The sequence below is a fragment of the Malania oleifera genome, chromosome 2 (genome assembly GCF_029873635.1).
Source record: "Malania oleifera isolate guangnan ecotype guangnan chromosome 2, ASM2987363v1, whole genome shotgun sequence".
NCBI lineage: Eukaryota > Viridiplantae > Streptophyta > Magnoliopsida > Santalales > Ximeniaceae > Malania > Malania oleifera.
Genome location: NC_080418.1, coordinates 65,435,420 through 65,567,269, shown reverse-complemented (window position 1 = coordinate 65,567,269; position 131,850 = coordinate 65,435,420). Strand labels below are relative to the sequence as shown.

Genomic DNA, 131,850 nt, shown 5'->3' with positions numbered 1-131,850 from the left:
AACACATTTTAAATGTATATCAATGCAGATGTAGAAAAATTGACATAATTTGAAAAATCCTCTTTTCGGTACTTTTCATTCCAAAAATGATTCTAACCTTTTCAAAATAATTTTTGACCTTAGAAAAATATTTTCCAAGTATTTTAAAAGGTATCTAGGTCCAATAAATTAACCTAAGAGCTTCATGCATCCATATTGAACTTATTTGAAGTACTTACAAAGAATGTCCTAAAGTCTCATTTGACTCTTCCTTTCTTTGAGTTTTCTTTATTACGGAGCTCCAATGATCCTGAATTTGATGTGAGCTTTCAAGATCTATCTCTCTTGATCTTTCAATATTACTTTAGATTTTGAGCTTCATTGATCTTTGAGCTTTCCAATCTTTAAGCTTTCCATGTTGATCACTTGAGCTTTCATTCTTGAAGATTTTTCTTTTATTTCAATGCTCTCATGATCTTCAAGTTTTAATTCATGCCTCAAGCTTGATATAATCATCCTTCTTTGAAGTATAGGCTTTCATGAATTCTTTAACCTTGCATTCATAATTGAGTCCTAAAAATACATCACTTAAACAAATATGTTAAGTTCTACTTGTTCGTTAGCATCTAAATAAGATGTTAAGCCTTGTAAGGCCAACAATATCCCCCTTTTTTATGATGATAAACAAGAAGCAAAAATTGGAATGAGCCTTACAAGGACTCAACCTTTCAATAAGCATCATCTTAACAATATTTGCAAGATCAATATCAATTTCAAAAACTCTTTTACAGTCATGCTCATCACTTCATTTAAGTTCAAATTTATCAAACAATATCAAATACTTCTCCTCCTTTTGATATATATTATGTTCATGATCAATTTTTGCAATACCATGCTCAATTTTTGCTTAAAACTTTTCCCCCTTTTGGAATCAATCAAAAAGAGAAAAAAAATGATTAAGTTTAAATAAAATCACATTTTGAGTATATCACTAAACATGCATATCAAACATATGTACACACTCAATTTATTTTTCAATATAGCATGTGTAGTGTGTTTTAATAGTCATATCTTTACTAATAGCTTTTTCTTCCTTTGACATTATTCAAGATACCAATTGTTGATTTTATTATACCAATTTAAGAAAATATGTGATACCAACTGAAAAATATGTGATACCAATTTAAAATTTAATTCATGATATCAATTGATTAATAGGTAAACGATCATAATATAATCAATAAATCATAACACTTCCCCTGAATTGAATACATTCAGTTTTGTTACCAATTATGCTTTTATCATCCCATGTTTCAAAACATTGATTCACATCATGTATCAATTATCAATATCATGCTAATATCATCAATGTTATACTATGCTTAAAGATATAATCACACTTGTCATGCTTAAAAGACAAATTGAACTTCTAGATTTTGATACCAAGTGAGCTTTTAAATTTTGATACCAAATTTTTTTTTTTTTAAATGTGATACCAAAAATACTTTATAGATACCAAAGCTACTATCACATCATGCATAGTTTATGGATATCAAGGTCATTATCACATTATGCATAGCTCATGGATGCAAATATAACTTATTATATCTTTCATAGCTCATAGATATAAAGAACAGTACAAGACAAATTTATCCACTTGATTCATTATTAGCATGCACGGTCAAGAATTAATCTCAAGTCAAAATTCATGCTTTGCTCAATAATCTTATGCTCAAATAGTGAGCCATAAATTATCAATATAAGTCAAGTAAAGTCAAGTCATACACATGTAGCATATAACATATCATTCTCAAATATCTTTTAAAAAAAATTTATGTATTCGCCTATCAACAGGGGGCAATCGTCTGTCACTAAACAACCAGGTTTTTAAAAATGAACAAAAGGGTGACAGATATCTGGCAAAACCTACACAGTCATCTCAATTGTCACTGACAGTCGTCTATCAACAACTTGACAGTCGTGTTTCATGCTTCTGTCTACTTAATTTAGGTCCTTTAATTTGTCAGTTGACTGTCCAAGATAGGCAGTCATCTGTCAACCAGTTGTTCCTCACTTCAAGACATTTTTGATTTCTCTCTTCTTTGTTTATTTAGACTTAAAATCTCAATTTGTTCTTCTTTGATAAATAAGTTCCAAGACTTAAAACTAAGGTCTCTAAGTCTCTTTTCCTAGTGAGCTAAAAAATCATACTTGAATCAACTTGAAGCTCAATTTGATATTTTCTTAATATTTTTTTAAGTTAAGCTTTGTAAAAAATCATCCTGTGAATTTGCCAACAGTGCCATTTTTGAATTTGTTATAATAAGCTCTTAAACTCATTTGTTGATCACGAATTAAGTTACTTTCCCAATTTTTAAGAGGGAATGACTCAATCCATGGAGTTTTTCATTTATGAACTAGTCTTTCATCTTGGTACCCAAACTTTCTTGGGTCTGGTTGGTTAGATAAAGGATGTTTCTTTTACTTTCCATACTTATTTAGTTTTTACATCCTTTCTCTTGAATGGACATTCAAACTTGATATGCCCCTTTTTCTTACATTGATAGCATATTGTATTAGTATAGGCGTTACTAGATGTGGTAGCATAGTCTTTGGATGCTTTTGAAAAACATCTCATGTAAAGATTCTTTTTCTTTTTATTTTCAACCCTGTTAAATCCAATGCCTTCTTTATTTAAAGTCATCCTTTGTGAACCTATCATTTTTTCAAAATTAGTTTTCCTTTTGTAAAGTTATAAATGATCTTTTGTTTATCTTTAATCTAATTTTTGAGATTATTTAACTCTATCTCTTTCTTGTTATCAACCTTCTTTTGAGATTTCTCTAACTCAAGAGATAATTTTCTTATTTTATCCTCTAATTTAGAAATATACATATCTTTCTCACATACCATAGAGGATAGGGATCGAAGGTCTTCTATCATCTTTTCATTCTTGCTTTCTAATTCTTTAAATTTCAAGTCTTTTTTCTTTTTCAGCAAGATTTTTGGATTTTAATTCCTTTGTTATAGCTTCATTCTTATTTTCTATTTTCTTGATTCTTGAATCCTTTTCTCTTTCAGCAGTTATAAGAGAATCTAATTCTTTTATGATACCTTCATTCTTATTTTTCAATGAAGTATTTTGTTTAGTTACTTTAATTAACATCTTATGCACTTTGAATAAGTAATTATGAAGTTCTTCATAAGATGACATGCTTTCATCATTGGATTCATCACTACAAGAATTACTTGAAGATTTAGATGAGAAGCATTCCTCATCATCCCAAGCCATAAAGCACGTTTAAGCAACTTCTTGGTCACTTGATTCAATTTCAGAACTACTTGTACTCATCATGTCCCAAGTAGTGGCTTTCATGGCCTTTTTCTTTTTTTTTCTTAAACTCTTTCTTAAGTAGAGGACATTCCGGTTTTAAATGTCCAGATTTGTTGCAATTATAGCATGTAGGAGTTTTACTTTTAGATTTCTTTTTGCTGATTTCTTCTCCTTCTTCATCTGATTCAGAGTCTTGGTTTCTTCTTTTAAATTTGTTTCTCCTTTTTAGTATCCTTGCTAGCTTTTTAGATATGAAGGATTCTTCATCTTCATCCATTTCACTACTTGAGTTTTCTTTTAAGGCTTTAAAGGCTATTGATTCTTGAGCTTTTGTTTTTCCACTCTTTTCATTTATTGCCATTTCATATGTAGGGAGAAAACCTATAAGTTCATCTAAGGAAGTGTTTTTCAAATTTCTTCCTTTAGTTATGGCAGTGACTTTTGTTTCCCATGCGGTTGGTAGCCCTTTAAGAATTTTCCTTATCATTTCATAAGTAGTGTAGTTTTTTCCTAGTGCATTTAGGGAATTTATTATGTGAGTGAACCTAGTGAACATATTAGTCATGGATTCATCCGGATTCACCTTAAAAGCTTCATATTCACTTATGAGCATATCGATCCTATTATCCCTAACATATATAGTGCCTTCATATGTTACTTCTAGCTTGTCCCATATCTCTAAAGCTGATTTACAAGTCATTACTTTATTAAATTCATTGGCATCTAAAATACAATATAGAGCGTTCATAGCACTAGAGTTTATTGGAATATTTTATAATCTCTTTCAGTCATGTCTTTCTTTTCCTTAGGTATTTATTTTCCATCTACTAATGTGGTATGAATTAGATCACCATCCGTGACAACCACCCAAGCTTTCCAATTCATTGAAGGTATATTTGCATTCTCTATGTCCAAAATGTATAGTTGTGTCTACAAAAGATTGGAGGCCTAGTTGAAGATTGTCCCTCTCCAGAGGGAGCTGCACCTAATTGAGCCATTTAGATATTTTTATAGCTACTAATTAAGATTTGCTATAACCCTGCTCTGATATTAATTGAAAAGTAAGGTGTAGTCCCAAGAGGGGGGTGAATTGGATTTTAAAACTTTATTTTAATTCCTATGAGAACTTATTCTTGGTTAATTAATTTTAGACTTGTTCGTTTAATTTACCAATCACACAAGAACTTAGTTTCTTTTGTACAATCAACAACACAATTAAACAACCAATCAATTAAGCACAATATTCAAACCAAACAACCAATTAATTTCCCAAGTATATTAGAATAATGGAAGTACGTAAGATTCAACACTCTTTGGAATATAAACACATTCAAACTTTAAACCATTCAGCCACAATATATCAATATATTAAATTCATTTTTCGGCTTTTTTTGTCAACCCTGGTTATAAATTTGAATTAAGCCCTGTAGTGAATGATAATTTGTGTTTGCTGATATGAAGCCTTGTATTAATTGATTTACTTAATACGATATGTAATATAAAATCCAACACTCTTCCTAGTATTCAAAATCCAAATAAACTCTTAATTAATCTATCTTTGGGATGTTTAACCAAGTAACGTACTCCCACATGGTTTCCGCAAGATATGGTTTAACCAATGTACTCCCCTTCGGTTTCCGCAACCCAAATCAAAATTAAACTTGATGTTTACTTGATTCCCAAATATACGTAGTATATATGATTTTCAATTTAAACCATCCACACAATTTAAATATGTACTAAAAATAAAAAGTAAGGAAAGAGAGAGTGAGACGGAGATTTTTACCAGGTTCGGCTTATACCTAGCCTACGTCTTCACCTTTGGCAAACCACCAAAGGATTCACTAAACCTGTTCCCTTGATGAGCAGAACAAACCTTTACAACACTCCTTGGTTAAGGCTAGAGCCCGCCTTCTCCAAACAATATCCCTTCGTTCGGTCACTCCTTAACTAGGCTAGAGCCTGCCTCTCTAAGCAATGTCCCCTTACTTAACCAACGATCCAAACAATCCTTGGAATCATCAATCTACAAGAAATAAATCAAATAGATGCGTACAAATAATTTGCTCCTCAAAAAGTTGATTAGTACGACAATTCAGAACTATATACTTCAAAGTAAATAACAATATGGAATTTTAACTTGAAGCTCAATGAAGTATATCACAGATTAATTCTTTCAATGATTGAAGGATTTTGAATTTGTAGCACAATTCCATTGGAAGAAGATCAGCAAAAGCTCAGTTGAATTCGTGCAAGCTGAGAGCAAGAGAGAGCCTTGAGAATTTGAGAGCAATTGAGAGAGATTTTGAATTTTTGCTGAATTGAATTCTTGGTGCATAGTTTCAATGCTTTTTGAGGCTTATTTATAAACTTTAAAAAGCATGTAACTCGATCCCCAAGTGACTTGGAGTATTCCCCAAGTTTTTACAAAGTTTGAGCCCCAAGGAACCTTATTTTAAAATTTTGATTGTTATGAAAAAATTCAAAACAGCCGCGTGAAAGTTGACTGTCCATTTTTGGCAATCGTTTGTCTAGTTAAACCAAATGGACAGTAAGGTGGCAGTCGACTATCCAAACACGAACAAACGTCTCAAAGTACACTAGCAGTTGGCTATCCAGTTCTTGACAGTCGTCTGTTAGGCTTTCAACTTCAAGCACTCTTCCGTCGTTTGATAGTAACTTTTTCTATGTAACTCCAAATTTAATATTCTTGGTGTCAAATGAAAGCTAAGATAAAATTATAAAACTTTCATGTTGAACACATTTTAAAATAAATATTTTTTAATGGAGAAAAATGTACATCAATGCAGATGTAGAAAAATTGACAGCATTTGAGAAATCCTCTTTTTGGTGCTTTTCATTCTGAAAATGATTCTAACCTTTTTGAAACAATTTTTGACCTTATAAAAAATTTTTCTAAGTATTTTGAAAAGTATCTAGGTTCAATAAATTAACTTAAGAGTTTCATGCATCCATATTGAAATTATTTGGAGTACTTACAAAGATTGTCCTAAATACTCATTTGACTCTTCCTTTCTTTGAGTTCTCTTTATTGCTAAGCTCCAATGATCCTGAATTTGATGTGAGATTTCAAGATGTATCTCTCTTGATCTTTCAATATTACTTTATATTTTGAGCTTCATTGATCTTCGAGCTTTCCAATCTTTGAGCTTTCCATGTTGATCACTTAGGCTTTCATTCTTGAAGCTTTTTCTTTTATTTCAATGCTCTCATGATCTCCAAGTTTTAATCCATGCCTCAAGCTTGATATAATCATCCTTATTTTAAGTACGAGCTTTCATGAATTCTTTAACCTTGCATTCATCATTGAGTCCTGAAAATACATCACTAATATGTTAAGTTCTACTTGTTTGTTAGCATCAAAATAAGATGTTAAGCCCTGTAAGGCCAACAAGAATCAGCCTACCATACGTGGTATCTTAAATAGGATCTTTGTCAGAGAGAGAGAGAGTCACCAGAACCCTTTATGCTGTGCTTAAAAAGATGAAGGGCTCAGATGTTTTCTCCTCTATGACCTTGAAGTTTATGGGATATGAATTGACAGACAACATATGGTTGCCAACCATTCCAAAGAGATTAGGAGATCCACGAGAAGCTCCTCAGGATCAGCCTTACATGCTCTCAAATGCAGAAATCATGGCTGCCATTACCAGTCTCACTGCTTCCTTTAATTAAGTTAAGGCGTCGATGTAGAGCGAGATAAAGGAGCTTGCTACCACATCTCATGCGAGGTACACTGAGCTTCACACTCAGTTTATGGTGTTTGAATTGGTCGTAAAGGCAAATTTTCACATTCTCGATGAACACCTAAGGGATCTGAATAAGAATGATGAAGGCGAGGAGCATATGGATGTGAGTGATGATGAGGAAGGACCTGCTGATGGTGAGATCTATAAGAGACACATAACATCAGCTGCCTCTTTTATTTTCCTTTTTGCTTATATACTTGTTGGGTCTATAATAATGATACTGCTTTTGGTTTTGCTTCTGCACTACACTTTCACCCACCACACTTACATACAGATGATGGTAACTTTCTTTTCATGGTTATTATTTTGATCTATCTCATTATGACATGCATTTTTAAATTTTTTGAATATTCTATCTGATTGTTGATGCCTCTGGCATGGCGGATGCAGTTGATGTGTATTGCTTGTTGGTAGCAAATTATAGGTTCTTGCATGCTCAAATTGAATATTATACTGCTTACTTGAATCTACTTTATACAAGTTTTGTGGGAAATGTCCTGTTTATAGACGGGATGCTACCGGAATTTCGTCAGATATTTCCCAAAATAATCTATCCATGTATTAAAAGTTTATGCATACACATATTGAACTTGACTTGAATTTAATTGTTTGCATGCTTTTACACATTGCTCCAATTAACCAGTTATATCTGAAGCTTGTGTATGCTTTTGAATTCATTACTGGTTATGCAATTTAAAGCATTAGACTTAAATGGCATCAAGATGATGCAAAATCTTTGAGAATTGTTTGATATAACCAGATTTTGAAAGCAAGTTTCTATGGGAAAAGACTATATTATTAGATGAAATGCTGCTCAAATTTTTCTAAAATGCATCTCAAATTGCAAACATCTTCGTTTTTATAAAAATTAAACTCTATGGACGTACTTGCTTCATTGTGTTACTTTTGAGTCCAAAGATGTGTTTACATTCCTAGAACATCACATTATGTGCTTATTGACTACATTCATTGTGGATTGTTCTGGTATATTGTAAACACCTTGCAGGAATTGATTCCAAAATTCTGTGGCTTGTATGTTTGAAATGCTCCTATTTGAAACCAAGCCTGGTTCTCAAATTGAAAGGGGGAGCTTCAGTTTTTTAAAATTTTATCTCCTCAGGCTCACCCAAATTTTTTTTTTTTGGAAAACATGATCCCCAATGCTTGTTGATTATTTCCAAATGGAGATTCCTCTTAAATTCTATTTTCCAAGACATGATCTTAAATGAAAATTTTTATCTCTTGTTGCTGCTTTATAAGCTTCAAAATATTCGTGACTTGTTTTCAAATTTTAATCCTATTAGTCATGAAGCTCAAAATTTCAAGATTAGATAGAATGCATAAACTAAGGGGGAGTCACTTAACTTAGAAAAATATGGCTCTGAAAACTTAAACATTCTCTCACATCAATCATTGCTATACTTCATACTTTGTGAGATTATCTTCATTATGTGCTGCATGATTATATTATCCTTTTGGATTTTGAAAGTAATGCATATTGATCCATACTAGATTTTTTGTGATGAGTGATGTAAATTATGGTATATTATATGTTGAACTCGGTCAGGTCATTGAAATACAGATATTCTTTTTGGGAAATGCTTCATTTTCAAACTGCATGCTGCCGGATTTTTTTTAAGTCTTCCCAAAACTATATTTTGTATATGAATGGTCTTTATCCATCGTTTGCCTATCTGCTCCAATTTTTTATATCTTGGCCCTATTTGCTGTTGCCAAAAGGGGGAGAAGTAGGCAAATATGGGTAATTGGGCAAATGCTTGTGCTTTAAATTTTCTTTATGCACATTCTCAAGGGGAGCCTTTCTTGGCTATACCCACTTTTTCATAAAGTATTTGTCATCATCAAAAATGGGGAGATTGTTGACCTTATAGGTCATATCCCATTTTGATTATGAAAAATACCTTGGTATTTAATGTTTGCCCTGAGTCTGTGTGCATGATTAATTTAGATATCATATGGAGACTCAAAGAAAATGAAGCCCTAGAATGTTTTCATTTGTATTTGTATTTTACATTATTCATTCGGGTATGTAATATATGGTATGTAATAACTGCATCACTTGCATGATAGGACTAATTGCTCAAGTGACGTTAGAAAGACCCTAGGTCCCTACATATAACTTTAAACTCATAAAGGATTTAAAATGTTAAGTTTGAAAGTGTAGAGACCCGTAGAATTATCGTAATTAAATAATAAAGGAAAGGAGAAAGTAAGGAGAATTCTAAGAGGATCAGCAGGGTCTCGTCGACAAACAACCTTCTTAGGATCGTCAACGTGGGCACATGTCTCGTCGATGAGAAGATACTGAGAGGACGGTTTTTAGAACCTGAATTTTGTCGACAAGGAGTACGGTTTCGTCGACGAAACTCCTTCTCGGACTCATCGACGAGGTGACATTGCTCGTCGACGAGGCCACGTGTCAAGACACATATAAATATGCACGAAGCAGATTTCAGCGAAGGAAAATTTTCTCTCTTTCACTTTCTCTCTCTAAAAACGGGGTTCTCTCACTTCTCTCTAAGTTTTCGACCCCGTCTCTCCCCGGTTCGACGATCAGAAGCTACCACAGTGATCTTGGGGAGATTCTTTACAACATAGCTAGAGTGAAATGTCGATTTGAGAAGTTTGGGAACCATCCCAAAACCAGGGTGAGTAGATTATTTGAGTATTTTCAGTATTACCCAGTTCATTTGAAGTTAGATTTAGTACTATATGTGAATATACTAGAGTTTTGTGAAGTAAAATTTGGGGTATTATATTTTCAGGAATAGGGTGTTTTGGGACCCTACAGATACGGGTTGGAGACCCCAGTGAACATTTCTAGGAGCTCAGGTAAATTATAATCTAGAAAATTTATGAGTATGTAGGTTCAAGGCAATATAGTTGATTTACTAGAAATATGTATGTGGGTGTAATTCCAGGATTTTAGGGAGTAGTATGCCGTGAGCGTGAGGTTTAAGTTAGAGGTGAGCCTCTTAGTTAGTTAAGTAAGGGAAATATGCTATGATAGGAATTTTAGCAAGGTTACCTGAAAATTATGTCTATATATGTATATGTATATATATATATATATATATATATATATATATATATCAGTTTATCATCTAGTTTTCCAAAATATGAGTTTTTATTATTTGTGTGGCCTCAGTGGATATTTTCCTGATATAGAATTTATGTGGTTTTCTAGAATATCATGATTTATAGTATACACTTATATAAATAGATATTTACTAGACAAATATTTATTAGAAAAGTATTATAGATATTTATCAGACCATTATTTTACAATAATTATAAAATGCCATGTTTTCCAAAACCATAATACTCAGACTTTATAGATTATTCAGTTAGATATTACAGTCAGACATACAATTATTTTTTTCAAATATTACAGCATTTATAGATCAGATATATAGTGTTATGGTTATTTTGGAAACATGATGAAAACAGTAGGGTAATTATAGTAATAGTATTTACAGTATCAGATCCCTGATGAATTATTTTAGATAGATTCAGTCAGTAGAGCACGGTACCATTTCTATTTTCATATCAGAGTACAACCACATATCTCAGATAGTATGTGTATTCCGTCAACCGTGCCTGGAGAGTTTGTAGTCTCACTAGTACTCTAGCTTGAGGGGGCCCGATTTGACGAGGTAGTTTCCCAATTTCGTGCTTAGGAGAGGACGCAGTTTGGCCAGGCTGAGGATTGGTAGAGTATAGTTGACTTACCTGGTAGGGCCAACCAGAGTTAAGTCCAGCCTATGGGCCGCACAACCCTGTCATGAGGGGTTAAATCATGACATATAGTTTTCCAAGGAAAAATATTAGTTATGTATATGTATACGGATTTACATAATTTTAGCAAATATAGTATGATATTAGAAGTATGTTAAGTAGAAAACCCAGATGATACAGTTATGTTTTAAACTACGATAAATGTAAGTTATACTTTATACTGATTGGCTAGCTTATACAGTACCAAATATTGTTATTATAGTATTTATGCAACTTGGTCGCCACACACTAGTAATAGCATATTTCCCCTTACTAAGCATCGTCTCATCCCAACAATTTAATATTTTGTAGGTAAACCCACTAGGTGAGCAAATCAGGCTCGCAGATAGAGAGATCCTTTGTTTTTCCTTACTTATAGGGTAAGTGTATTCAAGGGATTATGTTTTTGAGCAAATGGTACTGAGGTGATGTGTAAATATGTATCTATGGTTTGGAAACACAAAATTCAAGTACTGTATATTTATATATATATATATATATATATATATATGTTGGGTGTATGACTTTATGTTTTCCACTGCATAGGTGTGTCAATTTGTATACAGGGTTACCTCGGTGCCCATCTGAGGCCTAAGATGCTATAGCAGGTATAACAGGGGTATCAAAGTATTATATATATATAAATGGTGTAATTTTTGGGTCGTTACAGTTTGGTATAAGAGCCTAGGTTGTTAGGTTCTGTAGACTCTAGAGTACAGCGGAGAACAATACCAAAATTTAGAAATGGGATCTTAAGAAGAGTGGAATAGAATATTAGTGAATTAATGTTGGGAAGTTATAATGAGAATTTAGGGTTCTGTTCTGCAGTTTGGAGATAGAGTTTTGGGGTGGTTTCTGTGATTTTCCTGGGGTGACGATTCTAGGAAAACCATAGTAAACTATTGATGATTTCTATTTCCATACGGTAGGGCTCGACTTTAAATTAGTGATAAGGGGTTAGGGGTATTTTAGTTAGTATAGGATTGTATAGTCCATATACTCAAAATAATTTGGTAATATTGCAGGATGGACCCAAGAGGTAGTAGCGCTCACGCTAGTGGTGACGACGAAGTAGGGCCTTCTGGTGCAAAAGGCGGGGATTCATATGCTGTTACATAGTGTGGCTCAGCAGGTCATGGTTGAGATTGCCCAGAGCTCCAAGGAGCAGGGAGGTCCATCTCTAGGTCAGGGGTGCATGATAGAAAATTTTACAAAAATGAACCCACTAGCATTTTCAGGAGCGACTGATCCTATAGTTGCGAAGAATTGGGTGCAGGAGATTGAGAACATTTTGATGATGCTTCACTGCACCAATAAGCAGAGGGTCCTTTATACTACGTATAAGCTGACAGAGGAGACCGAGAGATGGTGGACGACCACTAGACTACTAGATGAGTAGAGATCAATTCCAGTGCCGATGACCTGGGCTCGATTCAAGGACATATTCTTTGATAGATACTATCCTACCTTAGTCAGAGAGGCTAGAGTATAGGAATTTCAAAGCTTGTCATAGGGATCGATGACAGTCCTACAGTACGTGGCAAAATTTATCGAATTATCGCGTTTGTGCCCTTATATTGTTCCATATGAAGCTAAGAAGGCCAGGATGTTCGAAAGGAATTTGAATCGAGATATTTATAGACAGGTGGTAGTACTGAGGATACAGGACTTCTCAGAGCTGGTTGACAGGGTCATATTAGTATAGGAGAGTTTGCCGAGAAAGACTGAGATACAAAGCAAGAAGAAGAGGACTGCACCCTCGCATTTTTAGGCGGGGTCCATCTAAGGCCTTTGGAGAGGAGGTAGATCGGGTAGGGGTCAGAGGTAGACGGTAGAGCACAATGGATTCCAGGGTGGACAATCTTATCCCACTTGCCCATATGTGGACAGAGACATCCAGGTGAGTGCCGACTAGGGGAGAATGTCTGCTACCAATGTGGGAGACGCGGCCATATGGCTCAATCATGTTAGATGCCATCGATTTATGCACCAGCTCCCAGACCGAACTAAGGTGGTCATCAGCACCTCGTGGAGGCCAGCAGAGGAACATGGCACCAACGAGGGTATATGCGTTGACGCCGGGAGATGCCGAGACTATTGGGATGTTGTCACAGGTACACTTACTAAATTATCATATAAAGTTATTATTTTGTTTGACACAGGTGCCACCCATTCCTTTATATCAGTGAGGTATGTTAGAGTAACTAGGGTAGAGGCACAGTTATTAGATGTAGAGCTGTCTGTGGTCAAACCGGTGTGATCAATGGTAAGATATAGGAAGGTGCTTCGGAACTTTCTAGTAAGCATTTAGAAGAAAGTACTACCAGCTGATCTCGTGGTACTAGATATGCAAGATTTTCATATAATACTGGGTATGGACTGGCTAGAAGCTAATCACGCCAACATAGATTGTCATAAAAAAGAAGTGATTTTTAGACCCTCGGGTGAGCAAGAATACATATTTGTGGGTTCACGTATACATGCCTCGCCACAGCTTATGTCAGTCATTTAGGTGAGGAGACTATTACAGGGTGGTTGCTAGGGATATGTTGCCTACATAAAAGAATTTCCAAAAGAAGAACTAAAACAAGCTGATATATCAGTAATTAGAGAATTTCTAGAAGTTTTTTCGGAGGAATTGTCTGGCTTACCACCAGACCAAGAAATTGAATTTACGGTGGATCTATTGCCGGGGTCAGCACTGGTATCTAAAGCACCATGTCGTATGGCTCCAGTCAAATTGAAAAAATTGAAAGATCAATTACAGGAGTTACTGGATAAAGGATTTATCAAACCTAGTGTGTCGCCTTGGGGAGCACCAGTCCTATTTGTGAAGAAGAAAGATGGGACCATGATATTATGTATAGATTATAAAGAGATAAACAAACTAATAGTCAAGAATAAATATCTTCTTCCGAGGATCGATGATTTATTCGATCAGCTCCAGGAGACCAGGTCTACTCCAAAATTGACCTGCAGTTTGGTTATCATTAGGTAAAAGTTTGAGCATAGGATATTTCGAAAGCAACATTTCGAACCAGATATGGGCATTATGAATTTTTGGTGATGCCATTTGGGTTGACTAATGCACCAGTAGTATTTATGAATTTAATGAATCAGGTGTTCCATCAGTACTTGGACGGGTTTGTTGTGGTTTTCATCGATGATATATTGGTCTACTCGAGAAGTTCTGAGGAGCACGAGCATCATCTGAGGCTGGTGTTGCAAACATTGAGAGAAAGAAAGTTGTACGCAAAATTCAAGAAATATGAATTCTGGTTAAGGCAGGTTTCCTCAGGCATGTGATCTCCAAGGGCGGTATATCGGTTGACTCGAGTAAGATAGAGGCAATGGTGAGTTGGGAAAGGCCAGGAAATGTCTAGGAGGTCATGAGTTGTGTGGGTTTGGCAAGCTACTACCAAGGTTTCATAGATGGTTTCCCCAGATTATCGAGTCCATTAACACGACTTACAAGGAAAAATGTGAAGTTTGATTAGACCGGTGATTGTGAGCAGAGTTTCCAGGAGTTAAAGCAGCAGTTGGTTTCAACACCGGTAATGGCTATTCCATCAGGGGAGGATGGATTTATGATATATAGTGATGCATCTTTGGAGGGTTTTGGATGTGTGTTGATGTAGCATGGAAGAGTCATAGCCTACGCTTCTAGAGAGCTTAAAGAATATGATAAGAACTATCTTGTGCATGATTTAGAATTAGCTGCAATGGTTTATAGTTTAAAAATCTGGAGGCATTATCTATATAGAGGGAAATGTGAAATCTTCATAGACCAAAAAAGCTTAAAATATTTCTTTGCCCAAAATAAGCTGAATATGAGGCAAAGAAGGCAGCTATAACTCATTAAAGATTATGACTACATTACTAGTTACCACCTAGGGAAAGCGAATGTGGTAGCAGATGCTCTGAGCAGGAAATCTGTGGGACCAGCACTGGAAGTTATGGAGGTTCAGCATCCAATCCTGATAGATTTGGAGAGACTTGGTGTAGAGTTAGTAGAGGATGATCTTAAGGCATTTATTGCCAGCTTAATTGTGCAGCCTTCATTATATGAAAAGATTAAGGCTGCTTAGGGTGATGACGCAGAATTAGCAGAGGTAATAGCCAGAGTACAGAATGGCAGGGAGAGGAGTTCAGTATTTCTTATGATGGAGCTCTAAGGTTTCGCACCAGATTATGTGTGCTTGCAAATGATGATATTAGGAGAATGATTTTCGAAGAGGCTTACAAATATCTATACATAGTTCATCTTGAGAGTACTAAAATGTATATGGATCTACGAGAGTATTTCTGGTAGAGTGACATGAAAAGGGAGATTGTCGAATTTGTGCAGCTGTGTTTAATGTTCCAGCAGGTTAAGGCTAAACATTAGAGACCGGTAGGGTAGTTACAACCATTATTTATTCCTGAGTAGAAATGAGACCATATATCTATGGACTTCGTCACTGGACTACCACCAGCACCGCATGGTCAGAATGTCATCTGGGTAATTGTTGATCGGTTAACGAAGACAACTCATTCTCTACCTGTTAAAGTTAGCTACCCTATGAACAAATTGGCAAATATTTACATTCAAGAGATTTTTAGACCCCACGGAGTGCCAGTGTCTATAGTCTTAGACCATGATCAACGCTTTACATCAAGGTTTTGGAAGAGCTTGCAGGAGGCTTTAGGGTCTCAGTTAGCATTCAGCACCGCTTTTCATCCTCATAAAAATGGTCAGACAGAGAGAACCATTCATGCACTTGAGGATATGCTGCGAGCGTGTGTATTGAACTTTGGGGGAAGCTGGACCCAGTATTTGTCGCTAGTTGAGTTTGCCTACAATAATAGCTATCAGGCCAGCATAGGCATGGTACCATATAAGGCACTTTATGGTAGGAGGTGTCGTTCTCCTCATACTAGGATGAGCTAGATGAGAGGTGAGTTTTGGGACCAGAAATAGTGTAGCGGACATACGATAAAGTCTAACTTATTAAAGATAGAATTAGTGCAACACAGAGTCGACAGAAAAGCTATATGGATACTCATCGTTGGGAACTGGAATTTAAAGTGGGTGACCATGTGTTTTTGAAAATAGCACCACTAAAGGGAGTCATGAGGTTGGGGAAGAAGGGTAAATTGAGCCCAAGGTTTATTGGCTCAGTTGCCTATTGGCTAGCTTTATCACCAGCTTTGTACCGAATACATGATGTATTTCATGTTTCTATATTAAGGAAATACGTCACAGATCCTTCCCATATCATCAGTTATGCAGAATTGGAATTCAATGATGCTCTGGCTTATGAGGAAGCTCCAGTAGAAATTTTAGACAGAAAAGAACAGAAGTTGCGCTGTAAGAAAATACCAATAGTAAAAGTCATGTGAAGGAATCACGTGGTGGAGGAAGCTTCTTGGGAGCTTGAAGAGGAAATCACACAGAAATACCCACATTTGTTTAGTGGGGTATAGTAGTGATTTGTAAAGGAAAGGAAAAAGTTAGGAGAATTCTAAGAAGATCAGCATGTTCGTCGACGAACAGCCTTCTTGGGATCATCGATGTGGACATGTGTCTCGTCGACGAGAAGATACCGAGAGGATGGTTTTTAGAACCTGAATTCGTCGACGAGGAGGAAGGGTTCATCAACGAAACTTCTTCTTGGACTCGTCGAAGAGGTGACGTGGCTCGTCGACAAGGCCATGTGTCAAGACACCTATAAATACGCAAGAAACAGGTTTCAGTGAAGGAAAATTTTCTCTCCCTCACTTTCTCTCTCTAAAAACGGGGTTCTCTCATTTCTCGCTAAGTTTTTGGCCTATCTCTCCCCGGTTCGACAATCAAAAGCTACCACGATGATCCTAGGGAGATTCTTTACAACATAGCCAGAGTGAAATGTTGATTTGAGAAGTTTGGGAACCATCGCAAAACTAGGATAAGTGGATTGTTTGAGTATTTTCAGTATTACCCAATTCATTTGAGGTCAGATTTAGTATTATATACGAATATATTAGAGTTTTGTGAAGTAAAATTTGGGGTATTATAATTTCAGGAATAGGCATTTTGGGACCCTACATATATGGGTTGGAGACCACAGTGAACATTTCCAGGAGCTCAGGTAAATTATAATCCAGAAAATTTACGAATATGTAGGTTCAGGGTAATATTGTTAATTTACTGGAAAATGTATATGGGTGTTCTTTCAGGATTTTGAGGAGTAGTATGCAGTGAGCGTGAGGTTTAAGTTGGAGGTGAGCCTCCCAGTTAGTTAGGTAAGGGAAATATGCTATTTTATGAATTTTAGTAAGGTTACGAGAAAATTATGTCTATATATGTTTATTATCCAGTTTTCCAGAATATGAGTTTTTAATATTTGTGTGGCTTGAGTGGATATTTTCCTGATATAGAATTTATGTGGTTTTCCAGAATATCATGATTTACAGTATACGCATATATAAATAGATATTTACCAGACAGATATTTATCAGACTAGTATTACATATATTTATCAAACCAGTATTTTACAATAATTATAGAATGTCATGTTTTCCAAAACCATAACACTCAGACTTTATAGATTATTCAGTTAGATATTACAGTCAGACATACATTTATTTTATTCAGATATTACAGCATTTACAGATCAGATATATAGTGTTATGGTAATTTTGGAAACATGATGAAAACAATAGGGTAATTATAGTAATAGTATATACAGTATCAAATCGCTAATGAATTATTTTAGACAGATTCAGTCAGCAGAGCATGGTACCATTGCTATTTTCATATCAAAGTGCAACCGCATATCTCATATAGTATGTGGATTTCGTCAACTGTGCCCGGAGAGTTTGTAGTCTCCCCAGTACTTTGGGTTGAGGGTGCCTAATTTGACGACGTAGTTTTCCAGTTCCGTGCTTAGGAGAGGACGTAGTTTGGCCTATATGAGGATTGGTAGAGTACAGTTGATTTACCTGGTACGCCAACCAAAGTTAAGCCCAACCTACAGGCCGCACAACCCTATCATGAGGAGTTAAATCATGACATATAGTTTTTCATGAAAAAAATCACAGTTATGTATATGTATACAGATTTACAGAATTTTAGCAAATATGGTATGATACTAGAAGTATGTTAAGTAGAAAACTCAGATGATACAATTATGTTTTAAACTACGATAAATGTAAGTTATACATTATACTGATTGGCTAGCTTATACAATATCAGATATTGTTATTATAGTATTTATGCAACTTGGTCACCACACACTAGTAATAGCATATTTCCACTTACTGAGCGTCGTCTCATCCCAACAATTTAATATTTTTCAGGTGAACCCGCTAGGTGGGCAGATCAGGCCCGCAGATAGAGAGATCTTTTGTTTTGCCTGGCTTATAGGGTAAGTGTATTCAGGGGATTATGTTTTTGAGCAAATGGTACTGAGGTGATGTGTAAATATGTATCTATGGTATGGAAACACAAAATTATGGTATTGTATATATATTGGGTGTATCTCGGTGCTTATCTGAGGCCTAAGATGCTATAGTAGGTATAACAGGGGTATTAGAGTATTATATATATATATATATATATATATATATATATATATATATATATATATATATATAAATGGTGTAATTCTTGGGTCATTACAAAAAAGGCTTTGGGTGACCGTACCGGGCATGTTAAAAATGCCTTGGTTGCCCGAATAGTTGACTAGTTAAAAGTTTGACTCTAGTCGGGCGACCGAACCAAAATGAGCTGAACGTTCACGGTCAACCGAATCCTGAACGAAGACTTTTTTACCTTCCTCGGGCGCCCAAACTTCGCTTTCATATACACTCCGGGCGACCGAAATGGCATCTTTGGCAGATCGAACTTAGTGTCAAGTGATTAAACCTTGAGCATTTTGGAAAATCGCCTTAACCTTAGCCACCTGAACTTTACCCTAAGCACTTGAAACCTCAAAATGAGCTTTTCTATATATGAGTGTTCGGGTGACTGACCCTATGGATTGGGCGATCGAAACTCTCAGGTTGCCTTAATCTTAAATGCAGTAATTCGTGGTAAATTTGAGTTAAAGGTCATTGAACATTTTCTAAAATTCCAGATAGGTCCCCAATGGTCAAAAATCAAAGGTAACCTATATATATAATTTCATCTGACAAAATTAGATGTGATTAGCAAAAAGTGATTAAGAAATTCTCTCCCAAAATTTTCATACCCCTTTTGCTATATTTATTACATTCCAAGCATATATTTGAAAATCTCTCAGATACTTTATAGCAAACATCTTTTTGAAATAGAGAGTATATTTGATTTATTCCCATCTCTTGCAAATCAATTGTAAGATTGAAGGGAGTTGATTGTGGTCATTGTTTACATCCTTACAAATCATTCCCTTGGCAAATACTCTCACATTCTCATACGTATTTGAAAAAAATACTTTTTGAGAGTTCTTGCTTATTTGATCTTTCCCGTAGTATTTTCATTTATAAATATTTGATTGGGAAGATCTTGATTTTTTCTTGCTACTCTTGGCACTCATATTGCAAGACATGAAAGCTTCCATACAAAATTTGATATTGGTTTTGCAAGACTCAATTCAAATATCTAGTGTGTTTTACATTTATAAAATCTTTAAGATATTTGATTTGGATTGTGATTAATTTCCTTTGATTATTTGTTTATTGAAAATCATATCTTGAATCAAAGGTTGAACTCTCACATATACATACACTCACACATCTTAGAGAGTTTACATATTCGATCTCACTTGAGAATTAAATCCATATCATCTATGAGTGCACATATTTGGATCACACTGTTGTATGAATCTGCTTGTGTTAGAAGTATTGTTACTTGTACAAAAAGTTTATTTGATTGTAATCCAGGCGTGGCTTGAAGTGGGAATTCTCTGTCCCATAAGGAGAGTGTGTAAAGGTTGAGGTTAGCCTTAGTAAATTTGACTTGGTTGTAACCGGTACTGCTCCACCCGTTAAGTGAGTCGTAGTGTAATCCTTGGGCTTACAAGCTGAGGCGGGGACGTAGGCACGTTTACCGAACCCCAATAACATATTCGGAGTTACCTTTACTTTACTTGCTTTATATTATGCTTTTTGAATGATCCAATTTATTTGCTGAATATATTGCATATCTAGTTGACACATAATTGTGTTTGATTGAGAAATACTAGAATTGTGTTGCATGTGCTGAAAATAGATTGATTTATCATCTTTGCAACTTGGTATATATTTAGACTGACCCTAGGTTGTGAATTAATGTTTCTAGCTTAGATAAACATAGGAATAATTTTTTAAATCTCCAATTCACCCCCCTCTTAGGATTGCACCAAAGTCAACACAAGTCGACACATTTGAACTCTAACCGATTGACTTCTTACTGGGTCTCAACCCCTGGGCTCGTGTGGACTCGGATGTGGTCTAAGTGGGCCTGGTAGGCTCTAACACGTGTCAGTTTCGGTCTTAAAACGACGGGTTCAGGGTTTTTTATAAGCTCTGGCTTTAAAAACATTTGGGCTTTGGTTTTAAAAAATGTTATTGGGCTCAGGTTTTAAAAAAGTTATTAGGCTTTGTGGTTTTAAAAATTCTGTGGGCTTGGGGTTTTAAAAAAGGTTGGCTTTGGGTTAAATATGAATTGGCCTTGGATTTTTTTTAAAGTGGGCCTCGGGTCTTTTTAAAACAATTGGGCTTGGGTTTGCTTTTTAAAAAAAATGGGCTTTTGGTTTCTTTTTAAGTGAGTTGGGCTTCTGGGGTTTAAAATAGGTGGGCTATGGGGGTTTAAAACAAAGGGGCCTTGAGTTCTTTTAAAAATAGTTGGGCTTCGAGTTTCTTTTAAAATTGGTTGGGGTGTTCGGTTCAATGCTGGGTTCAGTGGGGCTACTGGGGCTCAGTTCAAGTTCATGTTCAGGGTTTGAACCCAAAATTTGGGTTTGAACTCCTGCATTCATAGTCTTATACATAGTTCAACATTCTAAATTATAAGCTAGGAAGGAGAAGCCTTTGGATACCTTATGTCTTCCTCTCCTTAAGTCTTCTTGTCCAGCTGGTAAGTTTATAGGTATCAGTCTAGGGTGTCCTTCTGGGGGGGTCGCTCTCGAGTTCTGAATGGAGGCAATGCGGAGTGCTTTCTTCAGATGGGGTAGTTTGGCACCAATGGGTGTACCCTTTGAGGGGATGGCTCCAACTTTCGAGTGCCTTGCAGGATTGTTGCTACTTTGAGATTTCTTTAGGGACTTTTTTCTCTCAACCTTCGTCTGTTCTCCTTGCTTTCAGTGTGCACTCCTAATCTCCTTTATTCGATTATCTGTGTCTTGCTCTGTGCAAGAATCCCCTAATTATGGGATTGGTCTTATGTCAGCTTAGGCAAGGATAAGTCAATCCTTTTATTCCTTCTTTCCTTCCTAGCAGCAATCGATTGTTGGCTTTTCTTCCAAATAGCGATCTGTTCCCCTATTCTTGCTATATGTTGATTCTCCAATCAATGGAGATTCTAGCCATGAGTTTGAGGAAGGAACATTTCAAATTTTGATTGATACTTTACAATATCTCTTAGGAATTTGTTTCCAAATTAACCCTTAACCGAGGTATCTTCTGCACACATGTTTAATTTCTCTTGATTTTTCATTTAACAATTCTGTCTTTCTCACTTTTCTTTCCAATTTGGTGAATAGGACCCCGAAGATGCTTCAGCATATTCCAATGCATGCCAATTAAATATTTTTATTTTCTATATTTCCCCTATATTTCCTTTTTATTTACTGTATACCTCTGTACTTCCCTATAATGTACATTATTTCCCTGTATTTCCTTGTATTGTATTTCTCTATATCTCAGCATTTCTTTGTATTTCAGAACTCTCTGTATTCCTTGTACCTCATGACTTGGGCATGTGCCCACTTAATAAAATGTTTACTTGGACCCGCATGCCTGGGACTTATTCACTCATGCAAACAAATAGGCGATAAAACTGAAAGACCACAATAGAAGTTTTCAATGAATCCAAAAATAGACAGGAATAATTTTTAACTAATGTATTAACAAGGGCTGGCTAAACACTTATGAACATGGCTGTATGATTTCATCAATTACACCCCTCACTCACTTGGGAATGGTCAACAAAGACATAAATGAGGAACAACCCCAACCTTCAAATTATGAATTGAATTGATTTAGAATTAGGACCAATAAGGAATTTGCTTCATAGTTAAGAAGACCTAGTAAAAATTAGGGTGTCTACACCACAATGCTACCTTGGCAGCCTCATCCACTGGCAAGAACTCCATTCCAGTTGTAACCAGCGCACCCTGAGACTATACCCCGGACTTCCAATAATTAGGCCTTCCCACAACATACCCTATTGCATGCCTCCTATCTTCCAAGCCTCCTGTGCAGTCTCCATCTGCAAACCTCACAGCTGACAGAACCCTCTGTAGCTCACCAAAGTACCCAACTACATTGGCATAGGAAACCTTTAACACGACCCAGACATCACTGTTAGCTTTGGTGTATTCCCAAAAAGGGGGGTGAATTGGGTATTTAAAATTTCCTAGGTTGATTTCAATTTCACAAGTAATAATACACAACCTAGGGTCTGTCTATGGAATCCCAAATACACAGATAAATAAAATGTGCAGAAATTAAATCATGCACAATATTCATAATATAACATACATGTGCAGGAATGTAAATTGCGAAAATGTAAAGTGCACACACGATATGTTATCAAGGTTTGGTCAACTGTGTCTACGTCCCCGCCTCTAGTTCACAAGTAAGAGGATTCCACTAATGCTCACTTAACGGGTGGAGCGGCACCGATTACAACCTAGTCAATTAACGGGGCTGACCTCAACCTACAACCACACCTTACTAGGATGGTGCACCTAGATTTCCTAATCGACTCTAAGCAAATCCAGGACTATTCAACAGGGTTAGTCTCTCTTTTGAGGCCCACGCCTGTAATACAACGAAAATAAAACTTTACTTTCAAACAAATGCTTCTTACACAAGCAGATATGTACACCAATATAATCAACACACTAGCAAATGATAGAATATGATAAGCTTAGTGTAGTCCTAATGTCTTCTCTCAATTATTAATGCAAATATGACAATCAGTTCGTGAGAGTGTATGTGAAAATATCTTTGTGTCAAAATAACAGTATCAATCACAATGCAGCAACAAAGATCTCAAGCACACTTCAAATATCCTTAACAAATATTTTTCTCAAAATAAATCACAAGAGATATTTGAAATCGGTTTGTAAAATAGTATTTCAAAAAAAAAACGCAATATGAACTCTTGAGTATTGCAATGAATATGCAAAACTCATAAGCTCTAAGAAGTTTTCCTATGGAAGGCTTATTTACGAAGCCCTATAAAAAAATAGAAGCTTACTCTCAAAAAAAAATTAATCTCAATCAAAACGAGCAAGTGAGAGTTTAAGATTAGTAAGATGAACACAATAGCACTCTTACTAAGTGGTATTTGCAAGATGGATGAGTAAGAATATGAGTATGAAGCTTAAATATGAGAAATAGGATTCTTGAAATTTAGAGGATATTTTCTAATTATGTTTGCTAATCTCCCACTAATCTTTGCAAATGAGGGGGTATATATAGACACCCCTGAAATTATAGTCGTTCAGGACCTATATGTTATTTTTGCAAAAGTTTAAGTAAGGTTAATAATATTTAACAGCGTTTTAACCTCAGTAAATTCTGACTAACCCGAGAGGGTTGGTTGACCATCTTGACGGTACGGTTGATTGAGAAGCTTCGTTCGGTCGACCAAGGAGAATTTGAACTACGTGTTCGGTCGACCATTTATAAGGCGATTCTGAACCTCCACGGTTCGATTGCCGTATTAGGTTCGATTTAGTGAACTTTACGAACTTCGGTCAACCAGCATGAGAATGAAATTATTTTTTCAGTCAACCAAAGCATTGAGGTTTCCCACGTGGGGATTCGATCGACTAAAGAATTGCTTTATATTTCTAATCAGTCGACCAAAGGGTCAAAATGTTGAAGCGGTGGAGGTTCGGTCAACCGAAGGTCCCTATGCTTTACAATTTGGTCGATCGAACATGCCCTTTTAAAGCATTTTGGTCCTATTCTCTTTATAATGTTGTCCTTATACATATAATGACTAATTTTAAAATAATAGGGCACATTTTTATGCAAACATGAGAGTCCTAAGGTCAGTCTAAGTGTTTTGAGCTTATCTACCCTATCATGCATGTAATGCATTAATTATTACAGACCATTGAGCTTTAATTATTATAGACCGTAATAACAACTTAATTAAATTACAATGAATAAAAATTATGGGTCTTTGTCTTCTTTACGCCCATGTGCACCAAAATGAAACCTCTGATTGATCATGCATAAAAACTCATCAAACATTAAATAACACAGTATTTGTCATTATCAAAACAGGGTATGACCTATAAGGTCAACATTCTCTCTCTTTTTTATGATGACAAATACATCATGCAAAAGTGGGTACAGCCTAGAAAGGCTCCCCCTGACATTGTGCACAATTAGAGTTCAAATATTTTTCAAAAGCGCCCAGTACCCAATTTTGCGCTTTTCTCCCCCTTTTGTCAACAGCAAAAAAAGGCTATAAATATAAAGAATGTAAGCAAGAAAATTGAGTATGAATCACTTAAATACACAATAAGATTGGGAAAATTTTTAGAAATTTCGGCGGCATGCCGTTTGAGAATAGAGCATTTTCTCAAAAATACTTGTATAAAAATGACCTGATTGAGTTTTAGATTAACAGTTTATCCACAACTACCAACTCAAACAGCCCAGTATGATCAAGACATAAAATAGAAGTATAACCTTCAATCATTCAAGAGATAGAATAGCCATACAATGTACAATGTATAGTAAAGATAATCTCAACAATTAAGCACACAAACAAGAAAAGTGATCATTTAAATGATTTAAATGGCATAAAAACAAGGCTAGACCATAAATATACACAAACCATTGCAATTGAAACATATCATAAGATGCATGGAAAATTTGAGTTTAAAGCACACGACATATGATAACAAATAGTTGGTTTGAGCACAAAAATAGTCTAATAAGTTTGTATGCATTTTCATGTGAAGTTATTGAACTAGTTATGCTATTTAAAATTATATGTATATAATAAATATATATCCCACTTAGGATGTTTTCAAGAAATACTGGGGCATGCTTGCTAAAAAATAAACTTTAATTTAATGCAAGCAAGCACAAATTTTCTGGTTTATCATTTAAGCACACAAAATATAACCAGAAAAATATAACCATGTAAATCCTAAGAATATAGTAGATTCAAAACCAGGATCATATGGAAAAACAGATGATTGTGGCAAAAATAAACATCATGTTTCAAATTAAAATTTTCAATAATATCATTTCATTTAAGCGCATACTGCATTGAGTTCAAGATAGATATCTAAGCAAAAAAAATTTTGAGCATAGCAAGATGGAAAGTTCATTTTAGAAGCTCCCCCTATCGTTTGGAATCCTAGTTTAGATGTAATAAACTGCTTATACTAGATAGAGAATTATTTGATTATGCCTTGTAGTATAAGCCATCAAACCAAATCTTTTAAACCAACCATACTAGAGATTTATCAATAATATTCTGATTAGTATGGTCATCCCTATAGGCAACAAGTGCATCAGAAATGGGCATTAAGGCACGCAATATAGTTCATGACCCAAGAACATTCCATATCAAACCATAAAGCTTTAAGCGCAAGATATAATGTTCAGGGATTTAAGAAAAGCCTCAATATTTCAGTGGACGAAAGTGATGCATATGGGTCATTTATGCGTTTCCTATAGGGATGGAGCTAAGATCCTCTAAATGTCCGATGATTATTCCAGGATTAAGTTTAATTATTCAATTAAGTTTCACTCATTCTTTCAAAAACATTTTAACATTAATTTTATCATAATCATCTTTAGCACAAGGTTTTATTTTGGAAAAATTCTTGTCAAAATTTTGGCAGCATGCCATCTGCATATCGGACATTTTCTCATAAAACCTATACCTAATAGGTTCAATCAAACAATTTATAATTTTTTTGAAGGCACACAGGAACCTAAAACCACGACCAACATGCAATACACATAAACTACATTCGCCATATAGAAGGCTTTCAACACAAACATGCAATCCAGAAGTATAATCAATTCAAGATATTCTGTAACGACCCAAAGAATAATGGTATTTAAATAATAAAGAAGGAGAAAAATGGAAACATAAACAGAAGGAGGCAGTAGGCTTGAATATAATAACTTGGAAGATTTTTGTAACGACATTGCACTTTGAATATAATAACTCAGAAGAATTTTACACAGGGCCTCGTCAATGAACATAGGGAGTTCATCGACAAGCACATAAGTAGGCCTCGTCGACAAAGCCATGCCTCATCGATGAGAAAATACCGAGAGGGGGTTTTTAGGCAGTCTGAATTTCGTCGACAAGGAGGTAGGGTTCATCGACGAAATTACCTAAAGACTCATCGACGAGATGATGTGTCTCGTTGACGAATTCGGCTCTATAAATAGTGAAAACCCAGATTTTTGATGAAAATTCAGCACAAGAAACCTCCTTTCTCTCTCTAAACGCCTCTCCCTCCTTCTCTCTTTGATCTCAGCCCTATTTCAAGCCAGATCGATGATCTAAAGTCGCCACGACGCTCCTAACAAAGTTCTCTGCGAGTCTGCCAGAGCGGATCGTCAATGGAAGAGGTTTGAAATTCATCCCAAATTCAAGGTAAGGTGTTTTGTTTAGAATATGCTTTCCCTACAATTACAAGAAATGTTGGATGCAGGAAAATACTGATGTTTTGTTCTGGGGAATGTCGTTTTCAAGATGTTGAGTGGAGAACCCTGCAGGTATAGGGCTAGAGTATAGTAGGGACTTTTCAGAAATAAGGTAAGGGAAATATGCTATGGTAGGAGATTCATTTTTGTTATCAGAAATTTTATACATTTATATATATATATATATATATATATATGCATGTATACCAGTTATATTACAGAATATGAATTTTTAAATTATGTGTGGCTGGAGTAGATATTACCTGATATGAAGTTTTGTACAGTTTTCAATATAGCAAGCTATACAGATATAGTTAGATATTTTACAAATTTTTATATAGATAGAATATGTATACATATACAGTTTTACTCAAATGATTACACAGACAGATATTTAACAGTATACAGATAGAACAGTATATATTGTGTATATAGAAAGCTATGTTTTCCTAAATGTCATAACACTCAGAGAGTACAGACAGATTATACAGATAGAGAGTATAGACAGATTATATAGATAGAAAGTACAGACAAAGTATACAGTTATAGCATCAAGATGCTACAGATATTACAGAATTTACAGTACAGAGTTATGGTATTATGGTTATTTTGGAAACATAATGAAAACAGTATAAAGAGTATAGTATATATATATGATATCAGATCCCTGTGAAAAGATTACAGACAGATACAGTACAAATACATAATACAGAGCACGATACTGTTGCTAATATAGATAGAGTGCAACCACATATCTCAAATAGTGTGTGGATATCGTCAACCGTGCTCGAAGAGTATGCAGCTCCCCAGTTCGCTGGGTTAAGGCGGCTGATTTAACGAGGTAGCAGCCAGTCCCGCACCTAAAAGAGTATGCAGTTTGGCCGGGTTGAGGTAGTCTAGAGTATAGTGACTTACCTGGACGGCCGACCAGGTTAAGTCCCGCCTATAAGCCGCACAACCCTATCATGAGGGGTCAAATCATGGCATACAAAGTTCTAGGGATAAAGCACAGTTATGTATATGTATATAGTTTTACAGCTTTTGTTGTATATAGTATGATATTAGCAGTATGAATGATAGAAAGTTCAGATGATACATATATTTTAAGCTACTATACATATGATATGTGTGTTTTACAGATTTACCAGATCATGCAGTTTTACATACTATTATTATAGTTTTACAACTCAGTTGCCACACACTAGTAATAGCATATTTTCACTTACAGAGCGTTGTCTCACCCTATTATTGTACCATTTTTCAGCTGAGCCAACTAGGCTCACAGATCAGGCTCGCAGATAGAGTGATTTCTTGATAGCCCTAGTTTTAGGGTGAGTTTGTGACTGAGTTTTATATTTTTGGGATAGGTGATACTGGAGGGAGTTGTTTTATATGACTATGGTCTGAATGTATTGAACTTTGGTATTGTATAGTATATATGGATGTATGGTTTATGTTTCCGCCACGTAGGTATGAATATTGTATACAGGATTACCCTAGTGCCTGCGAAGGCCCAAGTTTCATAGTAGAGGGTATCAGAACAGTTAATATATATATAATATGAAGAAAGGAAAAAAATAATATAAATTTTGAGGTCGTTACATATTCAATATAGCTCAATAGTAGTTCGAGCTAAGAAAATACATAAACTATCCATCAAAGAAATTTTAACCATTTATTAAATCATGGATAGTAAACTACAATGCTTATTTCATAAAGGCATATGAGCATAAAAAGGTATGATATCAAAAGAACATTTCAATTTACAACCATGAAAGATAAATGCTCCGCCTGAGTTATGCACACGACTCATTTTATGCCTTTCTTCCATCTTCAAGTTCAATAACCAACAGTTATAATATTTTCAATGATTTTAACTTGCCTTTGAGTTCTTAGGCTTATTAGACCAAAAAGTCACAATGAATATTTCATTGAGAGTTCTAAGCTTATATTTGCCTCTTTTCATATGATTTACAATACGTGAGAGGCCTAAGTTCAAATGTCTTGTCTTTCTTATCGTTCATGCATAGGTTTCTCAGTTAGTTGAAACCTATAGCAATCATATTAGCCATTTGACTTGATTTTCGAAGATGAAGCTCTAAATTATTTGATTTAAAGTTTGAGAGCTGGTGAAGATCATTTAAATACTCTTAACAATAAAATTATTATTGAGTTCAAAAGAGTATTTATTATGAGTGAACATGATTCAAAATATTTTCATGGAAGTGGATATGTCCAAACAGAATAGTCAAAGAGTACTCAATATATATTAGTCATTTATGATCAATAGTGCTATGAGCCTAGAGTGATGACTAAACTTTGATCCAGGCTTTGACTGATGAGATTAGGGTTAAAAATATAGAATAGGATGGATCCCTACGGCTCATTTTCGTGCAATGGAAAACAGTTTCTTAACTTAAGATGTTTTATCTTTAAGCATGAGTTAAGCAATTTGACTTATTTACCAAGCAAATAACGCTTTGTCCATTTGGTAGTGGATTTCATTCAATTATGTTATAGCCAATGTTTTCATATTTTATCTAATCATTATGATATTTCTTCATTAAGTGATTAGATTGGATATTTTACTTGACTTTTCATATTGGCTTAATTATCTAGGATTCGTAGTATTAAATATAGTGTATAGTGATTACATCTACTAAGAATTTTCATTTTAAGCACCAACCACTTCTCAAGCCTGCAGTCAACACTATCAACCCATAAATCTAATCCTAGTCTAAAGAGAAAATTAACTAATTTGATAATTTTAATTTAAATCCATTTTTCCTTAGGTCTTATGGGGTTTGCTTTGCTGACTATCCATTTCACTTCTTTTCCTAAACCTCTGGCACTTCTAGATGGACAAGTGGATAGAGTGTGCCATTTAATTTTATGAAGAAAGCAAGTTTTAAATGTTTGTGAAGAGCCATGCTTAATAATCTTTTGTTTGCGAGATGAGGCATGAAAATTTGTATGGGATTTATTAAATGATTTTGAACCCTTTTTGAAAATTTTTTCTTTTTAAGTCCTGAGGGTTTATCGTCTCCCATTTCTTCCTCGTGCCAAATTATTCTCAATATTTTCTTCATCTTTTTCTCCTCTAACGTGACATGATAATCTTTTAATTTCTCTAATTGTTTAGCCAACCTTCTATTTTCATTTTTCAAAAATATTTTCTTTTTATGCATCCTAACAAGGAACTTATAAGCACTAATGGATTCCTTATGTGATTTCTCATAAGATGTCATGCTTTCAATATCATATGCACATGATTCACTACTGGATATGTCACAATATATGTTGTTAGAATCATTGCATGCAACATCAGTAGTATTATCACAAAGTTTGACCGATGACTCGACACATGGTACTTTGCAACAATCAACACAAGAATCATCAACTGCATCACAAACTATAAAATAGGAGGTGAATCATATAACTCTTCATTGATTGGCGTTATTAATGGATAATTTACCTCCTCTAGACCATTTGAGCTTAAATCCTTCAGAATGATGGTCTCCTTTTCTTTTGCCTTTCCATATTTCCCATCGAGCTCCTCCCAAATGTCCTTTGCGCTAGAACATGCCATAAACTCATGTAGAATATTAGAATCTAAAGCACAGTATAATAAGTCCATGGCATATGAATTCACATGCATTAACCTAATATTACTTTCATCCAAGGGCATACGAATTCCATTAACAATCACCCGCCAGACCATTCAATCCATTGATTTTATAAAAACGCTCATTCTAATTTTCTAGGCAGTATAATCAACACCACAAAATAATAAAGGACTGGAAGGTGATCATCCCTCTCCGAATGGAGATACACTAATGAGAGTCATCTCGATATTTTAGCAAAAAAATTTAAGTCAATGCTACGAGGCTCTAATATCAATTGTTAGCTTTGGTGTATTCCCAAAAAGGGGGGTGAATTGGGTATTTAAAATTTCCTAGGTTGATTTCAATTTCACAAGTAATAATACACAACCTAGGGTCTGTCTATGGAATCCCAAATACACAGATAAATAAAATGTGCAGAAATTAAATCATGCACAATATTCATAATATAACATACATGTGCAGGAATGTAAATTGCGAAAATGTAAAGTGCACACACGATATGTTATCAAGGTTTGGTCAACTGTGTCTACGTCCCCGCCTCTAGTTCACAAGTAAGAGGATTCCACTAATGCTCACTTAACGGGTGGAGCGGCACCGATTACAACCTAGTCAATTGACGGGGCTGACCTCAACCTACAACCACACCTTACTAGGATGGTGCACCTAGCTTTCCTAACCTAGTTTAACCTAATCTGGGACTATTCAGTCTCCCTCTTCAGGCCCACGCCTGGAATATAACAAATATAAAACTTTATGTACAAACAAATGCTTCTTACACAAGTAGGTATGTACCAATGTAATCAAGACACTATCGAATTATAGGATATGATAAGCTCAGTGTAGTCTTAATGTCTACTCTCAAAGATTAATGCAAATATGGCAATTAGTTTGTGAGAGTGTATGTGAAAAGATCATTGTGTCAAAATAACAGTTTCAATCACAATGCAGTAACAAAAATTTCAAGCACACTTCAAATATCCTTAACAAATATTTTTCTCAAAATAAATCATAAGAGATATTTGAAATCGGTTTGTAAAATAGTATTTCACAAAAAAAATGCAATATGAACTCTTGAGTATTGCAATGAATATGCAAGACTCGGAAGCCCTAAGAAGTTTTCCTACGAAAGATTTTTTTACGAAGCCCCCTAGAAAAACTAGAAGCTTGCTCTCAAAGAAAAAAATTAATCTCGATCAAAACGAGCAAGTGAAAGTTTAAGTATGGTGAGCTAAACACAAGAGCACTCTTACTAAGTGGTATTTGGAATATGGATGAGTGAGAATTGGAGTATGAAGTTTGAATATGAGAAATAGGCTTTTTGAAATTCAGAGGGTACTTGCTAATTATATTTGCTAATCTCCCACTAATCTTTGCAAATGAGGGGGTATATATAGAAACCCCTTAAATTATAACCGCTCAAGACCTATTTGTCATTTTTGCAAAAGTTTAAGTGAGGTTAATAATATTTAATAGCGTTTTAACCTTAGTAAATTTTAAGCAACTCGAGAGGGTCGGTCGACCATCTTGATTGTTTGGTAGACCCTAGAGCTCAGTTTGGTTGACCAAGGAGAATCTGAACTATGTATTTAGTCGACCATTTATAAAGCGATTCTGAACCTCCACGGTTTGGTCTACAGTATTAGGTTTGGTTGACCGAACTTTATGAACTTCGGTTGACTAGCATGAGAATGTACTGGTTTGGTCAGTTGACCAAAGCATTGAGGTTTCCCATGTGGGGATTCGGTTGACTAGAGCGTTGCTTTATATTTCTAATTGGTCGACCAAAGGATCAAAATGTTGACCCGATGGAGTTTCGATTGACCAAAGGTCCCTATGCTTTACAGTTTAGTCGACCGAACGTGCCTTTTTAGAGCATTTTAGTCCTATTTTCTTTATAATGTCGTCCCTATACATATAATGATTAATTTTAAAATAATAGGGCACATTAATGCAAACATGAGGGTCATAAGGTCAGTCTAAGTCCTTTGAGCTTATTTACACTATTATGCATGTAATGCATTAGTTATTACAAACCATTGAGCTTTAACTATTACAGACCCGAATAACAACTTAATTAAATTATAGTGAATAAACATTCTAGATCTTTGTCTTCTTTACGTCCATGTGCACCAAAATGAAACTTCTAATTGATCCTGCACACAAACTCATCAAACATTAAATAACATAGTATTTGTCATTATCAAAATAGGGTATGACCTATAAAGTCAACAATCACCGTCTGTACTTGATTACTGAGCAGTATACTATTTACTTAGATTCACCAATGGTATACCGGTGACCGGTTTAACATTAACCATGCTAAACCTCTCCAACACCTAATCCCCAAAACCACCCCTAGATAACAACAATCTCCATGTAGTTTTGTCCCACAACTGCGCTGAGATAACACCAATCTCCCTATAACTTTACTTTTGCGAATCTCCAACCCAAGAGTACTCTTGGGAGGACCCAGCACCTTCATGTCAACTTCCTTTCTCAATAAAGTCTCTGACTAATTTATGTCAATCAGAACCTTCCCAACAATTGGCATGTCTCTCACACAAAATAACAGAATACTTGCCCATTTGCAGCCTATCTACCTCTCCCCCTGTGGGAGCATCACCAACCCCTATGTTTGATTCTTATACAGTACCTTCATCTCCTTCACCATGCGACTTGTCCACCTACCCTTCTCCTGGCCACGCACTACCTCTTGAAGGGTAGTAGGATCCTTCCTGGTAGTAATGGTTGCATAAGACATCAAATCACTCATAGGCGGTGGCCTAATATTGCCTAAAAGCCCATTATGATCATGTTGGTCTCCTGAGCTTGAACTCCTTGCATTATGACCAATGTCATCTCTGCCTTGAATATAAAACTTCATCTGCATCACAACCTCCTTTCTACTCTAGTTTATCTTGTGATACTGCAAGTCTCCTGAGTTAGAATGCCCTGAATTTCTGCTCTGTGTCTCCAACTCCACCTGCACAACATGCTTATTGCTGCTAGTGTAGCTTTCTGGCACTCATTTCTCTTCATCTACCTGAGTACGCTGTCTCATGGTTAACACCTAAAACCTTTCTCCACCAATCACCACCCTATTTTCCATTAGATCACCCAACTTGAACCCATCTTTATGATATACTAGAAAGATGCATTGTGTCATGACATTCCCGGCCACGAACTTGACAAGGTGTGATTTTAAAATTATTTTTCTGGAAAACAATGTGTAATGGAGTTGCCACTAACCTTTTCGAGTGTGGTTAGAACACTTGATTACGACCCAATTAAGGGTAGAATCGGTCTTCGTTACCAGAGTCAGGTTCAGGAGTTCAGTTACGCGAGGGGAAGGTATTAGCACCCCCTACGCGCCTGTTCTTACAAACGGTACCTAATTAATTGAAAATTATCCCACAAATCAAAGTTAATAAGTCTTTGAAATTACTCCCTTTCAAAAATTTGTAAAGAAATGTACAAAATAAATACTATATAAGTATGCCCGCAGAACTTGGGCATACCATACTCTGAAGAGCTCATGCCTCCCTTTAAATCATAGGGATCGAAAAATCAAGAAAATAGTTAGAAAGATACGCTTTTGGGATTTTGAATTTTTTATAGAATTCTCTAAGTATGAAAAATAATATTTCGGGAGGTTTGGGAATTTATTTGAGAGAGAAAAGAGTGCCAAAAATGTTTATCAAGTTTTAAAATATTTTTCCTGATTTTTTTTACTTTTATGATTTTTTTTATATATTTTTCATTTTTTTTATTTTGAAATAACAAAAATACAATTAAGCAAAAATAACGAAAATCGAGTCAAAATATTTATAGAATTTTCTCTTGAAATTTCTAATTTTTTTGCGATTTTTTTTTTATTTTTATTTTTTTATGATCTTCTAAGTATGAAAATATTTTCCTAACTTTAAAATGTATTTTTGTGAATTTATGCAATTTTTTATTTTTCTTGGGACTTTCAACATAAGAATTAATCTAAGGGGGAAAAACCAAGAAAACAATTTTTAAATTTTTTTTTCCTATTTTTTTTTTTTTTTTTTTTTGTGATTTTTTAGAATTTTTATGAATTTTTTTATAAATTTAGTTGAACTTATTTGAATTATTAAAAAAATAAAATAAATAGAATAAGAAGAACCGATGGAAGCTGGTTTAGGGGAGAAAACCGATCAAGCTTTGACCAGTCTCGGGGAAACCAATTTAAGGTCTGGGTCAAGACCACGTGTCAACTGCAAGAGGAGCTTGGGGAGATGCTCGGATTGACCATGTGGCCTTATCGTGGCTGCTGATACAAAAGGGAATTAGATGGCTGAGAGGGAGCGATTTCATGCATTAACTATTGGGGGATAGGGCACCACGTGTTGGCTACCGGGTGGAGATGCGTGCGGGTGGAGGCAGTGGTCGTCATCATTGTTGCTGACATTGGTGATCTTGGCCGTTGATGAATATCGGAGATTTAACGACTAAGGCGAAGTGCATTAGGACCACTGATGTGTGCGGATCTTGATCGTGCAAAGTTATCTTGATCGAACGGTGAATAGCAGTGTGCACGTGGATTGGTGACCTAGTGAAATCATGGTCATGCTTAGGCAACACATGATGGACAGCGAAGGAGAAGCAACGTATGCCTTCTGATCGCATGACCATAAAGGTGACATGTGCTGCAATCCTATGGACTTGAGGCAACAGATACTTAAACTCATTTTTTTGTTTCTTTTATTTTCTTTTTCATTCTTTGAAAACTCTCCCCCCCCCCCCCCCCGGTCTCTCCCTCTTCTCTCTTCTCTACAAAGAAAATTCAAAAACCCTAGGGTTTCAGTCCTCTCCCTTCTCTGCATCCTCTTCGAGCACTCATCCTCTACAACTCACCTCTCCCATTATCCCCATCCTCTCTCAGTGTCTCTCAATCTCTCTCTTCTCTCCTCTTCTTTCTTTTCTCTATAAGTTCCCTTCGAAAATCCTTCAAGCAAACTGAAGCCAAGTTCAGATCCTAACTTCTTGAAGCTCACAGTGAATGTCACTCCTCCTCTCTTCCTATTCCTCACATGGTCTGAAGCCCCCAAGGTTTCAAATCCTCATCTGGCCTCTCCAGATACTTCTCAGTTCATCCTCTATGAGTTTCTATGAATGAAACCATAATCAAAACTCTCGGTCTTTTACAAAGCTCTCTTTTATTTGCTCTGCGTTCCCTCTCAGTGATTCTCACAGCTCAAACCTTGCCTAAATGATCTAATGACCTTAGTTCCAATTTTCATCCCCTTAAAAACCATAACCTTACTTCCCTTCAGTTATTACCAGGCCACTTGAACATAGTAGTGTGTTCTGATCTTCAACAAGACTTGGCTTGGAAACAATGAGCCATGGGATACCCGAAGGTACCTAACGAGTTTCGCAAAGAAGCTAAGTATCCCCACTCTGGTCCTTTATTATTTTTTTGATCGATTTTTTTAAAAGTTTGTGTATGTGGTGAATGTGATCTAAAATTTGAACACCCAATATGGTTGGTGTGTTGATGGTATTGGGATCTGTTAATGTTCCGAGAGTCAAGGTTTGGTTGTAGGTTAGAGATGAAGACAAGTTAACTTTCGACTCGATGGGTTACACCTGGGTTGACTCACACGAGTCAACCTGATGGGTGTGGACTTGGGAAAGCCCGAGTGGGCTGAGACATGTGTGCGGGTTTACACACGTTGAGTCTGGTATGGGTTTTTGGCTTTAGGGTTAAATGGGCTTGGGGTAAAAATTAAAATGGGCCTAGGGTCACTTTGAAAATGGGTTTGAGGTATTTTAAAACTTGGGCCTCAAGTATTTTTTTTAAAAATGGGTTTGGGGTATTTTAAAACTTGGGCCTTGGGAATTTTAAAACAAATATGCCTTTTAGTGATTTAAAAATGGGCTTTGAGTGGTTTTCAAAAATGAGGCCTAGTGTCAGATTTTAACACAAAGACCCAGGGTTGAATCTTTAAAAACTGAGGCCCAGGGTTGAAGATTTTTAACGCTGGCTTTGGGTTTCAAACAAATGGGCTTAGTGGGGGTTTCCAAATGGGTTGGGTTAGTTTTATTTTTAAAATGAAATTGTGCTCAGGTTCTAAAATAGGCTTGCATTTCGGGTTAACAGGGTTTGGATTAAAACAATGTTTGGGTTTGGGAACAATGGATTTGGGTTTTCAGGTCAAAATAGGGTTCAGATCCAGGGGTGGTTCAAATATCGATCAGGTCTGGTGGTTTGATTTTTGGGTTAGCATAGGGTTCATGTGTGAATAATCTTCTGGGTTCATTTGGGCTCTATCTTAGGTTAGAGGATCCAAACTTGAGTTTAGATTTGGTGGGTATCAAAGAACCTGACTACTGAGAGGGTACCTGCACTCAGAGTTGAATGAAAACAACATATGAAATATAGAAATGGTGAACAGAGGGTAGTACTGGACCTTACCTCGGGTCTTTCCTCCTCCAGTATTCCTCCTTTCCCTCTGCCTCTGTCTAATTGTTTGCTCCAGTGTGTCTGGGTGGTTTGAATCTGAGTGAGCTTTCGAGCTCTTTCTTTTACTTTTCCTGCTCTCTACTTCCTTTCTAATTTCTCCAATTCTCTGTAGAGTGTTACTCAGGCTCTGAGTGTTTTCCAATTCGGCAAAGTCTCCTTCTCTCTGGTTTTTCTCCCTAACTCTTAATTTTTTTCAGAACCTCTCTTCTCTAATTCTTTTCTTTCCCTCTCAATTCCTGCAGGGTTTTGCTCAATCTCTGACCCTGCCCAGCTATCATGCGAGCCTCCCTATTTATAGGGAGGCTCTAAGGTGATTTTGGCGCAAAATTCCCTAACGGAATTCCCCTGAGCTAGAAGGGAGTACCTTTTTTAACAAACTTTATTCCTGCACATGTGAATTTTAATTATTTTCTAAATTTTAATTTATCCTCTAACAACTTAATTCTCTCTTTGGTGCGTAGGTGAACACACACGAGGGGGGGTCTAGGTGGCAGCCTAGGAGTGGAGGGCATGGAATTTTCATTTCCTATATTTACTTTTTCTTGTTATTTTCCAATATATGTGCCCCCAAGTTATTCCTCTTGCAACCACTGTTTGTACAACTTATGTATTTTATTTCATTTGTAACCCCTATATTTGGATGTACCCCTACCCCTCTTTATACTGCAACCTCTGCGTGTACCCTTGTAATGTTTCCTTTCACGTACTTTGGTATTCTGTATTTTGCACTGTATTTTCTATTTCCTGTATTTTTGCATCATCCCATGTGTATCTACTTGCACGTGTTCCCCCCATCCCTTTGGCATAATAAAATGTGACCTCTCTTTTTCTTGTTGACCAATTTTGACCCAAAATCTTAGAGTTGACCAATTGTGCCTTAAAAGAAACCGGCTAATAAAATTACTTTAAGTCTTAACCAAAATCCCTGATTTTAAAATTAATAGACTTATTTTGGCAACTAAAAGACTCAATTCAAAACTCAAGTTAAAACTTTGACTTAAAATTTTGGAGGACTTACCTCCAAACTTAGGACTCAAAATAAAAAGACTCTATTTAAGGTCCATGACTCAAGTTTAAGAAACTCAATTCTCATTTTTAAAACTTGACCAAAGGTTTAGAAAAATTGAATTTTAGATTAAAAAGGACTCTAGCTGAAATTTTTTTAGAAGAAACTAGTTTTAAAATTAAAAGAATGAAAATTTTCCTAGAACACCAAGACTCAACTCAAAATATTAGGGACTTATTATTTTTTACAAAAGGGTAGAAATGAAAAATTTTGCAATCCGGGTTCCTAATTAAAAGTAAGTGGGTTCAGACTTAAAATTCTCGATTCAGGGACTTGATTTTTTGAAAAAGGACTCAATTTAACACAACTGGGACTCGAATTAGACTTAAAGTCAGCTTTACTTATGCCAGGATTTCTCAGGGATGCCTGGTTAAAATTAGGGTGTCTACATATTGTTTAGATATCACACTAAGCCTAGATCTCACCTCACTAGAAATGTGCATGGCTAGACCTCCAAAGTCTACCGCATAACCTGTTCAAACCTCTCTTGAAACTCTCCCATCTAGTGATATACCTTAGGCGATTGATTAATTGAGAAACACATCATACTTGCTTACATCACCAAGAAGTACCTTGCAAGCCCTACATAGACCATGTCCAGCTCACAAAATTCTTTGAATGCCGGCGTACTCAGAACCAATATCTAACCTGAGGAACTCTTTTCTGGTCTGGTACTCCACCTCAGCCACAAGTTACACCTAGCAAACATCTCCAACTTGTGCCACATGACCCCCAAACCTTTCGTGATATCCTCACAAAATACCCATGTCCATCTCATGATACTGCTCTCATCGATCCCCAAGCATCCACAATAATGTAGTTAAGAATACCTAGTGTTTTGTGTGTGGTAGTATTACACAAAACAACATTACTTAACTCAGAACTCTCAAATGTAGCTCCACCTACAACTGTGTTATCATGCAGTGTATAAATATTCTTTGTTATCCTCTGTCGCTTCATCACCATCAATATGCCATCACACACCATCATCGTCCCGCCTTCAGACTTGTAACTATACCCGTTACAATCCAAAGCACCCAATGATACCATGTTCTTCCGTAGATCGGGTACATGCTTTACCCCAAACAACATCCTTACCACACCATCATACATCTTGATCCAAATATCCCCCATTCCAACAACTTTGAAGACAACATTGTTTCCCATCAGAATGGAACCAATACTCACCAATCTATAAGTGGTGAACTAGGCTTTGTTAAGCGTCATGTGAAAAGAACATCCCGAGTCTAGGATCCAAGAACCAGTGAGGCTTTCTAAACTTGATGAAACATAAAGAATCTCACAATCACTACTCCCTGAGTCCCCTTCTTCAACTACATTCATAGATTTTGACAAACCCTTTTGAGCTTTTTCCTTCCCTTCTCCTAATTCGGAAATTTCAATTTTATGTGCCCTAGTTTCCCACACTTAAAATAGTGAAAGTCCTTCCTTCTCCTAGACTGAGTTTTATTACCACTCGATCCACTCCAGGACTTGCCTCTCCCACGATCCTAATTACCCTTTGGCACGAGCCCTTCATCATGTGAGCCCTCATTGCTAGTCTTCTTCCTTTGATGGAACCCCAGCAACACACTCGTGATATCCTCCAACTCTAGGGTTTCTTTCCCTCAAGTCAGTGTCATAACTAGATTCTTGTACGTAGGTGACATAGGTAGGGAATTCAGCAGCATCAACGCTTTGTCATCCTCCTTGAACTTCACATCAACTTGCCCCAGATCACTAATGATCTGATTAAATGTGTTGATATGCTAAGTCAAGTCCGAACCTTCTGTCATCTTAAGCCAATATAACTTTTTCTTAAGATACATCTTGTTCGTCAATGACTTGGACATGTATCGGCGCTCCAGTTTCAACCAAACCGCTGATGGTGAGTCCTCATCCGTGACATAATACAACACGTCATCGACTAGACATAACCTGATAGTGGACAAAGTTTTAACTTCTAGCTCCTTCCAACTTGCATCGTCCAAGCTTTTCGGCTTCTTTCCATATAGATCCTTTACCATCCCTTGTTGCACTAGCAAGTCTTTCACCCTCCTCTGCCACAACCCAAAGTTCCTCGTTCCATCGAACTTACCAAACTCAAAACTTGCAAAAGAAATCCCAGCCATTGCGAACCAATAGCTCTTATACCAATTGTTGTGCAAACACGCCAATAATCACCCAAGTCTAATACCTATTGTTTTCTCAACAATCGGCCCTTAGAAACCAATTGTCAGCGCCGAGTGTGTGCAACGGAAGATCTCACACGAGCTCTCATGAAACAATTAATAATACAAGCAATCAAGCATTCGATGATGAACTATACGAACCTAGCAATCACTTAACAATGAGAATCAATTAAAGCAACAATCAAAACACAAGAAATTTAGATAGTTCGGCAATTTTTCTATGTCCGTGGGAGTAGCGGTTGTTTTTGCTATAAATAATGAAGCTTACAAGCTCCAAAAGCTTATTTGAAGTTTAATCCCTTCTAGGGTTACATACACAAGACTTATAATTGATCTAAAACACTTTTGTAGCATTCCCTAGAGGCAAATCCCTCCGATTAGCCCAAAGGGGTTTCTCCCTTTGATGTCATCTTTTGAAAATGTCAAATTTATCCTTATAATTACCGATGATTATTCTAAAATACTTCTTTAGCTACTCACAATTATCCCAAATTAGTCTTGTAATTTTGTTAAATTTATCCCTATAACTACTAATGATTATTCTAAAATACTTCTTTAACTGCCCACAACTATCCAAAAATATCTTTATAATATTGTCAAATTTATACCTATAACTGCTCATAATTATTTTAAAATATCCTTATAATTACCTACAATTATTTCAAAATGCTCTTATAATCTTTAATTTTTTGTTTTTATTTATTTTTAAAAGTTTTTTAAAAAAAATCACAGAGCACGTACATAGTGTGTACCCACGGTTAGTATTAATAAAGGAGATTCTCCCTCTCATGTCATCTTTTAAAAATATCAAATTTATCTCTATATTTATCAATGATTATTCTAAAATACTGCTTTAACCACCCACAACTATCGTAAAATATCTATATAATTATATCAAATTTATCCGTATAACTATTTGTAATTATCCTAAAATACTTCTATATAATATCTACTAATAACATCACATAAATCACATCAAATGCATGCGATATATATATATTGTGACTGGGAATGGGATAGCACGTAAAATAATGCATGCTCTTCTAGAAAATATTAACTCAACGCGACAAACGAGATTTCATAGTTTGCTTTTTGTAATGTGTAAATTATAATTAATAAAGATCCTCTAGATTCCAGAAGCCAGTAAATACCTGCCCACCCCTTTAAATTACTTAATGTACGCATTTATTAATTCGGATCCACTGCTTGTGCAAATCCCAAGAAGTCTTTGTCCGAAAGCATACTTTTATATCGACAATAGAAAGTAAATTTAAGTATGTCTGTATTGATACTATAAAGTAATTAAAGTATATAAAGAATAAGTAATTTTGTGACAAAACCATTCATATATTTTAAAAGCAATGCAAAATAATATTAAAGGAAATTAAATTCAATCAAAATGCGATAAAATTGCATTTACAAAATTTATTTAGATAAGTTAAATCTTTGAATCTAAGGAAAGAAACTCAATTTGGCTAAACATTTATTTATAAAAGTAAGGATAGTGTAATTCATTTTTTAGACAACAAAATATTATTATCTTTCATCTTACCATCATTAGTTGATAGTTAATAAATTACTTTATAATTTAATCAATTAAAGTAATTTTTAAATTTAGTTTAACAATTTTTTAGATTTGTAATATAAAGTTGTTAAACTTTGTTTAATAATTTTAGAACTTCAATTCATCTCACATCAGATCAAGTATTTTGCTCTATTTAACACATTTCCTTAGTAGAATAAATACATTCGTTAAATAAATGATGCAATTGTGTACATATGACTTTGTTTTAGACTTTACATTGATATACAATTTCTATCATATGTTATGCTTATATTAGAATAAATGAATTCGGTCATGTATGATGTGATCAATTCCACTTGATGAGGCTCGGTATATGATTGTTGTTGGTTATCTTATTTTTAAATAATAAATAGCTAGCAAACTAAAATTACCTTAATTGAGACAGAAACTATATATGTTAACGTTAATTTTTTTTATAATAAAAAAATAATAACATTTCCTAAAATTCAATAAAAAATTCAAATTTCATTTGAGAATTTAAATTGTCATCTACCTCATTCTGCGTTTAGAATAATAAATTTTAGTCTTAAAATTTAAATTTATGCTAATATGAACAAAATGTGACATAAAGTTATGTCAAGTTCCTTTCAAGTCATATGATTTCGAATCTAAGATTTGAAATCTATATTTCTTAATAATACTTGAGGTTTCAATTGTAAATCACACTTTATTTTTGAGATATTTACAACTTTTGAAAAATAATTTTTTGGTAAGTCATTGACCCTATGGGTCATACCCGGTTTTGATAATGACAAATACTCAAGTATTTAATGACTATCTAGTTTGCGTGCAAGTTTATATTAACATATCAATTGATGACACATGAAGTAAAAGCCTGAAAACCCTGAAGATTATTTTATGTTGTAATTCATTTTATGGTGCTATTCAAGTCTGTGATAGTAAATATAGGAAAATGTCTGTAATAATCTCTGCATATCATGCATGTAGTTTATTATAAGCTCAAAAACCGTAGATTGGCCTTAGGGGTCGACCGACGTCAGATTTTTTCGGTGTCCCCAAAAAAATCTTAGAAAGACCTTAGGTCCTTGGACATAGAAAAATTTGTGAGAGGTCGGGCGATCGAACCCATTGTGTTCAAAACACCTCGAGCGCCCAAACCGTGGACCAGTCAACAAGTTGACCTGTGTTTGGTAAACCAAACCAAAATGTACACACCATCCATGGGCGACCAAACCGCTAAGGTGAGTGTTCTCACCAACTCAGCCAACCGAACATTCACGTTCAAAATGGCCTCGGCTGACTGAACACTTGAGTTCGGTTAACCAAATGAGAGACCAGGCGATCGAAACGTGGACAAAATGAATCGCCTCAATTCAGCAAACCCAACATACACCCAGACACCTGAACCTTCAAAAGTGGCTTTTTGAACTGAGTCTATTCAGGCGACCGAACCAAGGTTCAACCATCCGAAAACTCTCGGGTTGTTAATTTTTTACCGAGGTAAAAATTGTTTGAATGTGGTTATTTTTCCTAATTGGCTTTTAAACAATTCTAATAATGCCCTATGTGTCCTTAACGGTCATAATTTGGGCAACTTCTATATATATGGTCTCATTTATACTGATTAGTAAGAAATTAGTGAATTGATTAGCAAAAATCCTCTCAAACCTAAAAAAACTTATTTTTCAAAATCTTCTTCAAATACTCTCATACACTCATTCCTTTGATGGAACCTAGTATTGTGAGAGTGCTTATTGTGTTATTGCTTTGTTCTAAATTGCTTAATACTCTCAATACTCTGATTGTTGATTGTTATTGTCTTTGGAGAGTTAAGCAAAGAGTTTATTTCATAGATTTTATTTGATAAATCTAGTGTTGTTTGAGGATCTTTGCATTGTCATTGTAAGATTTCTATAACTATCATTTTTTGTGTGCAAAGGATTTTACAAGCTATAACTTTTCAAACAACTCTTGTGCCTATTTCATTGAGGAAAATATTTTTTAAATTGATTTGAATATTTGATTAGCATCTTTGAAACCCTATTCTAGTATTGAGATTTGATATATCTTGTTTCAAAGAAACAACTTGTTTATACACTCTTGAGCATATTTGTGATTATACATTGGTGAGTGTTTGCTTGCACAAAATCACATCACTGAGCTTACAATTTCCTATACTTTTGATGTGTGATTGATTTATTACATTTGGTACATATCTGCTTGATTTAGAAGCATAATCACTGTACTCTATTTGTATTATGAAAATATTGTTGTTTTACAGGCGTGGCCTGAGGGGGCAGTAATCCAGTCTGATAAGGATTGTATGTAAAGGTTGAGGTTAACCATGTGCTAATTGACCTGGTTGTTTAGGTGCCACTCACCCGTTAAGTGAGCTTATAATGTAATCCTTGTACTTGTTAACCAAGGTAGGGACATAGGTAGTATTGGCCGAACCCCGATAGTTTATCATGTGTGCACTTTATTTTTTCACAATTTATTTACTGCATGTGTATGTTATTCTTCAATAGTCAGTGAATGATGCACATGATTTAAATTTTTGCATATTATATTTATCTGTGCATTTGAGATTGCATAGAAATACCCTAGGTTTGTGTAATACTGGTTGTTAGATTAGTGGAACCTATGACAAAATTTTAAATACCCAATTCACCCCCCTCTTGGGAATACACCAAAGTCAACAATTGGTATCAAAGTCTTATAGCAATGACTTAAACGTTTTTTTTCTAAAGGATCGCGATGACTCACATTGGTGTATCCCCATTTGGAGAGGGACAGTCACCTTCTAGTCCTTTTTGTTTTGTAGTGTAAATTACACCCATTAGAAAATTAGAATGAGTATATTTGTAAAATCTATGAATTTGAGGGCTTGGCAGGTGATTGATAAAGGAATTTGTATGCCCGTTAATGAAAACGATACTAATATGCATGCAAATTCAAATGCCATGAAATTATTATTGTGCTTTAGATTCTGATATTTTTCATGAGATTATGGCATGTAGTAGTGCAAAGGAGACCTAGGTTTAGCTGAAAAGGAGATATGAAGAGACCCAGGAAAAGAAGATTGCCACTCTAGAAGCTCCAATATCAGATGATCTGGTAGTGGCGAATCATGAGCTAGTAATCAACGAGGAGGTATATGATTCACCTCTTATTTCAATTTGTGATGCAGTTGATGATTCTTGTGTTGATTGTTGCAAAATACCATGTGTTGAATCATCATTCAAACTTTGTGGCAATACTGCTGATGTTGCATGTAATGATTCATTTGTTAATGATTATAATAATTCCTGTAATGAATCATGTGCTGAATTATATGATGAATGCATGCCCATATATAGAAAACTAGAAAAGGATTATTATAAGGCTTCATCAAGAAAAGGATTATTAAAAGGCTTCATCTAATCTATATAAGCTTCTAGGTAGGATATCTAAACAGAAAATATTTTTGAAAAATGAAAATAGAAGGTTGGCAAAATAATTAAAAGATTATTATGCCATCTTAGAAAAAAGAAAGATTAAGAAGATCTTAAAAATTATCTACTTAGAAAAAGAAATGGATGATTATTCTAGAGCTACACTCAAAGTTATAAATGAAAAGAATAATCATAGTAAATCCTTAGAGATTAAAAATAAAAATCTTTTCAAAAAGGATTTAAGATTATCATATGATTCCTACTGTCATGCCTCAACAAGTGATCATAAGAATTGTAAGCCTTACATTGTAAAAGAAAAGGGCACAATCAATTTACTTTCTCATCCAAAAGTGCCAGAGGCTTAGACAAAGAAATGAAATGGATAATCAGCAAGGCAAACTCTGTAGGATCTAAGGAAGATCCGGTTCCCATAGAAATTATATATAAATATATTAATCTTCCCTTAGTTCCTAGGTTTAAGGGTTATGATGACAGTACGCTTAGGGAGTGGTTCGGGGTTGATATATATAAACCTAGTATCTGCATCCACTTCCAGTTAGACATGGCATCTTTGTTAGGTAATTAATTTCAAATGCTTAACCCATGCTTAAAGATAAATCATCTTAAGTTAAACCACTATTGTCCATTGCACAAGATTGAGTTTAAGGGATCCATCTTATATCATATATCATTATACCCAAAACTCATTTTTGAATATGAAAAGCCTGATCAAATATTGGCCATCACTCTAGGCTCAAGCATTGACCATCGTAAATATCTATTCTACCTAGTGCTTATTTAAATGCATCCTTCTGTAATCAAAATTAGAAACATCCATTTAGGGAGTCAAGTATTATTAATCAACCAAAATAATCCCTCTACACTCAAAATGCAAAACCCTCTAATTTTGGTTCACCGTATCCTCCATAGGAAATCTCTACCTTACCACGATCATATCCAGTAGAGATTTATCCTTTCAGTGGTTCATATCCTTGCTCTAATTTATAATCATCTTTAGAGGATACCCTCTATTTGTGGAAAATGAGAAATACCCAAAGAGTATTGTTCAAGAACGTTCATCTACTCATAATGCTCTTTGCTCAATCTATTTGGACATATTCAATTCCATGAAAATATCTTGAATTATGTCTACTTATTCTAAATACTCTTCTAAAGTTAATGACAATATAATTTTTTAGAGTGTTTATCCTATCTCGCTTCATAAGCTCTCAAATTGTTAAGTCATATCCTTTAGAGCTTCATATCCTAAAAGATGTGTTAAATGGCTAATATGATTGGACTAGGTCTCAATTTAGATGAATGCATAAAAAATCAAGTAGGCCTATGCATGTGCATTTTTAGATCGAAAGTCATCTTAACTTGTGCCTCTCACACATTAAGATTTATAAGAAAAGAGGCAGTCATTGGCTCATCATCTTCACAACTATTCATTGTGACTTTTTGGTCCGATAAGTCTATAATCAAAATGCCAAGTTTATATCATTGAATACCCTTTAGTCAATTGGCCAAGAAACTAGGCATATGATGGCATAAAATGAGTAGAGTACATAATTAAGGGTGAGCATTACTCTTTCATGACTATAAAAATTAAATGCTCTCATTATGAATTACAGCATTGCACTAAACTTATAACTATCCTCTGCTTTTTACTATGCATATTCTTTGATGGATAGTTTATATTTCATAAATTGTTGATTACTACTAGACTGCATGTTTGTGTTGAAAACCTCCTGCATAACGGATGCAGTGATGTATATTGCATGGTAGCAGTGGATATAGGTTCTCGTGTGCCTTAAATTGAGTTAAAAATTGCTTATTTGAATCTATCAGGCATAGGTTTTATAGGAAAATTTCTGATTTACAGACAACATGCTGCCAAAATTTCGACAGGAATTTTCCCAAGTAAAACCTTGTACATGGATGATTATGATAAAATTAATATTAAAATCTTTTTGAAAGGATGAGTGAAAACTGAATATATTAAATTTCATCCTCGCATAATCATCGAATAGTCAAAGGACTTCAGCTCCATCCCTAGAAAAGAGCATAAGAAACTTATATGCATAACTACGCTTATTGATTATTGAGGTTGTTCTGAAATCCCTGAACATTATATCCTGCACTTGAAGCTTTATGATTTGATATGGAATGTTCATGGGTCATGAATTCTATTGTACGCCTTAATTCATATTCTCAGATGCATCTATAACCTATAGGGATAATTATACTGAACGCATAGTAAAATAAATAAATCTTAATCCAGTATACTCTTTTTAAAAGACTTAAATATGAAGGCTTATACTACATGGCATGTTAAATGAAATTAGTCTTTAACTGGTATAAGTAGTTTATCTGATCTAAGCAATAATTCAAATTGATAGGGGGAGTATCTAGAATTAAATTACTACCTTGTTTTGCTCACCCATATGTTTAGCTTAGATCTGTTATTGAATCAAGTGTGGCATGTGTTTGAATGAAATGCTTTATTGAAAATCTTAAGTTGAAATATGTTTATTTGCCATAGTCATCTGATTTGCCATATGATCTTACATGTGATTGTTAAATTTTTATAATCATTATGGTTGTGGTTTTCTAATTATATTTTAGTATGTGCTTCATTAACAAGTCAAAAAATTTGTGTTTGCTTGTTTTAAATTAAAGTTTCTTTTTCAGCAAGCCCCCCCCCCCCCCCTCCAAGTACTTTTTGCAAATATGAAAGGGGGATATATATATTTATTTATTATATACATATAATTTTAAAATTGCATAACTGGTTTGATGATTTCATATGAAAATGCATGCGAACTAGTTAGACTGTATTTGTGCTTAAATCAACTCTTTGCTATCATATGTCGTGTACTTCAAACTCATATCTTTCACGGATCTTATGATATGTTTCAATTGCAGTGATTTGTGCATATTTATGGCTAATTCTGTTTTTCATGTCATTTAAATCTTTAAATGACCAATTATATAGTTTGTGTGCTTAATTGCTAAACCTATCATTACTTTAGACTTTATGAATTTGGTTGTGATTTGAAATGCCTGATTTTCATATCTATTGCATGATTGATAATTATTTTATGTTTGATGTCTTGATCATACTCGACTGTTTGAGTTAAGTAGTTGTGGATAAACTGTTAATTTAAAACTCAATTAGGTCATTTATATACAAGTATTTTTGGGAAAATGTTCTATTTTCAAATAGCATGTTGCCGAAATTTTTAAAGATTTCCCAATATCATATTTTTATTTGAATGATAATTATCTTTTATTTTCCTATATACTTAAATGATTTATCTAGGCCCTTTTTGCTGTTGCCAAAAGGGGGAGAAGTAGGCAAGTATTTGTCATCATCAAAAAGGGGTAGATTGTTGACCCTATGGGTCATACCCGGTTTTGATAATGAAAAATACTCAAGTATTTGATGGCTATTTAGTTTGTGTGCAAGTTTATATTAGCATAACAATTGATGGTACATGAAGTAAAAGCCTAAAGACCCTGAAGATTATTTTATGTTGTAATTAATTTTATGGCGCTATTTGGGTTTGTAATAGTAAATATAGGAAAAAGTCTGTAATAATCTCTGCATATCATGCATGTAGGATATTATAAGCTCAAAAATCGTAGATTGGCAACCAACGCCAGATTTTTTTGGTGTCCTCAAAAAGGCCATAGAAATACCTTAGGTCTTTGCACATACATATAAAATAATCCCCATAATCACTTACATTATTAGGGGAAAGAATTGAAATGTATTGGACTAAATAGGAAAATTTGTGAGAGGTCGAGTGACTGAACCCATTGTGTTTAAAACACCTCGGGTGCTCGAACCATGGACCGGTCAACAAGTTGACTTATGTTCGGTAAAATGAACCAAAATGTACACACCGTCCATGGGCGACCGAATCGCTGAGGTGATTGTTCTCACCAACTCAGCCAACCGAACATTCATGTTCAAAATGGCCTCAGGCGATCGAACACTTGAGTTTGGTTAACTGAATAAGAGACCAAGTGACTGAAACGCGAACAGAATGAAATCACTTCAATTCAGCAAACCGAACATACACCCAGGCACCTGAACCTTAAAAAGTGGCTTTTTGAACTGAATCTATTCGGGCGACCAAGCCAAGGTTCAGCCACCCGAAAACTCTCTGATTGTTTATTTTTTATCGATATTAAAATTGTTTAAACGTAGTTATTTTTCCTAATTGGCTTTTAAACAATTTTAATAATGCTTTATGTGTCCTTAACGATCATAATTTGGGCAACTTCTGTAACGACCCGGAGAATTTACATATTTAAAATAATAAGAAAGATAATAAAAGGAAAGGGGGAAATAGAATAAAGGAAAAAGAAATTGTAAAAGGGTAACAAGCAGGTGCTCGTCGACGAGCGAGATTTTCTCGTCACCGAGAGATTTTTTGGGCTTTATCGCCGAGTATACATGTCTCGTCAATGAGGATTAACCATGAGGGTTTGAGATGTTCTGAAACTCATCGACGATCTCACGGCCTTGTCGACGAGTGTTCTTCATGGTTCATCGACACGTCCTCTCTTCTCGTCTACAAGTCCACGTGGCAAAGTCAAATATAAGAAGTGTCGCAACGTCCTAGAGTGCGTGTGCCCCGAGATCGGCGAAATAAAAAATTATTTTATATTTTCAAGAAAAATGGTGTAATGGAGTTGTCACTAACCTTTTAGTGTGGTTAGAACACTAGATTACTACCCAGTTAAGGGTAGAATTGGTCTGCGTTACCAAAACTGGGGTCGAGAGTTCGGTTAAGCGAGGGGAAGGTATGAGCACCCCCTACGCGCCCTTTCTTACGAACGGTACCTAATTAATCAAGAATTATCACAAAATTAATTTAATAGATCTTTAAAATTACTCCCTTTTAGTGAATTTTTGAAATACACATTTAAAGAAATAAATCACACAAAAATATATGTAATATATATTCCCTCAGAACTGGGGTACGTGAAGCCTGAAAGCTTATACCCTTTTTTGAAATCATACTGATGAAAATCGAGAAAATATTTTATACTAAAAATAAACATAAAAATAAAATAATAATAATAATAATAATAATAATAATAATAATAATAATAATAATAAGAAGTTAATACAAATATACAATACTAAAAATAACACAATTAATAATATTAAATATAAATGTATGATATAAACTAGAATAATAATAATAATAACAATAATAATAATGATAATAAATACCATAATAAATAATACCATATATACTTAAAAAATACTATAATAAATACCACAATATTAACATATTGAAAATACATAATACTAAACATTTAAGATACTGAAAATAGGTTCTATTAAATATCTTAGGATACTAAAAATATCATAATAAATAATAACGACTATAATACCATATATACTAAAAAAATACTATATTAAATAATACCATATTAATGATTAAAAATTATATACATAATATTACAAAAAATATTACATACAATATAAAATCATAATACGTACATGATAATAGAAACGATATTATAAACCATAATAAATCTAGATATATATATATATATATATATATATATATATATATAATAACATTATCCATAATAATAAAAACAATATGAAATAATATATCACAATATTACCTAAATATATACATGATAAAAATAACAATAAACAATAATATTACAACATATCCTAAATAATATACATATACAATATGTCAAATATCCAATAATAATGAGAATATCAACAAAAACTCCAATAATATAATATCATTAAAAAAAAACACACACACACCCACAAGTAATAAAAAAAACCTATACAAGAATATCATTAATACATACATATCTGTCACAAGGTGATCAACAACTCAAGGGAGAGCCTATTTCTTGGAGTGCTATTCAAATCCTTGATGCTCCCTTACCTCTTTGCATCTTTCTATAACTTCCTAGTGAAGCCAATCACAGCAAACTTTTACATGCACTAGCTAGATTGTCCACCATTTTAGCATCCCAAAAAAAAATGTACATAGCGACCGAAAAATGATTTTGAATAATAAGTATACAAATAAAAAAGAAAAAAGAAACTTTACCTTTGAAGGTAGTCGTGAGGTGTGCATGAGTTTTTTGTGTAAACCGTGTGTGATGTGTGTGTGTGTGGGGTGACTCATGGCTAGGCGGTTGGGATGGGTGACTAGAAAAAGGGTGAGGCCGTGAGTGAGGTTGTGAGGGCGTCGGAGAGGCTGTGGAGAGTAGGAGAGGGAGCCCCCTGCGGCCCCCTGTGAGAAGGAGAGAGATGAGTCTTTTTTTTTTATTTTAGGGTTGCCTCCTCCCACCCTCACAACCTCTCCTTTGCACTGTCACAGCCGAATGAGTGTGTGGCACCTAAATCAAACAATACAATAACTTTAAATGAAAGGATACTAATCATACCTATCATCACATCGCTGGCTGTCTTAGCATCACCCGGTGTTAGGGTGTAAACTCTCGCTGGAGCTGTGTTCTTCTGCTGACCTCCACGAAGCTCCTGATAACCTCCCCGAGAAGGTCTGGGAGCAGGAGCAAGAGCAGCTTCAGTCTAAGCCTGACAGTCTTTCATCATATGCCCTGCCTCCCTGCATCGATAGCAGACACCTCACCCAGCACGACACTCTCCCAGGTGTTTCTTTCCACAAATCTGACAAGTTGGGTATGACTGTGTACCCTGAACCCACGACTCCCTGACTCCTACTTTTGATCCTTAGATTAACCACCCTTCTTCCATGACCCCTGACTAGAACCCTGTTGGAAACCTGTAGGCATGGATCTCTTTCTCTGTTTCTGTTCCTTAGCATCCATCTGCTCTCTAGCTTCTGCCACAACTGCTCTGTCTACCAAATCGACAAAGTCCTGCAGTTTCAGTATTTTCACCTGCTTATATAATTCTTGCCTCGGGCCTCTTTCAAAATGTTTTGCTTTCTTCATCTCGTCTGGGATAATGTACGGGGCGAAGTTAGATAATTCAATGAACCTTACCACATACTGCTGCACTGTTTGCTATCTCTGCTTCAAATTCAGGAACTTCTCTACCTTAACATCTCTGGAAGAGGCCGAAAAGTGTCTGTCAAAAAATATTTTTTTGAATCAGTCCCATGTCATCTCTATAGGCATTGTCCTCTGTTACTCAAGGAGTTTTACTGCTGTCCACCATCTCTCGACCTCTCTTGTCAGTTTATACGTAGTAAATAGAACCCTCTGCTCCTCAGTACACTGCAGCATTGCCAACACCTTTTCAATCTCCTGCATCCATTTCTCAGCGGCTGTAGGATCAGTTCCTCCTGAGAAAGTCGGAGGATTCATCTTTGTAAACTTCTTAATCATACAACCGTGACTTGTAGACTGACCTCCCTACTCCCTGGAGCTTCTGGAAATATCAGTCATGACTTGCTGAGCCACGCTGCGTAATATTGCGTTTGAGTCACCACCAGATGCACCCAAGGGCCCAAGACCCTCACAACCACTTGCATGCGCACTACCACCTCTAGGGTCCATCTTGAAAAGAGAGTAAACTTGGCTTTAGGATCTTATTACCCTAATATGTCCAACACATTTCATCTAACTAGTATATCATATCCTTAATTAATTTATCATCTCTATTCTTAATTCAAGGTTCAATCCTGCAACCTAAATACCCAACCCGACAATAGTTTGTTATGGCTTTCCTGAAATCGTCACCATAGGAAAGACACATAAGCCATTACGGAAATCCTGCATCTAGACTACAAAACAAAACCTCAAATTCCTTCGTCCTATACTCTGGTATTGTTTCCGCTGCATTCTAAAGTCTACAAAACCTAGCAACCTAGGCTTTGATACCAAACTGTAACGGCCTGCCTATTTTTCCATAATAATTTTTTTTTTCAATAATGACATACGTAATGATCCACATAACCTGCTAAACTGACATAATTATGATCAACTTGGACCCATGGGTACTAGGGATATACCTGTCATACATCTTTGATACCTAAGTAGCAGAAAAACAAATTACATACATACCATCAAACAGTTACAATACTAGAGTGCTACTAATATGTAAAATATATATATTGAAACAACCTGCTCATAAAATAAAATCTTTTTTTAAAATTCAATCATTAACCTAAACAACAAAAGACCAATCATATAAAATAAAACCACACATAATATAATACTAGAGTGTCAAATCATCCCACAATATACAAACATTGTTGTTCTCTCGAAAACTACCCTTGTAGATACCAAGGGTTTACAAAACATGCCACTCAAAAATAATACTCACTCTAAAAAGGGCAGTACAACAACCCCTCTACCTGCAAGCCTACTCCACTCACCTAACTGATTCACTTGAAAAACAATTCAACACTGGGATGAACCAACGCTCAGTAAGACGAAATATACTACTACTAGTGTGTGGCTACGGAGTTATATTTATGTATTTATAATCTATTTTAAAAATAATATCATGAATAACTAGAACTTAAATGCTGGTATAAGGAACATATATTAAAACTATATAAATGTACTTTTCATAATACTACTACTATTTCTGGAAATCTACTTGTACTTATAATATTTGAGAAACTTTCCCTGGATGGTTGTATGTCATGATTTAACCCCTCATGACATGGTAGTACAGCCCGAAGGCAGGACCAATCCTGGCTGGGTGACCAGGGTAAGTCAACTGAACTCCGACAATCTGATCGGCCCCCTTAATCCATATCTAATGGAGAGCCTATCCCGACATGGGCACGATCGACCTCACATCACTTACTATCTGGGTAATGTGGTTGCACTCTGAACTGGATATCTGTAGCTACAATACCGTGCTCTGCTGTCTGATCCATCAAGGTCTGATACTATATAGGTAATTGATATATGTAATATACTATTTTTACTGTGATTTCTAAAACAACCATAACCCCATAGAATTTATTTGAAATTCTAAATAAACTGACTGAAAATCTAATTTTTGTATAACTGAACTGCTATCTGAATATCTATTTATTGGGGCATTATAGTACTGATAAACGTATTATTCTGTAATTACTGAAAATGCATACTTCTGAGTATAATGTATACTGAAAAATTCGTCATCCTATAAACATGCAAACATCATGGTATTTCTGTTAATAACTAAAAACTTGGTATTGACAAATTCTATAAATATAATACTGTTCAGTTATCAACTCAAGCCACACAAATAAATATTAATATTATTAGGTTTTGGAAACTATAAATATATATATATAATCTGAATAATAATTTGATAAAAATATATATTTTGTATAGAAATCGTAAAAGGGTTTTCCTAGCATAGCATATTTCTCTTACCTGAATACTGGAAAGCCCCTACTGAATATCGCTCCTACACCCGTAGGGTTTCCCACTCAACTCCCTGAAAACCACATTCACTAGAACAAAACATCATTAATTCTCTATCTACTTCATTTTCTACAACTGCTGGAAAACCTAATTTCGAGTAAAGGACCTTACCCTAAACCTAGGGAGAAATTCAACTCGATCCCACCGATGATCCGCCCTAGAAAACTTGAAAAGAACTTCATTAGGAGCCTCGTGGTGGCCTCAGATCATCGATACGGCGTCTGACGGGGCCAAAATCGAAGAAAGAAGGGAGAGGAACCGTAGAAGAGAGAAAGAAAAGAGAACGGCGCTGAATTTCTGCATTAATCCGAGGTTTTGCATTATTTATACTGCGGACTTCATCGACGAGCCACGTCATCTCGTCAACGAGGTCCAGAAGGAGGTTCGTCGACGAATACCATCTCCTCATCAACGAAATTCAGAATTCGAAAAACAACTGCTTGGTATTTTCTCTTCGACGAAATGCTTCCTCGTCGACGAGGTCCTTATGTACCCTCGTTGACGAATCCCCTGTGTTTGTCGACGAGGCCCTAGGAAAATTCCTGAGTTATTATATCCGAAATGCAATGTCGTCAACGAAATCTACAGCCTCCTTCTGTTTCTGTTTCCATTTCCCTCCCTCTTTATTATTTAAATATTAGTATTCTTCAGGTCGTTACATATATACATCCCAAAAAGACCAAAAGGGTAAAACTAGGACCATAATCCAAAAAAACCATTTGACCCTAGCTCAGCAACTCACCCTCCCACTGGGGTAGTATGAACTACCTATATTGACACGGAGCTCAGTTCGCCTATATAACTGGATTCCCTGAAATGTTTTGAAAGTTGGAGTGAGACACCTCTTAGTAAGAAGAATAAACTAATATCAGTTGTGTGGCAGTATGAGTATATTTGTGCTATAATAGATAAACAATACCTAACACATGTCTGGATAAAAACTTGTGACACAATATTGGGTAAAACATACATAATCATGATCAAGTTAAATCATATTGTATTTCAGTTATTATAAAATCATTTGCTATGACTGATAGTACTAAAATATTACCTAGAATGGATAGCTAGCTGATGCCATGTAATACCCCCTATGATTGGGTTGTGTAGCCCAAAGGCAAGACCTGACAATAGCTGACCGACCATTGCCAAGTCAAATGTGTCTGTAAATACGATGGGCCTGCCCCACCCTGGTCTGGGCTGCCAGGGAAACGTCTACAACACTACACTGAAGTCACATCAACTATCCATTTCCCACACTCTCTACTGGCAAGTGTGGTAGCACTAATCTGAACTGAACTGAATAACTACGGTACCGAGCCCTGAATACTGATCTAAACTAAACCATCTAGGTTCTGATAACATATAGTATGTTTACATATACTTTTTAACATGAAACTAGATTGATAGCACTTTTCTGAATTCTGACATATCATACATAATCACGGCCTTTCGCCGAATAGTATACATAATTACAGCCTTGCACCGAATAACATACATAATTACGGCCTTGCACCGGCTATCAATCACGGCCTTGTGTTGAGTATATTATAATATACTGAACTGAAATTTTTATTGTTTATCATAAAATGTTGAAACCATAATTTTCTATATTATTTATGGTTTTCCTGAAAAACTATTGTAAGCATACTTTTACTGAAAATTTGACATAACATAATATTTTTAAATTGATACTCATGCCACATAATTTTAAATAATATTAAAATTGAATACCTAAGCTGAATATATTTATGATTAAATATTTTAAAACAGTTTCCCTATTCAACAGAAGTATTCCCAAATATTCTGATATATACATAATTACTGTAAATACATGCTGTTTTAAAATAATAAATTTTCATAAAAATAAACTTGCTTAATTTATCCACTTACAAGGCCACTGAGAAGCCCACAAATTTAACTAAATTTGCACCTGTGGTGTTCCCAGCTCAACACCCTGAAATTCACATTTTTCCCCAACAAAACTTTAGTATTATTTCATCTACTATACCTCCTCAGTCTAGAAATATCAAATACCTTATAAAACTTAAAATAATTAACTTACCCAAATTTTGGGATGATGCCCAAATTGGCCTAACCAATAAATTACTCCAGCAGATTCATAGAGAATCTTCCCAAGAGTAACGTGACGGCTTCAGATTGTCGAACCGGTGTGAAATGAGGCTGGATTTCTAGAGAGAAGGTGAGGGAGCTGAACTTTAGAGAGAGAGAGAGAGAAAGAGAGAGAGAGAGAAAGAGAGAGAGAGAGAGAGAGGGGTTTTGCATGAAATTTCCCCACAGAAATCGGATTTTAGCATATTTATACACCAGCCTTCATCGATGAGACATGTCACTTCATCGATGAGGCCAAGAAGAGATTTCGTCGACGAACACTTACACTTCGTCGATGAAATTCAGCCCCCAAAAACAACTCTCTTAGTAATTTCTCAACTATGAGAAACGTGTCCATGTTGACAATCCCAAGAAACTTGTTTGTCGATGAACGCTCCGCATTCGTTGACGAGACCCTACTGTGACCCCCTTAAAAATTCTCATTTCTCTCCTTTCTTTTATCATTAAATTACTATTATTCTTTGGGTCCCTACAACCTTCACATTGATGATCTTGAAATATGAACTTGAACTAAGTTTAATGAACTGAATGCAAATTTGATACAATCTAATATGCAATCATATAAATAAATGACTTATTTTCCAAATTTTGTTAAGACTATGCTTATTGTAAGGGGGGGTCCTATTAAGGCTTACCCATTTTTGCTCCTTATTTGTCATCATAAAAAATGGGGAGATTTTTGGCCTAACAAGGTTTAAGAATCTTATTTTGATGATAATAAATCAAGAGAACTTAACATATTTGGTTAAGTGATGATATTTTAGGATTCAAGTGGTTTTAATAAAAAGGTTCAAGTGCTTGATGAAACTCATTAAAAGCTTAGACTCAAAAATAGAAGATCTATTGAAGCTTAAAGTCTATTGAAGAATGAAGAAAAGATAGACTTAAAGAATGGAATCAAAATGCATGAACACTTAGTGTTTAGAAAGTTAGAATCTTAAGAAGTTTCATATTGAAATTAGGATAGCCTCCCAAGAGAGGGGTGAATTGGGATTTTAAAACTTGAATGTTCTTTTGGGAAAATGTATAATAATACACCTACCGAGACGAAAGCCAAAGGTTAGTCTCGTAGGTGGACGTATCGAACCGAAATAAGATCTCAGATTGACATCTTGATACACTGATTTACCATAATAATAAATAGAGTCAATGGTGAAAAGAAGTTTCATATTGAAATTAGGATAGCCTCCCAAGAGAGGGGTGAATTGGGATTTTAAAAACTTTCTTTTAATTCCTTTTAAGAATACTTAACTTCTTTTATTGTTTAACCAATTCTTTGAATTGTTTGTTTAATTTGTCAAACACACAATAACTTGGTTTCTTTTATATAATCAACAACACAACTAATTAAACATCCAATCTTCAACCACACTATCCAAAACCAATCAAACACAATTGGAAAGCAAAGCAACCAAGTCAAGATTAAGATAACTACATCACTATTTAAATTAATGAAAGCATTCAAGATTCAATACTCTTGGAATATAAACACACTCCAATCAATATCAAATTTTAAACAATTTAACTTTCAGTTTTTGTTTGGGTTGCAGCCGTGTAGTGAATTTGAATCAAACCCTATATTAATGAATTCGCTTCTTTAATATGATGTTCAATATAAAATCCAACCACTCTTTCCAAACATTTAGAATTCAAATAAACTCTAGGTAAATTTATCTTTGGGTGTTTAACCAAGTAACGTACTCCCGTATGGTTTCCGCAAAGTAAGGTTTAACCAACGTACTCCCTTTCGGTTTCTGCAATCCCAAATCAAAATTGAACCTTAAGTTTATTTAACTTCCAAATTACGTAGTTTGTATGTTTATCAATTAAACCATCCACGCAATTGTATATGTACTGAAAGTAAAGAGTAAGGGAAAGAGAGAGGAACATAAGATTTTATGAGGTTCAGCTTCAACACAGCCTACATCCTTGCCTTTAGCAAACCACCAAAGGGTTCCACTATCGCAGTTCCTTTACCAGGCGGAACAAAACCTTTACACACTCCTTTAGTAGTCTAGAGCCCACCTCTCCAAATGATGTCCTCTCATTCAGTCACTCCTTAATTAGGCTAGAACCCGCCTCTCAAAACGATTTCCCCTTGTTCAGTCACTTCTTAATTAGGCTAGAGCCCACCTCTCTAACCAATATCCCCTTGCTTAGCCAACGATCTGAACACCTCGAACCGTCCAAGAACTACACAAAATATAAAGAAAATATTATGTACAAAGCACTCTTAGAATATAGTAGATTAGTACAATTTCAGCTCTAGGTACTTCAATAATTTAAATACTAAAAAGAAATAGAATTGAAGCTCAAGAGTATAATTCACCAAGGATTCCTTTGTGATTTAAGAAAATTCAATATGAGAACCTTGGGTTGGTATTTCAGCAGCAATTCAAAATGATCTCTCTTTAACAAGAGTTTGAGAAATTCAAAGCTTTGAAAGAGGTTGAGAGATTTGATACAATTGTGTTGTGTAATTGCTTGTCTTTTTGAAATCTTGAAATTAAGGAAATATTTATAGGCATTCTAGGCTTAGTTTCCTTGCTCCCCAAGTGACTTGGTGTGTCCTCCAAGTTTTTACAACTTTCTTATTTGAAAAACCAATTTTTCCCGTTGGAGTTTAAAAATTCAAAAACCCGTGGAGTCAATTGGCTGGACAAGCAACTGGGTACTGCAAATTCACAAGGTTAGTCGGCTGGACAGGTGGCTGACACCATTCTGTCTCCCAGAAATTAATTCAAGAAATTGTCAGTCGGCTGGCGAGAAACAATTCATTTTGGGTCAATCGATTGACTGTCAGTCGGCTGGGTGATTTTGCCTTTGTTAAGTCAGTCGGTTGGACAGACCATTGACTGGTTTTTCTTTTTGGATTTTTTTTTTATTTTAGTTTTGCTCTCATGGTTTAATCTTTCATAAAATATTCCCAGGGTTTTGAAATAGGTCTATTAATTCCATATTTGTTCCTAAAGAGCTCCAACAATATTTCAAAAGATATTTAAATATTAAAGTACTTACATGAAGACTTCTAAACTTTCTGTTAATCTTGAAAATTTTGAGTCTCCATGCTTTGGTCTTTTCATCTTCAAGCTTTAAGATACTTCAAGCTTTTCATTGAGTTCTTCTTTATCTTCAAGCTTTACCTTTGATGCTTGATGTCTCGAAGAAACTTTTACTTGACTTGTCTTTAATTTCCAAGCTTGTATCTATGTCAAATGTGAGTGATGAAATTATAAATACCTGAAATAGAATCACTCAACAGCACACATGTTAAACCATCTACATTTGTTGTCATCAAAACAAGATTGAAAAACCTAGTTAGACTAACAATCTCCCCCTTTTTGATGATGACAAATGAGAAGCAAAGATAGGGATAAAACTCCCCCTAACTATATGCATTCCTTATTATGTGCTCAAAGTCATAGATATCAATATACTCAAGATCCTCAAGATCATAAATATGTCATATTCCATAAATCTTCCATACATGCCATATTCCATAACTCTTCCATACATCCTAGATGCACATAAATCATTATATCATTTATAAGGATAAACATTCCACACATAAATAGATATAATTCCATTCATAAATAATCATAATTCCATACATCATTCCATATGCATTCCATATTCCATATATAGAATTCAAACACTTTTATGTTTGCTTTTCACACACTCTCCCCCTTTGGACATCAACCCAAAAGAGAAACAAAATAACAACACATTCTAAGCATATCAGGCATATCAACCATATGTACACACTCAAGTTATTATTTTTCAATATAACATGTATAGAATGTAATATCTTTACTAACAGCTTTTTCCCCCTTTGATATTATTCAAGATACCAATTTTTTATACCAATTGATGATTTTGTGATACCAATTTAAAATTTTAAATTTAATTCATGATATCAATTGATTAATAGGGAAATTATCATAATATAAGCAGTAAGTCATAACTCTCCCTAAATTCAATACATTCAGTTTTGTTACCAACTTTGCATTTATCATCCTATGTTTCAAAACATTTAATCATGTCATGTATCAAATATCAACATCATGCTAATATCATCAATGTCATATCATGCTCATAGACATAATCATACTTGTCATGCTCAAAGACAAATTGAACTTTTAAATTGTGATACTAAGTGAGCTTTTAAATTTTGATACCAATTAAAATTTTTAAAATGTGGTGTCAAAAATACTTTATAGATACCAAAGTCATTATCACATTATGCATAGCTCATGGATACCAATATAACTATTATATCTTTCATAGCTCATAGATATCAATAGTAAAAGTAGTAAGTTTATCCATATGATTCATCAATAGCATGCATGGTCAAGAATTAATCTCATATCAAAATCCATGCTTATACACAATAATCTCATGCTCAAATTTTCAACATAGTGAGCCATAAATTATCAATATAAGTCAAGTCATGTAGCATATAGAATATCAACACATCACATAAATAGGAAGGATATCATATAGACATGTAAACATGTAGTATATAGCTTTCATTCTCAAATATCTTCTTCTTATTCAAGACACCTATGTAATAAGCTTAATTTGATATTTTCTTAATGTTTTCTTAAGTTTAAGCCTTGTAAAAAATCATCCTATGATTTTGGACCGACAATGCTATTTTCTTTATGTTTGTATGAAGTTATTATTTTACTTTTGGTACTCATACCTTTTTGGGTCCGGTAGGTTTCACAAGGGATGTTTCTTTTATCTTCCATACTTGTTTTGTTTTAATGCTCTTTCTTTTAAATGGACATTCAAACTTTATATGTCCCTTTTTCTTACATTGATAACATATGGTGTTAGTGTAGGCATTAGAAGACGTGTTTGCATGGTCTTTGGATCCTTTTGAGAAATATCCCATGTACAGATTTTTTTTCCTTTTATTTTCAACTCCATTAAAACCAATGCCTTCTTTGTTCAATGACATTCTTTGTGAGCCAATCATCTTATCAAGATTTTCTTTTCCTTTAGTGAAGTTATAAATGATCTTATCTTTGATTTGACTCTTGAGATCGTTTATCTCCATCTCTTTCTTGTTGTCAACTTTCTTTACTGATTTCTCCAACTCTAGAGATAATTTTATGATTCTATTCTCTAATTCATAAATATACATATCTTTCTCATATACCGTAGGGGATAGGGATCGAAGGTCTTCTATCATTTGGTCATTCCTGCTTTCTAATTTCCTAATTTTCAAGTTGTTTTCCTTTTCAGCAAAAGTTTTAGCTTCTATTTCTTTTATTGCAGCTTCATACTTATTTTCTATTTTCTTGATCCTTGAATCCTTTTCTCTTTCAACATTTCTAAGGGATTCTAACTCTTTCATTAATCCTTCACTCTTATTCTTCAATGAAGCATTTTGTTTATTTACTTTGATAAGCATCTTATGTACTTTGAATAGATCATTTTGTAGTTCATCATAAGATGGCATACCCTCATCATTGGATTCACTAGATGAATTACTACAAGAATTATCTAAGGGTTTGACTTAAGAGCTTTTCTCATCATCCCAAGCCATAAAGCAAGTATAAGCAACCTCTTGGTCACTTGATTCATTTTCTGAACTACTTGTACTCATCATGTCCCAAGTAGTGGCTTTCATGGCCTTTTTCTTTTTCTTCTTAGATCCTTTCTTTAGTAGTGGACATTCTAGTTTAATATGTCTAGCTTTGTTGCAATTGTAACACATAGGAGTTTTATTCTTTGATTTCTTGCTAACTTCTTCTTCTTCTTCATCGGATTCATATTTGGATTTTCTTTTGAATTTATTTTTCTTTCTTAGAATTTTTGCTAGCTTCTTAGATATGAAGGCTACTTCATCTTCATCCATCTCTTCTTCACTACTTGAGTTTTCCTTTGAGGCTTTGAAGGCTATTGTTTTTTGGGCTTTAGTTTTGCCACTCTTTTCATTTATTGTCATTTCATATGTGAGTAAAGAACCTATAAGCTCATCTAAGAAATTGATTTTCAGATTTCTTCCTTTCGTTATAGCAGTGGCTTTTGGTTCCCATTTAGGTGGCAACCCTCTAAGAATTTCCCTTATCATCTCATAAGTAGTATAGGTTTTTCCTAGTGCATTTAGGGAATTGATTATGTGAGTGAACCTAATAAACATATTAGTTATGGATTCATCTGGGTTCATCCTAAAGGCTTCATATTCACTTGTAAGCATATCGATCTTATTATCCCTAACATCAATAGTTCTTTCATATGTTACTTCTAATTTGTCTCATATCTCCTTAGCTGATATGCAAGTCATTATTCTATTAAATTCATTTGCATCTAAAGCACAATATAGAGCATTCATGGAACTTGAATTAACTTGCAACATCTTATAGTCTATATCGGTCATATCTCTTTTCTCCTTGGGAATTTGTTTTCCACCTACTATCTTAGTAGGAATTTGATCTCCATCTATAACAACTTCCCATACTTTCCAATTCATAGTTTGGAGATAGATTTGCATTCTCTTTTTCCAAAACATGTAATTTATACCACAAAATATAGGAGGCCTAGTTGAAGATTGTCCCTCTCCAAAGGGAGCTATGCCTAAGTTAGCCATATAGATCTTTTTATAACTACTTGTTAGGATTTGTTATAACCCCACTCCGATACCAATTGAAATTAGGATAGCTTCCTAAGAGGGGGGTGAATTGGGTTTTAAAAACATTCTTTTAATTCCTTTTAAGAATACTTAACTTCTTTTATTGTTTAATCAATTCTTTGACTTGTTTGTTTAATTTGTCAAACACACAATAACTTGGTTTCTTTTATACAATCACAACACAACTAATTAAACATTCAATCTTCAACCACACTATCCAAACCAATCAAACACAATTGGAAAGCAAAAACAACCAAGTCAAGATTAAGATAACTGCATCACTATTTAAATTGATGAAAGCATTCAAGATTCAGTACTCTTGGAATATAAACACACTCCAATCAATATCAAACTTTAAACAATTTAACTTTCAGTTTTTTTTTTTGTTTGCAACCCTATAGTGAATTTGAATCAAACCCTGTATTAATGAATTTGCTTCTTCAATATGATGTTCAATATAAAATCCAATCACTCTTTCCAAATATTTAGAATTCAAATAAACTCTTGGTAAATTTATCTTTGGTTGTTTAACCAAGTAAAGTAGTCCCGTATGGTTTCTGCAAAGTAAGGTTTAACTAACGTACTCCCATTCGGTTTTTGCAATCCCAAATCAAAATTAAACCTTAAGTTTATTTAACTTCCAAACTACATAGTTTGTATGTTTATCAATTAAACCATCCACGCAATTGTATATGTACTAAAAGTAAAGAGTAAGGGAAAGAGAGTGGAACACAAGATTTTACAAGGTTCGACTTCAACACAGCCTACGCCCTCGCCCTTGGCAAACCACCAAAGGGTTCCACTATCGCAGTTCCTTTACCGAGCAGAACAAAACCTTTACACACTCCTTCATTAGGCTAGAGCCCGCCTCTCCAAACAATGTCCCCTTGTTCGGTCACTGATTAATTAGGCCAGAGCCCACCTCTCCAAACGATGTCCCCTCGTTCGGTCACTCCTTAATTAGGCTAGAGCTCGCCTCTCTAAGCAATATTCCCTTGCTTAGTTAACCATCCAAACATCTTGAACCGTCCAAGAACTACACAAAATATGAAGAAAATACTGCGTACAAAGCACTTTCAGAATAGGGTAGATTAGTACAATTTCAGCTCTAGGTACTTCAATAATTTAAATACCACAAAGAAATAAAATTGAAACTCAAGAGTAGAATTCACCAAGGGTACCTTTGTGATTTGAGAAATGTCAATATGAGAACCTTGGGTTGGTATTTCAACAGCAATTCAGATGATCTCTCTTCAGCAAGAGTTTGAGCAATTCAAAGCTTTGAAAGAGGTTGAGAGATTTGATACAAGTGTGTTGTGTAATTGTTTGTCTCTTTGAAATCTTGAGATTAAGGAAATATTTATAGGCATTCTAGGCTTAGTTTCCTTGTTCCCAAAGTGACTTGGACTGTCCTCTAAGTTTTTACAACGTTCTTATTTGAAAAACTAATTTTTGAAATTTTCCCTTTGTAGTTTAAAAATTCAAAAGCCCGTGGAGTCAGTTGGCTGGATAGGCAACTAGGTAGTGCAAATTCACAAAGTCAGTCGGCTGGATAGGCGGCTGACACCATTTTGTCTCCCAGAAATTAATTCAAGAAATTGTCAGTCAGCTGCCAAAACAGAGTTCTTTTTGGGTTAGTCGACTAACTGTCAGTCGGCTGGGTGATTTTTCCTTTGTTAAGTCAGTCGATTGGACAGACCATTGACTGGTTTTTCTTTTTAGTTTTTTTTTTTTAATTCTAGTTTTGCTCTCATGGTTTAATTTTTTATAAAATATTCCTAGGGTTTTGAAATTGGTCTATTAAGTCCATATTTGTCCCCAAAAGAGCGCCAACAATTTTTCATAAGATATTTAAATATTAAAGAACTTACATGAAGACTTCTAAACTTTTTGTTAATCTTGAAAAATTTGAGTCTCCATGCTTTGGTCTTTTCATCTTCAAGCTTTAAGATACTTCAAGCTTTTCATTGAGTTCTTCTTTATCTTCAAGCTTTACCTTTGATGCTTGATGTCTTGAAGAAACTTTCACTTGACTTCTCTTTAATTTCCAAGTTTGTATCTATGTCAAATGTGAGTGATCAGATTATATATACCTGAAATAGAATCACTCAATAACACACATGTTAAACCATCTACGTTTATTATCATCAAAACAAGATTGAAAAACCTAGTTACCCTAACAGTAGGTATTTCGCAAACCTCAATATAAATTTTTGAAACTCTTAGGAATCATGATGGACTTAGAGATCTATTTTTGAACACCCTAGAAAAATGTTTTAAATACTCAATTAAGTTTTCCAAGATTAAAGATTAAAATCAATTTTTTTGAAAATTTTTGAAAGTTGTAAGATCAGACGACTGATGATGTTTCTTTAGTTGACTAACTTAATTATGCTAAAAAATTTAAGCAAACAGAATAGAATCAGGCGCCTGATCTCTCAGGCTCAGGCGACTGACTCAGTACTAACTTTTGAAATATACTGAACTGTAAAAGCTCAAGCGACTGACCATTTAGGATCAAGCGACTGACACTACACTAACTTTCAAAATTTGTGGTTTTATAAAAGATCAGGCGACTGACCCCGATAGTCTCAGTCAACTGACCTTCATAACTTTCAAATTAAAACAATGAGGGAAAGTTTCCAGATTGGATTGCTTGGTCCCCAAACCTTGTGAAAACTTGGGAAACACTCTAAGAAACTTGGGGAATACGAAAATTAATTTTATCTATCTATAGATACATGGTAAACCTAAATATCATACATACCTACAAGCACCAATCAATCTATATTCTTTCTACTCTTCAAAGCTTTCTTGCTCAAATATTTTCTAAAGTTTTGTTGTGTTCTTGTTGATACAAACTCACGGTTTCTAATCTCTTCTATTGAGTTTTTCAAATCTAATCAGAATCCTGGTGATAAAAATATGAGCTTCTATAATAACCCCCAAAAAGGGATATAAAAGATTAGCGGAGTGATTCCCAAATAAAAAAATAAAAAAAAAATTAATTAATCCAATTTATAGAAAAAAGAAAAAATAATAATTAGAATTTATTTTTATTTTAATTAATAAAAATATATTATTATTAATATTATATTAATATATATATATATATATATATATATATTCACCTTAAGCTTCAAAGAAGCTTCAGGTGAATTCTGTGAATTGCACGCCTCTCTCTCTCTCTCTCTCTCTCTCTGAATTTCTCTTCCTCTCCTCTCGTTCTCTCTCCCTCTCTCCTCAGTTACGTGGCGGATTCTTGCCCGATCGACAATCAGAAGATACCATTGAACTTCATTCTCCGCTGCCGTCATTTCTACCAGAACGGATCGGTGGTAGGAGCGGCGTAGACGTATCTCCTGTGGTAAGCCAATTTCCTCTTTTTCTTTAACTTCTCGCAAATTATAAGTTTGATTGACGAACGGACACCACCACGAGAATCTAGGGATGATTCTCTACAAATCTAACAGGACGGAATTCTCATGGGGTCGTCATGGGCAAAACCCTAAATTTGGGGTAGGGGGTTATTAAGGGGCTTATTTTTAATTAATTAGGGTTAATTTCGAAATGCTAAAATGTTAAGCATCTGGAATTGAAGTAGAATTTTCAGAATTTAGGGTCCGAGTGAGCACCGCGGGTGTAATTTTGGGACTCGCATGCAAAATTCATAAAATTAAGTAGGGGTGTCAAATATTAGTTTAAATTTTAATTTGAGGTATATGGAGCCTAGGGAAGGTTAGATGAGTATTATTTTGGGGAAATGAATTGATTAATCTAGGGAAAATGTAAATTTCAGGAGTTGAATTTTGGGCGCCAAGGGCGTAGGATTTGGGTCCTAATGAGACTCTCAATAAGTCAGGTAAAAGGAATAAATTATAACAGTATTTTTAGAATTAATATGTGAATTATTATGTGAAAATGAACATATGGTATTTTGCCTGAAAATTATTATGATATAAATATTAGATAAATTGTGTGGCATTTGAGTAACATTAAATTGTGATGCTTTGCAGTGTGAAATTAACATATTATGAGTATTAGATGAAAATTGTGTGGCACATGACATGTGTTGAAAAATGTGAAATATAATTATGTGTATTTTCTGAGAAAATATTGAAATGAGAATGATTAATGTGATATTTATACGTGAGTAGAAATTATTTACATGAAAAATGAGTTTGTACAAATTACTGATATGAGTATTTTGGAAAATGTGAAAATATGTGAAATATGATATATACTATTATGAGATGATGAAATGTGCACAGAAAATAATGAGAATATTTATATTAAATTGAATTGAGATATACTGAAATATGATTGATAATATGTCAATACCGCACAATAATTGCAGGTGGGTGGTATTCCTTTCCTACTGATGTCGTTGGGGAGGTATGCTCAGTATGGAGACTGTGTGTGTGTGTGTGTGTGTGCGAAGTTCCTACTGATGTCGTTGGGGAGGTATGCTCAATATGGAGATTGTGTGTGCGTGTGTGAAGTTTTTACTGATGTCGTTGGGGAGGTATGCTCAGTATGTAGACTATGTGTATGTGTGAAGTTCCTACTGATGTCGTTGGGGAGGTATGCTCAGTATGGAGACTGTGTGTGTGTGTGTGTGTGTGTGTGTGTGTGAAGTTCCTATTGATGCCATTGGGGTGGTATGCTTAGTATGGAGACTATGTGTGTGTGTGTGAAGTTGCTACTGATGCCGTTGGGGAGGTATGCTCAGTATGGAGACTGTGTGTGTGTGTGTGTGTGTGTGAAGTTCCTACTGATGCCGTTGGGGAGGTATGCTTAGTAAAGAGACTCTGTGTGTGTGTGTGTGAAGTTCCTACTAATGTCGTTGGGGAGGTATGCTCAGTAGGGAGATTGTGTGTATGAAGTTCCTACCGATGTCGTTGGGGAGGTATGCTCAGTATGGAAATTGTGTGGTGAATTTCCTATTGATGCCGTTGGGGAGGTATGCTCAGTATAGAAATTGTGTGGTGAAGTTCATACTGATGTCGTTGGGGAGGTATGCTCAGTATGGAAATTGTGTTATGAAGTTCCTACTGATGTCATTGGGGAGGTATGCTCAGTATGGAAATTGTGTTGTGAGATTCCTACTGATGCCATTGGAGAGGTATGCTTAGTATGGAAATCGTGAATGTGTTGAAAATTGGAATTATGTGATCTAATGTGTTATGTAAAGTACATAAATGTGAATTTATGTATACATAAATATGTAATGAGTTGAAATGGGAAATGATTATGAAAAATGAAAGAGTGTGTGTTTTATAAAATAAATAATTGAGGCAAAGTGAAACTCTCCGCCTGAGGGCTTACTGAGTAAGGTGAGTGCCCTGATAGGTATCAAATGTGGCCATTCTTAGCTACATAACGTGTTAGGATAGAGGGAAGCTACCTACATGGGCAGACAATCTTTCCTATTCTCAGGAATTTCACAAGTAATTATGTGTGTTGGAAATGAATAAACTTGAAAAATGGTTTTAAAACTTATAAAAGCTTGTGTTGTATATCTATATGATTATGAGAATGTGAATATCAGTGTATTTTCTCAGATGAAATGTTGTTTTGAAAAAAAAAGTAAAGCATGTTATAACTGAACTCATATGGCCACACACTGTAAATAATTTATTCCTTCTTACTGAGATGAGTCTCACCCAAATTATCTAAATTTTTCAGGGAACGAGGATAGGCCAGGTGATAGAGCTCCGTGATCATAGGGAGCTGGGACCCTGACACACAGGGTGAGTTTTGTATTAGGGGATGTGTAATTTCCCCTAGAGTTGGGTTGATTTGAGTTTGTGATGGTGATGTATATATGTGTTTGTAGATACTCTGGGTATTGTATTTTGGATAATGTAATTATACTGTCTTCCGCTGTTAGGTTGTAATAATGAAATGACTTTTTACCCTGTACCCAATGCGGGTCGGGTCATATGAATGGTAGTAGGGTTGTTGACGTGGCCGATTTGTGAGTGTTGTGGATGAAGAGTGAAAATTCATATATTATTGGGAAAAAAATTGTACGAAAAAAATTGGGGCTTCACAGCTTCACTCTTTTATATTGATTTTTGATTGAAGTATATTGGAATTCAACTGTACTAATCTGCTCTTGTTAAAAGCTTTTCTTGTACACAAGTTGTTTCTTATTTCTCTTGTTGTTTGACGATTTAGGGTTGTTGAATCGTTGGCTAACGATAAGGGGTATCCTTGTTAGAGAGGGATCTCTACCTGATACAGAGAGGTTGTAACTTGGCCTATAAATAAGTTGGAAAGGAAAATCCACACAGCGATTGCTTGAGGCAAAGACGTAGACTGTTGGCCGAACCTTGTAAAAATTTGGTGTCTCTCTCCTCTTCCCTAAATGTCTTTGAATTTCTACAAACATATTAACTGCATGGATGTTTTAATATTTCCTGGAAGTTTGGATATTATTGAACACTGAAAAGTTTCCTGATTTTTTATTGGATTAAATTTTTGAAAGCTGAAATTGTTGAAATACACAACTGACTTAAATCTTGTGCTTATCTCATCGATTTTACAAAGAATCTCCATATTGATTTATTAGAACTATTCATTGAAGCTATCATTGTTCATTGTTTATAAGAAAAATTGATTCTGAAAATCTGATCATATATTGAAGCATTAGATTCAAATATTGAAGTGCTAAATAGTAAAACTGAGTTTAATACATCATTCTATTGAAACAAAAGTGCAAGGACACTTAAGATAATTTTATGAAATTAATATTATTTTTGGTATTTAAAACTGATCTAATATTTTATCTCTTAAAATTCTAGAAGTTGAATAAGAAACATCATTTTTATTGGTTAATATAAATCAGTGATTTAATAAGAATTGTGTTGCTGATTAGAGAGTATGGTTGTAATCAACAAGGATTAAACTAAAGTTCTAAAGAAGTTTTAAAAACCCATTTCACCCCCCCCCCCTTGGGATTATACCTTACTTCTCAACTGCCCCTATTCCACAATAGTTCGTATTTGCAACACCATCGTCAAAATACATCTTCCACTTGATTACTTCCTTAAATAGTGGGCTACCTAGGCAAGCACACAACATGTCCATTCCACCATCGAGTACCTAGCTTCACATTGATTGGATTTCTTGCTCAGATAGTATATTGCTTTTTCTTTGCGTTCAAACCCATCATTTTGATCAAGCATGCATCCCATGGATTCTTTTACACAATTAGGTACAAAATCAATGTTTTTTCTAAGAGGCAAAGGCATCAAGATTAGTGGACCCTTCAAGTATCCCTTGATTTTCTTAAGAACATTATGGAACTTATCATTGCAATCTATATTGGATTGTTTTTATTTAATAGCCTAAAAATTGGTTCGCAAGTAGTTGTCAACTAAAATATAAATCAAGCAATGTTGTTCAACCTTCCTAGAAGCCTTCGAACTTGTTTTTGCATAAAATGGGGCTTTAACTATTCAATTGTTGAGACTTTCTTTGGGATGATTTCTATACCTCTTTAGCTAGTAATGAATTCTAACAATTTCCCATGTAGTTCAACCTAACAAACCTTAACTTTCTCTTCATCAATAAGAGATAATAAATGACACAAGTATTACTTTACAAGACATAATTTTTATGATAGTTTAATGGAGCATAAATAAAGACTTCAATTACATAAATTATCACTAGTGATGACCCCTTCAATGCTTCATACCATCAATGTAAATAGTTAATAAAATGTTCAAAAGCACAAATTTGGTAATCACATCAAAGCTTATGTAAGATGACTTGGGCACCTTTACCAGGATGCAAGGTTATAGCAATTGAAGGAGCATGAGTGTAGGATGGAGAAAGGTTGAAGGATAAATTTTGCAAGATAAAAGTAAGAGCCAATTTAGCTTCAAGCATTGCAAAGTTTTGTCCAATGCATATTCTTGGTCCCCAACCAAATGCAAAGAATGACATTTGATCCTTGGACGCCTTTGAAACCCCTTCTGAGAATCTCTCTGGATTGAACTCCAATGCAACTTCACCCCATTGCTCAGGATCTCGGTGGACAAGAGATATTGGCATATAAATTTGGACCCCTGCTGGAAGCTTGAGATGTCCTAGCTTGGTCTTTCGATAAGTGCTTCGAATAAAAGAGGTTGGTGGGTATAATCTAAGAACCTCAAGCAAGATCATATTCACCTTTGACAAGATTAATTATGAAAATAGTGTAATTAGTATAGAGAAGTTCAATACATGGTTTCAAGGTCAAGAATACTAATTCAATCACAAAGGGAAAAACAAAAAAAGAAAAACAACCGATATGTGAAAATTTTGGTATTGAGTCTTACACTAAACTAGTTATGAATCGTATGCACAATAGAATCAATGAAATATGCATTGCAAGGTTCTTCAACTCAAAAAAGAAAAAGAAAAAAGGAAATTTATTTGTTTTCCTTGTTTGAAAAAATTAGAAGATGTCATTACTCAAAATTTTAACAATAAAAGTCTTATAATTTCATAATTTATCATTTTTATTTTTATTTTTTGGGACTTGACAGTAATTTTATGCTATTTCTTCATGGTATGTTACTGATTTTAGTACAAAATCATTGTTTTGTGCTATTACTTCATGATATGGCAAAATTTTCAAATACATAAATATGCAACTTAGATCTAATCTTATATCACTAATTACGGTGATGATTTGTCTTGTCATCATGTCTTAATTTGTTCCAGATCATGAATAGGTCATTTTTTATTTTAGTAAAATGCAACAAAATTATTCCCTTTAATGCTTTAATAAAGCAATAGAAATTTTCAAAAACAAAATACTTACCATCTTCAAGCTGCTCAAGTCATCAAAACTTGGTTTTTTCTTCCCCATCACTTTTAAAATTTCCTCTCTCCCGCGCTCTTGCCAGTTCTTGTGCATGCTTAACAGAATCATTGTCCATGAGAGCAAATTTGCCGTGGATTCATGACCAGCAAAGTAAAATAGCTTACACTCTTCTATCACGTCTTCTATTGTCATTCCAGCATTTGGGTTCTTGCTCTCTTGAAGGTAATTATCGTTAGATTTCAGTAGTAAGCTCAACAAGTCATCCTGATTATCAATACCTAATTGAATAGCCTTCTTTCTCTTCTCTATTATACCCCTTAATATATCTTTAACTTCTTTGTGGATTTGCCTCATTCTCTTATGAGTTTTCGTGGGAAATAAAAACCTGTACAAACTGCAAAGTAACACGATGTCCATAATATTTTCATGATGATGTATCAATGAAACAAACAAAAATTAAAGCATATCAAGTTAACATTTTCTCAATAATGTGAAAATTCTATACTGGTAATGTTTGCAAAAAATTTATCCTTTTCAGGGTATCACTTTTTTCTTACGAAGAAACTACTTAAGAATGTTCGCATCATTTTCATCGCTGAAAAACATTTTTAGAGGAAAAGAAAATATACATATATTACATCATATTTTTCTAATTTTAATTGTTTCTATGCAACTTTATGTATGGATTTGCTAAGTGTAGACATCTCATTTTTACTTGCACCTCCTTAGATTTGCTTTGATGAACATATCTTGTCAAGTCGATGAAGATTTGGAATTGGGTAATTAGAAAGTCAGATTTCACTTTACATGGTTTAAGTCCAAAATCATTAATCCCTTGTAGATAGTTTGATCTTACAAAGCTACTTTGGGCCTATATTTATTATTTTTTTTAAAGAATAGTTTTCACCTAATGTGAAGTTGCTACATTAAAAAATTAACAAGAAATGAGTTGACCTAAATTAGGATTGAAATAGAAAAAAATAAGATGTACTATAACACAAGACGTGCCATGGGACAAACCCTTTGGAGGAAGTAGACATCACTAGGGTAGTGCAATGCAACACCTCCCATGGGGCAAGCACATTGGGGATGGAAGTAGACATCCTTTTGTCTTGCATTTTTGTTGTCCTTCTTTCAAAAATTAGTCATTTAAGGGAATTCAATTTTGTTTACTTTGTCAAAAGTATGTATAATATATGAATAAGGGTATTGGATTTTTTTACTCACACGAGATAATTGGTACGAGCATTCTTAGGATTTATCATGTTTTGTTTATTATGGGAGGATTTGTTTCAATTTTTTTGTATGGTGAAATAAAAAGAATGGTGGTAGCATGATTTTTTATTTAAAAGTATTGTTTTCTATTGGTTTTGAATATCTCCTTGTCATAGAGGTTTTTTAACTACAACAGGTTTAGTTCTACATTCAAAACAACATAAGTAAACATTTACTAAATTTTTCATTTCATTTTTATTCATATATGTAATAATTTATAGTCCCGTGGGTTGCTTAACTTACAACTTTCATATTAGCCTAGATGTCAAAATTTTGGTTAAAAAATTGTTTGCTTATTTATTTATCATCCTGATTTTATTCATAGTTTTCTCAAACTAAGCCTTCCAAATAGGCTGAGACATTGAGTTATGGCCCAAATTTTCTTTCTTTCTTTTTTTTATAAGCATTCCACCCATGGTACCACTCAACTTAACCTTTCTACATTGTGTCAGATGTTAGGTCATGGTCCAATAATGAATATTAGTTTCATAGTAAAGAAATTTCATATAAAAGCATCAAGGGGATGCCAACCTCAGTATATACACACACACAAATTAAAGGAAATTCCCCACACTTTAGAGTGTTAAAAAAAGCTCAAAACTAGATGACTGTCTATTTAAATAACAACTATGCCGACCAATAGGTTAGCAATCCATCAGTCTTTAATAACACATAATGACATAAGTGTAAAGACCTGAAGAATTATAATAATTAAATAATAAAAGAAAGGAGAGAGAAGTATTTTTCAAAGGGGGACTCAGCAGGGTCTCGTCGACAAGTGCAAAGTGCTCGTCGACAAACAGGCTTCTTGGGCTCGTCGACGTGGACTCGTGTCTCATCGATGAGAACTTATCGAGATGAAGTTTGACAGAGCCTGAAGTTCGTCGACGAGGGTTACTAGTTCGCCGACAAACTCCCTTCACGGACTCATTGATGAGGTGACATGTCTTGTCGACAAATCAGCATTTTATAAATATACCAACATCGGGATTTCAGCGAAATTTCATGCAGCAAGTTTCTCTCTCTCTCTCTCTAAGTTTCGTCTCCCCCTCCATCTCTCTTCATTTTTGGCTTCAATTCTCGTTGGTTCGACGATCGGAAGCCGCAATGCTACTCTTGGGAAGATTCTCTTAAAGTCTGCTGGAGTAGTTCGTTGGTTAGGCCAACTTGAGCACCATCCCAAAATTTGGGTAAGTTGGTTATTTTGAGTTTTATAAGGTATTTGGTATTTCTGGACTAAGGAAAATGTTTTAGATAGTATAATACTAAAGTTTTGTTGGGGAAAATATAATTTCAGGATATGGTATTGGGGAACACACGGGTGTAGGTTTGGTTTAAATTGTGGGCTTTTCTGTAAGTCAAATAAGGGGATAAATTAAGTTAGTATTTTTCATGAAATTATTTATTATTATGCAGCATTTATTTTTAGGAAAATATGTATGTTATAGAATTATGTTTGAGAACACTGCTATGGAACAGGGAAATGATTTTAACACATTTTATAAGAAAATATGAATTCTGAACAAATTATGAGTTTATGAGGCTACTTACATTTGTGTGGCATGAGTATAATATTTCCATGAAAATTATATTATTTTAAAATATTATGATTTCTCCAAGATAAGCAAGTTATTGCAGTTTTCAGGAAAACCCTAAAAACAATACAGAAACTATGTTTTTTAAGATTATGTTAAATAGTGCAAGAAAGTATGTTTATTACGTTATGAATTATGCAAGCGTAAATGCCATGATTTTTACGTTATGAATTATGCTGGTGTAAATGCCGTGATTTTTACGTTATGAATTATGCCAGCGTGAATGCCATGATTTTTACGTTATGAACTATGTCGGCGTAAATGCCATGATTTTTACGTTATGAATTGTGCCGGCGTTGACACCGTGATTATGTATGATATATAAGAAATCATGAAATATGTTTATTTCAAATATTACTCTGAAATACAAAACATTTATGTTTTAATATATAATGTATTATATGTTATCAGAACCCGGATAGCTTACTTTAGTTTTATGAAGCACGGTACCATAGCTATATGTTCACGATTATGAATATGTTAGTGCTACCACACATCTTATATAGAGTGTAGGAGATGGCAGTCAATGTGGCTTTATAGGAGTGTCGTAGTTCTCCTGGTAGTCTAGCACAGGTGGAACAAGTCCATCGTACTTACACACCTATGATTGACTTAGCATGGTCGGCCAGCCATTGTTAGGTCCCGCCTTTGGGCCGCACAATCCTGTCATGTGGGGGGGTAAGACATGACGACAACTAACTAACTATCTATCTATCTTGGGTAATAATTCAAGTATGATATAGTTATACAAGATGATTTTCCAAGTATAAAAATTTAGTATGTTAAGTTATTTTATAGTAAATCGTATTTTATTCAGATACGATACAACTGTTTATACCAGTTATGAATTATGTACTATTTATATGTATATTACGAACAACACTCATGTTGCCACACACTGATATTAGTTTATCTCCCTTACTGAGAGGTGTCTCACTCCAGCCATATAAACATTTCATGGAATCCAGGTAGAAGAGCGGATATAGCTCCGCAGCGGTAGGAGTTGGCCAAACTACCCTGTCAGAAGGGTAAGTAGGTGAGATAGGATCATATGGGTTTTTGTGATTATGACCCTAGGATACTTTTTGGGTCTTTTTGTGGATGACTGTATATATATATATGACAGATTCAGTAGAACTTTGGTATGGTTTCTAGTGTTGTATGACATGTATGTGATTTTATGTTTTCCGTTGCTTAGGTATCAGAGTTGTATGATAGGTATATCTCTGGTACTCATGGGTCCAGGTTGATCATGATTATGACAGTTTAACAGGATTTTCGAATTTTTAAAATTATTATTATGTGGAAAACAAATATGGTAAAATAGGCAAGTCGTTACATAAGGGTGTTGTTAATCCCTTCAAAGTTCTCTTATTTCTTTTCTCCACACCAACTAAAGTATAACAAGGGAAGTGAGGGATGAAGAATTTATCATTTCTTTGTCCTTTCCAACCTCATAGCTTACTTTCCACTATTTTTGTTGTAACTCAATGCTGTCGAATGACAAAAGTGGCCAAGATCCTAAAGGTTCTAGCCTAGAAAAGTGAACGATGATGTGATAATTGATTCATATTTTTTTAGAAGCATATACTAATAGAAAGCAACCCCTTTCTGTAAGTTAAGAATCTTTGTAAGAGTTGTCTTCTATACAAATAAAAGGCAACCTTTTTAGATTTGACATCAGATTCTATTCAAGTGTGTCTACGAATGGCGGTTGCATGGCAATCCCTAAATAAAAAAAAAAAAAAAAACCTAAATTAAACAAATACTCTAACTAAGAAGACACGAATGATTGGAAAATGGACTCACCACCTTATTTTTGTTAAGAAGGTAAAACAAAGAAAAATAGTGAGAGATCCAAAAATTGTGAAATGGGTCTGAGAGTACAATTGTGCATAAGAAGGTAGTTAAATAACCAATTCTAAGGGAAATAAGTCAAACCAGCACGACTATCGATACTCGTTCTATGAACAGTTATTGCTAAATATGTATGTGTATATGTACGTGTGCACCTTAAACAAAAGAAAGAAAAAGATAAAAGGAATCTCTTTCCAATCCTTTGATGAAAGATCAATGTGAAAGATTTCAAACCTAGGGTTTGAAACCCTAATACACTCTTATTGGTAAAAGGGTGGCCTTAGAAAACCCTAAATTTGAAATTTAAAAGATAGAGAGATGAGATTTGATTTTCTTGAAAATATGGATTGAAGGACATCCAGATTTTGAAAATAACACCTTTTTAGAAGGAATGAAATGACAAAAGGATTTAATTTAAAATCACTTAAAAAGGGAAAAAGGAAATGAATTGAAAAGATTGTTTGATGAGATTTATAATCCATTAAAGAGGTGTAGATTTTGAAATGAGAAACTTTGAAAAAATAAAGTGGAAGAAAACTGAAGTTTTTTCATTTACCTTATAAAGAGAGATTTAAAATCATGTTTTACAATATTTTCAAAAATTAAATTAGATTTTCAAGGACAATAAAGAATTCTATGTTTACCCCTCATGATTCAATCTTATTGGTGAAGGCACCTACTTCTTTTGGAGCATTCAATATTAAGAAAGATGAACTTCACAATGCCTAGGAAAGAAAGAGAGAAAGCACCATATAGTAGGCTTCTCTTGCCCATCCCATTATAAGCTAGTCAAGGTGAAATCACAAAAGGGCAACATAAAGGCCCCTAACTTCAAAAATGATAAAAGAAAGAAGACTCTCAAATTCTAAACCAAAAAAAAAAAAGTCAAAATGGCATGTTAACATAATATATACAAGAAAATAAGCAACATATGCACAAAACCTAGATTTAATGGAGGTAAAAATGAAATTGTATGTTCCTTGCTTCTACTTGACTTTAACTCTATAACTCTCCAAATATGAATATAGCTCCTCCTTAGCCTCCTCCCTTGGCCTATTATCTATATAACTAGAGAGAAAGGGCTTGACTAAAAATCCCTTTCTTCCAAGAGTGTCTTTGGAGGCAAAGAGAATTGCCTCCTTGCCCAAATTCAAGGACAAAACCCAATTAACCAAAATTAGAGTCCCAAATTCACTCAATTGTGCAGTTGAAAGCCAATTTTATTTTATTTTTTCAAAAGAGGTCCCAAGTCCCTACAAGAACACATGACAAAGTGAAAATGACTTGGTCAAAATTGGGAATTGACAATTAGGATTGCTATTTTTCAAATGAAATTCAAAGGAAATTTGTTGCTTTTTGTTGCCAAATTTTTTTAGTATGTTAGACTATAAATATATAATTTTTATTTAGGATCCATTTGGGATCTTTAGTTTTCCAAATATTGGATTTTTTAAATGTTACCTCCAAAATTTGTAAGATGGTCAATTTCGCAATCAAACATATAACCAAGGGAATGTTCTAGGAAATCCCTTTATATTTTATTTGAAAGTGGTTGTTGATGGGAATTTCCATATCACAAGCCAAACTAAATGTGGAAAGGAATTTTTTACTAAAAGAAGATTGTTCACGCCAAATATCCTCCCAAAAAGAACATGTTATCCCCATTCGTCATGTGAAAACATATAAAGAAGAAAGAACATCCAGACTTTTCCTAATAAGTTTCCAAAATCCAACATCATATGGTTCTGTCACATCTATAATGGTCCAACCATTATGTGAATGACCATATCTTGAAGAGATTCCTTCAAAGTTAATATTTCTCCTTTATGAATCTCCAAATCCATTCCAAATTAGGGTCCATAGAAGGTTCAAAGAGATTTAATCCCTATGCGTCCGTTTTATATTGATTTACAACCCCCCATTATTGACACGATATTTCAATTCCTCCCTAGAGATCTCTAAATAAAATATTCATTGAATCCCTTATAAACCTTTAGCAAATGAGCAAGGGATAAGGAAGAGGGAGATAATATATGGGGAGATTCAATAAGGTCTTTTTAATGAAGGTATGCTTCCCACCTTTTGGCAGACTATTCTTTTTTCCCAACTGGCTAGTTTCCTTTCAAATATTTTAATGGAGTCCTGAAATACTTTATCTTCTAATTTGGGTCCAAGAGGAGAACAAGGTAGGTAATAGATAGAAACCCCATTTATAGGCCAAAAGGCTTGTAAGGAAAGGCCTCCTTAGTGTTATCCCTTGTTGAAATAATTCCAATTTTTCCCCTGTTCTCCTTCAAATTAACCTAAGACTACTCTAATTGAAGAAGAATAAACATATGTTTGAGGGATTTTTTAGGGTCCTTCTTCCAATAAAATGATGATGTCAACCACAAAAAGAAGTGGATGATTCCAAATTCTCTCTCATTCTCTGCACTACTTATTTGAGAATGCCTCTTTGAGTAGTTGCATTCAACAAGAGACTCCACACTTACATTGCCACTATAAATAATAATGGGAAGAGGGGATTATCTTACCTTAGGCTTCTAGAGGAACAAAAGAATTATGAAGGGTAGACATTGATGGCACTATCTACTAGGATAGTAATGCATTATTGGACCCATACACACATAAGCTCCATAAAATTGATTCTTCTGAAAATTTGGGGATACTATTCCAATTTACATTATCAAAATACTTCTCTAATAGCCACATATACAAAATGGAAAAGGGGTTTTATGTCAATCTTACAAACCATCCCCTTCTAATCCTTGCTACATATATCCATAACATCTTTCACAATAAAGATTGCATCCATAATTGTCTACTACCAAAGTATGCTTGTGCAAATTAATAACTTCCAAAACTATTTCTTAATATTTTCAACAAATACTTTGGAAAAGATCTTATAGATACTACCCATGTAAGAATCTAAACCATAATATATGAATTTAAATAATTAAGAGAAAGGTAAAATTGAAATTTGAGCAGGCTTCGTCAACGAAGCAAGATTTCGTTGACGAAGGCCTTGTACAGCTCGTCGATGAAGTTCAGTGGCTTGTCGACGAGGAGAAGCCGAGGGGTTTTGGGAAATCCAGAATCTCAGGCTCGTCGACAAGGTCACCGTCTCGTCAATGAGGTGTCTTCAGTGCCTCGTCGACAAGGTTGCCATTTCGTCGATGAGGATGGTTGAGTCAAAGGTACTATAAAAGATATTTTGGGTTGCTTAGTTGCTAAGTTAGCAACTTTTCTCTCCCTCTCTCTTTAGAACTCGAAGGGCACTCTCTCTCTCTAGATTTCTTCATCGCTCATCGTCTGATTTGATAATTCGACATTACCACGAGGATCAAGGAAGGATTCTTTACAAAACCTACGGATCGGAAACTGGTTTAGGGCATTTTCAGGTTTTGGAAAAAAATCGAGGTAAGGCACGGTTTTCTTTTCTGATCCGGTAGTTTGGTAGAGAATGAAGTCATGAGTATTTTTTGTACTATGTTTTGTAGGTTTTGAGAACTCGATTCGTTGTTTAGGAGTCGTAGAGTTTGGGATTGGTCTTTTTGGGGAAAGGTAAGGGAATACAGTTTATGTTGGTTATTTTTGAAATCGGACTCGAGAGAACTGTGGTTTGTGGTCCTGTGTGCATTTTGGTTACTCATTTGGGGGGATCTGGCAGGTAAAATTATGGGTTTTTCATGTTATAGTTTTGGGAAAAATGGGGTATTGGGTTACATCCCTGATTTTGTTGAAAATCGTTTGTATATTGTGATTTATACTATGTAGTAGGGATGGTCGTGACTTTGTTTTAAACTATATATGATTGGAAAACATGATTTTCGGATTACCAAATAGGTGTGGTTTGTTTGGTTATATAAGCATGCATGGTTGTTTTTTGTTGAAAAGCAATAGGAATTGGGTTTCGAATTGTTCAAGGTACTGAAAGAATGTCCGGCTCTATATCCGTGGGCATATGAAATCACTAAGCCATGTTTGGTAAAAGTGTCCGTCTTTATATCCGAGGGCGTGAGCCTTACCGGTTGATCACCGAAAGGTGTGGATCCACCAATTTGTGTCAGTACGATGCCATGGGAACCTGGGGCTATGCCATGTGCCGGTGGCACCGTGTATCGCAAGTTGGCTATGGGCAAACGCCGGATATCGCTGGCCGAGGGGTGTGACGACACCAGGTAGGTCATGGGCTTGTGTATGTGTGTGTGTGTGTGTGTATGCACTGTACTGGAACTGTATTGTGAATATATAGGAATTGCATTTAAGTGTGTATAATTTTCTGTCATGATAACACTTGAATGCCACATGCTAATATAACCTGTGTTTGCCTTACTAAGATGTGTCTCACCCCTACTGTACGTACATATTTTATAGGTCCTTCGAGTAACCGGAACTAGCGTCCTGGTGTTGGGAGCGTAGTGGCCGATGTACTACAGATAGCGCTTGGGTAAGTGTTAGGGCTTTTGTTTCACGGGTCTCCGTTTTGGGGTATGTTTGGCACTCGGATGTACATTTTGTATGTATGGAGCCTGGACTCCGTTTTTGTATAGACTCTGGTATGGTACTGTATATGTATAGAAAGACCCTTTTTCCGCTATTTATATGATTTGTATATGGATGTATATAGGTGCCTGGGAACCTCACAAGGTTGGACCCTCATTCATTACCCTATGTCATTGGTTATTTGTGATTTATACTGTGTAATAGGGATGGTCGTGACTTTGTTTTAAACTATATATGATTCGAAAACATGATTTTCGGATTACCAAATAGGTGTGGTTTGTTTGGTTATATGAGCATGCATGGTTGTGTTTTGTTGAAAAGTAATAGGAACTGGGTTCTGAACTGTTCTAGGTACTGAAAGAGTGTTCGGCTCTATATCCGTGGTTACATGAAATCGCTAGGCCATGTTTGGAAAGAGTGTCCGGCTCAATATCTAAGGGCATGAGCCTTACCGGTTGATCACCGGAGGGTGTGGATCCACCAGTTTGTGCCAGTACGATGCCATGGGATCCTGGGGCTACGCCATGTGCTGGTGGCGCCTTGTATCGCGAGTCAGCTATGGGCAGACGCCGAATATTGCGGGCCAATTATGGGCCGAGGGGTGCGACGACACTAGGTAAATCATGGGCGTGCATATGCGTGTGTGTACGTGTATGCACTGTACTAGAATTGTATTGTGAAAATACTGGAATTGCATTTAACTGTACATAATTTGCTGTCATGATAACACTCGAATGCCACACACCAACATAACTTGTATTTGCCTTACTAAGATGTGTCTCACCCCTGCTGTACATACATATTTTACAGGTCCTTCAAGTAATCAGAACTAGCGTCCTGGTGTTGGAAGCGTAGTGGCCGATGTACTGCGGATAACGCTTAGGTAAATACTAGGACTTTTGTTTTTTCGGTCTCCGTTTTGGGGTATGTTTGGCACCCGAATGTACATTTTGTATGTATGGAGCCTGGACTCTGTTTTTGTACAGACTCTGGTATGGTACTGTATATGTATAGAAAGACCCTTTTCCGTTGTGTATATGATTTGTATATAGATGTATATAGGGTGCCTGGGAACCTCACGGGGTTGGACCCTCATTCATTATGCTGTTTCATTAGTTATTTGTATGATACATGGACAGGTTAGGTTACTAAATCACCTCTGATTCCCATTTTCGGGTTCGGGGTGTGACAGCTTGGTATCAAAGCTAACCAGGTTGCTAGGTCTTGTAGACTTGGTTAGGTGTAGCTTTGTGTACATACCAGAGTATAGGAGGAAGGAAATGGGTAGAGTAGGTCGAGGGTTGTTTTGTTGCTAGACAGGGATTCGTTGGTAGTGTTCCATGTTTTTCCTGGAATGACTATTCCAGTAAAATCAGGTTAAACCATTGATGACTTTAGCGTCGATGTAATAGGACAGACCTAGGCCTATGAGATGGTAGTTAACATGATTGTGTGTCAATTTTTGTGTTAACTGTACATAATATAGGAGTCCTAACCAAATCCTATTCTGTTTCAGAATGGAGCCCAATGATAATAACTTGGGGAGTATCTACGAGGAGACTACCAGTGATGAGTCTCCGTCAGTGCCTCGGGGTTTGACGAGGCACGTAATGTGGGAAATCGGGCGGAATGTGAGGAGACACGAACGCTCTCCTACTTCTGCGAGGTGTACCATCGAGAGGTTCACACGCATGCACCCACTGACGTTTGCAGGGGGACCCGACCCGACCCGACTATAGCGGAGGACTGGGTCAAAAATACTGAGAGGATTCTGGAGGTCCTCCACTATACAGATGAGAAGAGAGTCCTATACGCTACCTTCCAGTTGTCTGGGGAGTGGGGCGTTGGTGGACTGCGGCAAGTCTGCTGGAGATACAGAGAGTCAACGTCTCTGATATGTCTTGGAGTCATTTCAAGGAGGTGTTCTTCGAGAGATACTTCCTGGCCTCCACTCGCTATGTAAAGGCGGATGAGTTTTCTACTCTTTTGTAAGGAGACATGACGGTGCGGGGGTATGTTGCTCGATATATAGAGTTGTCATGTTTTGTGCCATGTCTGATCTCGAGCGAGTACGAGAAGACTCGGAGATTTGAGAAGGGTTTGAGGAAAGATATCCGCAGGTTAGTGGGTATGCTTCAGATCCGCAAGTTCGCGGTTTTGGTGGATAAGGCCACGCTGATCGAGACCGGCATCTGAGAGGATAAGGTGGATCGGGAATCAAAGAAGAGGACAGTACCTTCTGGTTCTCAGTCGGTATCTCCTCAGGGATCATGGAAGAAGAGGAACAAGGGCTCCGGTTACCATCAGAATACCAAGCGCTAAGGTATCCAGGCGAGTCAGATGCAAGATCCTTGTACCAAGTGCCTCAAATGGCACGAGGGTGAGTGCCAGTCATTTAGGGGTAACTGCTACAACTGTGGCCAGTCAGGCCACATGGCTCACAATTGTCGTGTACTGAAGCGACACATGCCTGCATCTAGCGTGAACCGGGGTAGCAATATGATATCTCGGGGAACTATCCAGATGAATATAGCTCCGACTAGAGTATACTCTCTTACTCCAATGGATGCTGAACATGTAGGGAACATAGTGATAGGTACCTTATTATTGCTTTCAAATAAAGCTTCTGTTTTGTTTGATTCGGGTGCGACCCATTATTTTGTATTTGTGTGTTTTGTTAAACTGTGTGGGGTTGAGAACCAAGGCATGAACAAGGTATTATCTGTTGCTACACCATCTGGGAGTATATCATTCTATAGGAGGATGTTAGCAAACTGCCCAGTGATAATTCAGGGGAAGCTACTACTGGTGAATCTTATGGTATACAATATGTCGGGGTTCAATGTCATTCTAGGGATGAATTGGTTGTTCTCCAGTTATACTGTAATTAACTGTCGTAGGAAGGTAGTAGTTTTTAGAGCTCCTGGGGAGCAGGAGTATGAATTCGTGGGATCGTGTGTGCATTCGATGCCACAATTTTTATCCGCATTGCAGGCGAGGAGGTTACTCTTGGATGGGTGTCAAGGGTACCTAACTTGTGTGAAGGAACCACTGCGGGATGAGTTGAGACTTGAGGATATTCGGATAGTCAGCGAGTTCCCAGATGTGTTTCCAGAAGATTTTCCTGGTTTACCTTCAGATCGTGAGGTGGAGTTTGCGATAGAGTTGCTTCCAGGCAAGGCACCGATTTCTAAAGCTCTGTACCAGATGGCTCCAACAGAACTTCAGGAGTTGAAGGACAAGATGCAGGAATTACTGGATAAGGGCTTTATCCAACCGAGTGTTTTTCCTTGGGGAGCTCCAGTTCTGTTTGTGAAAAAGAAGGACGGGTTGAGCGTATGTGCATTGATTACAGTGAGATCAACAAGGTGATTGTGAAGAACCATTACCCATTGCCTCGTATTGATGATCTCTTTGACCAGCTTTGGGGAACATGGATTTTTTTGAAGATCGACCTACAGTCAGGGTATCATCAGGTGAGGGTTCGATCTGAAGATGTTGCAAAGACTGCTTTCGAAACCAGATATGGCTACTATGAGTTCTTGGTTATGCCGTTTGGGTTGACAAATGCTCTGGCAGTGTTCATGGATCTGATGAATAGGGTTTTCAATGAGTACCTGGACTAGTTCATAGTGGTATTTATCGACGACATTCTAGTGTATTCGAGGATTTTGGAAGAGCATGAAAGCCATCTGAGGTTGGTACTACAGGTTCTTCGAGAAAGGAAGTTGTATGCCATGCTGAAGAAGTGTGAGTTCTGGTTGAATCAGGTCACGTTCTTAGGCCATGTGGTGTCTAAGGGCGGTATCTCAATTGATCCTAACAAGATTGAAGCTATGGTTGACTGGACAAGACCGAAGAGTGTGCAGGAGGTTTAGAGTTTTTTACGACTGGCGGGTTACTATCGTCGGATCGTAGAGGGTTTCTCTAAATTGTCTGAGCCTCTGACACGTTTGACTAGGAAAGGGGTGATGTTTGAATGGACCAGTGATTGTGAGTAGTGCTTTCTTGAGTTGAAGCACCGTCTGGTTACTGCTCCAATCTTGACCATTCCTTCGGGGGATGGCGGTTTTGTGATTTATAGTGACGCATCTCTAAAAGGTTTGGGCTGTGTGCTTATGTAGCAGGGTAAGGTAATTGCTTATGCTTCTCGGTAACTGAAATATTATGAGAAGAATTACTCTACGCACGATCTGGAATTAGCTGTTGTTGTATATGCATTAAAGATCTGGAGACACTACTTGTAGGGTGTGCAGTGTGAGATTTTCACTGACCATAAAAGCCTCAAGTACTTTTTCATGCAAAAGAAGTTGATTATGAGGCGGAGACGGTGGCTTGAGTTGATCAAGGACTACAATTGCACCATCAGTTATCACTCGGGGAAAGCTAATGTGGTGGCTGATGCATGAGTCGAAAGTCAGATCATGCGGCAGTACCTACGGTTGTAGCTCAGCATCATATCAGATGGGATCTGGAGAGCCTTGGTACTAAGTTGGTGTCTGGTGATCATCAGGCTTTCATTGCTAGCTTGGTGATCCAGCCGACTTTGTTTAAGCGTATTAAAGTCGTGCAAGCTAATGATGTAGAGTTAGCTGAGACCATGGAGAAAGTGCAACAAGGATTAGTTGTGGATTTTAACATCTCTGACGGGGGTGTGTTGAGGTTTGGGTCTAGTCTATGTGTTCCAAACGACGATGAGATCAGAAGGACAATTCTAGAGGAAGCGCATCGTTCCTTGTATACAGTACATCCTAGTAGCACGAAGATGTATCGTAACTTGCGCGAGATCTTCTGGTGGTCTGGTATGAAAAGGCAAATTGCTCAGTTCGTGGAGCAGTGTCTGACGTGTCAGCAGGTGAAAGCTGAACATCAGAGGCCAGCAGGGCCGTTACAGCCTTTGCCTATTCCGGTGTGGAAACGGGAGCACATTTCCATGGACTTCATTACTGAATTGCCGCTAGCTCTTCATGGGCAGAATGCCATTTGGGTGATCATGGATAGATTGACAAAATATGCTCATTTCATACCGATGAAGGTTAACTACCCTTAGAGTAGGCTAGCAGACATGTACGTGTAGGAGATAGTTCGAATGCATGGGGCGCTAGTGTCCATTGTGTCAAACCGAGACCTATGGTTTGCCTGTCGTTTCTGGAAGAGCTTGCAGGAAGCATTGAGGATGAACCTTAATTTTAGTACAGCGTTCCACCCCCAAATAGATGGACAGTTGGAGAGAACAATACAGATCTTGGAGGATATGTTACGGGCTTGCGTGTTAGACTTTGGTGATAGCTAGTTATAGTTTATGCCACTTGTAGAGTTTGCCTATAACAATAGCTTCCAGGCTAGTATCGGGATGGCACCGTTCGAGGCTTTGTATGCTCGGAGGTGTCGATCTCCTCTGTATTGGGACGAGGTTGGTGAACGTTAGGTGTTACTACCCGAACTTATGCAGCAGGCGTCTGAGAAGGTGGGTTTGATCCGGGATAGGAATAAATCGGTTAAAAGTCGGCAAAAGAGTTATGCGGATGTTCACTACCGTGAGTTAGAGTTCAGGGTGGGGGGTAAGGTATTTCTGCGAATCGCTTCGATGAAAGGAGTAATGATATTCGGTAAAAATGACAAGTTGAGCCCGAGATATATCAGACCATTTGAGATTCTTGAGCGAGTGGGTCTTGTAGCCTATAGAGTTGCACTAGCCCCAACACTCTCAAGGGTTCACGATGTGTTTCACATATCCTTGTTGAGGAGGTATATGCTGGATCCTTTGCATGTTAATAATTACAAGGACTTGGAAATTGGGGATACTTTAGCTTACGAAGAGTTACCTGTTCAGGTTTTGGACCATAAAGTTCAGAAGCTTCGTACCAAAGAAATATCGTTAGTAAAGGTATTGTGGCAGAACCACGAGGTCGAGGAAGCTTTTTGGGAACTTGAAACGGAGATATGCCGAAAGTATTTACAGTTGTTCTCGTGTATGTGTATTACCCTACTTTGTATGGAATAGGTGATTAGTCTTTGGGAGTGTGTGTATTTTTGAACTCCTATGACAATATGTGTATGTAACCATGGTATTCCTCCGCCATAAGTAAGGGTATATATACATATATTGTGACGGGGCTGCGTTATGGTAGTCGCCGGTTTTTCCATTCTAGAGTCGAGTGCATGTACGTATGAGTTCGTGAATGAGAGATTGCAAATTTCGGGGACGAAATTTATATAAGGAGGGGAGGTTGTAATAACCCGAATCGTAATATATGAATTTAAATAATTAAAAGAAGGGTAAAATTGGAATTTGAGCAGGCTTCATCGACGAAGCCAGATTTCATCGACGAAGGCCTTGTGCAACTCGTCGACAAAGTTTAGAGGCTCGTCAACGAGGAGAAGTCGAGGGGTTTTGAGAAATCCGAAATCTTAGGCTCGCCAACGAGGTCACCGTCTCATCAATGAGGTGTCTTCAGTGTCTCATCGACGAGGTCGCCATTTCGTCAATGAGGATGACCGAGTCAAAGGTACTATAAAAGATATTTTGGGTTGCTTAGTTGCTAAGTTAGCAACTTTTCTCTCCCTTTCTCTCTAGAACTCGAAGGGCACTCTCTCTCTCTAGATTTCTTTGTCGTTTGTCGTCTAATTCGATAATTTGACATTACCATGAGGATCAAGGAAGCATTCTCTACAAAACCTACGGATCAGAAACTCGTTCTGTGCATTTTCAAGTTTTGGTGAAAAATCGAGGTAAGGCTCTATTTTCTTTTTTGATCCTGTAGTTTGGTAGAGAATGGAATCATGAGTATTTTTTGTACTGTGTTTTGTAGGTTTTAAGAACTCGGTTTGCTATTTAGGAGTTGTAGAGGTCGGGATTGGTCTTTTGGGGGAAAGGTAAGAGAATACAGTTTATGTTGGTTATTTTTGAAATCGAACTTGATAGAACTGTGGTTCGACGTCCTGTGTGCATTTTGGTTACTCATTTAGGAGGATCTAATAGGTAAAATTATGGGTTTTTCATGTTACATTTTTGGGGAAAAGGGGGTATTGGGTTGCATCCTTGGTTTTGTTGAAAACCATTTGTATATTGTGATTTATACTATGTAATAGGGATGGTCGTGCCTTGACTTTGTTTTAAACTATATATGATTAGAAAACATGATTTTCGGATTACCAAATAGGTGTGGTTTGTTTGGTTATATGAGCATGCATGGTTGTGTTTTGTTGAAATGCAATAGGAACTGGGTTCCGAATTGTTCTAGGTACTGAAAATGTGTCCGGCACTATACTGTGGGCATATGAAATCGCTAGGCCATGTTTGTAAAAAGTGTCCGGCTCTATATCCGAAGGCGTGAGCCTTACTGGTTAATTACCGAAGGGTGTAGATCCACCAGTTTGCGCCGGTACGATGCCATAGGAGCCTGGGGCTACGCCATGTGTCAGTGATGCCGTGTATCGCAGGACGGCTACGGCCAACGCCGGATATTGAGGGCCAACTACGGGCCGAGGGGTGTCACGACACCAGGTAGATCATAGGCGTGCATATGCGTGTGTGTGCGTGTATGCATTGTACTAAAACTGTATTGTGAAAATACTGGAATTGCATTTAACTGTGTATAATTTGTTGTCATGATAACACTCGAATGCCACACACCAATATAACCTGTGTTTGCCTTACTGAGATGTGTCTCACTGCTGTTGTGCGTACATATTTTACAGGTCCTTTGAGTAATCGGAACTAGCGTCCTGGTGTTGGGAGCGTAGTGGCCAGTGTACTGCGAATAGCGCTTGAGTAAGTGCTAGGAATTTTGTTTCGCGGGTCGCCATTTTGGGGTATGTTTGGCACCCAGATGTACATTTTGTATCTATGGAGCCTAGACTCCGTTTTTGTATAAACTCTAGTATGGTACTGTATATGTATAGAAATGCCCTTTTCCGCTATGTATATAATTTGTATATGGATGTATATAAGGTGCCTGGGAACCTCACAGGGTTGGACCCTCATTCATTATGTTGTGTCATTGGTTATTTGTATGATACAGGGACAGGTTCGGTTACAAAATCACCCCTGGGTCCCATTTCCGGGTTCAGGGTGTGACAACCCACAAGGCTGATCAACTGAAAGTCCTCAAGATTCCAAACTTTGTTTTTCTTATGAATTAGGGTTATAATAGTTGAGTTATTGCTACTTAGAAAATCTACATATTACTATTTCTTAAAAGAGCTACCTATTATGTGAAAGTCAATAAAAAAAAATATTGACTATGTTATGCTTAAGAATCCCTCAATTTCTTAAAGCGTAAGTTAAAGCACTTGTTTGGAATCAATGCAATATTATTTGTTGCAACAATAGTATTACATATAGAATTTAGACATACACATCAATAATATATTGATATATTTATTTTATCATGATGACATCGGTGGTTCAAAACAGGCTTAAGAGACTAATTTGAAAAATCCAATTAACGTAGTGGGTTCGTGGATTGGTTAATATTCTCAATTATAGAACCGTGGTCTATCCATATGCATTGAGTAATGATCACTAAGTCTATTCCAAGCATCTAATAGACAATCCATGTGAAGGTGTCTACCCTATATTCCAATAAATCTATCAGCTATTCCCTCACCTCAATTTTGGAGATGCTCATTTGGATGGTTCTTTCTAGGATGCCTCATTGAGGGGAACTTTAAGCAGAACCTCGACTTTTTAGAGATCTTCTTCCTGTAATGTAGGCTGGAGCTCTTCTATAACCATTATCATATATAGGCTGATCTTTTCCCTTTAGAGTCGCGAAGTAACATTGGAAATATATATCTCAGTAGGGAACTTCATTCTAGTTAGTACATAAAGGTTACATCTCTCACCTAGTTATATTTTACCATAGCAGTTGTCTTTTAAGGCTTAGTCCCTAGAAAGATTAAGAGAGTTATCATTCCATAAGGATGCACTTTTTTTATGTAAAACCCGCCAAGGGCATCGTTATTGGCTTCAATCTATCAAGAGCTATCTTCATCTACTAGAAGATATCTTAAAATAGAATATATGTCAAGCTCCCATTATCAATGAAGACCCTTTGACATCATTGTCCATAATAATGACATTGACCACCAAAGTGTCACCTTAGGGTCATTGTAGGACCTTGAGGCCTATACATAAGAAGGAAATGATTAGTCAAGTGGAACCTATCCTAAATTTTTTGGTGCTCGCCAAGAAAAGGGATTCATGGGCTAGTGCCTTTTGGACTAAGATCAAATAACCTCCTGCAAGTCCCTCCAAGATGAAATGAATGATCTTGGTTGCAAGATTTTCCTCATCTACCCTTTACTAATTCAGCTTGTAGCTTAAGCAAATTAGTCTAGAGCACAATCTTAGACAAATTCTTTGATCACACCCCTAAATTTCCAAAAATATTTTATATTATAATTGTGATCTTGATATTATTGGCATTAGTAATTCTGGTATCTTTTTGGACCTAGGTTTAAGAAAATCGAGCCAACCTACTCTTACATCATTCAATGTTTGCCTTAGGATTGACCCTTGGAGGGTAAAGTGAAGAGACCTTTTCTCTAGGGCCTAAACCTTATAAAGGGACCATATGTGTCTTTCCTTTTCTTTTTATGGGAATGTCTTCATTAGTTCTAGGCAACTTTTCTTCTTCATTTCTCTCTTTATTTCTATATATTTTCAAGCCTATTCCACCTCCTCGATGTTATAGTAACCCTCTATAAATATGTTCTTTAAGTTTGAAAAGGTTTCTAGCTAATTCTTCAATAATATGAAACTAAACTTAGAACGATTAAGTTGCACAGCAGCATCATGACCACCACTCTTTCTTCTAATTTTGGGACCTTAATTGAGCACCTAGAAATTGAAGCGTTTAAGATAGTCTCTTATGGATTCTTTATATTTCTACTAGATTTCCATAAGGCTCATCAAAGTCTTCTTCATACATTTGTTGCTTTCAATGTGTCCGATAAATGAGGTGTTGAAATTATTGAAACTTGAGATATTGGATCATAACTTTAATTATGAGTACAATGTCCAAGCATATTTTTTCAATGTGGCAAAGGTAGTTTGGCACGTTGTAGTATTGGAGTCTCAATAAAGGACAATGATGGCCTATAAAGTCTCCAATTGGTCTATAGGACTTATTCTTTCATAGTAAGACTCGATGACTAGTATCTAAAAATATCATGGACTTGGACTCCTTTATGATCTCCTTTGTAAAAGGAGTTTCATCAATTATTTTCTTTGGCTCAGGGCATGCTTAGGCTCCACTGGAGCCCTTCAATTATATTCCCCCATGTTTATTCTTCTTGGTATATGCAAACAGATGCTCAATTTGCCTCCTCTAAGGTGGATCAACAGGTGTCATTGAGATACCCTAGGTCTTTTGAGCTTTGTCTTCTCATCAAGTTAGAGATTTTGAGAATTAGAACTGCTCCTCCCAAGTTTGTAGGCTTGTGTTCATATAGGACCTATACATTCTCTAGCAATGCTCTTCACATGATCGTATATAAATTGGAATTTTGTTGTGTGAGGAGTACTTAGGAGCAGTTAACAAGCACCTATAGGAGCTCATTATGTACACTTTTCTAATTTATAGTGTCCACTTTCCTGACCAAATTAATTACTTTTATAGGATTCAAAGTTAAGTTCTCCTTAATTTGGGGCCTATGGTGGCTTTGTGGGACTCCTTGGGTCTTTTTCATTTGTGGGTGGGAATGCACACTTGTAATGCACCCTTTCCTTTTTCACCCTCACACTAAGCATGATTATCATAGTTTGACATTCAAATATACTAGGAATTTGTGATAATCCCATACCCTTATTATTTTAATGGGTCACAAATAATATATATATATATATATATATATATATATATATATATATATATATGGTAACTATAACAAAATAAGTTCTGCTACCATTACTCACTACAAGGTATCATTCATGGATAATAAAAATCCTAATTTCATTAGGAGAATATGAAGATGTTTACATAATTTAACAAACTACTAATTGGGACATCAATAGAGATATATGTAATTGTATATGTTGATAGTCATTTTTTACCAAACAAAAAATAACCTAGCTGAATAAATTAAAATTTGAGGTAAAATAAAGAGAAAATTAAAATTTTTGCAAGGCGGTCGACTGACTAGTTATGGGCGGTCGACTAACCCCTCTTTCTGACACTTTTTTCTTTGTGTATAGGCAAAGAGGTCGATGCCAGTCCAATAGGTGGTTGCATTAAGGCAGTAATCCAGTTTATATTTTGAATTTTGAATTCTTTTTTGTGATTGACTAGTTGTCTTAGTTATGCCACGTGTCTTGACTGTTGTCATTTTTCCTATAATGATCAGGATACTGGCACCTTCTATGGTTGTTAATAGTTGAATTTTGAATTTCAAATTCCAAAATTTATTTTTTTTTCCCTTCTCTTTTTGCATGGTTTATAAATAGACCATGAGACAGCCAATTTTCTACACAAATATAAAGGGGAAGAAAGGACGATTGTTGAGAGAATCTATAGAGTTCGTGCATACATTGGTTTAAGAATCCACTCTTCTTGATTGTGAAATTAGCCATTATCATCCATATTCTTCCTTTGCATTGTTGTCTTGTAGTATTTATTTGTTAAAAAAGTGTTTTCCTCTTTGTATTACTTTGGAAAACATCTTTAGACCAATCCCACATCTTATGCTTTAAGTTATCAACATGTTGCATGTTATAGTTCCTTTTGTATGTTTGCTATGTTATGTTAAGTTCGCATGAAAATGTTTGAGTGCTATGTTAGGACCCTGTGAGCAATAAACAAACACTAGAAAATTGATACCAGAAATTTACATGGTTCGATCTAGATCGACCAAAGTCCACAGAGCACACCACAATCCACTATATAATTGGGAAAGAATACAATATCTCCGATAGCTCTCTCCTCTTCTCTCTTCCTCACTCCTCTACACTCTCTCCTTCTTCTCTGTATATAACCTCTCAACAGCTCTTCTCTATTTATAGATAGCTGGAGTAAATTACAATACATAAATTGAGAAATTACAGTAAATCATTCAATCAATATCGGTGGATTACAGCTATGCCGCAAACGCGTCTCCAGCTTGCAATTTTGCAGACCACAGCTCACATGTCTCCTAGCTCTAGCTACACAACAATCTCCCACTTGGAGACAGAGACATATCCTCAACTAGTATTAGTATATGAATAAATGATGTGCTCAAATATATCTTCAAGCATGAATACCAACTGAAGTTGAACACAACTTCAGCTTCTCTGTAGTCACCACCTTTGTTAACATATCTGCCGGATTCCTGCTACCTTGGATTTTTTCAAGTGTCAACACACCGTCTTCTATTAGAGATCTAACGAAGTGATAATGCAGTCCAATATGTTTAGTTCTGGAATGAAATACGAAGTTCTTTGCCAGATGTATCGCACTCTAATTGTCACTGTACAAAACATTCCTCTCCTGTTTTAATCCAAACTCTGTTAACAAACCCTGAAGCCAAATCATCTCTTTACTGGCTTCTGTCACTGCTACATACTCAGCTTCTGTAGTGGATAGAACAACAATTTTCTGTATCTGTGACATTCAACTAACAGCTGTTGTGCCAACAGTGAATATATACCCAATGGTGCTTCTACAATGATCAATTTCACCTGCAAAATCAGCATCTACATATCTTTGAATTTTCAAATCACTTTTGCCGAAACATAGGCACTTATCAATAGTGCCACATAGATATCTCAAAATCCACTTCACTGCTTCCCAATGATTCTTCCCTGGATTTGACATATACCTGCTGACAGCTTCCACTACTTGGCTAATATATGGTCTGGTACCAACCATAGCATACATGAGACTTCCAATGGCTAAGGCGTATGGTACCTTAGCCATGAAATCTTTTTCTTCATCTATCTGGGGAGATTGATCCTTAGAGAGACGAAAATGACCAGCCAATGGTGTATTTACTGCCTTGGCACTACTCATGTTAAACCTCTATAAAACACGGCTAATGTACTCTGACTGAGATAACCGCAATGTACCTTGTTGCTTATCTTTAGAGATCTGCATTCCTCTCTAGAGATCCGCATCTCAAGAATATGCTTTGCAGGACCCAAGTCTTTCATGTCAAACTCCTCTGATAATCGCTGCTTCAATATTTTGATCTCTTCTATATCTGATCCTGCAACTAGCATATCAACATATAACAATAGGACAATATAGTCAGTACGATACCTCTTGAAGTAGCAACAGTGGTCGGCATTGCACTTCTGAAAATTGTTCTTCTGCATACAGCTATCAAATTTCGTGTACCACTACCTAGGAGCTTGTTTGAGACCATACAAGCTCTTCTTCAATTTGCATTCAAGATTCTCTTTACCTTTAACTGAGAAACCTTCTAGCTGTTGCATATAAATTTCCTCATCAAGATCACCATAAAGAAATGTCATCTTCACGTCCAACTGCTCAAGATGTAAGCCCTCTGAGGCAACAATACTCAAGACAGATTTGATGGTTGTTAGCATCATAACTGGTGCCAAAATATCAGTGTAGTCAATTCGTTCCTTCTATTTAAAACCTTTAACTACTAACCAGGCTTTATTCTTTGATCTTGTACACCCATTTTTTGTGAAGAGTCTTCTTACTTTTGGGCAACTTAACTATTTCCCATGTTTTGTTGGAGGTAAAAGACTTCATCTCGTCTTTCATTACAAGCTCCCACTTGCTCGAATCTCCTGCCTAACATGCTTCAACATAGCATTCAAGTTCTCCTCCATTTTTAAGAAGTAAATGATTCACATACCTCCTATTTGGTACATGCTTCCGAGAAGATCTCCTAAGCTCTGGTACTAGAGTAGAAGGTGATGGTGCAACAATCTGCTCCACAGGTTCCTCTACTTGAGGATTCTCGATATTCTATTGATGATTCTTGGTGTTCTGCTGACGTGTCCTTACACCTTCTAGGACATCATCCACATCTACAAAGGTTGTTTCAAACTCCATAGGTTCTGTTGTGTGTCTATCTTTGTATATTATATTTTCATCAAAAATCACATCTCTGCTTCTGATCACCTTTTTGTTTTCATCATCCCAAATGTGATACCCATATTCATCTCCACCATAACCGACAAAGGTGCATTTCTGGGATTTTGGATCAAGCTTATTCCTAATGTGATCATTGATATGTACATATGCAACACAACCAAAAACTCTCAAATGTGAAAGTCTTACCTTTTTGTTGCTCCATACTTCTTTTGGTAGACTATAGTCCAATGGTACTGATGGACTCCAGTTAATCAAGTAAGCTGTTGTGTTGACTGCTCCTGCCCAAAATATCTTTGGTAAGCCTGATTGCATATGCATGCTTTTGGTTTTTTTTGCCAATGTTTTGCTCATCTGCTCGGCTACACCGTTGTGTTGAGTCGTACCTAGCACAGTTTTTTCCATTCTGATACCATGCTCATAGAAGAATTTCTTGAACTCGGTGTCATCATACTCATCACCGTCATCGGTTCTCAACTTCTTGATTTTCAAACCAGTTTCATTTTCTACCATTGCTTTCCAAATCTTAAAAGCATCAAAAACATCAAATTTATATTTCAGGAAGTAAACCTATACCTTCCAAGAATGATCGTCAATAAATGTCACGAAGTAATGCTTCCCACTTATGGATGAAATAGTCGTTGGTCCCCATACATCTTAATGGACTAGCTCAAGTCTCTCCTTCTTTGGGGTACTGGTGTTCGTCTAAAAACTAATCTCTTTTGTTTCCCAAATATGCAATCCTCACATATGTCAATCTTCACTGACTGTAAATTACTCAACTTTCCCTTTGAGTGCATCACCCTAAGTCCCTTCTCACTCAGGTGTCCGAGTCGTTGATGCCAAATGTTGCTATCATCATTTCCTATAGCAATTGTAATAGACATGCATGCATTAGGAGTTACATAAAGAGTACCACTTTTCTTACCTCCTGCAATTGTCAATGTACCCTTCAAAATATTCCATTCATCACCAATGAAAGTTGTGTTATATCCTTCATCTTCCAATTGACCAATTGAGATCAAGTTCTTCCTCGGGTCTGGAATATATCTGACATCTCTCAGCTTCCATACTGACCCGTTCATCTTGATCTTTACTGTCCCCTTGTCCACTATGTTGCAAGGTTGATCATTACCAAGGTATACTTTACCGAAATCACCTGGTGTATACTCTTCTATGCAATCTCTACTGCAAGTGGCATGGAATGAAGCTCTAGAGTCTAACACCCAAGAATCCTTTTTGCTCTCCAAAGAGTAAATCAACATATCATCATTTTTTGAAGCAACATTTTCTTTTGTCTTCGCTTTTGTCTCATATTCTTTCTTCGGACCTTTGCACTGGTTTTCGTAATGACCAGTTTTTCCACAGTTCCAGCACTTAATATTGTTTGCGCCCTGGGAACCTGTGTCTTGATAACCTTTGGGATTCTTGGATTTAGACCACCTAGGCCTAGATCTGCTGTAGTTGTTTGATTGTCCATGCCTGTTTCCTCTGCCTCGACTTTCCATGTTCAAGGCTGAACTCGAAGTGGAACCATAGTTTGACTGTATTCTGATTTCTTCCGTCAAAATCATGCTGACAACCTCATCGTATACTAGTTTTGATTTCCCTACGGAGCTACTGATTGCAGTAACAACACCATTCCAACTTTTGGGAAACTAACTAAGAATCAGTAAGGCACGAATCTCACTATCAAATGTAATCCCGACTGAAGCGAGTTGGTCTGACAACTCGTTGAAACTATTCAAATGTCTACTTAAACTTTCACCTGCAGACATGGTCATAGTAAATAACACTTTCATAATATGTACCTTATTAGCTGCTGACGGCTGCTCGTATGTATTGGAAAGTGCATCGATCAGAGACTTGGTGGTTGATATGTGCTTGATATTAAATGCCACAGGCTTTGACAACATTATTCTGATAGCTCCGAGAGTTTTCCAGTCAAGCAACTCCCACTCATCCTCATTCATAGATGCTGGCTTACCCTTTAATGCTAAGTGCAACTCCTTCCCAAACAAGTAATCTTCAATCTGCATCTTCTAGAAACCAAAATTGTTGTCATTAAACATCTTGATCTTTAAGCTCTTTTCGTTTGACATCTTGATTCACTAATTGAGAGATGAAATTAGCTCAAATGGATAGCACGGTTGGATCTGGAATGGTTAAAAACCTTAGAAATGGTTCAAGTCGTTTGAAAAACGGATCCGAAACGGCTTCAAAAAACCTAATCAAACTTTGGGTCAAATTTGGTAAAAAAATAGTCAAACTTAATGGAATATACCTCTGACTGACGGAATATTCCTGACGACATCACTGACGCCATTAAAAGACGTCATCTGCCGACATGGCAGGGTGTGGGGTCCACTGCTGACGTGGTACTATAGGCCCACTTGCTAGCATATTCTGGGGGCCCCACTGGATGATGTGGCAGCGCTGACATGTCAAATGCTATAGTTTCCATGCGGCGACTGATGGGGATGCCACGTGTCGGTTGAGCGGTCGGGTATGGATCCGGGTCTGGTACGGTCTGAATCTGGAGTGGGTTGCCAAGTCGGGTCAAAGCAGCTGGGTGAGGAAGATGAGTGAAGCATGTGCGAGCGCATAAGCAGTAGGTCACCGCCACGTGACCGTGGGTGAGGGCACAGACGACTCCAGCGAGGTGCGTGTTGGAGCGTGTGGTGCCATTTGGGCTCCTTTCGAGCTCCAATTTGCATCATTGGCTTCATCTCAATGAGATGAACATGATGGTGGCCTCAAAATTCAATTTCGAGACGCTGGACAGGGTTCTGTTTTTGGTGAATTTCTCCAATCAGGAGATTTTACTCCAAACCATGCTCTAATACCACTTGTTAGGTCCTTGTGAGCAATAAACAAACACCAAAAAATTGAGAGACACCAAAAATTTATGTGGTTTGGTCTAGATCGACCTACGTCCATGGAGCACGCCATAATCCACTATGCAACCGAGAAAGAATACAATCTCTCTAACAGCTCTCTCCTCTTCTCTTTTCCTCACTCCTCTACACTCTCTCCTTCTTCTCTGTATATAACCTCTCAATAGCTTTTCTCTATTTATTGATAGCTAGAGTAAATTAAAATAAATAAATTAAGGATTTATAGTAAATCATTCAATCAATATCCGCGGATTACAACTATGTCGCAAACGTGTCTCCAGCTTGCAATTCTATAGATCACAGCTCACATGCCTCCTGGCACCAGCTACACAACATGCTAGCATGTCATCTAGGTTCAATTCAGAGTAAAATTATATTGTGGTTCCATAAAACTTGTATTTAAATTTATAAAACTACATATTTTGTATGTGACAGTCGACTGGCCAACCTAAAGGTCAATTTTGGCCTTTTCTTTGGGACTTTTTCTTAACTTTATGGGATGTTTCAACGATATCTTTTGCATTGATTGGTGAAGCCTGCAGGTATATTAATTTGTAGTAGTTTTTGGTTTTTCTATTGAAACAATCCAAAAAAAAAAAGTAAAATCATTTTTAAAAATTTTTTTGTTCATAAAATGGCTTTTGGACAACTTTTGAAAAATAAGACTCTTGGAAAACACTGCATTTTCAAGGTATTTGTAGGTCTTATGGTTTAAATCCTAAAAAATAAAATTTATTTTTGGAAAATTATCTTTTTAAGAAAATTATTGATGATGTTTAGGGTAGATAAAAAACAATTATTCTAAAAAAAATGTGTTTTCAAGGTTCCGTATTATCTAGGCGACTTCTAGAAAAAAAAAATGTAATGTTGATTTTTTCAAAAGTCATGGATTTTCTTAATAAAAACCCAAAAATATTTTTAATTCAAATTTAAAAAAGTTTGTGGGAACTAAAATTGGCTTGATCCATCTTTTGAGGATATCTAGGCAGTTTACCATGTGTAGATCTAGCCATAACTTTAAAAAACTAAAAATCCATTCTCTTTTAATTTTTAATTTTTGTGTTTTTTTGTGGTGATTTTTTCATAAAATTGGTGATTTGGCTCCAATGGGTTTTTTCCTCTATGTAGGCCTATGAAATACCTTTTTAAGGGGTCTAAGACAATTTACCATTTTCTAAAGAAAATGAAAAAGGTGTGGCAGCTTGCTAGTGGCAATCAAATGCCCACTTGATATGGTCGACCAGCCTAACCCGGTACCGGCTTTGGGACAATTTACCATTTTCTAAAGAAAATAAAAAGGTGTGACAACTTACTACGGGCGATCAAACACCCACTAGGAGACAATTAACCAGCCTAACCCGAGAGTAGGGCACGGTAGACAGGACCCTAAGATGGTTGATACCTTCTCTCAATCTTGTGTAAATTTTTAGAATCCAACTTCATAAAAACATTTCTTTTTCATGGGAAGCACACAAGCATTATAAGGGTAGTAACCATTCTTAGAACAAGTATTAGTAGGGTTCTAGCTAGTTAGTTCCTTATTTAAGGAAGTATTGAGTTGCCTTCCCTATTCACGAAGGTACTCTTGAACTCAAACACTTAAAAAAAATGTTTTCTCTTGATTTTTACCTTTTAAAAAAAAATAACATAAAATGGCAATTTTGTTTTCTAAATAAAAAGGTAAAAAAGGAAACCAATGAATTGATTTTCTATACTTGCTTTCAAAAATGGTTACCAAATTTGTTCACTATAAATAGGCCACACATGTACAATGTCAACAGTATCCATTACAAATCAGTATAAAATTTAATAGGCATGCTACAAAAGGGACAACGCATAATTAAGAAGAAGAAAAAATATAAATTAAGATTACGAATGTTTTGGGGCAGAGAGGTGACCACCCACTCTCTCCCTATCTTAGGGATCAAAACCTAGTTAAATTCGCATGGCTACAAACTAACACTTCTTGATTACAAGACTGCACACAATCTCTCATAATTTTTTAAAGTACTTGATAAAATAATCTTCTGAATTGTGGTTGCTTCTTATGGGTATACATAGAGATCAGGCACTTGTGTGACTGTGGAAAGAGATTCAATAAAACGAAATTGAATCCAAAAGTTGGTACTATCCTAATCATTCTTCAATTTTCTAATTAAATGTCATTAGATCTTGGTTTACGCATGCTTGCATGTTTATTTCCTTTTTGAGCTCTTGCATGTTGGGTAGTATAACATGCTTAATAGACCTTTTCGAAGGTTTGCTAACATTTCTATTTGTAACTTAATTTTAGACCCTAAAAATCTTTGCAGTTTGCCTTTTCTAGTTTATGGAGTTAAAAATTAGTATTATGCTCCCTTGTTTTGAAGATAATGAATTGAAACTTCATGTCATCTATGGTTTGAATTCCAATCACTTTAAATCTTGGGCTTTTGGGACGATGGGTGTAAGGTAAAAACCAAATATTATAATTTTTTAATGAGCCCTATAGGAAGATTTTGTACTAGGTAAATGCCATTTTATTTATAAAAGGAACTCCAAAAGGAAACAATAGAAAGAGAAAAAAGAAAGAAAATTCCTCTAATCATTATGAAAAGAAGCATTTCATACCTAGACCATGGGAAATCAATGCTTGCTGTAGACTGTAAAAAGAGTTGAGATTGCTCCTTTTGGAGTGAGAATACTAATCTCCCCTCTTGAAAGTTGCTTCCAAAGGCTGTCTTGGATATCACTTTTCCAGTTACTTTTTCAAGCTCATGCGAGACATCCAATTCATAGGAGCCTGTTGAGTCAACTAGCTTGTGCCATTTCTCGATCATTTCCTCAAAACATGTAGAAAATGCAGGCATCATCCTCTAATGAGGATGTAACACCATGAGGATTTAGGGGCACCATCCAAAAGAAAATTTGCCGTTCTATCATAGGTTTATTGATGTGATAATAGAAATGAAAGCTTATTGATTAACAAAAAAAAAAAAAAAATAGCATTTTAAGTGATTTATTTAAAATCATAAAAACTTGTAGTGTTTAATTAACATATACTATAAGTGTATTTAGTCCTCTTTATTTTTAATCATATATAGCCTTTTTGTTCATTGAGAGGCTTATTGGGCTAAACTAGGTAACGAGGGTATCCTTATACTATCTTATCATGATGATTTAATCTAAGACCACCAATATAAGTCCTAATGGTAATCAAGTTTTGTGATATCCTTGAGGAAGCAAGTGCATATAATTAATTAATTAAGATGACTAAACTCAAATAAACATATTTGTATCCATTTTAGTAATGCTCTAATTATGCACAAAAACGGTTTGATTGGATACAAACCTTCAACTTCTCCAAATGGAAAGCGGGGTTGATAATTCGTCTATGTTTCACCCATTTGTCGCCTTCATAACTTCCGATCCCAGTCACGAACAAATCAAATGAGCTTGCTATAGGCTTTTTAAAGTCTCTTGATTTGTTGAGCAATACATCTCTTATTAAATTTGGATCTAATAATGTCAATCGAGGAGTTGTTCCATGCCAAACAATGAACTCTTTCTCTGCAACGCATTTAACTTGACCCAGTGAGTTTACTCAATGTGCAATGTGATTTAATTACTTGGATGCAATATCAATAAAACAAACATTTTGTTAAAGGAAACTAATAATTCATCGAAGAATGGCTTGAAAATTAACACTTAATACTTAAAATCTTGGAGTTCACACAACCTAACTATAGGAGGCATCTTTCTAGGATGAAATTATGAGGTCCATTAGTCAAAACAGATAATACCTTGTATAAGCTATGAGATAACTTTGACATCAACAATTTTTATTGTCTATGGTAAAGATAGTCTCTAAGATGAAATGCTCCTTAGTTGTATATGAATCATCCCTCATCATGGGGAAATATGACACAAGAAAATATGATAACATATGGCAAAAGGGCCCAAAAATCCCATGTTAATTAAGAAATTGAGAAAAATACTGGCTTATAATTTGCAACACTAACTATAAGTCAAATTGGACAATAGCTTATATAGGTACTAGACAACTTTCAGCATCAACCAAAACTAACTAAGATTTAGCAATATAGAAAAAAAAATTATATCTAGAATTATACCAAGTTAAAGTGGAAAAAAAAAAAAAAAAAAGTGCTTGATAATGGACAAAGATAATATTATTCTCTATTTGGAATTTGAAAAACATGAAAGAATGTGTTCATGTAATCTTTGTGCACACCCTGAAGTACAACTAACATCACTTGGCCGTAGCAATTTCCCAAGTAGCAAATACTTTTCGCCAAACCTGAGGAGTGACAAATGATCAAGTAGGCAAGAAAGGTTGCATAGTCATTGGTCTATAGAAGGCTACTCAATCATCAGGGTTGTTGCTTGGTCATTAGGAAAAGAGTTACAACTAGCCACCCAAATAAGACCATATGGAGTCTATTACAATAATTATGTTTAATGTTTCATAACTCCTTAAGATTATATTTAGAATTATTATTGAATTTCTATAATTTGTAACTATGCAATTGAAAGGTAGCAATGATTTAGGCACAATTTGGGTTTCAATTCCAATTCCAAGTTTGACTTGGAATAGGTATAAACAAGTGAATGATCTATTTTCCCTTAGTCTCTTCCTTCTTTATCTCTTCTTGACTCTTCTAGTCTGAGATTTTCACCTCCCTTTCTCTCTCCTTCTATGATTCCTACAATTCTCATCTATCTATCCTTGCACCTCTGATGAGGGTTAGCATAATGAGTCCATTCTGACCTCCACATTTGACAAATCCCTAAATTCCTACTCTTAGAACTAATTGTTGGGAAAAAAAAACAATTTGGCTCGCCCACAGAGACCCATTATACTAGTAATTACCAATAGTGCAAAGTAAAGGCACAATGTCATCAAGTTCAATCGGACTGACAAATACTAGTCTAGTGGTGATTCAACCATAATTTTCTAGAGAGAGTTTTTTTTTTTTTTTCTAGCATCTCAAACCTCTTACAAGGTAGTGACCGCAATGAAGAAAATCATGAGCAATTTCGTAAATGACACGAGGTCTTGAATGGAAAGCATGGGAAATGACATGCTTAGTGATTCAATGTTTATAAGAGAAAGGCCAAAAGAAAATCTTGCTACAAATCATTAGCAGTTATTTATTGGGCATTGCCAAACCATCGTGTATAACAACTATAGTGTATTTGGCCAACCTTCCATTTTAAGGCAAGATGCTAAGGGAGAAATTTTGTTCATCATATAATCACTTCATGGTTGAACCATTGCCTTAACTACTTTGATAAATTCCATTACCCTACTCTTTTGTAGGAGGATGTAAGGGGCTAATCCACTCATCTTACAATTTCTTGATGTCCAAGTCATTGTTTATGATGACATCAGCAAGATTCAGAAATGTGAGAAACAACAAAATTTTCTTACACACATTATTGGTCCAAGGGATCATAAAAATCATACATTGGTCGATTATGTAGAAGATGACAGAGCTCGAACCTACCACCAAAAATCATTAGGGCTCTTTAAAGGTCAACTATAATGAGGGAGAGGACTCCAATACAACCAAATATAATGAATCCAATAATTCCTTGTCAGTTGAGGTCTCAAAGATAGTCGTGCTATTTGTGGCTCTTATACTTTCTTTTTCTTAAGCAAAGAGGGAAGAAGGAAAAACATGAAAGGGCAGCACAGTAGGAGATCGTTGACGAATGCCCTATGTTTTTCGACGAGAGGACGGCAAGGACTCATCGATGAAGGTTCTGAAATTGTTGACGAGAAAATACCGAGAGCAGGAAAATCTCAGAGTTCTGGACTCATCAACAAAATCATGTTATCATCGATGAGTGGTCTTCTATGGATCGTTGACAAAGCCTAGAACTCGTCGATGAAGGGTGCCCGAGCTGTGAGCAGTTTTTCTGAATTTTAAATTTTTTGAACATTGGGTGGTTGGGTAAACGGAGGGAAACCTCCGAGGACCTTCTATATATGTTATTCTAGGCATATATTGAAGTAGTGAGTGATTATTTTGAGACGTGTATTGTGTACATTGTGATTTCGTAGTGAAATTTGTGTGTCATTGCATCTGTGGATGTAGGCTTTGCCGAACCATGTAAAATCTATTGTTGTTCTTATTCTGGTTGTATTTGCATTTACTTGTTGTTTATTCCGATGTGCATTCTATTTATTTGATCCATATCACAACAAATTGATATCAAAGAGATTGTTGTTATTGCATCAGGATCGTCTTCTACAAAATTTGACATTTTCAAATTTGATGGAACTAGAAACTTTGGTTTATGGGAGAGAAGAGTGAAGGACATTTTTATGAAACGAGGCTTTTCTTGATACTCAACCAGAAGGAATGGATGAGGCAACATGGGTAGATTTGAAAGCAAAGGCAGCGTCTAATTACGCTTGTGTTTGGCCAATGAAGTTCTCTATCGGGTGATGGAGAAGGATTCACCAGTGGCTATCTAGCAAAAGTTAGAAAGTCGGTACATGTCTAAATCCCTCAATAACAAACTTTTTCTTAAGTAGCGTTTATATTGGCTTAAGATGGTTGAAGGATCAAGTCTGGATCAACACATCAGTGCTTTTAACCAAATCATAAGTGATTTGATGAGGGTTGATGTGAAGTTTGATGAGGATGATAAGGCTTTGATGTTATTAAATTCTTTGATCTCGACTCATACCTACGAAAATCTTATGACCACTCTTATGTGGGGAAAAGAAACTCTTGATCTGGAAGAGGTAACAAGTGCCTTGTTAAATTTTCGTCAAAGGTTGAAGATATGTGATGAAAGAGAAGGACTTGTGGTAAAGGGTAAAAATAAGTGAGGAAAAGGAAAGTTTAAGAATGGGTGTAGTCAGAAATCATCCCGAAAACAATTTAAGAAGAAGGAAATTCGGTGTTATAAATGCAGTAAAAAGGGGCATGTGAAACCGAACTGTCTGGATTAGAAGAAGGAAAATTCTGAAAAGCATGAGGGGATTTCAAAATCTGTAAATATTGTTCAAGAAGAAGATTCAGCAGATGGTGATGTTCTATCAATTTTTAGCGAGGTCGGATAATCTAATGGTCTCTTTGGATACTTGACTCGGCATGTTCTTATCACATGACTCCGAGTGAGGAGTGGTTTAGCACTTACAGGTTAGTGAATTATGGATCAATTCTTATGGGTAATGATGCTTCTTGCAAAATTGTTGGCATAGGAAATGTAAAGATAAAGATGTTTGATGGTGTTGTAAGAACATTGTGTAATGTAAGACATATACTTGAATTGAGAAAGAGTTTAATATATTTTCGCACTTTCTATTGTAATGGCTTCAATTACAAGTCCAAAGGTGGAGTCTTGATGGTATGGAAAGGTAATCTGACTATAATGAAAGGGCAGAAACTGGATGGGAATATTACACGTTGTAGTGAACTACCATTGTAGGTGGAGTTGTAGTCGTGGATACTGAATCAAATGAGACTATCTTTTGGCATATGCACCTTGGGCATTTGGGGGAACACGACATGAAGGAACTACACAAGAGGAAACTCTTAAAGGGCTTTAAATCATGTCAGTTGGACTTTTGCAGGATATGTTTTCTTGGAAAACAAAACAGGGCAAAGTTCAGATTAGTTACTCACAAGACGAAAGGTATTCTTGACTATGTGCATTCAAATGTTTGGGGCCTAGTTAGAGTTGCATCAAAGAGTGGATATGTGTATTATATGATTTTTATTGATGATTACTCATGGAAGGTCTGGGTATACTTCATGCGCCAAAAATCAGATACGTTTTCCAGGTTTAAGATTTGGAAGGCTGAAGTGGAGAACCAGAGAGGGAGGAGAATCAAATACTTGAGGTCAGATAATGGGACTGAATATGCTAATTCTCGGTTTATGGAGTTTTATGTGGAGCAGGGCATCAAGAGACATTTTACAATTCGCTAGACACCTCCACAAAATGGTGTGGAAAAATGGATAAACTGGACTCTTAATGATAGGGCTCAATGTATTAGGAATAATGTAGGGCTACTGAAGAACTTATGGGTCGAGATAGTTAGTATGGCTTGTTTTCTAATAAACCGATCACCAAGGGCATCACTAGAGGGTAAAGTGGCAAAAGAGGTTTAGACGGGAAATGTAGTAGACTACTTTAGATTGAAGATATTTAGGTGTCTAGCCTATGTCTATGCGTCTAGTGAGGAGAGGTCTAAGTTTGACCTGAAGTCTCGTTGTTGCATCATTTTGGGATATCCAGAAGGTGTGAAGGGGTTTAAGTTGTGGGACCTAGTGGCAAACAAGGTGGTGATCAGAAAGGATATAGTCTTTGATGAGAAGGCTATGGTGAAGCGTACTTAAGAATATGAAGAAAACAAACATGAGCCAAAAAGTTGAGGTAGTGATGAACATGTTGTGTAGGTGGAGTTGGAAGATCAGGGCAATGGAAATGATCATGGTCCTATGATTGCAGGGAGCTCTAGCTTAGGAAATCAGCAAGTCGATGATATTCCTATACGGAGATCCAGACGCACTCTCAGACCTCCATCAATGTATGGATTTGAAGAGTTAGTATCTTATGCTTTCCTTACTTGTTGCAATGGTCCAACTACATTTCAAAATGCAATGCACGGCTAGGAGAAAGATAGGTGGATGGGAGTGATGATTGAGGAGATGGAATCACTACATAAGAAAAAAAACTTGGGACTTGGTGGAGCTTCCAGTTAGGAAGAGACCGATAGGTTGCAAATGGGTATATAGGAAGAAGGAGGCAATTTTAGAAAAGGAAGGAAAGAAATTCAATGCACGGTTGGTGGACAAAGGATACTCACAAAAGAAGGGAATATATTACGATGAAATCTTTTCTCCAGTGGTCTGACATACTTCTATCAGAATTGTGTTGGATTTTGTAGCTTATTACGATCTTCATTTGGAACAAGCGGATGTTAAGACGACGTTTTTTCATGGTGACTTAGAGGAACAAATCTACATGATACAGCCGGAGGGATTTATTGAACCGGGAAAAGAAAATTTTGTTTGCAGGTTGAAGAAAATCTCTTTAGGGATAAAACAGTCATCAAGGCAATGGTATAAACGATTTGATTCTTACATGATCAAGATTGTCTACAAAAGGTGTGAGTATGATTGCTGCGCATATGTGAATAAGCTTGAGGATGGTTCTCTTATTTTCTTGTTATTATATGTCGATGACATGTTGATAGTTGCAAAGGATTTAACTAAAGCGAATCAGTTAAAAGACCTGTTGTGTAAGGAATTTGACATGAAGGATCTTGGTTCAACCAATAAAATACTTGGGATGGAGATTTGTCGTGACAGAACGTATTGCAGGGAGGTTATGATTATCTTAGGGTGATTATGTATAGAAGGTGTTGGAGAGGTTTAGCAAGGCTGATGCAAGTCCGGTTTGTACACCTCTAGCGAATCATTTCAAGTTGTCTGCTGCAGCTTACCTAAGTTTGGATGAGGAAATCCTACACATGCCAAAGGTTGTTAACTCTATGAGTCCTTCCTGTTTTAATTATAACAAATCCAATGGTTGTTACCTATGCACCGAGCTCTTGAAATAGGATCATCCTTTGCACTCATTGAGGGTATAATGAAATAAGTCTTTAACTAGTATAAGCAGTTTATTGTATCTAAGCTAGGTTTCTAATTGAAAGGGGGAGCTTCTGTCTTAAAATTCTACCTCTTCAGGCACACCCAAAATTTTAACTTAGACTTGTATTGAGTTTATTGAGATATGATAGAGTGCATAAACTAAGGGGGAGCAACTTAAATCAAAATACTACGGCCCTAAAAAAAAAAAGTTTTCTCACATCTATACTCATACACTTCATATTCTATGAGACTGCAAATGCTCCATAATGAACTGCATGTTTATATTACGTTTTATGGATATTGAAAATATTAACAATCACAGCATAAACTGCCTTGAACTATACTGAATTGTTTGCTTTGCATGCTTGAGGCTGTTGCTTGCTCGATTTAAATGATGTGCAAATAATGTGAAATCTACCAGGCCCTTGATTTTTTTTTGGAAATGCTCTATTTTCAAAGGCTTGTTGCCGAAATTTCTAAATTTTTTTCCAAAAATTAAACCATTCACTTGAATAGCTATGTCTTGTGTTCACTTTCCTACATTAGCCCCTTCTTGTTGATGTCAAAAGGGGGAGAAGTATCTACAAAATTGGGAAAGTTAACTACATGGTATTTGTGCTTTATTTGAAAAACCCAAAATTGAATGCATAAATTCTAAATTCTTATCTTCACTTGTTATATGCTTGAACTGCATTATCAAATTTGAATATTATGCAAATCCTCAAGGGAAGCTTATTTGGCTTTTCCCACTTTTGCTTTTTGTATTTATCATCATCAAAAAGGGGGGGAGAATGTTAACTCTATTAGTCCTTCCCATTTTGATTATGACAAATCCAATGGTTCTTACCAATGCACCGAACTCTTGAAACGGGATCATCCTTTGCATGCACTGAGGGTAGGAACACAAGGAAGTCATAAGGACTGCAAAGATCACCTCACATATGGCATTTGAAGAGCAAAGAGATTGAGGAACAAAATGAATGAAGTCCATTTACTTATTGTATTTGCATTTATTCTTTTGGGTCTGTAATATTTAATATGGTATGTAATAATGCATCTGCATGCATGATAGGGTTTAAATGCTCAAAAGGCCATAGATTGGTCGTAGGTAACTGTTGACCTTATAGGTCACGCCCTGGTTTTGATAATGACAAATACTCTTGTATTTAATAAATATCTAGTTCATGTGTAGGTTCATATTAGTATATCATCAATGGCACGTGAAAGCTCAAAACTTAAAGACAACCTCATGCTTTTAATTGTAATAATCTTAGTGAAATTTGTCTGTAATAGTAATTAGGGTATTCGGTTTGTAATAAGCACACACATCACATGCATGATTTATTTTGTAAGCTCAAACCAGTTACAAACCAAAAATAACCATAGAAAGACCTTAGGGTTTTCCTTTCGGTCGACCGACACAGCACCTTTTCAGTGTCTTCAATTTGGACCCCAAGTGCCCATAGGAAACACACATTTACACAAATGTTTGTTAGGCACTTGAATAGGACTTGTTTGGTTCAATACGGGACCGAAATGCACACTTGGTGCACTTTCGGTCGACCGGCCAACACAGTTCACTTTGGCCTGGTCGACCGAACCGGCCTTGGGTGAACAGTTTGACCAAGGCCCAGTTGACCGAACTTCACAGTTCATTTCTTGCCGGTTGACCGAACCACCTAGGAGTCAACATTTTGACCTCCCAATCGTCTGTCCACTTTTGTACTCCAACTATCTGGTCGACCGGAGGGTCCTCGGGAGAATTCCAGCGGTCTGGTCGACCGAACCATGCAGTTCAAAAAGGCCTGGTCGACCGAACCTCGAAAGTTAGGGAAATCTCCCTCCCCGGTCGACCGAGCCTTTCAGTTCAAAAGTCTCCTAGTCGACCGAGCCATTTGAGTCCTGGTCGATCGAACCATTTCTGGTCGACCAAACCTCTCGAGTTGCTCCTATTTTTTTGCCACGATTAATAATTTTAAACAGGGTTAAATTGATTTAAATGTCATTAAACTTTTTCAATAATCCCTAATAGGTCCCCAACGATCAAAATTTTCAGTATGTCTATATATACTCTTTCATTTGGTGGATTAAGTATCGATTAGAAAAAAGATTAAGAAAATCTCTCTCAAGCAAAAATACTTTCTTTTTTATTCTCATTTGCTCACACTCTTCCAAATACACTCTAGCTTACATTCAATACTCATAAAATCATTTGTACGTATTCTTGAGTGCTTAAATAGGAAGGTTCACTCTCTCTTGGTTGTGAGATTGATATAATTTTATTGAGAGCTGAACCAAAAGGATTCTTAGGGCACTTAGCCAATAAGTTCATCCTAAGAAGACTTTACTAAGTCTTCTGAGATTGCATATTTGTTGCAATATCTTGAGAAGCCCATTTTTGCTTTTAATTGCGAAATATTTTCAAAATCATTTACAAATATCTATTGCTCTTTATTTTGAAAACCATTTGAGGAGATATTTGTGTTTGAGGTGAAACATCTTTGTTGCAATATTTATTCACTCAAATATTCTTGCTGAAAACAAAGATCCTATATATTTTGCAATCCAAGCATATACATACTTCCATGATTGAGATATTCTATTGATTGATATTCTTGAGGCTTATCTAATACTCTGTGTGAACACATTTGATTGAAATACCTTGAGATACACAGATTGCTTGTTAGACACTCTCGCGTACTTACTACACTGATAGAAAACATAGTTGAAAGTTGAAATATTTAGACTACACAGAGCTTACATTTTAAATCATCTGTGGTATTTGTGTTTGTGCGCATTTGTGGTACAAATATGCTTTACGTGAAAGCACCAATATATTGTACCATTTGATTGTATATCTGAGAGATTCTAGGCGTGGCCTAAGGGGGCGGTAATCCAGTCCGGTAAGGATTGGTGAAGGTTGATGTCAGCCCTGTGGTAATTTGACCTAGTTTGTATAGGTGCCGCTCCACCCTTTTAAGTGAGCAAGTTATTATGATAATCCTTGTGCTGGTTAGCCAAGGCGGGGACGTAGGCAGTTGGCCGAACCTCGATAACATATCTGCGTGTCCTCCTTTCTTTACTACTTTCTGGTTCTTGTGTGATTGTTCAAACTACTTTATTTAATTTTTGGTATATTTACATAATTTGCACTAGATTGACCATAGGCTTGTGAACATACTGCTGTTAGGAGGAATACCTAGGAGATAAATTTTAAAAATACCAATTCACCCCCCCCCCTCTTGGGATCACAGTAAAGCTAACAATTGGTATCAGAGCCACATAGCATAGACTAATTGTTATTTTGCACAAAGATCATATATGGCTCATAGCTCCGTGACCCCTTTTCTTGAGGGACCATCTTCCACACGACCTCCTGTTTTCAGCGGTGTTAATTACACCTTCTGGAAACAGAGGATGCACATCTACCTTCAGAATACTGATTGGAAGGTGTGGAGGATTGTCTCTAAGGGAAACTATGTCCCTATGAGAATTGAGGGTGCAGCTAGGGTTCCTAAGACTGAGGATGAATATGATGATGATGATATGAAAGCTGTTAGTCTTAATGCCACTGCCATGAATATTTTATATTGTAGTCTTGATGTAAATGAATTTAACAGGATTATGGCATGTTCAACTGCAAAAGAAATATGGGATAAGTTAGAGGTCACATATGAGGGCACTAGAGATGTGAAAGACAGTAGGATAGATATGTTGACCAGTGAGTATGAGGCCTTTAGGATGAATGTAGGTGAGTCCATTCAGAGCATGTACACTAGATTCACACACATCATAAACTCACTGCATGCATTAGGAAAGACCTATCCCACATATGAGATGATCCGGAAGATCCTTAGAGGCTTACCTCCTGTTTGGGAAGCTAAGACTACGGCCATTGCTGAGGGTAGAGACCTTAAGGCCATAAGCTTAGAAGAACTGATAGGTTCCTTGATCACTTATGAACTGTCCATAAATGAAAGACTTAATGAGCATAACAGGGTTAAGAAGGTGACTGCACTAAAAGCATCTAATGACACATCTAGTGAGTATAGTGAGTCTGACACTGATGAGGAAATGGCCATGCTAACCAAAAGGTTTAGTAGATTTTTCAGGAAGAACAGGAAGCCATTTAAAAAATATAGAGACTCCACTAATGAGAAGGGTGAGTCCAGTAAAAGAAAGGAAAAATCAAATGCTCCTACATGCTACAACTGCAACAAAGTGGGGCACATCAAACCCGACTGCCCACTACTGAAAAAGGAGGCTAAGAAAAAGAAGAAAGCCATGAAGGCTGAGACTTCATGGGACCAATTCAGCAGTAGCGACTCGGATTCGGATCGTAGTGACACGGAGGTCGCTAATCTGTGCTTAATGGCACACGGGGATGAGGTATCGTTTTCTAGTTCATCATCTTCTTATTATTCATTTGATGATTGTGATTCTGACAGCATGCCTACATTTAGAGAATTGCAATTTGAATATATTCGTATTTCAAAATTGCTAGGCAAAATGACCAAAGAGAATAATGATTTGAAGAAGAAATGTGAAAATTGGTCAAAATTGTTTAATATGGCAAAAACCTCTCATGCATCTATTTTAAAAGAAAAAGATACTACTATTATTGAGCTTGAGAGGAAATTGGAGGATAGCTCCACAATCATTTTTAAATTTACAAAGGGCAAAGAAAATTTTAAAAAATTACTTGGTGCCCAAAGAAATTCCTTAAGTAAAGAGGGTCTTGGTTTTAATGGCATTGAAAATGTTAAACGACCTAATCTTTACTTAGGACATTTTACACGTGAGTCAAAATCTCATATCCCTCCTGAAGAACCAAAGTGTAAATTGAAATGCTTTAAATGTAAACAGATTGGTCACATTCAATTTGATTGCCCACTTAGAAATAAGCATGCTAAAATTAGGAAGGTATGGGTAGTTAAGGGAGATCCTGCTACTAACCCCCGTGGTCCCAATAAAATTTGGGGACCAGCATCAGTCACTTAGCTTATCTTGCAGGTATACCTAAGATCATCCTCCTCCAAGGACCGATGGAACTTAGATAGTGGGTGCTCACGGCATATGACCGGTGACAAGGGAAAATTTACTTCAATTGTTCCCAAGGATGGAGGCTATATGACATTTGGCGACAATGCCAAGGGACGTATCATCGGGGTAGGTAAGGTTGGTAAAGATTCTTCTCCTACTATTGATAATGTTCTTTTAGTTGATGGACTGAAACATAATCTACTTAGCATAAGTCAATTGTGTAATATAGGATATAAAGTATCATTTGAAAATGACAAATGCATAGTAGAAGATAAAACGGACCACAAAGTGCTTTTTACTGCAGAGAGACATGAAAATGTTTATACTACATCTCTTGATAATTTAGATTCACAACAAGTAACATGTTTTTCTGCTATAAATGAAGCTACTTGGTTGTGGCATAGGCGTTTGGGGCATGCTAGCATGGACTTATTGTCTAAACTTGTTAGAAAAGAATTAGTTAAAGGTTTGCCTAAATTTCTTTTGTAAAGGATAAAATATATGATGCATGTCAAATGGGTAAGCAAACAAAATCTAGTTTTAAGAAAAAGAAATTCATATCTACTACTGGACCTTTGGAGATGCTTCACTTAGATTTATTTGGGCCTAATTATGTGCAAAGTCTTGGTGGTAAATCTTATACTTTTGTAATTGTGGATGATTTTTCTAGATTCATATCGGTGTTATTTCTTGCACATAAAAATGAATCATGTGAACATTTCACCAAACTTTGCAGGAGAATTCAGAATGAAAAAGGATATAAAATCACTCACATAAGAAGTGATAGAGGCACGGAATTCAAAAATGAAAACATAGAAAAATATTGTGACTTAGAGGGCATATCACATAACTTTTCTGCACCTAGGACACCTCAACAAAATGGTGTAGTTGAAAGAAAGAACATGTCACTACAAGAAATGGGCAGAACTATGTTGAATGAGCATAACTTACCTAAATACTTTTGGGCCGAGGCCATTAATACTGCATGCTATGTTATGAATAGGGTCTTGATTAGACCATCAATTAATAAAACCCCTTATGAATTGTGGAACAACCATAAGCCTAATATTTCCTATTTTCATGTGCTTGGTTGTAAATGCTTTGTGCTTAGAGATAATGAGCATCTAGGAAAATTTGACACTAAATCTGATGAAGGCATCTTCCTAGGCTATGCACTTAATAGTAAAGCATATAGGGTTTTCAATAAAAGATCTTTAACTGTGATTGAATCTATTCATGTTGTGTTTGATGAGTCTAATCCATTTTCTAATAAAGATGATGAAGATGATATTGATATTAGAAAATGCTTGGAGAAATTTCCATTGAAAATAATGCAAGTGAAAATCAAGAAGTAAACGAAAAATCACTTGAAGATAATGAAAATGGAAATCAGGAGTTGCCTAGAGATTGAAAATACATTAGAAGTCATCCTATAGATCAAATCATAGGCGAACCATCCCGTGGAGTAACCACAAGATCATCATTGAGAAATATAGTAAACCACTCCGCTTTCTTATCCCAAGAAGAACCTAAAAATATTAGAGAAGCCATAGAAGATGAATCTTGGGTAATGTCCATGCAAGAAGAACTTAATCAATTTGAAAGAAGCAAAGTGTGGACCTTAGTTCCTAGGACTAATGAGCACACCATCATTGGAACTAAATGGGTATATAGAAATAAGAAAGATGAAAATGGGGTAGTAACTAGGAATAAAGCCAGACTAGTTGCCCAAGGATATAACTAACAGGAAGGGATTGACTTTGATGAAACATATGCTCCTGTTGCTAGATTAGAAGCCATTCGTATGCTACTTGCCTTTGCCGCTTTTAAAAATTTTAAATTGTTTCAAATGGATGTTAAAAGCGCTTTCCTAAATGGCTACATAAATAAGAAGGTATACGTAGAACAACCACCCGATTTTGAGAATCATAAATATCCCTATCATGTTTACCTGTTGTCTAAAGCCTTATATGGATTGAAACAAGCTCCTAGAGCTTGGTATGAGAGGCTTAGTGGTTTTCTATTAGAAAAGGAGTTTACCTGTGGAAAAATTGACACTACACTCTTCATCAAGTCCAAAAATGATGATATGCTTCTTGTTCAAATCTATGTGAACAATATCATTTTTGGAGCAACCAATGATGAGTTGTGTAATGAGTTTGCCAAATGCATGCAAAGTGAGTTTGAAATGAGCATGATGGGTGAACTTAGTTTCTTCTTAGGTCTACAAATAAAGCAAGCTAATCATGGAACTTTCATATGCCAATCTAAATACATTAGGGACTTGCTAAAGAAATTTAATATGGAAGATTGTAAAATTCTTGGCACACCTATGAACTCTTCCATAAAGCTTGATAAAGATGAGCAAGGAATCCCCATTTATGTAAAACTATATTGTGGCATGATTAGAAGTCTCCTATATCTCACTGCTAGTAGGCCCGACATTATGTTTAGTGTATGCATGTGTGCTAGATTTCAAGCCGCCCTTAAGGAATCTCATCTAAAAGCTGTTAAACGAATCCTTAGGTATCTAGTTGGAAATATAGAGTTAGGATTGTGGTATCATAAGCATACCACCTTTGAGATTGTTAGTTACACTGATGCTGACTTTGCTGGTAGTAAGGTTGATAGAAAAAGCACTAGCGACACTTGTCATTACTTAGGACAATCTCTTGTTTCTTGGTTCTCTAAGAAACAAAACTCAGTTGCCTTATCCACCGCCGAAGCTGAATATATTGCGGCTGGAAGTTGTTGTGCCCAAACTCTTTACATGAAGCAACAACTTGTGGATTTTGGATTGCTCTACGAAACAATACCGATTAAATGTGATAATACTAGTGCAATCAACATCTTTAAAAATCCTATCTCACATTCACAAACTAAACACATTGAGATTAGACATCATTTTCTTCGTGATCATATGCAAAAAGGAGATGTGGCTCTTGAGTTTGTATGCACCAATGAACAGTGGGCCGATATTTTCACTAAACCACTTCCCGAGGATAGGTTCATACAAATTAGACGTGAGTTAGGCTTAATGCATAGTAGAGAAGCTTCATAGACTAAAATGTTTCATAACTTGCATATATTTAGGGGGAGCTTCTTCCTGAAAATTTCCAAGTCTAAGCAACTAGTTCCATTGTTGACTTATCTTCTTGCTTGAGATATTGTGAAAGTTAATTGTTGATTGTGTGCATATGTTATACGTTCATCTATTGCATGTTCATATTGACTATTATCTATGATTGCACCATTTGTCCAATTCATGTTCATTTTGATAGTTTATTTGTTGTATTGGACCATACTGAACTATTTGAGTAGTTGTGGATAAACTGTTAGGAAATTTATACTCAAAACAGGTTACATTTATATAGGTTTACTTTTGGAAAGTCTGATTTACAAACGGAACTCTGCTGAAATTTTTCAAAACCTCTTTCCAAAATTACTCTTGTATAAATGTATTAAATACTCATTGCCTAGGACTTTAATTCCAATAACCCTTTTTGCTGCTGCCGAAAGGGGGAGATGGAAAGAGAGGCAAAATAATGGCAATACATTGGATGCATCTTATGAGGGGGAGCCTTCTTAGGCTTATAGTTTTGCCAATTGTATTTGTCACCATCAAAAAGGGGGAGAATGTTGACCTTATAGGTCACGCCTAGTTTTGATAATGACAAATACTCTTATATTTAATAAATATCTAGTTCATGTGCAGGTTCATATTAGTATATCATCAATGGCACGTGAAAGCTCAAAGCTTGAAGACAACCTCGTGCTCTTAATTGTTATAATCATAGTGAAATTTGTCTGTAATAGTAATTAGGGTATTCGGTTTGTAATAAGCACACACATCACATGCATGATTTATTTTGTAGGCTCAAACCAGTTACAAACCAAAAATAACCATAGAAAGACCTTAGGGTTTTCCTTTCGGTCGACCGACACCGAACTTTTTCAGTGTCTTCAATTTGGACCCCAAGTGCCCATAGGAAATACACATTTACACATATGTTTGTTAGGCACTTGAATAGGACTTGTTTGGTTCAATACGGGACCGAAATGCACACTTGGTGCACTTTCGGTCGACCGGCCAACACAGTTCACTTTGGCCTGGTCAATCGAACCGGCCCTGAGTCAACAATTTGACCAAGGCCTGGTCGACCAAACTTCACAGTTCATTTCTTATCGGTCGACCGAACCACCTGGGAGTCAACATTTTGACCTCCCGATCGACCGACCACTTTTGTACTCCAACTACCTGGTCGACCGGAGGGTCCTCGGGAGAATTCCCAGCGGTCTGGTCGACTGAACCATGCAGTTCAAAAAGGCTCGGTCGACCGAACCTCGAAAGTTTGGGAAATCTCCCTCCCCGGTCGACTGAGCCTTTCAGTTCAAAAGTCCCCTGGTAGACCGAGCCATTTAAGTCCTGGTCGACCGAATCTCTCAGGTTGCTCCTATTTTCTTACCGCGATTAATAATTTTAAACAGGGTTAAATTGATTTAAATGTCAATAAACTTTTCCAATAATCCCTAATAGGTCCCCAACGGTCAAAATTTTCAGTATGTCTATATATACTCTTTCATTTGGTGGATTAAGTATCGATTAGCAAAAAGATTAAGAAAATCTCTCTCAAGCAAAAATACTTTCTTTTTTATTCTCATTTGCTCACACTCTTCCAAATACACTCTAACTTACATTCAACACTCGTAAAATCATTTGTAAGTATTCTTGAGTGCTTAGATAGGAAGGTTCACTCTCTCTTGGTTGTGAGATGGATATAATTTTATTAAGAGCTGAACCAAAAGGATTCTTAGGGCACTTAGCCAATAAGCTCATCCTAAGAAGACTTTACTAGGTCTTCTGAGATTGCATATTTGTTGCAATATCTTGAGAAGCCCATTTTTGCTTTTGATTGCGAAATATTTTCAAAATCATTTACAAATATCTATTGCTCTTTATTTTGAAAACCATTTGAGGAGATATTTGTGTTTGAGGTGAAACATCTTTGTTGCAATATTTATTCACTCAAATATTCTTGCTGAAAACAAAGATCCTATATATTTTGCAATCCAAGCATATACATACTTCCATGATATAGATTTTCTATTGATTGATATTCTTGAGGCTTATCTAATACTCTGTGTGAACACATTTGATTGAAATACCTTGAGATACATAGATTGCTTGTTAAACACTCTCACGTACTTACTACATTAATAGAAAACATAATTAAAAGTTGAAATATTTAGACCACACAGAGCTTACATTTTAAATCATCTGTGGTGTTTGTGTTTGTGTGCATTTGTGGTACAAATCTTCTTTACGCGAAAGCACCAACATATTGTACCATTTGATTGTATATCTGAGAGATTCTAAACATGGCCTGAGGGGGCGGTAATCCAGTCCGGTAAGGATTGGTGAAGGTTGAGGTTAGCCCTGTGGTAATTTAACCTGGTTTGTATAGGTGTCACTCCACCCGTTTAAGTGAGCAAGTTATTGTGATAATCCTTGTTCTGGTTAGCCAAGGCGGGGACGTAGGCAGTTGGCCGAACCTCGATAACATATCTGCGTGTCCTCCTTTCTTTACTGCTTTCTGGTGCTTGTGTGATTGTTTAAACTGCTTTATTTAATTTCTGGTATATTTACATAATTTGCACTAGATTGACCATAGGCTTGTGAACATACTGCTGTTAGGAGGAATACCTAAGAGATAAATTTTAAAAATACCAATTCACCCCCCCTCTTGGGATCACGGTAAAGCTAACAGTAACCTTTCGATCGATTGATGCTAGATTTTTGGGCTTAATTTAAAAGTCTAGGACTTAAACTAACTTTAAGTCCTCAAGCAGCACATGAAAAATTCTCTTTAACTCACAAGTCATATCTATGCAAGTAGGAGTGAAATTTAAACAAAAATTTGGACCTTCCTTTAATCTTGATAGGGATTCGGGAGACCAAAATCATCTCGATCGACCGAATAGGTAGGAGTCCATAAAGTTGACTATGGTTTAGGCGACCATACTCAAATGAACGTACTAATCACGGTAGACCAAACATAAGGGGTGTCACTTTTTACCTTCCCCGGGCGCTCGAACTCCAAGTTCAAATATACACCAGGCGACCGAAGTATGAAGTTCGGTAGACTGAACTAGCCACTAGGTGACCAAACCTCGAGTGTTTGGAAAATTGCCTTGGCCCAGCCACCTGAACCTTCACTCGAGCACCCAAAGTCATAAGGTAAACTTTTCTGACAATGTCTGTTCGGGCAACCGAATCTCTCGAGTTGCCATATTTTTAATCGCAGTAATTGGCTTTAAACAGGGGTTAATTATTAATTAAACTTTTCAAAAATTCCCTCCGTGTCCCCAACGATCTAAAATTAAGGGAATTCTATATATACCCCTTATTTGTCCAAATTAGCACATGATTAGCAACATAATTAGACAAAAATTCTCTCTGATTTTTCCTCGGCCTACATTGCATATTTTTCATATCTTCAAGCCTATACTTCATACTCTCATATATTTTTGCTCGAAAAATCTTTTCAAAACCAGAGAGTAATTTTTGCTTACTCTTTTCTTGCAAAATAATTGCAAGTTAGAGGGAGTTTGATTTTCACTTGGTATGTGCCTACACAGATTTGTTCTTGAAGCTCATTACTCTCATTTTCATGTATTGATTGATATTTTTCTTGGAGAGCAAAGTTAGGGTTCTTTCTCAATAAATTTGATTGATAAATATCTTTTTGAAAAGAACTTTTGTTAGCTTCTGAGTCTTGGCATCTTCATTGCCAAATTTGAAATCTTGCTTGCATTTTCGATAAAATACTTTTGAGTAAACTTGAACCCTAATCTCATTTGTGCTTACACTTAAAAAATATTGTGTTGAGATTTTCTCTTTGAGATTCAAATTTCCTTTGATAATATACTAATCTTATTTGTCTTGAATCAAAGGCATTCACTCTCATGTATACACACATACATATATTATTATTGAGAACTGAAATAGTGTTTTATAAAATCTCACTTGAGCATTAGATCTTATCATTTGTGAGTGCATATATTCTAGATCGTAATATTGTACAAATCTTCTTGTGCTAGAAGTGTTGAGCTTGTACACGAAATTGTGTTGATTATTTGTTGTATTCCGGGCGTGGCCTGAGGGGTGTTAATCCAACCCATATGGATTGGTTGTAAAGGTTGAGGTCAGCCCTGATAATTTGACCTAATGTTGTATTCAATGTCACTCCACCTGTGAAGTGAGCTTTAGTAGAATTCTCGGGCTTGCGAGCTAGAGGTGGGGACGTAGGTAACATTGGTCGAACCCCGATAACATATCTTGTGTCTGTTAGGAATATACGAACAAATTCCCGAAACCTGTGAGAAACAAATAAAAAAAGAATAACGCCAAAGAAAAATTCAATCACACGCACAAGACAATATTTACGTGGTTCGGCAATTTTGCCTACGTCCACGGAGTTGCAGGGATTTCAATATTATCAGGAAGAAAGCACAGAGAGTGTGGCGATACAATTCTCTCGCTCTCTCTCTCTCTCGTAGATATAACCACGCAAACCCTAATCACCCGAAAGCACCCTTTTTATATGTTGCGCCTAGGGTTCCGTTCCGAATGGGCTCCAAAAATTTTCCCCGGGGGTGTTGCCCCCAGACCCCCACAAGTACGGCTTGTACCGCTTAGTCCATGGAGCGGAGGCTTGGGCCTCACGGCCCAAGCCTTCGCTCCATGGACTAAGCCTTAGGATAGAAATCTCTAATTAAACAGAGGTCGGGTCATCATCCAAATTAAGACACAACTAGGCTCCACTAAAGCCCAACAGTGTCTACTCTTAAATTCATGCACTTTAATTACCTGCACATGTATGCCTATATTTAATTAATTATAAATGGGTGCATGATTCAAATATTTTGAATGATCGGGATAAACTGAGCCTATTATATTTGCTTTGATTATTTGCTGAGTTAATTTCTTATTAAGTAATTGGTACTTCTTTATACTGACTCTAGGTTGAGCTATACAGCTTGTTAATTTGAACATAACCTTGGAAAATTTTTAAAATTCCAATTCACCTCCCCCCCCCCCCCCCCCCCTCTTGGGATTACACCAAAGTCAACAAAGGCCCCCTTATGCTAGTGATGTGGGGAGTTTGATATATGTCATGGTGTGTACGAACCCAGATTTGGCTCATGCAGTGAGCATGGTAAGTAAGTTTCTTTGTAATCTAGGAAGGCAACATTGGGAAGCCGTCAAATGGATACATAGATTCTTACGAGGTACATCAGGATATGGTATCATGTTTGGCAAGAAACAGGGTTATCCTTCAGTTATAAGGTTTGTTGATGTTGATTATGTTGGAGATATGGATGACAGAAGGTCTACAATGGGATATGTGTTTACCCTTGTAGGAGGACCTGTGTGTTGGAAATCCATGGTACTGTCTCTGGTAGTATTATCCACGACTAAGGCAGAATATATGACAGTTGTCAAAACTGCAAAGGAATCCTTATGGCTTACTAGTTTAGTCAGAGAGCTGGGGTTACAGTAAGATGGTGTGGTGCTACATTGTGATAGTCAGAATGTCATTTACTTGATGAAGAATCAAATATACCATGCTAGAACCAAGCACATTGATGGGAGGCTTCACAGGGTTTGGGAATTGATTGCTTCGAGTGAGCTTGTGTTGGAGAAAGTTCACACATCTGAAAATGCAACAGATATTCTGATGAAATCAGTTACTTCAAAGAAGTTCAAGCATTGTTTGAACTTACTCCATGTTTCCAAGTAATAGAAAGGAGACATACCTAACCAAGGGTTTACAAATTCAAGGTGGAGTAGTTAAAAATGTTTTTCGGGATTCTCCTAACGGGCATATAATCGCCAAGGTGGAGGTTGTTGTTTGTGGCTCTTATACTTTGTTTTTCTTAAGCAAAGAAGGAAGAAGGAAAAACATGGAAGGGCAGCACAACAAGATATCGTCGACGAATGCCTTGTGTTTGTCGACGAGAAAATAGCAAGGACTCGTCAACGAAGGTTCTGAAATCGTCGACGAGAAAATACCGAGAGTAGGAAAATATCAGAGTTCTGGACTCATCGACAAAAGCATGTTATCGTCGACGAGTGGTCTTCTATGGATCGTCAACGAAGCCTTGAACTCGTCGACGAAAGGCGCCTGGGCTGCAAGCAGTTTGTCTGAATTTTGAATTTTTTTGAACGTTGGGTGGTCGGGTAAAGAGAGGGAAACCTCCTATAAACTTCTATATATGTTATTATGGGCATATATTGAAGTAGTGAGTGATCATTTTGAGAAGTGTATTATGTACATTGTGAGTGAGTGATTTGTGAAATTTGTGTGTCATTGCTTCCGTGGATGTAGGCTTTGTTGAACCACATAAAATATGTTATTGTTCTTATTCTGGTTGTGTTTGCATTTACTTGTTGTTTATTCCACTGTGCATTCTATTTATTCAATCCATATCAAAACACATCAAATACCTAGGCAATCTAGGAAAACAACGAAATCTACTTATAGGCATCATTGGCTCAAAGGATCATAAAAATCTTTCATTGGTCAATTATGTATTAGATGAGAAAAAACTCGAACCTACCACCAAAATCATAAGGGCTCTTTAAAGGTCAATTATAATGAGGACGGAGAATCCAATAACACCTTGTTGGTTGAGTACTTAAAGATCATCGAAGACCAAGGCAATCTTGAAAACAAGGATGATCTAAATCTTAATTTGGGGATTGCAAACTCATCAGCAAAAAAATTGAGTTAGGCAAAGAATATTCCTTGGCTTGGCCTAGATTCAATATTAGATGATAATCTCTTCATCTTCATCATCAATTGATCAAATATGTTCCCAAAATTTCTTTTGGGGGATTACCTATAAATAAATTGATGGATTAGGAAACTATTAGAATGATCTCAATCTCAATTTGGGGATTGGCGAACTCATCAACAAAAAAAAATAAGTTAGGCAAAGAATATTCCTTGGCTTGGCCTAGATTCAATATTAGATGATAATCTCTTAATCTTCATCATCAATTGATCAAATATGTTCCAAAAATTTTTTGTGGGGGATTACCTATAAATAAATTGACTGATTAGGAAACTATTAGGGCAAAGAATACAACAAATATAATACATATTTTTGGTAGAAGATAAATTGAAAAAATATTTTAAAATTTTAAACAGTTGAATTCAAGCAAATCCAAGACCAATGCTTCTAAAATATTTTGAAATTTTATTTTATTTTATTTTTTATTTTTTATTTTACTTGTGTGATATAAGTTTATATTGTCATATAATTTGTCTTGACATGAGCATTAGAAATATGATACCGTCTTAATTTGTTTCTATAATTACGTATAAATTTTTGTTATGAGTATAACGTTGCTCATAAAATCAATTTTTATTATTTAAATATTATATATTTAGTACTTATTGAAACAAATTTGTAATACTATTTAAATATTACAAATTTTAAATAATTTTTTTGTCAAAATTATATAAAATAAGTTTCAGGTTTAATACAGGCTTCCATTAAATATTATTTTAAAATATAATAAATATTTATTTTTTATTCATGCAAAAGTATCTACTATCCCTGCTAAGATAGTATTTAACTCGTGACAAGAATCAAAATTGGAACTGGAATATAGTGAAATTGAAAATGGAATAGCATATTCTCCTCTTGTTTAGGTTCGATGTAGAAACAAAATTGGAATTGTATCAATTACATGTAAATATTTTATATATATATATATATATATATATATATATATATACCATTTTTTTATTTGTTTGCTTCTGTCATCATGCTTGTATAAATTTAGAGGACAAAGAAAATAACTATCATATGAGGAAAACACACTCCATTAATAATTAAATCAATATTTTTGGTAACTACTACTAATTGAAATAATCTATTTTGTAATTTAATTTTTAATTCATTTTTCTTAACTAATATTAATAATTGAACTGATAATGTAACAATAACTAAATTAATAATTTGTTATAACCACTGTTAATAGATGAATTAATTTATGAAACAATAAAAAAATGAAATTAATATTGTGAAAATTCCTATGAATAAAATCATTAGTATTTTGAAATCATTTCATTAATTTATAATTTAATTATTGTAGCCACCAATGATAATTGAATTAGTATTTTTTAGCAAATTATTAAATTAATTTCCCTAATAATTAATAATAATTAAATTAATAATTTATGTAACCATCAATAATGGTTGAATTAATAATTTGAATTACTTTATGAAATAATAAATAATATAGCTAATATTTAAAATTGCCCTATAAATAAATTGATTACTATTTAAAGTCTCCTTATAATTTTAAAATGTTATTGTTTTTAACATCTAAGAATTTTGAAATAATTTTTTTTATAATAACTGCTAAAAATAAAATTAATAAATTTTTTAACCAGTAGCAGTAATAAATTTCAATTCAAATATAATTAATAATTCTAGGAAATTTTAATATATCCAACTATTAATATTTGTTGTCACAATTTTTTAAAAAATTTAAACTTATGTAGAATTTCAGATAATTGATCATCTAATTTATGGTCGAGTTCTAAATATTAATAAACTTGTTAGATTATAAATTTATTAGTTAATTATAAACTATTAAAACCAATTGTAAAAAAAAAAAAATCCCAACAGTTATTTTTTCTATCAAATTTGGAATTAAGAAAAATTTTAAACTACACAAAATAAAATAAGACAAAAGACACTAACTTTCCTTGAAATTCGATAAAAAAAATCCTTGAGATTTCAAAAATCCCATTGATGTCCCCTGAGATTTCAAAAATGTCACAAACTTCCCCTGAAATTTATCAAAAATGCACAAACCTCCCTTTAAAAGACCGTCATTTTACAAAACACAATGAGATGCCTTTTTAACACACCTTAAAGAAGGTTCTTAAAATTCTTGAAATCTTAGGAGAGAATTCTGAAATTTTGAAACCTCAATCATTGTCTGTCTTTTTGTTAAATCTCAAAAGATGTCAACTTTTTTTTACACTAAAAAGTAATATAAAAAATTTAATACTTAGATCTAATTAAATGGTTAAATTGTGTGATTTAACATATAAAATTAATATATCTAAAATTGAATAACTTTATTTGAAATTTGATTGCAAATTAAAAATGAGATTTTAATTAAATTGCTAAAAACAAAATATTCAAATCGATATTACATCCTTTGAGCTACGACTTTGCATGGTCAAACATATATACTTTAATGATTGAATCACTGTATATGCAATGACGTCTATAGAACGCCATTGTTCATGCAGAGGGTTGAATTTTAGAGCAATGAATTTATAATCTACATAAGATGTATATGCAAGAGTAAAAAATCATTGCGCAAAAGAAATTATTAGATCATAGCATCAGATCATCTAATTATGTCAACAGGCTGCAATTCATCGAGAATAGCAGTGAGAAGAAACTAGAAAGAGCACATACTGTGAGCGGTAACCATCTTGTGAAGGAAGGGGTTGAGGCGAGGCAAGATGTCATGGGGCGGTAGCTGCTGCGTCTTGGGATCAGATCTGCTCTCCCTCGACAGCTTCACCATCTCCCTGGTGTTCCCGTAGAGAAACTTGTAAGGAAGAACAAGCACCCCTTCTGCTCTCAGCTGCTTCTCTATCATCTTGGGCTTCCACCACATCACATGCACTGCCCTCGCAAGCCACGCTGTGATCACAACGCACGCTACTGAAACCACAACTTCCACCCCTCCCATTTCTCCTTCTTCTTCTTCTTTCTTCCTCTCCTTCTTCTTGCAGGAGGGACCTGATCAGCCCATCTATTCTATACATTGCCAAGCAAAAAAATTAAAATAAAAACAAGAAACGAGTACTTCCACGTGCATTCAATTAATGCAAGGCGTGGGAGGCGAGTGGGGATATACATTTAAAAAAGAAAGAAGAAAGAATTTATTTTTTACTGTTAAAAAATTTGCAGGGCTCGAGTCCCGAAATTTTCCCCTCCATTTGTAAAAGTAAAAGCTGGGAATCCAGCTCCGGGGGCTTCGCACCCGACACATGCATCACATCACGTGGCATCCATTCCCTGACCACTGCCACTGACCACTGACCACGACCGTCCATCAATAATTAGAATTTAGAATGGCCACAAGAATCCACACCACCAATTAATTGATTTTAAGTGCCCTTCAAAAGTCTAAGAAACTATTTAGATTAACAGTGGGTATAATTTTAGGTATATAGTTTAAAATAAAATTTAATACAGTTTTTTAAATTTAAATTTTCTTTTTATATATAATATAAAAGTTTACTACATCATTCATAAATTAACTCAATGAATCAATAATTTATAAAGTTGACAAATGCAAATACCTCTTGATTAATTTCATTTTAAAAACAAAAAAAAAAAAAAATCTTTAATTAATTTATCTTCCCATAAAATTAAAAAAAAATCATAGTTAATATAATTTTTTAATAAAAAAATTGAATTTGAACTTTGAAGTGTCAATTTAGTTAGAAATTTTAGTAGATTCGTTGATTGTGTATAGGCATATGACAATTCCAATCTAGTTATATTGATCCTCTCATACTCATCATAAATAAAAGGGTTTGGGTACACCTATGTAAATATATGATCATAAATAAGTGATTTATTTAGACCCAGAAATTAAATGGGTAAGATTGGTGTGCCCACTTAACTTATCAACTCATTTAAAGTTCTAACCATCTGTAGACATCCTAATTTTAATTAGGTCATCCCAAAGAAGTCTGGTGAAATGAGAGTTGACTTTGAGCCCTGAATAATCTTGAGTTTTGAAATTAAGACCCTAATTCCTCAATCAAGTCCTTTTAATTTCAGATAATCAAGCCTCTAAAATGTCAAAAATGTGCTTTAGAGTTGAGTCTTGTAAATGTTTAGTCCAAATTTTAGGTTTTTAAGCATACTATTAGGAAGGGTCTTTGTTGATTTTAATTAATTCTTTTAGTTGTAAAATTAATCCCTATTATTATCTAGGACCCCGTAGTTCCAAAACCAACTCCCCTTATGTATTAGGGTTTGAGTCTTAGGAGCCCAAAAGTTGAGTTCTTTTAAGCTGAGTGTCTCTAACTTGGTTGATTTCAAAACCAATTTTCTTTCATTGAGTCTTGTATATGCTCCCTGTTAGGCTAGATTTCCCTTAAATGTTGTTAATTTTATTTCTTTAGTATTGGTTCCCATAATCAAGTACTCTTAGAACTAGAAGTTGATTTCTTTAATTTCTGTTAATATATATATATATACAAAAACAATAAGGTTCAGTCGAGTTTCACTGAGTCATTTAAACTAAGTTTTTCGATTTTAGTAAAACTTAATCCTTTTCTATAGGGTTTTTTTATCATTCAAAATGAATTTTCGACTTTAAATTGGGTCTTAATTTTAAAACCGATTTTGTTTGGAAATTAAGGTCATATTTATTAATTGTGTGTTGACTTTTTGGGTCTATCTCCTGTTTTGATTATGACAAATCACAGTATCTCATCTGTGTGCTTTGAGTATTTGAACAGGTTTATTTTTCTAAGCACGGATGATAGATGAGAAATGGAAGCTAAGAAACACTTAAACAAGCATACCCCAGCGTTTTCCATGGAATTGCAAAGGAGCAGCGCATAAAGACCGATCTTTATTTTCAGTTGTATTATTATATTTTCTTGTATTCATGTTGGGTCTGTAATAATTCAAAGGTCTGTAATAATGAATGCATGGCATGCATGGTAGGGACTATAAGCTCAAGATCGTAGTTTGACTTTAGGGATCACCCTTCGGTCGACCGACGTTGGATTTTTTTTGTGTCCTAAAAGAATACCTTAACTGACCATTAGGACTCCCAATAACTTATAAAAAAAATGCCCTATCGTTTTAAATATATATGCTCACATGAATATGGTTTATGTATAAGGGACTTGAACTTAAATGTATAAAAAATACATGTTCAGTCAACCGTACTTGAAAGCACTATATCCCTTGGTTGACCAAACTGATTAGGGTCAACGATTTGACAACAAGTACGGTCGACCGACCAAAACCTCAAGCCAATGTCCTAGTCGACCGAAGGTCCTCAGGAGATGCCACAATTGCCCGGTCGACCAAACTACTCAGTTCAAAATCACATGGTCAACCAAACCGCGCGGAAATGGAAAATCGCCTTTGGGAACCCTAATCTGGTCGACCGAACTTTCAGTTCAAATTTTGCCCGGTCGACCGAACTTTGTCACTTGGTCAACTGAACCTCAAGTGCGGTCAACCGGTGCTCTCGGGTTGGCAAATTATTTTTACCATAGTTAAAGTTTTTAAATAGGGTTAATTTTCTTAATGATTTTTAAAACAAATTTAATAATACCCTGCGTATCCCCAACAGCTATAATTTACCCCTCTCCTATATATATGTCTTCATTTGTCCAGATTATGGAGAGATTAGGAAAAAGATTAAGAAAAATATTCTCAATTTTCCAAACTTATTTTTCACATACTACTTCCATACACTCTCATACTCTGAATTTCTTGATTAGCCAAGCTTTGTGAGAGTTTCAATTGTGTTTATTGCAACTTGCTTAATACTCTCAATATTGTGCTTGTTGTTTGTTGTTGATTTTTTGAGAGTAAAGCAAAGAGTTATCCCACTGATTTAATTCAATAAATCTAGTGTTGGGAAAAACTCATAAGCTTGAGAATCTTTGCATTGTCATTGCAAGACTCCTATAGTTATAATTTTTGGTGTGCAAATATTTTTCTAAACTATAATATTTTCAAACTATACTTGTGCTTATTTCATTGAAGAAAAATATTTTGAGTTAGTTTGAATATTTGATTAGCATCTTTGAAACTTTGATATGTTATTGAAATTTGTTATAGCTTGTTTCAAAGAAATAGCTTGTTAGAACACTCTTGAGCATATAAGTGATTATACATTACTGAGTGTTTGTTTGCACAAAGATCATTACACACATACTCTCATATACTGCTTGATATATTGACATTGTTTAGAGAGTAGTCACATTAAACTTCATTGAGCTTATAATTCTTATCTCTTGGAAGTGCATTGGTTATTGCATGCGCGTATTGGTACAAATCTACTTGTTGGAGAAGCACTGAAATTGTACATGAAATTTATATTGTAAATCCGTTGTATTCCAGGCACATCCTGAGGGGGCGGTGATCTAGCCCGTAAGGATCGGTAGGGCCTTCTCCACCCCGCAAGGAGAATTTGTAAAGGTTGAGGTCAGCCTTGTGCTAATTTACCTGTTTGTAATCGGTGCCACTTCACCTGTTAAGTGAGTTTTAGTGGAATCCTTGTGCTTGTGAGTTAGAGGCGGGGACGTAGACACAGTTGGTCGAACCTCGATAACATTTCTTGTACGTGCTTTTAATTTCTACATTTTAAATTCCAGTACACGAATGTTTATAGTTTACTATTGTGAATGATTGGGTTTATAATTGCATAGACAGGCCCTAAGTCACGTAATACGCTACTTTGGTTTAACCTAAGAGGAATACATTTTAAATTCTCAATTCACCCTCCTCTTGGGAATACACCAAAACTAACACTGTGCTTGTTTGGTCAAAACTGGTCAACACTGAGTCATAATCAAGAAATGCATTAGTAGAGAGAACATGTGTGTACACATGCACACGTGAGTGTTTGAACATGCAGGGGAGAAAAGTACTTACAAAAAGAAAAAGTTGTACAAGTCATAGTTGCAGGGGAAAACTGCACGGGGGTACATGCAAGTTACAAAAAGGAAAATGAAAACACAAAAATACAAAAATGTCAGCAAAAGAAGTTGTACAAACTATGGTTGCAATACATGGCAACCCGTGGGTACATACGAGCTAAAAATTCAAAAAAATAAAAATAAAAGTGAAAATACAAAAGAAATAACAGATGTCCTGCCCTCTATTCTCCCGTTGCCACCTGTACCCTCCAAGCTTACCTGCGCACAAAATTGAAGTAGGGAGAGTTAGTTAGCAGCAAAAATTCAAAAATAAAAGAAAATAAAAACCAATCACATACAAAGAATGAAAGTGGTTAAGAGATTATTCCCTGCCAGCGTAGGGAATTCTGTTGAGGGGGAATCAAACTTGGTGCCAAAAAGCACCTTCAGACTCCCTATAAATAGGGAGTCTCACTGTAGCAAATGGACACACACAAGAATAATCATATTAAACTCTTGGGAATTAAAAGAAATAAATCTTTGAAAAATGGTTCATATTTTAAGTCCCATAGTCATAAAAATGCCTTAATGAGTAAAAGTCGAATAAACAAACATAATCCTTCACGAGCATATAAAACTTGCTTATTCATTGGAAAGAAATGGCACATTAAATATAATTATCCACTTAAAGGTGCTAGGGGCTTAGACAAAGAGATGATGTGGGTGATCATGAAAGCAAACCCCTTAAGACCAAAGGAAGATCAAACTCCAATAGGAACTACATAAATGTTTAAATTTTTCTTTAGATCTCAGGATTAGGTTTAAGGGTTATGTTGACTGCAGGATCAGGGAGTGGTATGTGCTTAAAATATCAAAACTTAGTATATGCCTTCACTATGCACTATTTGTATACTAAGAACTTCAAAGAAATCATACCAATACGAAAATTCAAGAAATTTATCCAATTTGAACCTAATGCATATACATCATAATGATGGAGTAAAATATGAAAATACTGATCAAAGTATGTCAAAGTAAAATCCACTTCCAAATGGACAAGGCATGTTTGCCTGGTAATCAATTCTAAATGCTTAACCCATGTTTAATTATGAACATCTTAAGTTAAGCATATTTTTTCCACTGCACATGTTTGGGACTTAGGGAATTCATTGTATATCATTTAACCCTAAGATTATTCTTGAGCATAAAAGCCTGATCAAAGTTTAGGCATCACTCTAGGCTTAAGCACTAATAACTATCAAGTTCCCATTCCATCAAGTGTTTATTTAAAAGACATCATTCATAACCAAATCTAGAGGCATCTTCTAAGGGATTCATATTCCCTTTGAGCCTTAAAAATAAAACTCTCTAATTTTGTGTTAGCTTTACCATAATCCCAAGAAGGGGGGGGGGTAAATTGGTATTTTCAATTTTATCACCTAGGTCAATCCACTAACAGCAGTATTACACAAGCCTAGGGTCAATCTAGTGCAGATATGGAAATGAATAAAAATATACATCGAAAATTAAACTGCACAAATAATTTAGCTAAGCATGCACAACTAAGTAGTAAATAGAGATGACACACAGAAATGTTATCGAAGTTCGGCAAACCGCATTGGCTAACAAGTACAAGGATTACCACTATATGCTCACTTAACGGGTGGAGCGGTACCTAAACAATTAGGTCAATTAGCACAAGGCTGACCACAACCTTTACAAATAATCCTTACAGGATTGGATTACCGCCCCCTCAGGCCACGCCTGGAATATAACAATATTTTCACAATATAACAGGGTACAGTGATTATACTTCTCAGTCAAGCAGATATATACCAAATGTAATCAATCAAATGCACAACAACTATATAGGTAAATGTAAGTTCAGTGATGTGTATTTTTGTGCAAGTCACACTCAACAAGATATGATTGCAAAAATATTTAAGAGTGTTCTAATCAAACTATTTCTTTGAAACAAGTTATATCAAATCTTAATAATAAATCAGAGTTTCAAAGATGCTGCAACAATGTTCAAATCAACTCAAAAATATTTTCTTCAATGAAATATGCTCAAGAGTTGTTTGAAAGAATAATATAAATTGTAAAAATGTTTGCACAACAAAATATAATATATGAACTACATGCATCTGCATTTGCTCAACTCTTGCAAGATATTCTTATACA

The 131,850-nt window shown here is 35.6% G+C and overlaps 1 protein-coding gene across 1 annotated transcript; it reads right to left on the bottom strand.

Annotated features, from left to right (window-relative positions):
* Positions 1-70,877: 70,877 nt before the first annotated feature.
* LOC131149517 (cytochrome P450 CYP72A616-like) lies at positions 70,878-125,872 on the bottom strand. The gene is made up of 5 exons (XM_058100029.1): positions 125,453-125,872; positions 101,608-101,825; positions 100,887-101,131; positions 72,093-72,489; positions 70,878-71,455 (listed from the first exon to the last, which is right to left on the bottom strand). The coding sequence occupies exons 1-5, from the start codon at positions 125,730-125,732 to the stop codon at positions 71,033-71,035; spliced, it is 1,563 nt and encodes a 520-aa protein (XP_057956012.1). The 5' UTR covers positions 125,733-125,872; the 3' UTR covers positions 70,878-71,032.
* Positions 125,873-131,850: the final 5,978 nt, after the last annotated feature.

Excerpts from the sequence above, each read along its gene's own strand:
- LOC131149517 (XM_058100029.1), bottom strand. The coding sequence starts at position 125,732 with ATGGGAGGGGTGGAAGTTGTGGTTTCAGTAGCGTGCGTTGTGATCACA. Across the intron at positions 72,490-100,886 it reads ATTGATTTCCCATGGTCTAG|TTTGTACAGGTTTTTATTTC; the intron begins GTATGAAATGCT and ends GTTACTTTGCAG. Across the intron at positions 71,456-72,092 it reads ACTTGAGCAGCTTGAAGATG|GTGAATATGATCTTGCTTGA; the intron begins GTAAGTATTTTG and ends ATCTTGTCAAAG.